The sequence below is a fragment of the Cibotium barometz genome, chromosome 39 (genome assembly GCF_041138505.1).
Source record: "Cibotium barometz isolate CiBa-2024 chromosome 39, ASM4113850v1, whole genome shotgun sequence".
Taxonomy (NCBI): domain Eukaryota; kingdom Viridiplantae; phylum Streptophyta; class Polypodiopsida; order Cyatheales; family Cibotiaceae; genus Cibotium; species Cibotium barometz.
Genome location: NC_141084.1, coordinates 8,342,381 through 8,486,559, shown reverse-complemented (window position 1 = coordinate 8,486,559; position 144,179 = coordinate 8,342,381). Strand labels below are relative to the sequence as shown.

Here is a 144,179-nt window from a genome sequence, read left to right as displayed (position 1 = left end):
AATCTTACAACAAGGAAATATGTCCTTTGTAGGAATATGGCACAGCGGAAAAAGATACAATAAGAGAAAGTACACCAGAAAATCCAATAGAGAGACTGAAGAGAATTTTAAAATTTTGATTATACCAAACAAGAGATAGGTATAATATGATGGTGGTGTTTACCCGTGTGCTCTAATATAGAGCTTAGATGGTGATCTAGATAGACTCTGGATGGAGGGCATACTAAGAGTATAGGGAATATATGCTCACAAGCATTAGATGCCTTAGCTTGTGCTAACTATGTCCATTTATAGTACTGCAGGTAGTGCAATGGAGGCGTTTAAGACGTGGGCGGCTACATTGCATTGACGCGGCTCACCACCCATGTATTCATAATGCGTCCCAACCAACCCCACTGCCCACTAATGATGAAATTAGTATCCGATGCAATATTCCACAGACCCCAGCTAATGCTTATACCCCTCATCATCTCCTAACCATCAAGGATGAAATTAGTATCCAAGGAATATTCCTCGGACCCCAGCTAACGCTTATACCCCTCATCATCTCCTAACCATCAACACGGTCACAACTACGACCCCTTCTAGTATCTGAGCTGGGGTTCCCACTAAGTTTCCTTGGTTTGTTGGAGAACGTGCTCAACACACCAACTGCATAGCAAATGTCTGGCCTAGTATTGCACAAGAAAATCAAACTCCCAACAATGAGCTTCCTGTACATCTTGATGTCAACCAAAGGTGAAGTGTCCTCAAAAGAAATCCTAGAGTTTACCTCCATCGGTGTACTTATTGGCTTACAGTCTCTCATACCAAATTCCATCATTTCGAAGAACCCTTAAAAATCTTTAGTCCCACCACAACTTCTATAAACACGAGTTCGGCGACTAGGTCTTTCGACCTAGGTGAAAGTTGTGAGGGCAGAACCTACATCGGGTAGGGGGAGATGTTAATCCCATTTTGGATTAACAAAGATGCTCCTCCAATTGAGGACGTTAATAAGTGTCATGTAAAGGCACTATAAAAGTTATACATTTTGAGATATTGGCCATCCAAGGCCTTAGTTAGTAAGTTTTGGATGCCCAAGTATGAATAAGGGCCAGTTGTATAAAACGCAATTCTCATAATGAAATGACACAATCCCCTTTGTGCTATGTGTGAGAGAGTGAGAGGTAGATTGCCTGATCTCTGTTGCATACTTCTACTGAGAAATGAAGATCTTGTCAAACTCCTGCCAAACCTCGATCCCCAAACAATAATGCAAGAGCCCCAAGTCTGTAATCTCAAAGTCAGATCCAAGCCTTTCTCGTGTTTGCTGAATCAAGTCTTCATGGTTGCTGTTCATAATCAGGTCGTCCACATAGAGGACAACTATCACATATTTGCCATCCTTTCTAAGTACATATACAAGTTCGCATCAGATGCACTTCTAAAAAGACCAATATTTTTTAGAAAAGTATCTACTCATTGGTACCATGCCCTTGGGGCTTGTTTCAGCCTGTATAAAGCCTTCTTCAACCTACAAAACATATTTTCTGATCCGGGCAGCTCAAACCCTGGCAGCTGAGTGACATACACCTTCTCCTTGAGATGTCCATTTTTTAGAAAAGTTGATTTTACATCCATTTAAAAAACTGGCCACTTCTTATTAGCAGCCAAGGCAAGTACTCTGCGACAAATAGTGGTCATTTGAGCTATTGGGACAAGGTTTCACTAACATCAAAACCTTCAACCTATGAAAAACCTTGTGCAACTAGCCTAGCTTTGTATTTCTCCAATGAACCATAGGATTTATATTTAGCTTTCCCACCCACTTGGTGCCAATTACCTTTTGTTTTGGTGGCTGATCAACTAGCTTCCAACGGTTGTTTTTGACAATGTTGTCATACTCTCACTACATCGCTGCCTTCCACTTTAGATCTGCCAAAGCTGCTTCTACATTTGTGGGCCCTTCACTAAATGGATTATCTCAGTCATCAAGGCCATATTGAAAATGTGTTCAGAAGACCTTCTATGCTCCTCTATTCTCTTTGTTTTGCATAAGCCATCTGCTAAAGTTTCTGCAACATTAGATGGGGGGCTGCGATCATCAAAGAGCTGCCTTACCCATGTAGGAAGTGGCTGTCCTTTAGGTGCAAGGGCAAGCGAGGGTGATTTGATGATAAAGTAGATGGAACCATGCCCACCACTAATTGTGGATGCTCCACAAACAGTCCTTACAGATATCCAACTCTCAGTTGGATTACATCGTTAGGTGCCAGACTTCATGTATGACGTTTCATTAGAAGATCTTGTAATGAAATTCCTTTTGTAGCTAACGGTGATTATATATTAAAGGTGAAGAAAGGCGTGTTTTTAGCCTATTGCGAGTGAACAAAGGCACCCTTACCATGCATCCACCCTCAAATAACAACTTATGCTTTTTTTCACACCAAGGGGATGAAGGGGGTATTGGTCCTCCTTAAATGTTGTACACATTGATCTCTAGGAAATTGTAGTGGTATTGGTTAGGCCAAATGGCATGATGGGATAAGCATACACTCCCCACATGACAATAACAAATATTACCTTGTGTTGGTCAGTTGGATCAATTGAAACTTAATTGTAGCCAAATAAGCTATCCAAGACGTTATAAGCTTCCTTTCCTTGTGACTCTGTCTAATACAAGGTAGAATCATGGACTATAGTAGCCCTAAACGTTTTGATGATAACCATTTGGTATGATCAATTTCATAGACAAATCCCACACATAAATCCCACGTTAATGAGCTTATTGAGCTCATCTCTAACCATTTTTTCATACTTGGGATTCGTCACATATTTGTATGCTCTTATGTGTTCCATGATAAGAATGATATGTTTTACCACTTTTGAAGAATTGATATGTTTTATTAGAATCCCCTTCATGTCAATGTTTTTCTAGGTGAAGACGTCTTGGAACTCCTTTAGCAATGCTATAAAGTTGCTCTCTTATTCAAGAGTGAGGTATCTTGCAATAAATACTGGCTTAGATTCTTCACATGGGCTAGCTAAATTGACTTGTTTGACCTTGATACAACCATCATAAGAGGTGTGAGACTCTTTGCTTGGACTCCTTTGAGATTTTTTGCCATGTACCACTACGTCCCCAATGTTGTAGAACTATCTTATGAGGCTTGGTGAGCTCTTTGAGCTTTGCCTCTTTTTCTACTTCAACCATGAGCTTCTTGAGCTTCCTCCTAGGAAATTTGCAAAGCCTTATATTTACTTTGAGACAACTAGCTCTTTGTCACATTTTTGTAGCACTAGCTTGGCTAAAATTGTGATTAAATTGAGGTGATTTTCTCAGTGTTGTTTTGTGCAAGTTAACAATCTCAATATATCAAAGCCAACGAAGGTGTGTCTCTATGGGAAGGACATACCTCTTAGGATTTCTCTTTATTTTCCTCTTTTTAGAGTGCTTTGGTAGGGTTTTATGAAAAAATCTTCATTAGAAGAGTCCATTATTATTCCTGGCTCAAAATCACTAGTAGATTTAAGGAGGGATGCTGCACTTTTAACGATTTGAGACATGTATTTAACTCCATTCACTTTGGTGAATCTTGTTCCATGATTTTGAGACATGTATTTAAATCCATTCATTCTGGTGAATCTTGTTCCATGGTTTTTAAACATCATCGATCTATGATAGAAGCTCATACTACTCAAGGTTATTATTTCCACACATTGACTGAAGTAGTCCAAGAAGTTGGGCTTATACTCCTCAATTCATGTCAAGGGCTCTCATGTACCTCTTGAAGATTTAATCAAGCTCACATACAAGTTAAAAGAACAAAGCATAGACTTGAATCAAATTGACAAAATTAAATCATAACATAAAAACATGAAATAGAGTAAACATCACCACATCGACACATTATTGGGTGTAATCTCCCCCTTTAATATGTGTGCAGCTCCAACTTTCACGACAAGAGTATTTTGAGAATTGTATTCAAAATATAGCCCAAGGAGCTAATAATAGTTGTGCATACATAATAGGGCTTTACTTTTCCACTTTTATAAAAATAACTCAAGCACTAAAGCTTGTTCACATACTAAGTGTGAAATTAAAAAAAAATTCCTCTAACACACGTGCTAGTAAAATAGCAACACCATGCATAAGCGTGCATAAGTAATATGTACAATCATTCGGCACATGGCAAACAAAATAACCCAAATGAAATAGTAATCTGAGATGTTATAGATAAGATTCTTCATGTGCGACACACACACTGCTCATCATCTATCTCATAAACGTAAACAGAATAACCCAAATGAAATAATAATAATCTGAGATATTATAGACAAGATCCTCCATGTGCGACTCTCACGCACTGCTCATCACCTATCTCACAAATGTAAACACATTAGTTGTTCCAATTAATTGCCAACAATTAATCCCAATATGAAATGTTGATAGGCATAAACACAACACACTCACCATTTGTTACACTTTGATGGAGCGTATCACCATACACATCATCTAGCATGGCATGTCTCACCACTTGTTACACTTCGATGAGTGTCTCACTATACACATCATCTAGCATGGCGTGTCATTTGCATAAACCACTTATTACACTTAGACTGTGTATTTGTGTAGCGTAGTCCACTTGTTTCACTTTGACAAGCGTGGAACTACTTGTTACACTTTGATAATATATACGCGTCAAGCATAGTCGCAAGTTATATCAATAACACTAGGTAACTAGTATTTAATCTCGCATCACCCACAATACTACCAATTCACTAGCATGGCACACTAGCGTTCACGACGACGAGCATCCCCATTTAGCCAAAGGGTGAACATTATGTAGCATCCCTCCTACTTAGATAAGCATCTAACGTTAGTTATGTGTTTGCTTATTTTGATCAAAGGAGATAAAGGTCTTACAATATACAAATTCTAGCATCTTCTCTACTTATGATAAATAGACATTCTATAAAGAAATTCTATGTGTAATAAATTCTAGTGTCTCATACCATGAAGACTAATATGAAGTGAAAATTCATAAAGTAGAGTTCAAGATGGAAGGGCTAGTTCCTCCAAGAAGTTCTACTTTGATGCATAAAAACTCTTGAATAAAATTTATTGTAAAATTTGTAAAAAGAAATGTGTATGTTACCTAAGAGTTAGAATATTTGTTATAGTAGGAGTATTCTTCTTCGACATCATCGATCATATTTATCCCAATTGAAATATTCTTTGATTTTTGTGGGGATAATTCGATGCGTATGTCCAATCTCGTTGCACCTGAAACACTTCTTTGTATATCAGCTTTATTAGCTTGTTTTGGGAATCATCAATCTTGGTATCAACACCTCTGTTATTATCATTTAGGGGTTTATAAAATGGTTTTTAAAAGGTTTTAGGCTTCAGAAACTTTGATGTCGAGGTTTGAGGTGTCATTGCTTCAGAAACTTTGATGATGAAGCTTTCCAAAATAAGAAGTTAGGAGATCAAATATGAGAACATGCTCACTTCATCAATGCGGTTGGATATTGGAGAGGTTGAAGGGATCAAAAGGTGGTTTTGTGAAGAGAAGCGTGGTTTTCACTTATGCAAAAGTGGTTGGCAAAAAAGTGACTTAAAACCCTTGCTCTTAATCCAAATCTTCATCCAAGGGTCCACAAAATTTCCATAAACCATTCAACCTTTGTCCAAGAGTCCTTAAGCTTTTGCCTTCTTTATCCTCTGGATTTTTTTGAGCTTCTCTCTTTTCTTCAAGTACAAGTACCCCTAGCTCTAATACCACTATCATGGGATCTCATGTACCTCTTGAAGAATTACTCAAGCTCACATACAAGTTAACAAAACAAAGCATAGATTTGAATCAAATTGACAAGATTAAATCATAACATAAAAAACATGAATTAGAGTAAACATCCATCGATGCACTATTGGGTGCAATCTCCCCCCTCATGCTTGTAACTCCCACTTTCATGACATGAGTATTTTGAGAATTGTATTCAAAATATAGCCCAAGGAGATAATAATAGTTGTGCATACAGAATAGGGCTTTGCTATTTCTCTTTTACAAAAATAACTCAAGCACTAAGCTTGTTCACGCAGTAAGTGTAAAATAACCAGAATTCCTATAACATATGTGCTAGTAAAATAGCAATGCATGCATAAATAATATGTACAATCATTTGGCACATGGCCAACAAAATAACCCAAATGAAATATTAATCTGAGATGATGTAGATAAGATCCTCCATGTGTGACACACACAGTGCTCATCACCTATCTCACAAACATAAACACATTAGTTGTTCCAATTAATTGCCATCACAACAATTAATCCCAATATAAAATGTTGATATGCACAAACATAAGACTTGTTACACTTCTATGAGCGTATCACTATACACATCATCTAGCATGGTGTGTCTCACCACTTGTTACACTTTGATGAGTGCATCACTATACACATCATCTATTATGGTGTGTCATTTGCATAAACCCATTGTTACACTTAGACCATGCAGTTGTCTAACGTAATCCACTTGTGTCACTTCGGCAACACATAGTCATCAAGCATGGCACTACTTGTTACACTTCGATAACATACACCCGTCAAGCATAGTCTTAAGCTATACCAATAACATTAGGTAACTAGTATTTAATGTGGGCTCACCCACAATACCTATTCACTAGCATGGCACACTAGCATCATGGGCGTCCCCATTTAGCCAAAGGGTGGACATTATATGTAACAATTCATTGGGTGAGTCTTCCATGTTTGCAAGCTGACTTTCAACGTGTGTTCACCCTTGTCCCAATCGTGTATCGACCTTGCACATCATGCATGTAAGGCCTTTGAGGATCATGTTGTGAGACCCTCTTCTTTAAAATTCCACCATTACCATAAACAAATGGTGATAACTCAACATAAAGGTCTTGAATTTTATGTTATGATTAGGATGCATCACTTTCACATATGTGTTATGATTAGGATGCATCACTTTCACATATGTGTTATGATTAGGATGCATAACTCAACATAAATGTCTTGATTTTTATGTTATGGTTAGGATGCATCACTTCAACATACATGTCTTATAAGTTGTCTATCAAGTCGATTGCCTCTCGACAACATTTATCAAATAGGTAATGTCTTGAACTATAGAGATGCTTATGGAGTCTTTTTCTCTTCCACCTAATAAGGTGTTAGGAGATGAGAGACTCGTGGTCTAGCCTTTTACGAGGATTACATTTGATATTTAGATACTTTGCTTTAGCATTGTAATCTCTAATTGATCCACTTGCTTTAGATTGCAAATCTAAGTGATGGGACTTCATCATGCTTTAAGATTGTAAACTTAAGTGATGGGACTTCATCATGCTTTAAGATTGTAAACTTAAGTGATGGGACTTCATCTTTCTCTACTTAAATGAAAATCTCAAAATTTCAAAGCTGGCTTTTGTCTAGCCTTACCTTCAAGGCTAAAGCATTTTTCATGCTATCTATTCTCCCAAATTCTCCATAAACTAGACCTCACTTTTTCAAGTATTAAACAAGATCACCATTCTTCTCAAATTGGGTCATTAGCTCTGAGATATGGACTGGCATTGTTCATCTTGATCAAGGGCTCCATCAGATTGCTTCATATTGTAAATCTAATGGAGTCCGTCAAATTGTAAATCTAAGTGATGGGACTCCATTAGATTGCTTCATATTGTGAATCTAAGTAATGGGACTCCATCTTGCTATGGTTAAATGAAAATCTCAAAATTTCAAAGCTGGCTTTATGGCAATTAGATCATTGTCTAGCTGTACCTTCAAGGCAAAGGCTAAAGCATCAATTATTGTATCTATCCTTCCAAAAGCTTCAATACCAATCTAGACCATTGTCTAGTTTTGCCTTCACGGCAAAATGCTAAAGCATCAAGTATTATATCTATTCCTCCAAAAGATATACTTGAAGCCAACTTTGAAATTTTGAGATCTTCATTTAAGTAGAGCAATATGGAGTCCCATCACTTAGGTTCACGATATGAACCAATCTAGACCATTATCTCGATAGTCTTGCCTTCAAGGCAAAGGCTTGACCTAACTTTTCCAAGTATTTAACAAGATCACCATTCTTGTCAAATTTGGTCATTAGCTTTGAGATATGGATTGGCATTGTTTATCCTTGATCAAGGGCTCTATGTGACTGACTTTGTTCATCTTTGATTAGGGGCTCTATGCATGGATGCTAGTTGCATATGGCAGAACCCCCCTTCCTCTTTCCTTGCCGTCCTTACCATGCCTTTGATGTAACGGGGGTTGTGCATGGAAACTTGCACCAAGTTTAGGATTTTCATGCCCTTCGTCATGGGGGACGTAAGGGTTGCACGTGGAAACTTGCACTAGGTTTAGGATTTTCATGCCCTCTGCGGTGGGACATAAGGTTGAGAGTGAGGTTGAGGTTGTGCATGGATACATAGAGAGTCTTTGTACTTCTATGTGTGTAAGTATCGATATCAAGCACGTCCGATGCACGTGTGCTAAATGAGCACAAGAATGGAAATTCTCTCTCTCTCTCTCTCTCTCTCTCTCTCTCTCTCTCTCTCTCTCTCTCTCTCTCTCTAGCCTTTGAGTTGGTAGGATATGGGCACATGCAATGCCAGAGGAAGCACTAAATTGGGTCATTGGATTCTTATGCATGACAAATTATGGCATTAAGAGGCTCCAAAAGCTACAAACCACACCAAGAAGAAGAGGGACTATAGGGCAATCCTCGACATCTTGATGAATTAGGCGATGCTAGTAGACAACCAAATGAGGGTCGCACATGGTTCAAGAAAAGATGGGTTCACTTAACCTAGGGCTGGTTCACTTTAGAGAAATACCTACTTAGATCCAAATAGAGAGGAAGCAATGGCCTGTATAAAATACCGACAAAAATATGTGAGTGTGTGTATGCATTTGTGTGTGTGTGTGTGTGTGTGTGTGTGTGGTAATATAAGAATTCCTAAAAAAAAAGGTGTGTACAATATAAAATTTAAACTTTGAAGTTTGAACATTGAAAATTTTATTGAGGCTTACGGCTTCACCAAAAAAATAAATCGAAGGTTCCAACTAGCATCTCTAGCCATGATAAGTTGCATCTCCAACCATGACAACGAGACCACATGGTTATCCTAGTTTTGAACGGAAATGTTGCATGTATGACTTTTCCAAAGCAAGATCCAAGCATAAAAGAGCTAGCTCATCACATTGCCAAGGATCCAAGATTCAATACTATCACCCATAAGTCCAAGCTCCCATACAAGATAATGATGCACCGCAATTAGATCCTCGAGACAATACTTTGATGCACTAGAATAAGACATGCAAAACTCCCCCAATTTGTAACAAAGTCATGCAAAGAAGTTGGCACCACCACGATGGAGGTGAAAAATACTCTCCTCTCTCTAAATAGCATTCATGTTGGAATTTTCCATGGGTAGCATTTCATATTACTCTCCTTTCTAAATAGCATTCTTGATGGGAGGTGAAACATACTCTCCTCTCTCTAAATAGCATTCATGATGGACTCTCCTCTCTCTACATAGCATTCATGTTGAAAACTTTCCATTTCATATTACAAGATCCGTGTGTCCCTTGTCCCTAACATAATGCAAGGCCTCTTCTGTTCAACCCCATCGAAAACAAAATGCAACCGGAGGCTCAGCTCGCACAAATCAGATCAAAAGGCCCCTCAACAATGATGAAGTTAGTGACTCCAAACATCTCATTGCTTGTTTGTTTTTATAATGTCTATGATCATGAACTCCTAGCAGTTATACAGGCCTTGAAACATTGGAAACATTTTTTGGATGGCCGTGACTTTGAGGTTCGCACTCAACTAGCTAATTTTACTTAAGACAATAAAAGCATAAACTGGTTTGTTTATTTGGGAGAAGGATTTAACCACCTCAATTTGAAGTAATAAAGAAGGCAAACTCAGGTTAACAATTCAAACTCTGCTATCTTAGCAGTCACTCATGAGAAAGTCTAAATCCAAGTTAACACCCCAAATTTATAGACCAAATGACAGATGGGTCTTAAGCTAAAGCTAGAAACCACCAAACCACCCTCGGAGACCCCCCATACTTTTTAGACCCAATGGCAGATGTGTATTACAAGTAAGGCTAGAAACCACCACACCAGCCTTTGAGACCCCAAACTCTTTGACCAAATGTCAGATGTGTCTCACACCAGCCTTTGAGAAAAAGGCATATTGTAAGATTCTTTTGTTCAAGTATGGGATCTAGCAGCAGGTGAAGGCTGTGCAGCGTAGAGTCTATCCTCAAAAGACTCTTGCAAAGTGATGGAAGTCTGTGGTATTCAGTCCATCATTGTGACAAATGAACACTGTTCAAACTCCATGTGGGATGGGATGAAGTTTAATAACATCTCCCAAAAAAGGCCAAAGATGGGATGGGACCTCATGGCGACATCAAACTTGACCATAACATTTTGCTACATCCTACTGCAAATCCTCAACACTTGCTGTACAGAAGGGGTAACATCACCACATCACATAACCACTGGGGCACTACCACATTACACCAACTAGGACAAGTCTTCTGAGTTTGTGTGGTGCAAGGGTCCCTCATTAGGTGTGTCTCCTGAGCTTGTTTGATGCAACAGTGCGTGGCTCGGTGATGGACATGGATCCACTTGGGGCCTTACAAATGTCCTCCTCCACCATATCTCAAATGCCCTTTGCAAATTGGGGCAGTCATCCCCATTCTTCAGAAACCTGTCAAACCACGCTATCATGATGGTCTGCTGCTGCTTGAGAGGAAGGGTCAAGATTGTTTGGCTGATGCCCTCCTCCACGAGTCTCCTATCAAGCCCTTTACAAGCCCTTTGCATCCATCCAAAATCATCAATGAGTGGTTGCAACCAGTTTTGCAGCAAAGTGAACCTTATCTCTTTAGGAGCCAAGACCTGGCCTTTGCCAACTGCGACGCACAACCTTGCCGTTAGCCGACTCACCTCATACCGGCCCAAGGCAATGGGAACCTGCCCATGCAGTGTGGCAAGCTCAGTTTGAAAAGCCCATATTCTCACAAAATCATCTGCAATCTGCCTGTCAATCAATATGTCAACAAGCCAGTTCAGATTGTCTGCCTGCCGAGTGATTTGAGCCATTAGCATGCCTCTGTCCTCGCTTATTCTTCCTGCAAAGTCAGGGCTTGTTGCCTGCATGAAGAAATGCAAGAGAGAGTCGAGACATCCATGGCAAGCCTCATAGATGCTATCTTTGCTCAAGTCAATGGGGTCCTTTCCCTGGGCAGCATTCTCTCTTAGCATCCTTGATACTAAGCCCTTCATCTCTCTTCTTGCTTTCTCATCTGTGCCCTTGGTTACCAAATGCAGGAGCCTGACCAAAATGTCCTGGGAGCCACTAGAATCCTCGGTTGACAGCCTTTTCAGTACCTCTCCAGCTCCGATGCTCTCTAGCTGCAGCTGTGAGAGGAGTGATGTCACCTTCTCCTCTTCCTCTTCAGCCCAAGGTGCTGCTTCCAGGTATTCAAGGCAAGATAGCACACCTGCTTCAAAGACAATTGCAGCTGAGACCTGCAAACAGGCATTAGGATTAAGTTGTATAACTCCATCTGCACAACTTGCATATACCTGCTGATCGGATAACGACCCCTCTCGTAAAAATGAAGTAAGACACAAGATTCATGTGTATACATACATTACATATTGTGAATGTACATGTGTGCATAAATGCATACCTGCAAGCATTAATTGACAAAAATTTGAAGTGCAAGCATTGAAGACATTTAATCTTATATGCGTACATACATATGCATGCATATGCATAATTGAGCATGATACTATGCACATATCTAAATATAACAGTAATCTTACCTTAAGAATGCTAAGAACTCTTGAGACGTTCTCTTTCAGAAGCTTTCTTTTCAGGTCTCTGCAATACATGAGCCGGAGGGTCTCAATGTAGGCCTCCACATCTTCACAGTCCGAGATTTGGACAATGTGGGGGACTTGCTGAGGTTGCTTAGACCACCTTTCAGAGAGCTTGGCAGCAAAGAAGCGGCTGTGGGCAGCCAGGATCTGCCCGTGGACATTGACAGTAACACTGAGGCCTTCCCTGCTACCACTGAGGGTGAGCCTGACATCACTGGAGGAAGAGTCGTTGAACTGGCTACCTGGGCTAATAGCAGACAGAATTCTGTCTTGTAAAGAGAGGTGTTTACCATTGCTCTGTGTATTTTGAGAGGGGGGTTGGGAGCCACTGTAAAGGAGGGCCTTGTCCTGCAATTCCTGTTCATGTACCATCATCTCAAAGAGGGTAGGGGATGACCTTGTCTTCTCAACAGGGGGGGAAGACTGGTTTAAAAAACCAGTGCTCAGCAGTGTGTTGAGTTTAGCAAAGTTAGGTGCAGATGAAGAGATAGGAGAAGATGAGGCGTCTACGAGAGGTGAAACTCTGCCTGGAGATAACCTAATCTTGAAAGGGGAACCATTACCCTTCTCTAGAGTACCACCCCCGCTAATGAAACCTTGCTTAAGCAAAGCAGCAATTTCCCCATTCTTGAGGGCTTCTCCAGCTCTATTGATCTCTCCGGACCTCTTTTTCTTCTCCAATTTTCTGTAGATTGCCTCCTGTGCGGTCTCTGCAGAAACCGGTTTCGCAGCATTTTCACCGTTTTGGTGATTTTCTTTGTGGGCGGTCTCCTCTGCGGAAGGTTTCCGAGGCTCTTTAGATCTGAGAAGGCGGGAAGGAGTGCCTGGAGAGGAAGGCAAAGAAGAAGAACGAGCTATGCAGCACCATGTGCCCTCTGTGCTCACCGTCTCCACCACTTTGAGGCCGGACCTCGCGGTTCGCCCCCTTGCAGCCGGAGAAGCTTCCTTTCTTGCAGTCTGCTGTGCAGGAGACCTTGCCGCCATTATAGCTCCGAAATGAGCAGATGGGCAGCCAGCTAATGTCTATCTTCTGAAAATTCAGTAGATGGACAACAAAATCAACATTTTCTGCTACGAAGAGTGATTTCCTGCTCGCTTTTAGAGCAATTCAGCTGACGGGCAGCAAGCAGATGAACTCAAGCAGGTCTCTGCTGAATTCTACAGCAAATGATTGTTAGCTTCAACAGAGAGCACAATCTAGCAGCAATCCTGGTGACGGACAGCGGAAAACCTCAAATCTGCAGCAGTTTAGCTGATGATAAAGTTTTTTCTACTGAACCGCTTTTACGATGGGCGGCAGGCAGAAACGAATGTTTTCTGCTACAGACGTGACCAGTCACAGTGTTCTGCACAATCCGCTCCGGATTAAGCAGATGATGCAAGGTGAGAAGCATGATCTGCCCCCGCCATGGCTCTAATGAGGGCGCAGACGGTCAGATGGGCTCTTTTAAAGCAGAATTTTGGGTGCTGGTTGAAAAACTATGGCTATGGCGACGGAAGAAGCTACAGTGTGGGATTCAATTCCATTGACCTGGAAAGAAAGGTAAGAATAAAAAGGTAGCATTTTCATAGTGAGTTATAAAAGTGAAGACAAGGGTCCTAATTTTAATCTCTGCTTTTTCACGTGGATGGTCGAGAAGGATCCAACAACCTTCCAAGAAATGGTGGGTGGTTAAAAGCTGGCCATCACAAGACAAAGCCTGATAGAATAGACATAGAAAAAGATTAGTGTTTAATTATTAAAGATACTGTTAGGTAAGTGAAAAAGATTCATGGGTGCTAATGGGTAATGGTAAAGAAACAGATAGGTGGTCATGTAGATTAATGGGTAATTAGAAAAGGATTACTGGTGGATAGCTGAGGGAAAATGAATGGGTACTCGAGAGATTGTGAGAGATGGAGCCTACCATTGCCCCACTCTTTCTTGTGTTGGTGAAGGTGAAGTTTTCCCTTTACACACCTCTCGCGGAGATTGCGGGCTTTAGGCTCATTTTTCTTGTGGGCGGGGAGATGGATAGGGGAGACTCCAAGTCCATATGAGATTGGGCACCGGAGATCTGGGGCTCTAGACTCATTATTCATGTGGAGATGGATAGGGGGAACTCCATGTCCACGAGCTTGGGCGGGGGAGATCTCGCCCAAAAGGCACGGAGTTATATTAAACAGTGAAACCAGTTCATTTACAAAATATGCTTTTTATCCAATAAGCATAAAGGCCCTTAGATGAAAAGTAGAAAGGAAGCAACAAGAGCTTATCATGTTATCATATGTGTGTGTGAGAGAGAAAAGGTGTGTGTGTGTCCCTTATAGAAAGAGAAGTGTGACAAGCTCAGCTTTTGAGAACGAAAGGCTGATAACAACTGCTGGCAGTACTAAGTATCAGAAGAAGCTACTCCTGTTTTGTCACATGTTTAGCAAGTCAACTATGTTATTGGTACGCTAATCGTCGGTTAAAGAAGAACGCATCAATGAAAAAATTTGGCTAAAAGCCTAAATTGGAGGAGTCCATTCTATAAACGTATTCAAAGGGCTTTGTTTATCCTCAATTTGGCATTTGAAGCAGGTGAAAATTGGCGTAATTCCTCCCAAAATTAAGGTTAATCTTTTACTACTAACCACTTAATAATGCGGGCAGATTCCAGCTACTGCTTAAGCTGGTTATTTTCTTGCAAAATGCGAAATTCCTTCGAAAAAAAAAGGTGATAAATTAATGCAGCTTATTTTCCCTAAAAAGGAAATTTGTGATTGGCAGGTTCCTGTGATCTCTAGAAAAGAAGAACTCTGAAGAAGGGAAAAGCACCCCAAACAAAAAAAAGCAAAGCTGATATACATACTGTCAGTACAACATTGTCAGAGTCTTATAGCTGAGGTTAGGAAAAAATTGTTATATAAGTAATTAAAACAAGGCAATGCTATTAGAATTCAGGGAGAAAAAGTTTTTTCCCAGGATAATTAATATAATTAAAGGACAAAACTCTTGTCAAATGAACTAACTCCTCAGAGTCTAGATTTTTCACGCCACATTTGGGAACTCTTGATTTTTACCCAATTTCCAAGGTTTTTTTTAAAAAAATAGATGATTCAAAGATTTTTGCCTTGGAAAAAGCAAGCAGCTGACAAAAGCTGCCCTTTTTCCATTGATGGTGTTGGGTGTTGGAACTTGGAGCTTGGATATTGCTCAGATTTATCATTTGTTCAATGTTCAATATTTATGAAGCCAAAAAATAAATAAAATTTGTAGCTCAATTTGGCCTCTCTTTTTTTAAGACTGAAATTATATTATAGTAGTCAAGCTTCTTTATAAAAAGCTTTTTTTTTTCTTTTTTTGTAAAATCTTTACCCCCTCAATTTGGCCTTTTCATTGTACTCTATTTGTCCAAACACTTAATATAGCTTTCTCTCCCTTTTCAGGACACATTTTTTGTGCTCCCATTCTTATATAAGTTTTCTAAAATAAAAAAATGCTCCTCTTTTATCATATAAGCTCTCTAAAATTTAAATATGGTTCTCATTTTTGCACTTCTCTTTTCATGTATTTTCATGTTGTCTTACCCTTCAACCTACTAATTCATAATACCAACATTTTAAAAAAATGGCCTAAGAAAAAAAGCATATTTTGTACTCATGGTTTATATGATCTTTTTAATATAGTTCTAGGTTTTTTTTAATAGCCCCATCTTTCCTTATGTTTTGTATTTTTTTGTCATTCAATAATCGTTAAAATATAGTCGAAAACCTAAGGTTTATAACATGATTCATCCCCAAAGTTAAAAAATTTCCTGCCTAACGACAACTTTTCAACTTCTTTTTGTTTCTTTTTTTTGTTTGAATTGGCTGCAATTAGAAAGAACAACACACAGACCCATGCATGCCACTGCTTCAGAGGAAGGGCTCGAACCCATGACCTTGGGACTCTCGAGCAACCACCTTAACCACTCCACTAACTCGCGAGTTGGCAACAATTTTGGGTGTTTTGAATCTTGGAAATTTACAATATAAAAAATTGAAGAAAAATATCATTCATAATTATTATTCCCACTAACCTTTTTTTAATTTGGGTAGAACCTTTCCACCAACTAGCATCCAAGATTATTCCAAACAGCCATTTTGGATATTCGAATTTCTGAATAATAACAAATCTTCTCGTTCCGACTTTATTTTTAAAAAAAAAGAGAGATTCGAATTCCTGAATAGTTCCACATTTTTATTTCGCAAGTTAAAAATCTCAATTTTCCCACTTGAAACATGGTGTCTAATTAGTCTTGAAATTTGTGACTTTTTGGAAATTATTGGATGGTCATTTTTTTCCGAATTTGAAGGTTTCTTTTATGAAAAAAAATGAGAGCTTGCAGTTATAATTTGAAAAGCTGCCTGCTGCCATTGCTTTGAAGGCTTGAGGCCACGCGTTCTGTGCAATTTTTAATGAAAGGGCCAAAATCTACAAAGGGTGCAGTCAGTCATAAATAATTAAAACTAGGACTTAAAAATGCTGAAAATGCCAAAATTGGCTGATAAGAAAAACAAAATGCCAACAATAATATTGAAAAGTGCCAAAATTTGGTATTTAATAATATTACATCACAATATATTTAAGGCTTGAGTGAGAACCTTAATTGTCGAGTCCTAGTTTATTCCTTAATGCAAAAGTGATTTAATTAATGGTATCTAGTTTATTCTTTGATGAAGCGAAACATTTATTAAAAAAACGAGGTTTCGCCCTGGTTGGCCACGTCATCAACTTCTGGCGTGGCAGTGTGCCGCCCATTTGGTTAGCCAAACAAACAACGGTCAATTTTTAATGAAAATGACATTTTACGCGCCTGTCGGTCACGATCTTGGCCGTCCGATTTATCTTTTTATCTTTAATATATATTTCGAGGAAACAAGTCCGAACTTTAGCTAATGGAATTTCGAGAAATTAATATTTATGAGATTTCTTTCATCTTCTTTTTTCCCGCTTCCAGCCGGCCCTCCCGTTCCGCCGGTTGCCCCGGACTCCCGGAGGCCAGCAACTTCCTTGCGTCGCCTTACAATACGGCGAGCTTTCTGTGCCCACGCGTGCCCAACGTCTCGCACGTGGCTCTGCATACGGGCTTGGCGCTCTCGTGATTTGTGAATCGTTAATACAAATTATGTATATCAAATTTGTTTATCTAGGCAAACTTGCACAATGCAAAGGGTATTTAATACGCACTTTTTTTTAATTTTGGCGACTACTAGAACTCTATGAAACCACTTTTTTTTAATTTTGGCGACTACTAGAACTCTATGAAGACCCCTCATATCCTCTACAACGCTAGGGCAAGGTAACTATCGGGTGTCCAGGGGATAGAACCTAGTATCTTCAAGTTACAAGCCACTCCCATCAACCACTTAAACAAACGCCCGATGTTAAATGATATCTTTTTTTTCTTATTTCTTTTTTTTAAAGGTTGTGCTGCTAGGGAGGAACCCTCTTTATGAAGTAAGAGGAAGGGGTGGGCCAGAATTGAACCTGAGGGGGCATGACCAGGCTTGATTTTAGACGGGCACCGTGGCCCTTCAAAAGCGACAAGTTTGGTGAAAATATGGCATGTTTTTTTGTATTTTAGTGTAATTTTTTAAGGGCATTTTAAAAATTTGCAAGCATTTTACAGCCAAAATGCTTAAAAAAAGGCGCGATACCCGTCAAAAAGCAACTATGGCCAGGACAAATCAAACCCATGTCTCAAAGAAAAGACACCCCCTTAACCACCAAGCTGTTGTTCCCACTCTTTAGCAAGCCTCAATTTGAAGACAGTCACCAGGACGACAAGACCATGACCCCATTTATTCCATCCTAAGAGTAGAATCTTTTCCTTTCATCTAAAAGAAGGGCATGCTTTTTAAAGGGTAGAAACCTTTACTTTTATCTAAGAAGATCATATTAAAAAACTTTCCAAAATTAACCTTTGTTGGAAGGGCATTCTTATGCTTTGTAATCAAGTTTGGGCTAGTGGTATGATGCCTCATTCTTGGGCTCAAGGAACCATTGTGCTTTTACCTAAGTAGGATATCTGCTCTAAGATTAGGCATTGGAGGCCTATATCCATAATGGGGTTTATGTACAAGCTTATTACTAAAATGCTTACTAGGAGGTTAATGCCGGTATATATTAAAGAAATTTCTCTACCCCGTTGTGCAATACGGCTTTATTAAAGGTAGACAAATTAATCATCCTATTTTGAATGTAATGTTTGCCATTGAATGGGGAGCCCAACAATAGGATAATTATGCTTTAGTGCTCCTAAACGTGAAAAAAGCCTTCGACAAGATGGCTTGGGATTTCATTCAGATGACTCTCGCCACACCTGGCTTTCCTCCTAAATGGTGCACCTCCTTTCATCTAAAAGAAGGGCATGTTTTTGAAAGGGTAGAAACCTTTGCTTTTATCTAAGAAGATCATATTAAAAAACTTTCCAAAATTAACCTCTGTTGGGAGGGCATTCTTATGCTTTGTAATCAAGTTTGGGCTGGTGGTATGATGCCTCATTCTTGGGCTCAAGGCTTTTACCTAAGTAGGATATCTGCTCTGAGATTAGGCATTGGAGGCCTATATCCATAATGGGGTTTATGTACAAGCTTATTACTAAAATGCTTACCAAGAGGTTAATGCCAGTATATATTAAAGAAATTTCTACACCCGTTGTGCAATACAGCTTTATTAAAGGTAGACAAATTAATCATCCTATTTTGAATGTAATGTTTGCCATTGAATGGGGAGCCCAACAACAGGATGATTATGCTTTAGTGCTCCTAAACGTGGAAAAAGCCTTTGGCAAGATAGCTTGGGATTTCATTCAGATGACTCTCGCCAGACTTGGCTTTCCTCCTAAATGGTGCTCCTCCTTTCATCTAAAAGAAGGGCATGTTTTTTAAAGGGTAGAAACCTTTGCTTTTATCTAAGAAGATCATATTTAAAAACTTTCCAAAATTAACCTCTGTTGGGAGGGCATTCGTATGCTTTGTAATCAAGTGTGGGCTAGTGGTATGATGCCTCATTCTTGGGCTCAAGGAACCATTGTGCTTTTACCTAAGTAGGATATCTGCTCTGAGATTAGGCATTGGAGGCCTATATCCATAATGGGGTTTATGTACAAGCTTATTACTAAAATGCTTTTACCAGGAGGTTAATGCCAGTATATATTAAAGAAATTTCTACACCCGTTGTGCAATACGGCTTCATTAAAGGTAGACAAATTAATCATCCTATTTTGAATGTAATGTTTGCCATTGAATGGGGAGCCCAACAACAGGATGATTGTGCTTTAGTTTTCCTAAACGTGGAAAAAGCCTTCGACAAGATGGCTTGGGATCTCATTCAGATGACTCTCGCCAGACTTGGCTTTCCTCCTAAATGGTGCACCTCCTTGCATCTAAAAGAAGGGCATGTTTTTTAAAGGGTAGAAACCTTTGCTTTTATCTAAGAAGATCATATTAAAAAACTTTCCAAAATTAACGGTTGTTGGGAGGGCATTCTTATGCTTTGTAATCAAGTTTGGGCTAGTGGTATGATGCCTCATTCTTGGGCTCAAGGAACCATTGTGCTTTTACCTAAGTAGGATATCTACTCTGAGATTAGGCCTATATCCATAATGGGGTTTATGTATAAGCTTATTACTAAAATGCTTACCAGGAGGTTAATCCTAGTATATATTAAAGAAATTTCTACACCCGTTGTGCAATACGGCTTTATTAAAGGTAGACAAATTAATCATCCTATTTTGAATGTAATGTTTGCCATTGAATAGGGAGCCCAACAATAGGATGATTATGCTTTAGTGCTCCTAAACGTGGAAAAGGCCTTCGATAAGATAGCTTGGGATTTCATTCACATGACTCTCGCCAGACTTGGCTTTCCTCCTAAATGGTGTAGCATTATGTCCTTTCTATGTGAAGGTGAGAGTTCGAAGATTGATTTGGTGGAGGGACTGACAAAATAGATTCCTTTGTTTAGAGGTGTGAGACAGGGCTACCCTCTCAGTCCCTTATTGTTTGCTCTAGCTACTCAACCTCTTCTAAACAAATTGCAATTCCTATCCGCCTCTGGGCTACTCAAGGGCATGGAACTAACTTGTGGCAAACATTTTTTGGGGTAGGCCTTTGCAGATGACCTTGTGTTGGTATTGCATGCTAAAACTGACTATCTTGAATGTGTTGATATTGCATGCTAAAACTGACTATCTTGAATGTGCTAAAGTGCTCCTTGAAGCCTTCTCTCTAGCTGCTAGTGTCACTTACAAAACTGGTCGAAGACGAAGTTGATGTCCCTTCAAGGGAACTCGATTCCAAACCCTTTTGAGAATGCTGAAATTGTCAATTCTGGCCAACTGATTAGGTACTTGGGGTAGCCTATTGGGGTGGGAGTCTCTCCTCAACAATAGTGTGCCTGGATTCTTGAAAGAACTAGGAAAAAAATCATGGGTTGGCGCTTCTTTAAATGGCCTAGCTTTCTATATCTCCTACAAAAGTTACAAAGTCGTCTCCAAGAAAGTGAAGAAAATAAGCAAACCCTCTCCAACAAAGGCTACTGGGCCCTCTAGTCCTTCTCTTAGTGCACTAGATACCCAATCAATGTTAAGTGTATCTGAAGCACGTGGAATGCTTACAAAGTCACCAAAGGCAAGTCCTATGGCATCAAAGAAGTTTAAGTCATCACACAAGGCTCCTGGTCTTTCTGAGATAGTAGTGGTGTCTCCTACAGAGAGAATGTTGGATTTTCTTATTGAAAGTGGAATTGAAGCCTCTTTCTTCTCAGTTGCCAAGAATATTTTCAATCCAGAAGTTGATGTCTCAACGATTATTAATCATGCCATGCCATTTATCAAGGAGGACTTTGATGAATTTGAGGAAACTACAGGGCCTTCTATCTTGATTAAAGGCAAGGAGTATGTCCATGTCCCTGTTGGGACCTCCTCTGTCCAAAGACAAACATTTACAAAGAGGTGTAGTATGTACAAACTTCAAAGGTTTTTATTAGAAAATGAAGAATGCTCCTCTCATCCAAAAGGTTACAGGAGAATGGTCAAAGCTGCTGGCTTTATAGTTTTCTCCATTGTCAGATATCCTCTTAGAAGTGAAGAGGAGATACTTGAGGAGATTGAAGGCTCTTCAAACTTTTGCTTTCTCAGAGATTTAGAGGCAAATGATATAGAGGAGGCACTTGGACCTGAGGAGGAGGAGAGGCTTGCCCCAAGAATATTGAAATCTCAGAATTAAAGGCACATACAATTGTTCAGTCACCCAAGGAAATTGGAGATCCATTGCATAAATACATTGTTCCTTCATTGCCAAGTTTTCTTATCAAGGATAAGAAGTATTTACTCCTTTTTGATATTCAAAAGCTATTTAACTTGAGGGAGGACTATTGTCTTGCCGGTCATTGCGCAAAGGGTTGTGAAGCTGGTGAAGGACTCGTTGATATTGAGAATGAGCATAATGATGAATTTGCTGCTTTAGATGTGTATACTTCAGATGACAAGTTCATTGACTCAACTCATGCTTTATCACTATGTATTAAGAAAGCACAGGAGATTGGGATAAATACTTCCATCCACCCACAAATCATTGTGTTTTCTTCCCTCTAGTCATAGTCTATTTGCCTCATCTTTGTCCAACAATACTTGGTGATGAATACTTCTCCAAGGATGAGTAGACCTTATCTATGTTAATAGCAAGTTTGTATCTGCATTCTCTTGCATTGAGTAAAGAGTTAGTGATAGACATTAGAGTATAATCCACTATGCAAGGGTATAACAGAAAAGAATAGAAGAGAAGAAAAGAGAGAGAGAGAGAGAGAGAGAGAGAGAGAGAGAGAGAGCACTCAATTGATGATGAGAGGAAAAATAGACGTGTTTTGGTGGGAATATTTGTACAATAGACGTTTCAAAAGTTCAAATAACATTGAGAATAATGACTGAAAAGTAGCTCTGACATAATTTAAGGAATGTTAGCATTTATTGTGCCCGTCTCTTAAATGATCCAAAAGTACCTCTAAATGGCCAAATTTGGAGGTCTCATTCAACTAGAACCTCAGCTAATTAGTGTTTTAATCAAAACCTTAAAGGGCCCTTTTTTCTTTTTTTTGGCCCTAATGTCTCTATATTTACTTTTTGCCTTGGGTTAAATGGAAAAAATCCAATCTGAGACTTTTAAGCAATGGCTAAAGAGGTTCTTCTAGTCCGGGGATGTTATGCAGCCTGCTATGGCTTTAATCAATTGGGACATTATCTCTCTCCCTAAAAGTCATGGTGATCTGGGCATTCTCAACCTCTTCAGACATCTATCCTCAAGAAGGGCACCCCATGCTAAAGATATTGCTTAATCATTTTTGGCTGTAGAATGAGCCTTGGACCCACATATTGCATGACATTATCAAGGTAAAGATCAACAAGCAGTCAGGCGATCAAGTACTCCTTTCCAAGGCCATATCAGTGTTAAAGTTTGATGGTCTGACTGATGTCTTCTTGAAGTCTTGGGTTTTCATCTTATCCCAAATTCAATGGCACAGGAGGAAACGTATTATGGGAAATTCCTTAGGAGATGAGCACCTTATCTGGACAAGATGCATAGAGCAGGATATAAGGCTGCTATGGGACAGCAGATGGACAGCTCAAAGGGATGTTGGACTTCTCACTTTGGAATCCTGGAAACATTTGACTGGTTTATTCTATAGATGTGGAAGACTTGTCACCGGTCTGCCTCTTGGCCTCAAGAGTCAGTGGAATGCCACGTAGCAAGCTTTAGCCAATATTGATTGGCATTGCAATACCTATTCTTTAGATAGGTTTAGAGACTGGAGAGTATTTGGTGGTTGCCTGCATAAATTGACTAACAAGAAAGTCTATCGTAAACTAGCAGGTCAAGGTTCCCTCCACATCAAAGTCAAGAAAATATGGGGGTATTCCTTGAGTCCCAAGAAGTTTGGTGTTATTCTAAATTCTCTATGGGCTCTGCTAGAAAGTCCTGTTTTTGCTGATTGCTTAATGACAGGTGAAAAAGCTAGGAAGAGGTCTATCTCAGATGGTTTGTGTTACAGATGTCATACATGGACCAAGTCGATAAAACATTGTTTTGGACATGCCATCATAGTGCATGCATATGGAGGGATATCATGAATTAAATAAAAAAGGGCACTAGGATTTCCTACATCACTCAAAGATTGGGTTTTGGGTGATTTCCATGTTCTTGTTGAACCTGTGCAAAGATTTTTTTTGGTTCTAAGGCTTGTGGTCCTACGTGAAATCTGGGACTTGCGTAATCGCATTTTGTTCAAAGGGGTCAATGGGAATTTCTATTGGTCTGTTAAAACAAGATTGTTAGTCAAGATGGAATGTATGGTTACTTCTAAACCTCTACTTCATAATTGGGTAGTCATTTTGGTTAACCTCCTCAAACATATGTAATTGATCTGACCGAACTGATCTGACCGAACCTAAAGTCACATGGTCAAATCAAGAAGAGACTTGCACTTGGTCCATGGAATCACCACTTTTTATTTACGAGGCACAGTCCCCTCCCACAGAATAAGGTCTTCTCAGGATTTAATTTAATTAACGTAACTAATCGTATCTAATTGTTTCACAGGAATCCTCCGATCCAGCCCATTCGGCCCATGGGTTAGCCAACCACCGACCACTGTATTGGTGGGATTCCTTTATAAAGATTAGGTTGTGTTTTTTCCCGGGTATTGAGGAAAAGAGTTCCCATGCCCCCTAGCTGCCGGGGCGATTCATGTAAAATTTAAGCTAGGCATGCCACGTACACACCCAATATGAAATTGCCATTTATAACAGATTCGACTGGCTTTAAAACAATCCTTCAATAGAAATCATAATATTTCTGATCATCATTTTTCAAAATTTCGAGTCCATTGTATCACAAAATGTGTCCTCTCGACTCTCCGATCCTAGTAGCCTCAGCTGATGTATACCTCTCTCTCGATAGAAAACATTGTGCTCGGCATGCCTCTTAGGAGTCTGTTGGCCGTGGACCGTGGGCCAGCCAGACTGCCGCACAGCTGAACTAGCGCACTTGCCACTGAGCCAAATTTCAGAGCCCGGGATGTCAGTCCTGCACACTTTATCACAAGGCTAGTGCTCCCTTAACACCCAGTCGGCACACTTTAACATTGGGGAATCACAGTACAACGGATACTGCAAGCAAGCAGTATATAGGGATGTAACCAGAACTTTACAAGGATGGCTGCTAATTGTATCATATTTTCTCTTTGGACTTAAAATAAGACTGTGTTTTCTCTGTATATGCGTCGTTCCACTGTGTATCTATATATTCATTTCTGTTCACGTATTATGTCTAGTGGAGTTACCTATTAAGTCTCCGGTGTCTGCTTCTTCTTATTTTACCAGTCAGGTTTGCTTGCAAGAGTCGATCAATTTTATGCAATCGAATCCTCAAGTAGTTATCCATAGCCTGTGGGCTATGTGTTTGTTGCGTCTAATCCGTATCCACTTGGTGTATGCTGCGCGCATAACAAGAGACTCTCAAACAGGTTGCTCGAGAACAGCGATCAGTATGACCGACACCTTGGTGACCACCACTATGCATTTTGTTGCTTCTTTTGTTTGGGAAGGAAATGTACTCATTTCTAGATGGATTCACTGGGTACAACCAGGTAAAAATGACGCCAGAAGATAGGTAGAAAATAACATTCATCAATGAATGGGGTGTCTTCGGCCTGAAAAATGCACTAGCTACTTTTCAAAGAATGTTGCAAGAAAATTTCTATGATTACCTAACAGACTTCATGAAAGATTTTGTGGATGACTTCAGTGTATTTGGAGATAAGGCAAAGCACATGTTATGGGCTACCACACCTCCAATAAGGAACTCCATGCATTCACCTTTTGGAAGAAGCAATAGAACACAAGTGTTGTAAGGAACTTACCAATGCTTAGAGCTCGTGTCCCTTGAGGTCTCCAAGCTCACTTGAGAAGCTCCAATCCTCCAAGCTTCACCTCCAATTATCTTGCCACAATATCTTGCACCTCTAGGGTGCTTTCCCACATACACACAACACCACGATTACATCTCTCAACACCCCCTCTTAATCAAGGTGTTCCACAACTCACCCATCATCTATCACCCATATCAATGTAGCATTGCACAATCACAATCGCTACCTCTCAACACTCCCCCTCAATGATACATTGGAGTGTCCCCATCAACCAAACATGTGTGCGCATGTCTACCATCTTAGACACCTAGTCCATTTTGAGCCGACTCGTCGCTCACAACGGAACCATTGAGTCCGATTTGAACATGGAAGTTTAGGTGGGAACCAACCCATGCGCATGCACCTCACACGTGCATCGCTTCTCGGTGAGCTCGGATAGGTTACCCTCATACCATGGGTGAATACACATCTCGTTTTGAGCACGCAGGCTCCGGTATGGTTACCCATCTCATAATCATGGGTGAAAACAAATACAATCCTTTTTATGCCATGTGTAAGTGCAGGGGGTACCCACAAAATACAAGTGGTCCATGACTTTTCCACATAAGTCAATAATTGCCGCTATTTTGGCGTAGGAGAGAGATAGAGACAAAATACAATGTGTGGCTTACATGGCCATTCCATGCCAAATCCATGTGGGAATGCTAATTTATGTCGTTAGACCTTGGCATGTGAACGGGGGTTTAATTTGGGTCCCTTCACATTGCAAAATACAAACCCTTATCTCTTAGGGTTTTAAGTAATGACCACAAAATAAAATAATGAGAGACCTTATGAATTCCTTTTTTCTCTGGTGCTCGCTAGTGTCTCTTCTGCTTACGTGCCGACAATTGACTGTTTCTCCTTCCATCACAGTAGTTCGCTACTACTGGTGCCTTGAGCTTGAGGCCGATTGGCTTTTTTGACTATTCTGGGACTACTACTGCGATGCTTTGCTGTAGGTTCAATGTGGCGACCATCTTTAACATTCTACTGAAGGTTGCTTTGTCCTTGCTTTCTCTGCTGTTGTGCTGTAGATCATTACCATAGCCAAAATCTTCAAGTAATTTAGCACTGCCGGCTACTCGGCGTATTCCATAGCCTTGCATCGCTCAAACTCTGAAGTCAACTTGCTTTTACCTGCTTTTAATTAGTCGTACCATGTTGAATCTGCTATTTTCTTTATGTCTAAGCTTTCATGCTTTGCTGCCGCCTTTTGCCATTGCTCATGCTTGGGAGCTTGTTATTTTTCATTCAACCGTTCTTGCTGTAGTTCCTTCCCATACCCATAGTTACGTTGTATGCCACCATAGCTTGTTTTCACAACTTTCATGGAAACTTGCAAAATCCACGTGTGTTTTCTCTTTGCACTCTCTACATGACTGCAACCTTGCTCTTGCAGAGTAGCCAGTTATTGTGACCACCACTTGCTTGTCTACTTTTCTCACCAAGCTTTGTCGCTTACCGTAGTTGAAACTACTTTTTGTTGAGATCCTTGTTGAGCTTCATCAAGCCTTTAACTTTTCCTCTGCAATAAAACTCCATATTGATATTCCAATAACCACAATTGTGGCTCCAAAACTCCCAAATGAGCTTCCACTCCATGACTTCCTTGTCATGGGTCTCAGCCATCTTCATGGCTTTCATGAGCTCCACACTGAGCTCTCCACCTTGCATGCCTTCCTCTTAGCATGGTAAACCTTCAAGGGTGCTTTTCAACATGGTTTGGTGATATACCTTGTGAAATCTTCATCTTGCTTCCATCAAACATTTCTCATATTTCATCATGAGCAAATCACCACATCCCTCCATTTGATGTGCACATTCATGGGCTCCTTTCCTTGCCCACAATACTTGCCCCTTGCTTGGACAAGCCTTTCACTCCACACATGCTCTTTGCTAACTTGCAAGAGCCATGGGATTCTCTCATCCCATAAATCAGTAACCCTTCTTTATATTGAGCATTCTTCCATGCTCAAACCAAAAAATGAATGAGGAAAAAACTTCACAAAACCAACCTTCTTGAGACATAATCTGCAGCATATCTTCTCTTGGCAACTTCTCCTTTGACGATGATGAAGGCTCAATAGCCTTCATAATGCTAAAATCTCCATTTTCAGCTTCTTTGGGGGCAGCACCATAAACTCCAAATCTCCATGGGCATAATCTCTCTCCAAATGCAATACTAATGATAATGAGTGTGCTAATTTTTTTCATAATAAACTAAAAATAATGCTTAATCAAAGAACACAACCAAGAACACAACTATTCACCACCATGACCAAGAGCCCACCCAAGCTCTGATACCCTATTAAAAAATCCTAAAATGAGATTGATCATGGTGATAGACAATGATTAAGCAACATAATTAAGGTGGATTATACCACACTAAGAACTCCATATAAGAGAGAGAGAGAGAGAGAGAGATTGCACACTCAACACTCAATTCTATTTCATATCACAAATAAACCATACAATGATATAGGCTTTCTAGCCTTATCCCACTTTACATGTCATTATCCAAGTGGCATTCTCTTTTCGACTCTTTTGGTTCAACACTCACACACCATTCAATATTATATGTGGCATTCTTATCTTACCACAATATCTTGCACCTCTAGGGTGCTTTCCCACATACACACAACACCACGATTACATCTCTCAACACCCCCTCTTAATCGAGGTGTTCCACAACTCACCCATCATCCATCACCCATATCAACGTAGCATTGCACAACCGCAATCGGTTCCTCTCAACAACCCGGTGTGAAGAAGGTTATTGATGCCATGAATGCAAAGTTACAAAGATCTAGAAGAGTCAAAAACCCTGTGCAGAGGTTGACTTATAATGTTTATGTGGCACATCACTATGCTTATATGGAAAACATTGTGCAGATTGTTGTAGAACCCACATGTTTTGTGATGAGGCTATTGGAAATGTGTGTTGGGAGAAAGATATGGATGAGGAGATGGATGCATTGTATGGTGATGGTAGCATAAGCAGACACATGGGATTGATTATGAGGAGACATTTTTCCCAGTTGCATAGATGGCAATAATGAGAGTTGTGATTGTGGTGGCTACAGCTAAAGGCTAGTTTTTACATCAGATGGAGGTAAAAAATGTGTTCTTGCATGGTGACTTGCAAGAAGAGGTGTATATGGATCAGCGCACCAGGTTTTAAGGATACAGGTCACCCAGAGTATGTATGTAAGCTTTGTAATGCCTTGTATGGGCCAAAAAGCAAGCTCCACAAGCATGGCATGATAAGACTGCTGAGTACCTTGTCACTATTGGTTTTCATATGGCAAATGTAGATCACTCTTTGTATGTGCGCGCAAGAGTGATAAGGGTATTGTGATCATCACCATATATGTTGATGATCTTATTATTGGGGGTGACAACTTGGATGAGATTGAGCATGTGAAAAGTCTTCTCAAAAGGAAGTTTGAGATGAAGGATTAGGGAGATCTGCGCTATTTTTTGGGAATTGAGGTCATTCGCACACATGAGGGTATTTGGTTATCCAAAGATAGTATGTATTAGACATGTTGTCCAAGTATGGGATGGTTGATTTTGTAAGCCAATCTCGGTGCCATTAGATCAAAATGGCAAGCTTAGTGCGGATGCAGGTTATGTGTTGGAGGATCCCACTATATACAGGAAGATTGTGGAGAGTTTGATATATATCACGATCAGCACGCCGCCAAACTTGAGTTACACTATTGTCTTAGAGATCCATTTTATGTAGGTTTCACGCAAACCACATCTTAACAGTGTGCGATGCACGCTTTGGTATTTGAGGGCCACTATTGATTATGCATTGTTTTATGTAGCAAGTGTAGTACCATTGGAGCTATATAGGTACATAGATGCAGATTGGGCAGGTAGCATCTCAGACAGGAGATCTATCAGTGGATTTATGTTTTCATTAGGAAGTGTTGCTATGACATGGAGCAGCAAAAAGTAGTGCACAGTTGCCTTATCGAGTATAGAGACAGAGTACATAGCAAAAAGTATAGTGACGTAGCTTGGTTACGCAAGCTACTTGCTAATTTGGAGTGCATGTGGAGAGAAAGGTTGTCATATATATTATGACAATCTTAGCAGTATATAGTTGGCCAGGAACCCAATTTTTCATGCGTGGATGAAACACATTGAGATACATTACCACTTCATCAAGGAGAGAGTCTTTGGCAGGCGACATCGACTTGGCCTACGTCAGCACACAGGATCAAGTCATTGACCTTAAGGCGCAAGTGTTAAGATGTCAAGCTCAACATGGATGAGCTGACACTCACGAGGCACCTGCATGACCGTTTGACATTTACATCACTGGCGGGTTTGGTAGCTGACACCCACTGACATATCTTCGCCAGAGATTCTACAACTAGACTACATCGACTAGTCCACATCTACCCACTCCTCTTATTATGTTCACATTATGGACCGCTGTATATACTCTATTATGTGTGTTAGTCACTTTATCTTCTTTGTAGACCTCTTTTGTTGTGTGAAGAAGAAGAAGAATTTTCAGCCTCTCACCTTGTGTGTTCTCTTCTAGGGTTTGTGTGAGTGTGTGTGTTCTTGCAAGAGCTCAAGCTCTCTTCTCCCCTGCATCTTTTTAGGAACATTCCTGGAAGGTTACACTGCTGATAGAAAGAAAAGAATTGCCTTAAGGATCAAAAACTTCACAATGATTGCTAGGCACCTCTACAAAAGAGGCATAGACCAAATCCTACGAAGGTGTGTCCCGGACCATGAGCAGCAAGTGGTATTAAGGGAAGCACATTGTGGCATTACCAGAGGACACATGGGTGGAGAAATCACAGCTTAGAAAATTTTGCAAGAAGGCCTATGGTAACCAATGATCGTGAAGGATGCCAACAATGAAGTAAAGCAATGTGATATTTGTCAGAGGATGGGTCAACCTAGTGATTCTGATAGATTTTCCATCTCGCCCATGCTGCCGTTGTTTCCATTCATGAAGTGGGAATTAGATTTTTTGGACCAAAATCAAGCTGCCCATGAAAGGCAGCAGGTGCGAATACATCATTGTGGCAGCTGACTATTTCACCAAATGGCTACTAAAAGCTAAAGCTGTGAAGAGAAATTCCACGGAAGAGGTGGTGAAGTTCCTCTTCATTATTGCTAGGCATGGATTGCGAATGGAAATAGCGAATGACCAGGGCACACATTTCATGAACAAGGTGATCAAAGGGTTAATGGAAATGTACCTAATCAATCACAAGAAGTCCTCGACCTATTACCCACAGTGCAATGGCCAGGTGGAATCTACCAACAAGGTTCTACCCAAAATTTTAAAGAAAATCATAAATGCCAACAAAAATGATTGGGACCAGAAGCTAGATGATGCCCTATGGGCATTCCGCACATCTTACAAAGTCTCAAAATGGGGCAAACATCATTCAAACTAGTTTATGGGCTGGAGGTAGTAATGCCCATGGAATTTGTGGTGCCCATTCTGAGAGTGGCCATCCAAGAGAAGATACCAATGGAGGAATCCCAGGAGCACAAAATATAGGAGCTCCTAGCTTGAGAGGAAGAAAGGTAACTCAGCTCTCTACAAGCAAAGATAGTGTAGCGGGAGAAGGAAAGCTTGGATTGACATGCATCTCAAGCATAAAATTTTCAAGCAAGGAGACCTGGTATTGGTCTACAACTCCAAGTTGGGGTCACACCTCGAAAAATTCAAGATCCAGTAGTGGATAGGCCCATTCATGGTACAAAACCCAGTCAGTCAAAATGACTTTACATTAGATAGCTTAGATGGCATACCTTTTTCCAAAACAATGAACGACTTCAGGATGAGAAAGTACATGGGCCAACTGGTGGTAGTCACACCAGAGGAAAAATAAGTGAAGGACAAGGAGCCAGTCCAAAGCATCTGTTGTGGCATGATCTCACTAGTAGAGATTGACGCAAAAAAATCCAAGAAGCAACAAAGCCACGGAGGAATTCTGTAAGGCTAGCCAATCCACGAAAAAGATCACAATTTCACAACCAAAAAAGGCCAAGTCAGCAAAGAAGCATGCAGCCAAATGTACGCTAGCCAGATCCACATGAGGAATGCAAATGGCCACGATGTTGGCATAAGTAACTACATGGAGGACAGCTACATCATTAAAATTGCATATGCAACGGTAAGATGGGGAAGTGGCGAGCAAAGTTTAATGCCTTTAAGCTAAGATGGCGAGAATGATACGAATCAAGGGTCAAGTCACATCAAAAAGTGGGAAGCTGAAAACGACAATGCCCAAAGAAAAGAAGGAAAGAGGAAAAAGCATCGCAAAAAAGAGCACAAGGAGCCAAAATGCACACACTCTCAACCGGCCTTCTTGCTCATAGCTTTCTCACCAATTCACATCACTCTCTCTGAAGATAGAGCCATGCCAAATATCAGCAAGACTCTAAGGCAAAACAAAAAGCAAGAGAAAAGCCTTTGCATGCCGATGATGGTCCCCGACATGAGGAAGAAGGAACACCAAGAGTGGGCGAGGAAGTGCGGCTTCAAAAAGCTACTAGGTCTTTCCAAAATGGGAGGACCTACAGGACCCCGAGGATGGGGGCAAGCTTATTAATCAATTTCTTGAGATAAACACTATGTATTTGGAGGGGAAGGAGCCCATAAAAATCTCGGAACGCACAGTGCACCACGCACTAGGGTTGTCGATGGTGGACGCTACACTGGACACAAACATGAAGCCCAGGGTGGAGGAAGAGATCCCAAAAACATGCAACATGCACCAGGTAAAGGATGTGGCAGCAGATGAGACCCGGAGAGAACAATTTATCTTCTTCTTGCAGAATGTGATGCTCATGGGAAAGCCAGAGCATATGTTAAACAAAAACTATAGGCTGCTAATAGGAGAAAAGATCAATTGGACTGCCATCTACAAGGAAAATTTGGTAAAACAAGTAACCATATGGGCCAAAGAAAAATAGTCGATGGTGGTGCATGCACACTTAAGGGAAGCCCTCTCTAGAGACAATCCAAGAGGAACCAAAGATTGAGTGGGAAACGCCTACCCCTTATGGGTTAGCTGAACTCATCTTGGAGAAAAGGGAAGAACCCAAAGAACACATGTATACTAAGGAAGTTATTAACAAGATGTTAATTAATCCTGAATTCCTTACTTACTTCATGACACTGAATAACAAAATCCCATCCTTCCCCATAAACTTGGGTAGAGAGGAGTATCACAAAGAAATCCATCTAAGAAGGGGGAGGAGAAGAGGGAGAGGAAATGTACATTTCACTCAACCAACCAATGAGCCACTCTCAGCCTTCACCTTCAGCTACCCCAGCTAACTTGTTATAGGTAGGGGGTGGCTAGGGATTTGGGAATTGCTCATGCTCATGCCCCAAGGAAAAACCTCATGAAGCCATATCATATAGCTAAATTAACGCAAAGCTTTAATGGGAGATGGGGATCCCATCTAACACATTTGGAAATATTTGAGTCCCTTTTTGAAACATGTGGACACATCCATGAGCTCACCAAAATCTATTCTTTTTCCCTAACATTAGGTGGGAAGACAAGCTAGAAGACAAAGTTAATTTCACTCAGCTTAAGAATGTCAAGCTTTGCTAGAAGCAGTGAGACAAGTGGAGCCCAATGGCACAAATCTATTGCATCAAGTAGTAAGAGTATAAGTCGATGAGGTATTATGTCTCGTCTTAAGAACTTGAACTCATGGTGCAAGCCTTAGGAGAGGCTCATCGATGAAACATTTATTTCCTTGCTTTCGTAAGGGAGTATGAGACCCTAGAGTGCATGGTTATATGCTCTTATCTGAAAACCAGCCACATTAAATGCATGCTATAAATTGGCCATAGAATTTGAGGACCACACGCTAGAATTAAACCATATTGAGGAAAAAAATAGTCCTTCTTTAGCTATGCCATCTCGGGTGACAAGTCATTCTGATAGTACAGACAAGTAGGTAAAAAACATGAATATCGATGAGCTAATATCGGCAATTCTTGAAAAGGTCAAGCTGAAAGAGGTAAGGGATCCTCCTAAAAATGCAAACCTTTATCCTAGAAGGGAGTTAGTTTGGTGTTCAATATACAAACAAAATGATACAAGCAGTGAATGCCCACATTTACGACCCATACCATTGCAGATGCCTTAGAAATCATGACACATCCATGTGCAGATATGGTGCCACCTGCTAGCACAAGTGTTGATAGCTAGACCAACACTAGCTTTACCAGCACTACTAACCCCAAAAATGGTAATACAAGACCTATTCCTATGCCAGGATAAGGATATACACAAGGAATTTATAGGGTATCCGCAGGCATACCCTTAGTGCCACTTGTTTGGTACCACAATCACCTCCACCAAAGAGTCCCCCAATCAATCAAGTTTTGATCAAAGAATCATTGGTGGAAGAAAGTGAATATCCACACATGTCTATGAATGAGTTGGAAAATTACCTTATGAAAAGAATGTTTAAAACAATGGAAGAGGTGTATACTTCTCGATCCAAAAATGAAATTGAATGAATGCTTGATGTGGGATAGTGAAGAAGCATACAAACCACGAGATGTAGCCAGCCTGACGGCATTCTTATCATGAGAGGTAAAAATTTCTATTGGACCCTTGCTTCATAGCAACCCTACCTTATGGAGAGATGTAAAAGAATGGGTTGAAGGACCTTTAGAACCACGAGAGAAATGAGGATAGGAACCAATAGTCAAAACCTCACATCATCTAAGGGAAGAGAGTAATAATGCCCTCAAATTCATAAAATCCAAGTGAAATAGTTGGGGAATCACTATGAGAATGATGACACAAATGCATCTATCCGTGCATAATGGGTATCATGCAATTGTGATCCTAGATGGTGAAGTAAGTGTAAGCATTATCACCAAGAGATGCTAGGAAAAATGGGATAAACCAGCTCTAAAACAGATGGAGCTTGGTGACCGATGAAACTGTTGGAATTAGGGTTGCAGGAATGCACACACAACTTCAAGAAGATGAGGAAGCTTGAGCACAACACAGTAGTGTATTATGAGTGCCAAAAATGAAAGATTACAAGCCCTAGAAGATAATGGGCGTATATACAATGCACGGGGGAAAAAACCTCCTAGTGAGGGAAAAAGTGCCCCGGCGGTCCTAAGTGTGTTCACACACATCACTACTATAATATGGTAACAAATCCCCCCTGGAGTGATGCGGTGAACAAGAGCTAGCACTCATGTATAGGGAAGTGTCTAGCTATGTGGACGAATCCACAAAAGGGAGTAAGCCCAAAGCTTTGCGAAAAGCTTCGAACTTCTCACGAGGCAGAGCCTTTGTGAAAAGGTCTGCAAGGTTATCCTGTGTTGGCACATAAGCCAAACTGATCTCTCCTGCAGAGAGTCTCTCCCTGACATAATGGTAGTGCACCTCAATGTGCTTCGTACGAGCATGGAACACTGGGTTCCGCGCAACTGCCAATGCGCTCTGACTGTCAGTGAAGATGGTGGTGGCAGATGGCTGCCCAACACCCAAATCAGCCATAAGGCGTCTGAGCCACACACACTCAACCGTAGCTGTGAAAGCTGCCCTGTACTCAGCTTCACAACTAGAAGTGGCCACAGTAGGCTGCTTCTTGCTCAACCATGATATGCATGAGCTTCCAAGCATGAAGCAAAAACCACTCGTGGACACGCGTGTGTCATAACAACCAGCCCAGTCAGAATCTGAAAAAACATGTAAATCTGGCGGCAATGATCCCCCCTTGGGATAAAACAACCCAAGATGCCGAGTACCACTCAAATAGCAAAAGATACGCTTCACTGCCTGCCAATGCTTAATGCCTGGGCTATGCATAAATCTGCTCACCTGTGAGACTGCAAACTGAATGTCTGGCCTCGTAATGCATACATAAATGAGGCAGCCAACAGCTGTCTGATAGAGTGTGACATCAAAGTGATCTCCAGCATCATGAAGACTCAACTTCAAACCTGTCTCCATTGGAGTAGCAATAGGCTTGCAGTCTTCAAGGCCAAATCTCCGCAACAATGTTTCAATATACTTTGTCTGACACAAAGCAATACCTCCATCACACTGCTTAAATTGTATCCCCAAATAATGATGCAAATGCCCCAAATCTGACATCTCAAAAGAGGCATTCAAATCAGCCTTAAAATCAGCAATATGACTCTCATTTGGTCCTGTGAGCAGCATGTCATCGACATAGAGAGCAATGATTAGATGTACACCATCCACACGTTTAACATACAAAGTGCTTTCTGTTGGACTATTCTGAAACCCATGTGCAGTCAAATATGCATGTATTTTTTCATACCAAGCTCGTGGAGCTTGCTTTAAACCATATAAAGCCTTTTTTAACCTGCACACTTTGTTTTCCTGCCCTCTTTGAACAAAACCACGAGGCTGCGATACATACACCTCCTCATGCAAATCTCCATTTAAGAACGCAGTCTTTATGTCCAGCTGATGTACATTCCAACCATTATGAGCTGCTAATGCACAGATGCTACAAACAGTGGTCATACGACATGTAGGAGCAAATGTCTCATCAAAATCAATGCCCTTCTCTTGAGCATAACCTTTTGCAACAAGCCTAGCCTTATGGCGATCCACTGTGCCATCAGGCTTACGCTTCAATTTGTATACCCACTTAGTGCCAATGGCCTTCTTGCCAGGGGGCAAGTCACATAAAGACCATGTACTATTCTTCATAATAGCATCGTATTCTGCTTGCATAGCAGCCATCCAATTTTCTGAACTTTGTGCCTCATCAAATGAAACAGGCTCACTTTCATCGCACATACTAGAAACAGCCAATGCATAACAATCTGACGCATAAGAGGCACCATGAGAGCCAGAACGAGTGCGACTAGACAAAGGGGCATCCAACTTGCTGTCACACAAAGTCTGCACCAGCCATCTAGGCATGTTCCTAGAGCCCTCAATCTCTTGTCTCTCATCCTCAAGTGCATCATGCACATCTGCATCAGATATAGGCTGATCTGTGCCATCATTTAAAACCTGCATAGGCTGAAAAACTGCCTCATGAGGTATTGCACTTGACTGTGCACCACTGAAAAGAGGCAACAATGTATCATAGACATCACGTGAGCTGATATCTGTCTCCTTAGTACATGAAACCAAGGGCTGAACTGCATCTTCCACAAATACAACATCACGGCTAACCAAAATGCGCTTTGTCTGTGGATGATACAAACGATAGCCTTTGCTCTCAGCACTATATCCAACAAAAATACATTTGACAGCTTTGTCATCCAATTTTCTGCGATGTTGCACAGGCACTAATGCATATGCCAGGCAACCAAAAACACGTAAATGGCCAACAGATGGCTTGCGGCTATGCCAAGCCTCATATGGAGTGACAACCTGTAATGCTTTGGTGGGACACCTGTTTAGTACATAAGTGGCACACATGACAGCCTCAAGCCAAAAACCATGTGGTAGACTTTGACTCTTAACCATACATCTTGCCATTTCCATGAGAGACCTGTTTTTTCTCTCAGCCACACCATTTTGCTGTGGTGTATACGGCACTGTACATTGGTGTTTTATCCCACGCTCAGCCAGAAATGCATTAAATTCTGAAGACATATACTCCCCCCCTCGATCTGAACGGAGGGTGCCCATCTTACTTTCTGACACATTTTCAGCCATAACCAAAAACTGTTTGAAGCACAAAAACACTTCGGACTTTGCCTTCAAAGGATATACCCATGCATGCCTGGTAAAATCATCAATGAAAGTCACGAAGTAAAGGTAGTTTCCAAATGATGGAGTTTGCATGGGACCACAAACATCACTGTGAACAAGCTGCAATCTGCGTTCAGCTCTCACTGATCCATCTTTGGGAAAGGAAGCACGCTGCATTTTACCCAATATGCAGCCCTCACAAACATGCTTGACAGGTGCCTCAAGCTTAGGCAAAGAAGACACCATTTCAGATTTCTGCAGGCGCAGCAAACTTGCAAAATTCAGATGACCAAAACGTGCATGCCACAGTTTTGCATTTGAAATAGCCTGCGTATCCATAATAGCACATGCTGAATCCTCTACACATTTGCCATCCATATTGAGCTTATACAGCCCTCGACATAGTGAACCAGATGCTACAATGATGTCACCACAAGAGAGATCATGAACAGTACATCTGTCATCCACAAATTTTACAACCAAACCTGTTTTGGCAAATGCGGAGACTGACAGCAGATTCTTTTTGATCCCTGGCACATACAATGCATCAAAAAGTGTAAAGGTGTTGCAATTTGCAACATTCAGCACAATCTGTCCAACTCCTTTAACGGGATAAGAGGAGTTATTGGCACAAGTGACAGTATTCCCTGTGGGAGCAGACTCAAGGAAAGTGAATAAACTGCGCTGCGAGGTGATATACTTAGTGGCACCACTGTCAAAGTACCATACATCTGAATCTACTACAGACATACATGTGTCATGCAAAGATGGGTCATAACTGCACTGCGCATTGAATGCCCATTCTGTATCTTGAACAACATTAGCAGATTCATTGTTAGAAGGAGAGGCATCTGCAAGCCATACCAGCCTCTTTCTTCTTAGCCTCTTTCGCAGCCAGCTTAGGACACGCTTTGATGACATGATCATTTCCCTTACAGTACTTGCAAAATGTCTTCTGTTTGTCATTCTTCTTCTCATCTTTGTCTTCCTTCTTTGGTTGCGCAGCATTTGCAGATTTCTGCTTACTAGAAGAAAAGCCAGCTTTACCTTTCCCGCTTCTCTGACTAGCAACAAAAGCTTGATCTGCGACACGCATAATATTCCTGTTTTGCCTTGACTGGTCTTCTTGCAGCAAAACAGAAACTAACTCCTCAAATGATAAGGCATTGGGATTGCCTTTCATCATCAAGCGAAGAGTGGAAGCAAAACCCTGATAAGAATCTGGTAGACCATTCAAAACAGTCTGCACAAGTGAACTGTCTGACAGGATTTCATCTGCAGAAATGAGCTGCTCTTTGAAATCCTTGATCTTTGTCAAAAAGCTATCCATAGAATCACCTTCGTTCATATGCTCACTCTCCAACTGTTTTCGGAGGTAAGCAACACGAGCCTCATTTCTTGCCTGATACAATGTGGCAAGTACATCCCAAGCATCCTTAGAAGTCCTGCAGGAGCGAATATGTGGGATAATGGTACGTTTGACAGACAGCGCAATCAAGGCATGAGCCTGCGCATCTCTACCATCCCAACGAATCTGCTCTGCTGAAAGTGGTGGTTCTCGAACAGCTGCTACAGCACTTCTGCCTGCACCATCATCAACAGTACCTGTTTCTGATGTGTTTGCAGCATTCCCAGCCACAATAGGACGTGCATCAATACCCTGCACAATGTTCCATAACCCCTTTGCTACCAATACATGTCGCATCATATATGCCCACAATGGATAGTTGGTGCCATCCAACTTATCCTCAGCAGCCAACATGCGGAATACATCATTGTTGTCAGCCATGGCCAATGACTGTACTACTAGATGTAAATGCTGTCTGTAAGAGGTAAACCTGTATAAAATCGACCTGTGCTATGTAGCACAGCCCAAAACAGACGAATGGCCACCTGTCCTGCAGATTTTAATCTTGACAGAAAATCTGCACAATAGGACGATTTTGCCTGCGCAGTACTTGGAATGCAAAAACGGAGGGCGAAATGACTTCAGATCAAAATTCTGAAACGACCAAGCCCTACGGCCTTCCCACGGCATATACTAACCTGCAGACGCTCGTGAAACCTCGTCACAATCGGAGGAGATGAAGCGGCAGGTGCCGGTGATGCTGCCCGGGAGGAGGAAGCCTGCTCTGATACCAATTGTTGGAATTAGGGTTGCAGGAATGCACACACAACTTCAAGAAGATGAGGAAGCTTGAGCACAACACAGTAGTGTATTATGAGTGCCAAAAATGAAAGATTACAAGCCCTAGAAGATAATGGGCGTATATACAATGCACGGGGGAAAAAACCTCCTAGTGAGGGAAAAAGTGCCCCGGCGGTCCTAAGTGTGTTCACACACATCACTACTATAATATGGTAACAGAAACCTCTACAAGACCCACGGGAGTTCTGTAGAAAACTAAATTGAAAATCTTTTTATTTGGCTATTAGCACACATTTATAGTGATGAACTTCTTGAGCCAACCATACTTTTACAATATCATACTCGGCAAATGTTTTATGAGGGAGGCTAGATTAGTGCATGATTGGGCCTTACATCAAATCTATTTTTATGAAAAGATGCTCAAGTTCTAAAGGTAGATTTACAATCTTGGAAGACTCACCTTATAGAGAGCAACTTGTTAGAGAGTAATCTTGGAATGTGAACAAGGGTGTAGGTAGAGAGTGTGTGTGGGAAGCCCTAGGGATCCAAACACTAACCCAAGGTGACCATGTCTACATAAAGGCATATTATGTCTCATTTTGTGCATAGAGATGAGCAACTAAGATACATGTGAGCTTCATCTCCTCCTTTTTGTGTGTGTGTGGGGTTGTGAGCCTTCATCTCCTTCTCCTCCACTCGACCTTGAGCATGCTCTCACCAATGTAAATCTACTCACATGGTATCAGAGCTGGTCTGCTTCCCAGCCTTCAACTCTTAGCAACGAACTGAAGCCTCTGCGCCCTGGTCGAGGTGGTAGACGTAGATGAAGCTCTGCTCGGTAACCAGCGGACGTCCTGCTGATTGGCTATAACTAGCAAACCACAGCTCGCGTCGTAAGTTTTTGATGCTGCGCATGTTCTAGGTGTACATGTTTTACAAGCTCACGTGTTGTTTTAAACCACTCTATTCATTTTAATTATCATCATTAAGTAGCTGCTGTTGTTCCTGGTTTTTAATCAAAAATCAGTATAAGCCTTCCTCATTCCTATTTAGCCTTATTGCATTTCTCACACCTTCACCACACCTAATCTAGTGTGAATTGTATTCTCATAGCCATACTTTTGTAAGGAGACTCGACACTGTCCTTGTGCACACACAAGTGGTAAGACCTTCTCCATCTCTCTAATGGTGGCAAAAGAGGACATCAAGGTGCAGAATAAGAAGTTCAATGGTGAAGGCTTCCATACCTGGCAAGTCGTAGTCAAATATAAGATGATGTCCAAGGGATATTGGGGCATTCATTTCTCACATGAAGGGTCTCATGGCCCAACTTGCTTCCGTTAAGGCACCAGTTGATGATGAAGATGCAATAATCGTGCTCCTTAAGGCCATCAAGCATGTGTATCCTACATTGGTGAGACCACTTTGAGGAATATGCCCAACCCCACCTTTGAAGGAGTCATCCAGTCTTGCTTTGATGAAGATAATCAGCCCAAGGGAGATAACCAATCCAAAGATTCCCCCTCAACTTCTACACATCAAGCACTTGTAGTAGCCACTCAAGTGTTGAGGTGCTCTCATTGTAAAAAGAAAAGGGCATCATGCAAATAATTGTTGGATCAAATACCCCAACAAAATGAAGTGTAACAAGTGTAAGCAAAGTGGGCACATCACTTCTAAGTGTCCAAATGCATCTCCCTCTACGGGCCAAGAGGCCAATTATGCCTCCGAGCCTCCATCTGGGAGTCTCCTCTAAACACATATTACCAAAAACATCCTTGTAAGCCTATGTTATAAAGGCATTCCACTCATAGATTAAGGGGGGAATCTTGCCATGTAAGCCAATGCCACCCAGTCTATCCCATGAGCATTGACATGGATATCATTGAGGGGGGGTGTTATAAAATAAGCTTGGCATGTGAACAAGGGTGTAGGTAGAGAGTGTGTGTGAAGTCACCCTAGGGATGCAAACCCTAACCCTAGGCGAAACAAGGCCTTGACCAAGGCAAAGCAGGAGGAAGCCAAGAAGATATTAGCCCCAAAGGAGGCCGAGGAAGATGATATATTATTGAACTTATAACCAATCCTTGATCATTATAAAGCATATACAATGGATAAACCAATAGTGGTCCACCTTAGAGTCCAATGTTCTAAGGAAGGGAAAGAGGGAATCTCTTGACAAGCCCGCTCAAGTCAAAGAGGTGGACTTAGCTAAACACGGGAGGATCCCAAACCAATGTAAATTACTAAGGACCTAGCCCTTGAAGAAGAAAGATAATTACTGAAGCTGTAAAAGAATTTGCAAATAGCGGCCCACCTTAGAGCCCAACATTCTTAGGAGGGGCAAGAGGGATTCTCTTATGAAAGGCCCACTCAAGTCAAAGAGGTGGATTACGTAAACATGGAGAGGAGCCCAAACCAGTGTTCATTACTCAGGAACTAATCCTTGAAGAAGAAAGATAATTAGTGAAGTTGTCAAAAGAATTTACAGGTTGCTTTTCCTGGAAATACACAAATATGAAGGGAGTGCCGAAGTGGTACAACACACAATCCCTATCATTAACGGATCAAGGCCAACTAGGCAAAGGCCTTATTAGATGAACCCCAAGTATTATACTATTGTATTATACATGAGGAAATCGACAAACTTATTGCAATAGGGTTCATCTATGAAATCAAGCACACTAAGTGGGTATCACCTATCTTGTTTTGTGTCCAAGAAAAACAAAAAGCTATGAGTGTATGTGGACCTTAAAAATGTCAATGCATCCATACAAAAAGATCACTACCCATTGCCATATACCAAGCATGTGTCATACAATAACTGGCGAAGAAGCTTATAGCTTCATAGATGGCTTCTTTGGCTATAACCAAGTGTCTATCACACCTAAGGATCAGCACAAGACTGCATTCACAATAATGGGAGGCATGTTTGCCTATCAGGTTATGCCCTTTGGATGACTAACCCTACATTTGGCTATAACCAAGTGTCTATCACACCTAAGGATCAGCACAAGACTGCTTTCACAATAATGGGAGGCATGTTTGCCTATCAGGTTATGCCCTTTGGATGACTAACCCTACATTCCAATAACTAATGTGCATATCTTTCAAGGATTATCTACAAAAGAGGTTAGAAGTTTTCAGTGACAACTTGTGTGCTCACTCTAAGTGAAAATACCACCTACCTTACTTGAGAAAAGTATTTCAAAGGTGTCGGTTGTATTGAATATCTTTGAGCCCATTGAAATGCCAATTTTGGGTCAATTTTACGTAAAGCATAGTGTTATATTGTGACACATTGTTTCTAAAAATGATATCTCCATAGAGTGAAGGTGATTTTGAAACTTCCACAATAGTTTTCTCTTTTATGGCTCTTGATCTATTGAAGCCTTTATCCATCACACTAATGAGGAGATTTGGGAATTTGTAAGGGGCAGCAATGAGACTAGTGGTATACATTTATGTTTTGGTATCCAAATACAATGGTTACCCTCGTAGTAGCCTTCAGCTTTCAATAAGTGTTTGGGTATCCATTTTGGGGTAACTTGTAATTTGGACTTCTTGCGTCGACTATTGTATTGAGGCCCTCTTTGCTTCGTTGGTTAAGATGGCACAGATGGAGAAATTTTGGGAACCCATTTCAAGGTAGATTTGGGTTGCCACTTTATAGCTCATTGTATCTGCTCACTTTGTGTTTGCTGTGTGGAGAAAAAAGAATTTAGAGTTTTTTGAATAGTGGACGCTAAAGTGGAGGGAGTTTTCATAGATTTTATGGATGTTGAAGCTTCATCCTCGTTTGCAACCCTTGATAATAGTGAAAAGTGGAAGGGGTTTATGAGTAGATTGTTCAGTGGTTTTACCCACAGAGGCACACCCTATCGACCAGTCAATCATACATCCTACAGCCTATCCATGTAGAACCAAGTATTACCGATTTAGGTAATGTTCTAGCGCATAACTAGGAAGTCTCCCACCAAGTGCGATCATAGTATGTCTCGATTTATAATAGCCCAAGGACCTTGGTATTTCTACCATGGATACCTTTCACCTTTAAGGAGGTATCTACGAGTTGGGGTTTTCCCAACTGGTTACGTGCATTGAAGAAATTTGATTGTGACTAGCACTTTTGTTGGAATTAGGGTTGCAGGAATGCACACACAACTTCAAGAAGATGAGGAAGCTTGAGCACAACACAGTAGTGTATTATGAGTGCCAAAAATGAAAGATCACAAGCCCTAGAAGATAATGGGCGTATATACAATGCACGGGGGAAAAAACCTCCTAGTGAGGGAAAAAGTGCCCCGGCGGTCCTAAGTGTGTTCACACACATCACTACTATAATATGGTAACAAATCCCCCCTGGAGTGATGCGGTGAACAAGAGCTAGCACTCATGTATAGGGAAGTGTCTAGCTATGTGGACGAATCCACAAAAGGGAGTAAGCCCAAAGCTTTGCGAAAAACTTCGAACTTCTCACGAGGCAGAGCCTTTGTGAAAAGGTCTGCAAGGTTATCCTGTGTTGGCACATAAGCCAAACTGATCTCTCCTGCAGAGAGTCTCTCCCTGACATAATGGTAGTGCACCTCAATGTGCTTCGTACGAGCATGGAACACTGGGTTCCGCGCAACTGCCAATGCGCTCTGACTGTCAGTGAAGATGGTGGTGGCAGATGGCTGCCCAACACCCAAATTAGCCATAAGGCGTCTGAGCCACACACACTCAACCGTAGCTGTGAAAGCTGCCCTGTACTCAGCTTCACAACTAGAAGTGGCCACAGTAGGTTGCTTCTTGCTCAACCATGATATGCATGAGCTTCCAAGCATGAAGCAAAAACCACTCGTGGACACGCGTGTGTCATAACAACCAGCCCAGTCAGAATCTGAAAAAACATGTAAATCTGGCGGCAATGATCCCCCCTTGGGATAAAACAACCCAAGATGCCGAGTACCACTCAAATAGCGAAAGATACGCTTCACTGCCTGCCAATGCTTAATGCCTGGGCTATGCATAAATCTGCTCACCTGTGAGACTGCAAACTGAATGTCTGGCCTCGTAATGCATACATAAATGAGGCAACCAACAGCTGTCTGATAGAGTGTGACATCAAAGTGATCTCCAGCATCATGAAGACTCAACTTCAAACCTGTCTCCATTGGAGTAGCAATAGGCTTGCAGTCTTCAAGGCCAAATCTCCGCAACAATGTTTCAATATACTTTGTCTGACACAAAGCAATACCTCCATCACACTGCTTAAATTGTATCCCCAAATAATGATGCAAATGCCCCAAATCTGACATCTCAAAAGAGGCATTCAAATCAGCCTTAAAATCAGCAATATGACTCTCATTTGGTCCTGTGAGCAGCATGTCATCGACATAGAGAGCAATGATTAGATGTACACCATCCACACGTTTAACATACAAAGTGCTTTCTGTTGGACTATTCTGAAACCCATGTGCAGTCAAATATGCATGTATTTTTTCATACCAAGCTCGTGGAGCTTGCTTTAAACCATATAAAGCCTTTTTTAACCTGCACACTTTGTTTTCCTGCCCTCTTTGAACAAAACCACGAGGCTGCGATACATACACCTCCTCATGCAAATCTCCATTTAAGAACGCAGTCTTTATGTCCAGCTGATGTACATTCCAACCATTATGAGCTGCTAATGCACAGATGCTACGAACAGTGGTCATACGACATGTGGGAGCAAAAGTCTCATCAAAATCAATGCCCTTCTCTTGAGCATAACCTTTTGCAACAAGCCTAGCCTTATGGCGATCCACTGTGCCATCAGGCTTACGCTTCAATTTGTATACCCACTTAGTGCCAATGGCCTTCTTGCCAGGGGGCAAGTCACATAAAGACCATGTACTATTCTTCATAATAGCATCGTATTCTGCTTGCATAGCAGCCATCCAATTTTCTGAACTTTGTGCCTCATCAAATGAAACAGGCTCACTTTCATCGCACATACTAGAAACAGCCAATGCATAACAATCTGACGCATAAGAGGCACCATGAGAGCCAGAACGAGTGCGACTAGACAAAGGGGCATCCAACTTGCTGTCACGCAAAGTCTGCACCAGCCATCTAGGCATGTTCCTAGAGCCCTCAATCTCTTGTCTCTCATCCTCAAGTGCATCATGCACATCTGCATCAGATATAGGCTGATCTGTGCCATCATTTAAAACCTGCATAGGCTGAAAAACTGCCTCATGAGGTATTGCACTTGACTGTGCACCACTGAAAAGAGGCAACAATGTATCATAGACATCACGTGAGCTGATATCTGTCTCCTTAGTACATGAAACCAAGGGCTGAATTGCATCTTCCACAAATACAACATCACGGCTAACCAAAATGCGCTTTGTCTGTGGATGATACAAACGATAGCCTTTGCTCTCAGCACTATATCCAACAAAAATACATTTGACAGCTTTGTCATCCAATTTTCTGCGATGTTGCACAGACACTAATGCATATGCCAGGCAACCAAAAACACGTAAATGGCCAACAGATGGCTTGCGGCTATGCCAAGCCTCATATGGAGTGACAACCTGTAATGCTTTGGTGGGACACCTGTTTAGTACATAAGTGGCACACATGACAGCCTCAAGCCAAAAACCATGTGGTAGACTTTGACTCTTAACCATACATCTTGCCATTTCCATGAGAGACCTGTTTTTTCTCTCAGCCACACCATTTTGCTGTGGTGTATACGGCACTGTACATTGGTGTTTTATCCCACGCTCAGCCAGAAATGCATTAAATTCTGAAGACATATACTCCCCCCCTCGATCTGAACGGAGGGTGCCCATCTTACTTTCTGACACATTTTCAGCCATAACCAAAAACTGTTTGAAGCACAAAAACACTTCGGACTTTGCCTTCAAAGGATATACCCATGCATGCCTGGTAAAATCATCAATGAAAGTCACGAAGTAAAGGTAGTTTCCAAATGATGGAGTTTGCATGGGACCACAAACATCACTGTGAACAAGCTGCAATCTGCGTTCAGCTCTCACTGATCCATCTTTGGGAAAGGAAGCACGCTGCATTTTACCCAATATGCAGCCCTCACAAACATGCTTGACAGGTGCCTCAAGCTTAGGCAAAGAAGACACCATTTCAGATTTCTGCAGGCGCAGCAAACTTGCAAAATTCAGATGACCAAAACGTGCATGCCACAGTTTTGCATTTGAAATAGCCTGCGTATCCATAATAGCACATGCTGAATCCTCTACACATTTGCCATCCATATTGAGCTTATACAGCCCTCGACATAGTGAACCAGATGCTACAATGATGTCACCACAAGAGAGATCATGAATAGTACATCTGTCATCCACAAATTTTACAACCAAACCTGTTTTGGCAAATGCGGAGACTGACAGCAGATTCTTTTTGATCCCTGGCACATACAATGCATCAAAAAGTGTAAAGGTGTTGCCATTTGCAACATTCAGCACAATCTGTCCAACTCCTTCAACGGGATAAGAGGAGTTATTGGCACAAGTGACAGTATTCCCTGTGGGAGCAGACTCAAGGAAAGTGAATAAACTGCGCTGCGAGGTGATATGCTTAGTGGCACCACTGTCAAAGTACCATACATCTGAATCTACTGCAGACATACATGTGTCATGCAAAGATGGGTCATAACTGCACTGCGCATTGAATGCCCATTCTGTATCTAGCACAACATTAGCAGATTCATTGTTAGAAGGAGAGGCATCTGCAACAGCCATACCAGCCTCTTTCTTCTTAGCCTCTTTCGCAGCCAGCTTAGGACACGCTTTGATGACATGATCATTTCCCTTACAGTACTTGCAAAATGTCTTCTGTTTGTCACCCTTCTTCTCATCTTTGTCTTCCTTCTTTGGTTGCGCAGCATTTGCAGATTTCTGCTTACTAGAAGAAAAGCCAGCTTTACCTTTCCCGCTTCTCTGACTAGCAACGAAAGCTTGATCTGCGACACGCATAATATTCCTGTTTTGCCTTGACTGGTCTTCTTGCAGCAAAACAGAAACTAACTCCTCAAATGATAAGGCATTGGGATTGCCTTTCATCATCAAGCGAAGAGTGGAAGCAAAACCCTGATAAGAATCTGGTAGACCATTCAAAACAGTCTGCACAAGTGAACTGTCTGACAGGATTTCATCTGCAGAAATGAGCTGCTCTTTGAAATCCTTGATCTTTGTCAAAAAGCTATCCATAGAATCACCTTCGTTCATATGCTCACTCTCCAATTGTTTTCGGAGATAAGCAACACGAGCCTCATTTCTTGCCTGATACAATGTGGCAAGTACATCCCAAGCATCCTTAGAAGTCCTGCAGGAGCGAATATGTGGGATAATGGTACGTTTGACAGACAGCGCAATCAAGGCATGAGCCTGCGCATCTCTACCATCCCAACGAATCTGCTCTGCTGAAAGTGGTGGTTCTCGAACAGCTGCTACAGCACTTGTGCCTGCACCATCATCAACAGTACCTGTTTCTGATGTGTTTGCAGCATTCCCAGCCACAATAGGACGTGCATCAATACCCTGCACAATGTTCCATAACCCCTTTGCTACCAATACATGTCGCATCATATATGCCCACAATGGATAGTTGGTGCCATCCAACTTATCCTCAGCAGCCAACATGCGGAATACATCATTGTTGTCAGCCATGGCCAATGACTGTACTACTAGATGTAAATGCTGTCTGTAAGAGGTAAACCTGTATAAAATCGACATGTGCTATGTAGCACAGCCCAAAACAGATGAATGGGCACCTGTCCTGCAGATTTTAATCTTGACAGAAAATCTGCACAGTAGGACGATTTTGCCTGCGCAGTACTTGGAATGCAAAAACGGAGGGCAAAATGACTTCAGATCAAAATTCTGAAACGACCAAACCCTACGGGCTCTCCCACGGCATATACTAACCTACAGACGCTCGTGAAACCTCGTCGCAATCGGAGGAGATGAAGCGGCAGGTGCCGGTGATGCTGCCCGGGAGGAGGAAGCCTGCTCTGATACCAATTGTTGGAATTAGGGTTGCAGGAATGCACACACAACTTCAAGAAGATGAGGAAGCTTGAGCACAACACAGTAGTGTATTATGAGTGCCAAAAATGAAAGATCACAAGCCCTAGAAGATAATGGGCGTATATACAATGCACGGGGGAAAAAACCTCCTAGTGAGGGAAAAAGTGCCCCGGCGGTCCTAAGTGTGTTCACACACATCACTACTATAATATGGTAACAGCTTTTATATCAAGTAATGCATTATAAAGCACTTTACCATAAGGGTTAGGCAATTGAATGGATGTTCGTAGAGCTACTATGTGCTCCTCTATGTCTCCTTCAACCACTCCTACAAAGGCTTATGCGGATCCAAGGATAGCTTCTCGCCATTGTTGTTGCCGGATGGTTGTTGCCGGATTTGCCTTTCTTTAGCCTCCTGTGGAGCTTGAGCTTTATTTAGTTCCACTTTTTCGTTGGCGGTCTTTTTATCATGTGTGACTTGCTTCCTCGAGATAAGAGAACCATAATACTTTTTGAATTTACTACCCTTAAGAAAGTTGATAGTTTCAACTCCATCTAGACTCTCAACATGCTGTGAGGAGCATCCCAACCCCAATCAAAATATGATGTATAGATGGATGCAATGTAGATAAGATGATGTAAGAAGGAATCCAAGTGGCTAAAGACATGTGGTGACCAAGAGGATAAACACAAGAGCAAAAATGAAAAAGGAAACTGCATGGGAGAACGGGCGATGATACTTTCTAGAAGAATTAAGAAGGAGAATTGTGGTGGATCAAGTGTGGTTTTGCAACAGTGTGGTGAGAGAGACCACCAAAGAGAGACTGCAGTGGAGTGTGTCTCTTGCATGACAGCTGATGAAGTTTGCAAGCTAGAGTTCTTGCAGTTTTTCAAGCTTGCAGAAGAAGAGTGCAAAGTGGGAGAATTCATTGGATATCAGAGAGAAAAGGGGGAGCTAGAGGCCAGAGAGTCGGCTAGGAGGTGTGTCCCCTAGGAACTGAGGAGCTAAACTCTATTAGAGACTTGATTCAATTCAATTCATCCTCAACTATAACTGTTTCAGTCATCTCTATGTTGTTTTTTGTGTGAGAGACCTATCGCTTGTGATAGTGGATTCAGAGTTTGAAGTTGTGTGTTGCCGACGTCCACTTGAGGGAGATCCTTGAGTTTGTGTTTCCTTCTAATATGTGTGTGCCCATGTCTCAGTGCTGTTGAGACATTGTTGAGTTTTTGTCTATCTGATGAAAATAGAGTTTGTCAGTTCTAGTTGTGTGTCAGATGGTTACAAAGTCTTTTGTTTTGATGTTTCAATTATGATGAAGATGTTGTTTTGTTTAAGTTTATGAAGATGAATCTCCAGAGTGTGTCACTCAACCGGTGAACTTGTGCTGAGTCAGTTGGTATCAGTTGTTGTGAAGGTACATAGTCAGATGTGTGTCATCTAAGCATCAGATTAGTTAGCTAATGGTGTAGACTGCTTGGTTTGACTTGTCTGAGTTGAAAGCAAGAGTTTTGACTTAGGTCTAATATAGGATTGTCAGCTATGAGTAGTCAGATTGGATTGAGGTCTGAATGATTTTTGTGGGGCAGAGTCGGTTGTTGTCAGTTTTTAAGAGTCCATTGTGATGGATTCTTGCTTGGTTGGAGTGTTTTGAGGATCTAGAGGTATCTGCGATGGACATAGAGGAGAGGAAGCCTACCATTAGCTGAGTCAGTTTAGTTGGTTGATCGGATACAGTCAAATCTGAGGCAGCCGTGTGTTAGCTATAGTCAGCAGAGAGCCTACAATGTGGTATCCTTGCAAGGTGAGAGTAGTCTAAGGGCCAGAGAGAGTATGTGGACAAGTAAGAGAGGATTTCGATTCAGTTGACGATTCTAAGTCAACCGGTTCTGTGTCAAACAGTTGAGGCAGTTTTCAGCAGGTGATGATGATCAGAGAAAGGTCAGAAGAGGGTCGACAAGGTGTCTAGGAAGGTCTCAGGGTTGTGGCTATAAGGGTAGCTAATGTTGGAGGATTGTAGAGGAGTCTAAAGGACCTATTTTGGATTGGAGTCAGCATCAGCATTCAAATGTAGTTTACAAGCAGTTATGTGTCACTTGGGAGCTATTTTGGTTAGTGGGATGTCACTTTAGGTTAGTTGAGCTATGTAGGTGAGTAATCAGAGGTTTTGGAGTCAGTGCTAACCTAGAAGGACAATTGGAACATGTAGCTGGATCAGATAGAGAGGTTGGGAGGGTGTTTAGGTGTTTGGAGATGTTGATGGAGGGCTGAGGACAGGAGCCAGGTTGATTAGTGCCCTTGGAAGCTGGGATTTTAGTGTCCCCCAGTTCTGATCCCTTTTACTTTTCTTCTTGTGTGCCTACTAATGGTGTAGTAGAGGCCATCACCTAGTTATCACATAATGCATATTACCTTGAGGTGTTATTTCGTAGACTCGAAATGGTCCTTTACCACCAGTATATTTTAGTTTCTTCTTTCACGGACTTCGTACATAAGTACAAGGTCTCCCTCCTTGATTTCCTTATCCTTTAGATGATTATCAAACCACTTTTTTCGTCGATCCTTTTCTGTTAACATGTTTTACATAGCAATTTATCTTTCTTCCTCAAGTTGCTCAAGAATGAACAATTGATCGGCCGACATGTTATCCTCTAGTCTCTCTGTACTGCCACCCTTCAGCTTGGTATCATGAATTCCCAAGGCATTACCACCTCAACCCCATATACCATCTTAAATGGTGTGCAATTAATTATTTTGTAAGAGGTTCAATAATCCCATAAAGCTACTATGATCTTGAATTTCCAATCATTACATTGAGCTTCCAACAAATGTTGTTAGTATAAAAATCAGGACTTTGTTGGTGCTCTTAACTTGACCATGTGCTTGTAGGTATTAAGGTGTGGATTTGTTGTGTGAGATCATAAACTTTGTGGTGAGCTACTGGATTACATCATTTATAAAGTGTTTTCCTTGGTCACTTGCCAGCTCAAAAGAACAACCAAAGCAGGTAATGATGTTCTCATAGAGAAATTTAGCAATTGCCACATGGCATCTACTTTTCATGAGGCTCTTGCTTCAGCCCATTTGGTTATTTAATCTATGGCAACAACAATGATGAAGCATGCTTGTGTGCCGCGTGCAATAGGACTAATACGGTCAATGAATCTAAGCCCCATTTTTCAAAAGGTTGGTTGACTCTCACAGGATGTAGTGGCATCGTGTCTTTCTTTTGTGGCTTTACACAACATTGGCACTCGTCACATCCTTTGACAAAAAGAGCCAAGTTTTGTCATGTGTGATCTAGTTTCAGGAATTACAGGTTCCTATGGGGTCTCCTTCCCCGTACTCTAGGCTTTGGAGGGTATTTTCCTACCCTGTTCAAAATCGGCCCAAGGAGTCTAAGTCCTCATCTATGTCCCTAATGAAGACTGGCTCTTGAGGCGTCCCAAGATTTGTCTTTTGGGTTTCCTTCATTTTTCATTCTTAACCGACTTTTTTCTTCTTCTTCTTAGATTCTGCTACTATCGATGCCACATATCATTGCTCGAGAATATGTTGGTTTCGGACTTGTAGTCGGGTCATAGCATTCAAAGGTGTGTGATCTAGATTTTTTAGGATGTGCCTTTGAGTTTGATTACTTACCCCAATCATGTTTAGGGGTGTGATGATGGTCCCGTCTATGGGCTTGTCACCACACAATCTTGTTGGGGCAACCCTTAATCCAAATAATCTATGCCACAATGGTTACAAGTGGCCAATGGCATGTTTGAGGGTACCGCTTGTTTAAGTTTAGGAAACTTTAGAGGAATTCCGAAACTCAATGGGGACCTTGACAGTGGTAACATTGAAGAGGCATTCTTCTAGCTGTGGCGTTAATGTCCCGTCCCCTTCCCATCGCAGCTCTGTGGGGTCCTCAAAGAGGTGGGGGGGTGGGTTCAACATTTACCTCATATTCTTGGTAATCAATAGACTCCTCAAAGATTACTTGATACCCTTGGTGGAGGTGGTTGCAGTCCCAGGACTAGTGGAGGTAATGGCACATTGGATGCATGGTATTGGATGCATGGTGCATGCCCTTTGATAGGGATTGTTGTGTGGGATATTCAACCCTTACTTGATTTGTTACAAGACCGAGGGCTAGCGTTTGTTGTGGTGCCAGCAATGGTCTCGTTGTATTGGCAATAGCTTGTAGGTGTGCTCGGCAATCTCGGGCTTCGTGATTCTAACACCCACAAAAGCTACAGCTACTACCATTGTAAATGAGCTCTTAAAATTGGATATTCACTAGTGGTGTGTCCGTGACCACAAATGGAATACCATTGTAGCTCTCTCCTTGGGTACATGTGCACATTGTCCGAAGCTTTGGTATTAGAAGCTTTTAAGAAGTCAGTCCAAGACATTTCTACTAAAGTATTACCTTTGACTATAGGTTTTGCAGTGGTGATGCTACGACCACTAGTGTAATAGACTTAGAATCTGAAGCTCTTACTCCCTTTATCATCAAGTTATCCTCAAGTTGGATGCCATTAGCTGTGATGTCCTCCTAGGTGGTGATACCTCTAATAGCCAATATGTTCATGTTTGTGGAAAAATCCATCAAGCAGTTGATTTGTTGGAAAAGCGCTCATGTAGAGCACAGCGAGAGTTCAAATACTTAAGACAACTAATAAAATCTCTCACTGACTCATCTTCTTCTCTCTCAGCTTTGTGCAATTGTGAAATGACACTCCACAAAGCTCCCTCACGCACAAACTGCTTTAGGAATAATCTTCAAAGCCCAAAAAAGTTTAGACGATCTTCAACTCTCAAAGTCCAATGCCAATCACCAGCCTTACCATCCACAGTGTAAGGCTAAATGTGTTGGTCTTTGCAAGCTCATTCCTCTCACCTAAGGCCTCGCAAACTTGATCAAAGACCTTGAGGTGTCTTCTAGGATTGCCCTCTCCATTGAACTTGTGCATAAGCTTCACGATTTGTGCATCCGTTCCAGAGCTACCATGTCCGTTATCTCTCATGATTGGTCCTATACTTTTAGCCACCATAGCACTCCCCAATTCTTGCGCAAAGGCTACTGGATCAATTGGAAGAGTTGCTGCTGAGATATTGGTATAGCAGGGAGAACATGTGGTATGAAGGGTGCTGCTTAACGGACGTAATGGCATGAATCCCAAAGGAGTAACATGAGTCCTAGCGGGTCGTAGAGGAATTCCCATAGATATCGATGGCATATGAGCCAAGTGCGCCACTGGTCTAATCATTTGTGTGAGGAGGATGTCCCCCTTGCTCTAGGGTGCATTGACAAAGTAGAGAATTGGGTGAAAGTTCATCTTTCTACATGTATACTGGGCTGTTTGGGCTACTAATAAGCATTTGCTGTGCCATAAAGTCTCTTCTTCCTTTTCTTTGTTGGCGGCATGGATTAGTGCATCTACTGTGCCTACACTTCTTCTAATGTCCTACCCCATCAAGTATAAGAGCTTGTGCAAGGGATAGTTGGATGGTCACAGTTGCAATAGATGAAATAGGAGTTGTATGGACAGGGATATCAACATGAATGCTCCCTTCTTGTAAAAAGATAAGAGTACAACAGGTGTCTCTCTGGAGTATACCTCAACTCCATCATGTGGTTTATATATAGCAATATTTGGTTTAGAAGTATTTGGCTTGACTGGTGAGGCGGCCTGGTTAGGGTTCTCACTTCTTGGGACTAGGGATCCTTCCATTGACTCAAAATCTAACAAAGTATCACTAGCCCCTCGTGCAAGATCTTGTATAATGCTAAACTGGGTTTCAACGAACGAAGGTCTTGAGCCCAGTGTAGGTTTGTATGTGCCTAGCTCGATAGATGCGCTATTACCTAAATAGGCCTCTAATACACACCCAGGTCATAGGTACATATGAATATGGCATGTTGGGAGGTCCTACATTTTTTTCAAAACATGTTTCTCGTGTTTTTTAACCTGTCTGGCCCAAAAAATAGTGTACTTTTTTAGGTTAATTAAGCGCTACGGGCGTTGGCTCCCATAGTTAAGAAAGCTCCTTAACTATGTAAAAATACAAATTTTTGGGATGTCACAAAAGTTGCATCAACACGATCACAGCCTAAAACATATATTAGGCAAGTTTTTATATACACTTTTTGAAAAATTTCTATATTTTTATCGGACCACCAAAATTTCTAAATTTTTCCTTTTTTCGTTTTACGTTTTGTCTCATTATTTATTTTTGCTTTTTTTATTGTTTACTTTTTTCTCTTTTATTTTTTACTTTTTACATTTTCGGTTTACTATTTACGGTTTTAATTTTTAATTTTATCAAAAATAGTCATTGACTTGGGGCCTGCTTGAAAGCCTACGTACATTAAATGCAGCCATCCCATCAAATTACCCAAAAATAGGTATTGGTAGGCTTTTGGACTTTTTGGGCTAGTGGCCTAAAAGCCTACATGCATTAAATGTGAACAGCTAGTCAAGATATTTCGTATTAAGGAAAGACTTAAGCTTAATTAACTCGCATTAATTACGAAAAGACTTAAGCTTAATTAACTCGCATTAATTACACTAATGCATAAACGAAGAATGTGCAAAAACCACACAAAAAAATTGTGTTGCAAATCCTCTCCTAATTTCTATTTTTATCTCGATTTCTCCATGTGAGGAGTCAAAATTTGGATAACTACTATGCTAGGAAAACGATTTTATGGTGTATTTAACCCAACTCTTTCAATTTCACGTTCAATTAATTGTTTTTTTCTTTTCTAAATTGAAAAATATAAAAAAATAGAAATATAGATAACCACAAATTAAACTTGTAAATGATAAGTGGGAGAAGAGTTAACCTAAATGCACAAATTGCAGAACACAAAAATTACAAAAATTAAAAAACTGAAAAACATGCAACATGCAAAAATTGCAAAACATGTAGAAATTATAGAAATTGAACATCAATTTCGACAACAATGCAACAAAATGGACCGATTTTCAGCATTTCGTTTTTCTATGATTCTTGAAAAAACACAGAAAACAAAAATATAACAGAAATCAATCATATGCACACACGCATTCAAAATGCATTGTGGCTATGCGGAGGGACTATTCCCTGGCTGTAGTGCCACTTATGGGGAAGCCCTTGCACCATATAGAGAAAGAGTGCAAGAACAAACCAATGTCGTGGGGCTTTGTCCAACCACACTCAGGAGCATAAAACAACTCAACCGAGAAACCAATATGCCATGACCTGTACACATCGTACCCCTAAAAATTTTATTGTTTTTTGGTGATCCCCTTGTCTCTTTGCAAAAGAAGATCTCACACATATTAACAAGGTATACATTGATCATATCATTTGAGATCAGGTATCATGGAGAAACTCTTCCCTTTCCTCAGGTCCTTTGTCCTAGATTTATGCCTAAAAGGATTGTAAAATCGTTTTGGTACTGCAATAAGCACCATCATGACACATTTGTTTCTCGTAAGTACACATCCCACACTTGCTCATCAAGTGTTCGAATTTTGGAAACAATGCTAAAAAAGGATCTTCATTGGAATCAAGGGAAGAATCTTTCTTAATTTTTAAAGTTTGTATTTATGTTTGAGTATAGGATTCTCTGCTCGAGCTGTCCCCACAAATATGAGTATTTTTAGTGTTAAGATGTCAAGCTCCTCCATGAGGATGTGCTTGGGTGAGCATTCCACCTTTACACCACTGGCACGTTTGGTAGCTGACACGATGGATCTGCACTAGTGATTCTAAACTTGGACTACACCTACCTAGTCCAATCGAGTTATGGCATACTTATCTTACTAGCTCACCTAGTGTATTCACATTATGGACTGTTGTACATAGTACTCTAGTACTTATGTTGGTTTTCACTTATCTTTTTTAGACCTCTTTTGAGAGCAACAAGAAGAAGAAGATTTCAGTCTTCCATCTTTATATGTGTGTCTTATTTATTGTTGTTGTGTGTGTGTGCTTGTTTTGCAAGAGCTCAATCTCTCTCTCCTCCCCCAATCTTTTCATGGTATCAGAGCTTGGTTCAAGGTAAGGAGCTAAGTGGAATAGCAAAGGAAGCTATGAAGGCGAAGGAAGTGGTACATAGGTAAGAGCGTCATCATCTCTTCCCCATCATGTTTTGGTACGACATGTTAGTATATGTTCAATGCCTGCCTCTCAGCATGTAACTCACATTATTGATATATGGTGCACATTTGTATGGCCCCCATTATGAGAGGAGAAGCCATTAGCGCATATATCTTTAGTGGGAACCCGAGCTTAGATGTTGGAAGGGGTCATAGTGATGACCATTGATGGTAAGGAGATGATGAGAGATACAAGCGTTAGCTGGGGTCCCGGGGGGGAGCCAAAAAGGTATAAGAAATATTCCTTGGAATATTCTCTCGAATACTAATTTCATTAGTGGGGGCGGTGGGTCGGTTGGGAGACGCGTTTATGAATACAGCGACGAGCGATGAGCCGCGTCAATGCAATGTAGTTGCCCACGTATTGAATCCACATATTGAATGCGTCCACCACCACACTACCTACGGCACTTATAAATGGATATAGTTGGCATAAGCTAAGGTATCCAATGCTTGTGAGCATATATTCCCTATACTCTAAGTACACCCTTCATCTAAAGTTTATCTAGATTGCCATCTAAGCTCTACACTAGAGCGCATGGGTAGACAGCACCATCATATTGTACCTATCGCTTGTTTGGTGGTATAATCAAAATTTTAAAATTCTCTCCATTCTCTCTATTTCATTATCTAGTGTATTGTCTCTTGCCGTATCTTCTTCTGTTGTGCCATATTCTTACACGACCCACTAGGTAGCTTTAGAAGCTATATGTCTCCAATTGAGGAGCTGGCTTTGTAGGTGTAGAGGTGCAGTACTTTGTACTTCAATTTTACATTTCGAGCACATTTTGGCCTCCACTCAACCATTGCAATGTATTTTCAATCACTTCTTGGAAGTTTTGGTTTAGAACTATCTTTGTCTGAACTCTAGTTATTGTAATGCCAGTAGTGCATTTTGGGTATCTAGTGATTGCACATGTTGTTGATTGTGGGTGTATGTACGTGTACTCTCATCACATGTGACATAAAGATTGTGCAGAAGTACCGCTTACATAGTTACAATAGATACCAGTATGTTGGGCAGGTTGCATACATAAATTATCTGTTTACAATTTTTTGGTTGTTTTACAAGAAAAGATGTCTAACAACATTAATCAAATTATCAATGAGAATCTTGACAAGAACTTTCATGTGTGGAAGTTCAGAATGACCAATTTCCTAATGGGAAAAGGATTTTGGGACTATATTTTAAAGGAGACAATAAGGAGCCTCCAAATTTCCTGAAGAGAACGCTAGTACATTAGAGATAAAGGTGTTCAAAGATTGGAACTAGGGTGTAAGGAAAGTCACGTATTGGCTTTTATTCAATGTGACAGACACTATGATGATAGGGCATATACAAGATGTCAACACTCCAATAGTTGCATGGCAAAACCTGGTAGTAGTAAAGATATTCTAGACAAACATAAAGGCAAGGAAGTTGCAACTAAAATAGGAGCTGCATATAGTAGAGAAGAACATGTCCATCAATGAGTATGCATTAATGAAGATCAAGGGTATTGTTGAATCCCTTGGATCTATTAATGTGTCAGTGGAAGACGATGACTTGGTGAGCGTTTGTTTGAATAGGCTTGGAAAAGAATACAAGCCATTCAAGACCTCTATTTGTCTACGAGAAAATGTTCCTAACTTTTGAGATTGGTGTCTATCTATGTTAATAATAGAAGAGAAGTATTTGGGTAAAGACTCTTCCCTTCACAGCAAGAACACTCTAGAACATGCCTTTACTCAAATTCGGGTATAGGTAGAGGTAGAGGTCATGCTTGTAGTTGAGGCAAATGTGGGGGTGGCCGTTTTGGAAATCTGATTATATGGACAGCAAAACAGTCCAATGATTTGCATCAATAGCAAACACACATAGGTGGAAGAGACTAGTCTCAAAGGTAGGGGGAGCCAAGGAGGCCGACACAATTGGCAGAGACAACAATCAAAGGATTGCTTTTATTGTGAGCAAGCCAGGTTACTTTGCAACATAATGTCGCAAAGCAAAGCGATATAAAAAGTGGCATGTTCAATGAGTGCAAATGTGTCCACAAACAATGATGATGTATGGTATGTAGATTCAAGAGCATCACAACATGACCTGTCATGTTGAGTGGTTTAGAGTTGTCAAAAATCTTAAAAAAATAGATCATCTAGAGATGACATGGCTCATCCTACTGCTTACATTGGAAATGTACCATTAGCTATGTACGATGGCAAGATAAGGTACTTGGCTGCTGATGTACTTCATGTGCCTAACATAACAAAGAATCTGGTTTCAGTTGGAAAAATGATTGTGCAGGGTTTACAAGTACACTTTAACCCTAAGGGCTACTATGTTAAGGACTTCAACAACAAATGTGGTTTGATTGCAAAGGACAAAAGAGGAGACAGAATGTTTACTTTGGATATAAGCATGCTTGAGGTGAAAGGTGCTATGTATACACAAGGTGCAGGTGTGCCCGATTTAGATATCTAGCACAAAAGTATTAGCTATGTGAATGAGCGTGATTGAAGTCTATGAAAAATTTAAAAATTGTTATAGATTTGCCAAATTTAAGGTGGATGGTATGCATAAAGTATGTAAAGCATGTCAATTTGGAAAGAAAACAAAGAATGTATTTCCACATGATAGAAATGTAAGTAAGAGAGCACTTAATGTGGTGTACTCAGATGTATGGGGGCTAACAAAGACCTCATCAATGGGAGGATGTCATCACTATGTATCATTCATTGATGAACACACAAGGAAGGTGTAGGTCTATTTCATGAAAGAGAAAAGTGAATTGTTTACCCACTTTTAAAATTTAAGAATGTTGGTTGAAAAGCACACGTTAGTAGGTTAAGTGCCTAAGGTCAAATGGAGGGGGAGAGTACTTCTCCAATGAGTTCAGTGAGTACTTGAAAAAGCATGGAATTTAGAGCCAATTCACATGCAGGTACACTCCGCAACAAAATGGTGTTACTAAGAGGAAGAATAGGCACATTGCAAAGGTTGCTCATTCATTAATGTAGCTAAGAAGAGCATGCCTCACCATTATTGGGCTGAAGTAGATTTCTTCTGCAGTTTACATTATGAACAGGACTCCCACCACCACAGCGAGGGCGACAGTAACTCCAAAGGAGAAGTATACTAGCTGAAAACCAGATTTGTCACACTTAAGTGTTTGGATGCATTGCATATTTACACACTTAAGTGTTTGGATGCATTGCATATTTACACACTTAAAAGTATTTGGATGCATTGCATATTTACACATTCTCGATGAGATATAGAATACGTTGGATCCAAATGCAGAGAAATGTGTATTCATTCGTTACTCCCTTGCGCAAAGGGGGTACAAATGTGATAACCCTGTCACATGCGAGATGAGGGTGAGCATGGATGTTGTCTTCAATGAGATGAGCAGTCGGTATGCTATTGTAAAAGACTCGATTAGGGCTGATGCACAAGAGTAGGTGATCCCACAAAATATAGCTTAATCTATCACAATCATTGAGTGAACCGAGAGAGTCCTCTAGCAGTGGGTCTGTTGACAGGTGTGATGGAGTGGCACACTACGTCAAAAAATTAGTCCTGCAGGTTTAGCAAGTGTATCACATAAAGATAAAGAGAAGGTTGATGAGTCTCTTCGTATGCCTAACATTTCATCAAGGCATTCATATGTTGATAAAGAACATTAGGGGAAATTTGGGCTCATTTATGGGCCCTCTAAGGGATTTTTTGCTATCTTTGCCTTGAAAATGGGGGCCGCGGTGAAAATTTCTTACCTTATGTTAAAACCCCATCATATGACATATCATTAGAAAGATCATAAAAAGTAGATCTTATAATTTCAAACTCTGAAACATTTGGAGTTGCTAAGCTCAAGATATATCATTTTCCTCAAAATCAAGTTTAAAGGCTACCGAACAGTCCACATCATCACTTTTGAACCTACTTTTTGTACATCTTCCATGGGTCATGTCCAAACCCCATCATGTTATATATCAATGGAAAGATCGTGAAGAGTAGATTCTATATATGCAACCTCCAAAAAAATTGTTGATTTACCAAAAAAAATCCATGGTCGCATTTTTGATGATGTGGCATTCCTTAAAGGGCCCAGAAATGAGCCCAAATTTTTCCTAATGATCTAGTGGCTCTCAGAGAAGAGCCTTGATGATGAGGAGTTTGGGATTCTAGCTATCAGGACACCTAGTGCAGGGAAAGCTAAGGCAACCGCCACCACAAAGGACAACAAGGATGGATCCAGGACTACGCAGGTTGGGTAGGGTCAAAAACCATGTTCAGAGATTGACAAGTGATGGTTATGTGGCTCACCATTATGCATACATGGCAAAGTTCTACAGGAGGTTACAACCACATGTTCTGAGGATTTTGTTGGGCATGTACATTGGGAGAAAGCCATGGATAAAGAAATGGTTGCATTGGATGCAAATAAGACATGGGAATTGGTGCCTTTGCTTGAGGGTAAAAAGGCTATTGATCTACAAAGTGAAACACAACTTAGATGGAACCATTAGTAGGTACAAGGTGAGATTGGTTGCCAAAGATTATGCTCAGACCTATGGCATTGATTATGAGAAGACATTTAGCCCTATTTGCCAAGATGGCAAATAGGTCTTGTTTACCAAGATAGCAACCATGAGAGCTATTATTGCAGTGGCGGGCTACTCCGTCAAAAGGTTGGGCTTTACATCAAATGGACATAAAGAATGCATTCTTACATGGTGAGTTATAAAAGAAGCATATATAGACTAGCCACCTGGTTTATGAGGATTTGAGTCGCCTAGATTATGTGTGCAGGCTACGTAAAGCCTTGTATGTCTTGAAGTAGGCAGGCACCGAGAGCATGGCATGCTAAGATTCCACAATATTTTATCACCATTGGCTTTCATATGGAAAATGATGATCATTTACTCTATGTGCGAAAGAGTGAAGAGGGGTTTGTGGTCATCACCATCCATGTGGATGACTTAATTGCTGGGGGTGATGATGAAGAGTAATTTGAAAGGGCCTCCTCAAGAAGAAGTTTGACACGGAGGATTTAGGTGAGCTAAGATACTTTCCTGGCATTGAGGTCATCATCAGGACGCCTAAGGGCATATGGTTGTCACAGAGACATTATGCATTGGACATGTTTTCCAAATATAGTATGGCTGGTTGTAAGCCCATTTCTACACCGTTAGATCATACTGGCAAGCGAGAAGACCATAACAATATTTCCAAGATTGATCTTTACCTTGTTCTCTAAAAGGAGTGTAAGAAATCCAAATATCTCTGTAAGCCTAAAGGGCTTGCTCATAGAGATAGTTGGATTCATTACACTTCTTGCAACCCCTCTTTTTTTCACACCCTTATGATCCTCTCTCAATTCCTATATAGGCCTTTTTGTAAGTCCTCTCAATTCCTATATAGGCCTTTTTGTAAGTCCTCGCAAGGTTTATACAATATGTCCAAGCATCATGCAACAATAGTGTTGCATTCTCTACATAACAATAATGGAGACTAGTTTCTTATGGATCATTCACCATCCAATGTGTCGACAAAATTTGTTTGATCATATCAACTGATCACCCAAAGATTATGGGAGAGAGTAAGCAACCTTGTTTCACCTAAATCATGATGTATACTAGCTTTGAAAGCCCCTACTTTGAGCATAAACATTCATATAGTGTGAATATGACCTCATGTTTCGCCCATGTGTGTCTCACCTACGACAAACTATGTCGAAGGCCCTACAAAAATCTACAAAGAAATAATAATGATAAGCTTGTGGTTCACCTCCCTTATCATGCTGCCCAACCACTTAGATATGCCTCTAATATTGATGTAAATATCTTGACATATTTAAGGAATGTAATGTAATTTTTTATCATTATGCAACAATCCATTTGATATGCCTCCAATGTTGACTCTTCCATATGCTACATCCTCTGAAGACACTCTTCCATCTCATGTATATCTCACCACCCAAAGTGTGATAAAATTTGCAAGCTCATTTATATAGAGCCAACCCAAAGAGTATGAGAGAGAGGAGCTACCTTGTTTCAACCAAATTATTCTATATACTAGATCCAAAAGCCTATGTTATGTGTATATTCCACTAGTGACATAGAGCACAACTATTCCCATATGACCTCATCTTCCATCTATATGTGTCTCATTACCTAAGCTCATTGGAACTTTGTCAAAGGCATTACAAAAATCCATAAAGCACTAATAAATCTTTTATCTCCTATTTTTGGCTTCCTTGGTGATGGCTCTGAATGTAAAGATCTCGTCTAATGTAGAGCAAAGCACATGGCTTAAACCCCCCTATTCCTCTACCTAATCACTTAGATATCCCTCTAATGATGATCGCAATATCTTTTACATGAGATGGCCAACCACCATAATGGTCCAATAGTCCCAATAGATATGTGGATTGGCTCCCCCACCTTGTTGTGAATGGCTATACTGATATTCTCTCATGAGTTTTGAGTATAATCATGTTCTGAACAAATTTTGGGAAGCTAGAATAGGTGTAAAAGCCTCACAACAACTCAATTGAAGACCCTTCTGATATTTTATGGGAATGTTTATAAGTGCTTGAATAGCTTGGATAACCATTTTGGTAGTGAAAAGAAGAGATTTGGTGGACTAGCCTTATAGTTGTGATGTTCATTGGGGATTTCTTGGCTACATTAAGAAGTGTGTTTGTGAAGGGTTGCATTGGTGAGGGGGAAGGTTGGGTTGCTGCCATAGAGAATGTAAAGAATTTCTTGCTTGTTTGTACTTGAAATTCGTGTTTGTCGCATCTAATGAGATGCCTATACTCCCTCTCTGACTCGTTGGCCTATGGTTGTTGATGACGGTTCCTCTTGTGGTGCAAGGCCTCATATTCTTCACCATATCAACCATTCATTCTATGGGATAATGCCTTTTGCGGCCTTCATGGTGGTTGGCTTTATTATGAAGGAAAAGATTTGTTTGGCTACAATATGAGTTGTGTGACCTAGAGGGGAGACTTTTTATGTGAGCAAGGTGAGGGTGTTGATGGGGGCAAGTAGATTAGATCCGTCAACTTACGTTGTGCTCATGGGAAAAATGATAGTGATGGTAACTAGTAAACTTGGATGGGGTTCATGGTGGTTTTAGAGACAAAGAGAGAGAGAGAGAGAGAGAGAGAGAGAGAGAGAGAGAGTACTAATAATGTCCAACAAAAGAACAAGAGAAGCTATACGACAATGGTAGTCCAACTAATGTCCAACAAAAAAACACGATAATCTGTAAGACAATGGTAGTCCATCAATACACATCTATCATGCACAATGGCATCCAACCAAAATTTATATACAACAAATGTGGCTCTAGATACTCATAGGTGTGTGTATGCATAATCTATAGGGGGTATAACTATACATATCCTATAGAAGGTATGTTAGGACTACACATGCCTCACACCCTCCTTGAGTAAAGATTGCCCTAAGTTAACTTTGCCATGATAGTGAGACTCGGTGTCCCATACCACCAAGACACCACCTACATTAACCTTGCCATGATAGTGAGATTCCATGTCCCATACCACCAAGACACCTCCTAAGTGAACCTTGCCATGATAGTGAGACTTGGTGTCCCAGACCACTGACAACCCCTCGTACAAAGCTACTCTTGGCCATGTGATTACATGCTCTTGGTAGACATCTTTTTTCACAGACAACCTCCCTCCATAACTAAGCCCTAGGTACTCTTTTATATACTAGCCTTAGCTATTATTAACACTCAATTCTATATTTAAAGCATTTTTCTCGTCCATTCTTTCGTTTAACCTAAACTAAGGCTATCTTAGATCTCATCCTTGCTAGCCCTAGTCTCCCACGCAAGTTCCTATCAAACCCAAAAATTGGCTAGGCTATAATCTTAACCTTGGGTTAGATGTTAATCCCCTCATCCTAGCTGAGCTCGCCTACCCTTAACCTTAACTTGTCAAACCCCAAATTAGTAGACAACTTCAGCCATCCCCTCTTCAATTATGTCTTCATGAATCTAAGTAGGAGGTAATCTACTATCTATAAGCTTAGCCTTAAATTGTGATTTTTATAATAATACCATCCACATAGGTTTCCTACCCCTTGCTTTGGCTAGACTAGAACTTAACTAGTGGATTCTTGTTATGAGATCCAAAATTTATGGACTATTCCAAGTATGTCTAGGACCATAGTCTCCTTAAGGTTGCTACTTACTAGGTCACCAATATAATTCTTCTTTGATATAAATGTCAAAATGAGATCTACCAAATAATAGATTTACAATAAAAAGCTAGAATGCAATAACCCAAGTCTCATTCAAGACAATCCTCTAAACTAAATTACTACATAGTTTGTCCCATTCTACTACTTGTCACCAATCACCACATTACCCAATGCTTCAAGGTTTCAAACTTGTGTCACCAAGCTAGACAAAATAGGGTTATTTTGTCCTTGTCAATATGGTGCTATAGAATCAACATTCCCCTCCAAGTAAGTCAATCAACTTGGTCCTGAAGATTGAATATTCTTCCTAGTTATACTTGTACCCTTACATGAAGAGCCTAACTCTTTGAGTCACGTTGCATTTACACAGTAATCCAATTTGAAAGTCGTGAGTTCTTTTGGATTCCACTCGAATGGGCACTTAACACAACACCCTCTCACACTAACTCCCTCAAGTATAACCGTCAAACCATATAAACATCAGTAAGATATGCAAAATCAACTCACAACTAGATCATAAAGATGTGACCCCACATTGTCTTGGTACCTTATTTGCTCTCTAAATGGAGAACTTCTATAAATCAATTCTTCACTATGAAGTCACTAACTCCGTTAAAGGATTATTTTTCAAAGTTAAAACCAATGGAACTTCTACATGCAAAGGTAGCAAAGGTAGTTTCCCCAAATTCTTGGGTCTTATCAACTCAACCCCTTTAGCTAAAAACTAAACTTTTCATTCGGTATAAGCAACTATCACACTAAATCTTATTTAAGTTACTTCCCCAAGGTAAGCTCTTTCTTATTAGCTTTCACATTTGGACACCGTAGCAAGCCCCCCACATTGTCATTAGCAAGGACGCTTGCATTTTAGTTAAGGGGCACCGGGGCACTAAAAAAGGTGAATGAATTTAACAATATCAAGCATTGCAAAGCACAAGAATTGTGCAAGATTATGTCTTGGGTTCGAATACTAGAAAATGTAGGCGACTCTTTACACAACCCATCTCCCACACACACACACGAATATTTCGACCTTACAAAGTTTCCAATTCTCTAAGAGCAAGGTAGTAAGGTGTATGGATATTTGTAAGGCCCGTGGCAAAAAGAGCCCCGACCACCTTTAAAACTTTTGTATCTCAACATCGTATGGAGATTCCCTAAAAACAAGTTCCTCTTCACACTTTGGCTTGCAACAAATTGATTGGAATTTTGCAATCTAGGCTTAGATCGACTATTTCATCCACAATGTATTTCCTAAGATGGATCCCAAGAATGGAACTTTATCCAACTAATCCCCACCTAGCCCAAATAATGAGCGTGTAGATCTATTGTCCTCACCTCTTAAACACACCCCAACCTCATCAAAAAGTTCACTTCCACGCCTCCCACTACAAGCTCGCAAGCATGTGCGTGCGTACGTGCACATGTGCATGCGTGCACGCATGCATGTGTTTGTGTGTGTGTGTGTGTGGGAGAGAGAGAGTCCATAGCGCAAAAATGAGAGCAAGCTATTAGACTGTCAAAAACGGTGATCTTTTAGATTTTAGGTAGATTTGCTATATATTGTGGCCTCCAAAATTAGCACAACTAGCATGCACCAAGAGCTCACTGTGGTTCACATAGCAAGGAGTCATATATATACCTACATGAATCCAAGAACATGCCCAAATTCACCTTATAAGAAAATGCAATTTATAGCCTCATGGTAGTCATCCACAAGAAAATAAACCATTGACTCCTACATACATAGTATAGACTAGATACTACGACATCCCCACTAACGTCATCAGTGCCCAATAGTGGGTGTAGAACTTGGTATTAATATATGCTCCCACACACACACACTCCACGCGCACGCGCACACATAAAAGCGTACATTTATACAAAGGTCTGTGTACTAAGTTTCTATCAGAGCTCCGGAGATACAAGGCAAACTCAACCATAATGAAGCCTAGCACTAAGGATCATAACAAACAGCATATGCACCACTAAAGATAGAAAGAATTTTACTGAGTATCAACTGGCTACAACTTGGAATCTGGATGAAAACTTCACAATATAAAATTTGCATGTCCGCTAATACAGCATAAAGATATACCTAGATGAATCCAGGAACATGCCCAAATTCACCTTATAAGAAAGGAGTCTTAGCAGATATTGTCCAGCACTACAAGAAGAGCCCTCATTCCTTGCACCTTGCCAGCACTACTTAGATGACCACCAAAGCTTCTGCCCACAATGCTTGCAAGCATTGCAAAGTCAGCCTTGTATTGGCTAGCAAGGTGATGGAGCTTATGAGATGCTCCTTGCATTCATCTTATCACGAAGTGTACCTTTCTCCCAACCAGGAAATCTTCATACCACAAAGTCTGTCAAGTTCCTTTAAAGTCTCACCCCACCCTTGAGAGCATACTTTCGACTGTGGGGGGGGAAAAGGGGGTACTTTCACTAGGAAATTAGCTTGGATGTAGCTTGGTCCTCGGTCTTCAAAGGACACAACATGTCTCACTAAACAGTCACATGCAGCTTGGTCATCGGTCTTCACAGGGGACAACATGTCTCACTAAACACTTGTATGTAGATTCTACAGTAGAGATGAAAAATTTCCATGGATCCTGGATCCACCAAAATGTTAAGAGATGTAACTTGGCATCAAAAAGATCTTCAAAGGACACAACATGTCTCACTAAACAGTCACATGCAGCTTGGTCATCGGTCTTCACAGGACACAACATGTCTCACTAAACACTCGTATGTAGATTCTACAGTAGAGATGAAAAATTTCCATGGATCCTGGATCCACCAAAATGTTAAGAGATGTAACTTGGCATCAAAAAGATCTATTACATGCCTGCTATTTATAATGTGCTTCTTGCAGCAATGCCATTCGGCTACAACCCCTCTTTCTTAAGCCTCATTCAAAAAAAAATTACTCATCAGACATCTGCTTGGCCCTGGTAAATTATGATAAATATTTATCACATTCACATACACCTGATAAAGCCTTGCTCTACTTAAACTGAAGAAAAGGTTGGGCCTGAGGTGACAAGCTGCACAAAAGGATAACAGTGTCAAACATACATGTTTTACTTAATCCTTCCTGCAAATTCACAGATGCTTGGATAGCACTACCCTATCATGTCAAAGATTCTCAGCAGGCATCACCTTATCTTCAACAGTCGCGTCATCCGGAATGACCACCTTTTCGCCTTTTTTTGCTTCAATTACAACCTTGCCCTGAAATCCAGACAAGAGAGAGGACAATCAGAACGGTCTTCCTCTCTGCCCCATTAAAAGGGAAAACATATATTTACATAGGATATACGCTTTATGACACTACTAACCTCACAGCTTGCAGCTAATAAGCTGAAAGGGTCTTACGAGATAGCCACAGTACCAACAATAGCCCTCATCTATGCTCAAACCTGCAGTGTGTTGCACCTCCCCACCCTCCTTCCTTAGCCTGTACCCTCATCCCTAAGATCCAGCTTGCTTGCCCCCTGCCCCCAAAAGCTTTCTCAGACCCCCTAAATATTTCACCCCTTTCCCACAGCAGTTCCATGTTGCTAGCTGCTTCTCTGCATCCTTGCAACACATTATAATGGAAATGCCAGGATGCACTCACATCTGATGGCTTCCCCATCCTACAAATCTTATGTACAACAGGATACGTGGAATGCAAATAGGAGATCTTCTCACATAGATCATCCACAACTAAGCACTCAAGTTCTCTTGGCTACTACATCGTGTGACTTCTTGCTGGTGTTTCTCAAAATAAAGCATATGGGCATGTGTACATTTGCAAGGCCACACACAGGAGCGCAAGCAAATCCACACAAACCCATGTAGCCAACTTATACCATGGAGATGGATAGGAAGCATACCTTCAGAACAATGCCACTGCCAAACCAAACATCTCCTGTAACCTTCAAATTGTCCAGATGCAGGATGCTTGGGATGGATTTAAATCGCTTGAGAAAATCTCCAACCTACTTGATACAAAAAACAAATGTTGTTGGACGATCTTTATTTAGCTCATGCTGCAATTGAAGATAGATACTACAGTTTCAACACTAGCTAGAAAACTTGCCTTTTTAAATTCAGAGCTGAGATCAATTGATGGGTTTTCTGGCTTGCTTCTTTCTGGGTTACGAATGACTAGACCATCTTCCACAGTGTACAAATCAGACTGAGACACTCAAAGGATAATCAGTCAACCATCCTTAAAACATTTCATTTGTAAAAATATAGCAACAAATCTAAAAGTGAGATTTATTACAAAAAATAAAATTTTTCCTACCAGGTAAACATTTTTTTTTTAATCCCACTGCAAGAAAAGAATTTCAAAGCTAAACCAGTACCTGCACAAGCAAGAGGTCTGACGTTGCCTTGACAGGTAGAAAACGAGAACGTGGCACATTGATACCAATTGCTTTGTCAAAAAACTGTGCACCAGAGACTGCTATTTTAGAATGCTTCACACAACCATCATAAGACCTGTGCAGAGCATGCATAGAATAGAATGGGGCAATATGCAAAGACAAATAAATCAGGCAGCTCTAAGCAACACAATCATAAAGCAAATTTTTTCCCCTTTTTTTAAAACTTAACAAGGTACTTGAGCAAAGGAGTGAGATTTTGTCCACATGTCTGTGTTTGCACATGCATGAATGCATGCATATATGCTAGCCCGCCCGTGCATGCATCCGAACAAATGCCCGTTTCCAGCACAAATGTGTGTGTGTGTGTGTGTGTGTGTGTGTGTGTGTGTGCGCGTGTGCGTGCACGCGCACCAGCGCATGTGCATGTGTGCACATGCGCATGTATGTGTGTGAGAGAGAGAGAGAGGGAGGGAGGGAGGGAGGGGGGGAAACAGTACCCTAATAGCTGCTCCTGCTGCCGTCTCCAACTGTAAAACCTTCACACCGTCTACTTCCTGCCAAAAAAAAGGAACTAGTCAAGCAACAAAACGTTCAGTCAGGATACAGCTAAGGTGAAAATTATCAAAATAGCACTACCTTTGGATTGGGAATAATCTCCATCTGAAGAGCATCAGCTTCAACAAGCCTCTTCACGGCCTTGAGGTTCACCCAGCTGCAAGCAGAGATAATGTTAGTCAACCAAATGGTACTAGATCCAGGCAAACAATGCATGCACAAAAGCATGTGTGCGCTAGCTGAGTCACCAAACAGAGTAGAGTCAGGCAAGAGAAATCACAGGTTGTTTGTATTGAAGATTTTGAACTTCTCAATTGATTTGAACTCCCCGACCTGGTAGAAACAGAATATAGATACACCCTAATGTTATGGAAGAAACAAGGGGGAAAAAAAACCCGTTACCAAGCTGTCTGATCCCCAAGACTAGATCTTAACTCACATGTTCATCAGGAACCTGTGCAATCTCCAGAAGCTGCAAAAAAATTAATATATGAGGGCCCTTCTAGTTCTGAAAACATATTTATGTAAATAATTAGCAGTAAAAATGTAATTTACAGGTCTAAGGAGACAATAACAATCTTATACCTGGACTCTGCCTTCGTAAGAGATGAGCGTCCCTCCCTTTACATCAGCCAAAGTCTTGGGAGTGACCTGATACAGCAAAGTAAATATTAAGGGGAGTACACACCGTACCCATCCATCCCACCATGTCCCACCTGTGGGTTGGCAATGCAGCCAACTCGAGTGCCAGGCTGTCACGTGCATCCCGCACTTGGATGCCACGTGGCCATATCTATGCAGCAAGCGCAAGTCTAAGAGTGGTAACTGGCCCTTTGTGAGCTCTTGTCCAAGACAAGTCAGCCAAGGATCAGTCATAAGAAACGTTTCGAAGGTTTTTTTTCCAAAGGTTTTGTCCGTCACTAAAAAAACCACAAGTTTTGAAAATATGTGTATATACATACACACATACATACACATATATGTACATACATATACATGTATGTATATATACCTAGATGAATCCAAGAACATGCCCAAATTCACCTTATAAGAAAGTGCAATTTATAACCTCATGGTAGTCATCCACAAGACAATAAACCATCAACTCCATCATGCATAGTATAGACTAGATACTATGACATCCCCACTAACGTCATCAGTGCCCAATAGTGGGTGTAGAACTTGGTATCAATATATGCTCCCACACACACACCCCCCACGCGCACACACAGCATACATTCATACAAAGGTCTGTGAACTGAGTTTCTGTCAGTGCTCCAGAGATACAAGGCATACATACATGTGTGTGTGTGTGTGTGTGTGTGTGTGTTACAGTTAGTATTCACTCGAGGAGTCCAGCTGAGAAACTGTGTAAGCTTTTTCCATGCCAAAATTAACTTTGTGGAGAAAGGACAACCAGCAATCTTGCCTTCAAAATGGCCAAACACAGCATCCCAATGTGTGTGTGTGTGTGTACCTGCTTGCATGCAACCTGCTCCACTCTACTCGCCTGCGATCTGCGACCTGCTCGACTTTATTCACCTGGGCCTGAGACCTGCACATCTTGCGACCTGCATGCCTTCCTTTTCAGACCTACGACTTCTGTCCTGCACGTCTACATCTTGCAACCCTTTGATTTTTGCCTTTCCTTTCTCTTCTCTGTACATCCCCTTGTGAGTGTGTGTGTGTATGTGTATGAGAGAGAGGGTCTGTGTAGCCAGCCTGTGTACAGCTGTGTGTGTGTGTGTGTGTGTGTGTGTGTGTGTCTGTGTTTGCTGGTCAGGGCTTTCTTCATGGAGCCTGTGAAGACTTTTCAAAGAGGCGACCTTAAGCGTCACCAGGTTTTAGTTGATGATGCGCCTGCTTGCTGTGTGAATCCAGAATTACAGCCTTTTGTCGACACCTTGCAAGAAGGGTTTTCTGAAATTCAGCAAGCTTGGGATGAGCTAGAGCCGGCTTTTCGTGTTTCGATCCCGGGACAGGTCTTGTATGCTCCAGTAATGAGTTTGGCACAGAAAGCAGTTGTGCTATTCTTTCCAGGCCACATGCCTAATGCGGGGGATGTTGCACAGTGGATTAAGACTTTGCTTAAAGGATGCCTTGTTGCACGCTGTTACAAAGCTGCCCGTGGTTTTTATGAGGTTATTTTCACTGAGCCACAGTATAAGCAAATGCTTTTGGAGAAATCTCCCTTGTTTTATGGTCGCCAGTTGGTGCATGTTTTTCCTTGAATGCCAACCAAGGACTATCAAAATCTTATCAGGCACAAATGCCCGGTTTGGGTAGAAGTGTTGGACTTGCCTTTGTATTGCAGACCTACATTACCGTTCTTAGCCGAAGCACTGGGAAAGTTGTATGTCCACCTCGTTCGAATGGCAATGTCAATCGTTTTTGCGTGCTGTGGGGTACAGATAAACCCACTCCTCCCCATGTGGCGCTTCAGATTGATATGCCTAGTATGCCCTCTCAGGAGGTATTTTTTAAACTAAAATGGGAAAATTTTGCAAGCTCCTATTTTGAGTGTGGAAAGTTTGGTCGCATCAATCTGATTGTCCGCAAGTTTTGTTAAAGCCTCCACCCGCTGCCATCCAGCCGGTGGACCCGCCTCTTTCCGGGCCTTGTCTTGCACCTAAGTCGGGTCCCTCGCCACCCACAGCAACTGAGAAAGGGAAAGCTGAAGTGTCTACCCCACCGGTCAAGACTTGGGACAAGGGGAATGGTGCAGTTAAGGCTACTACTTCGTCGGATTGGCAACTGCCAAAGAAACCACTTAAAGCCAGGCCAGTGGTTAACAGGAATTGGACCGAAATTCCTTCTACTTCCTCGGAGTCTATGCCTGATGATGGATTTGGGGTGGGGCGACTTTGGTCAGTAGTGGTTCGAGGAGCTGATTCATTGCATCCATTATCGGGTACTCATGTTTCTGCTGATGCCCCTACTTCTGACCTTCCGGAGCTTGCTAATGTTGATGAGCAGTCAGTCATGGCCCAGCCTAGTGCAGGCATGCAGGTTGAGAGTTGAGTGGTGGGACTTTCTTGCAGTTTGTACATATATATATACCGCTCAAATGCATTACATACAATGTTCAAGGCCTCTGCCGTGTAAATAAATGGAGGCTAGTGTGGGACTACATTAATAGCAATAAGCCGCATATAGTGTGTTTGTAGGAGCACAATCAACACTCCTTGGCACGCCATGAAGGATATTTTGCTAGGTTTCAGATTTTCTATGCTAGTTCTTCTGCGTTCTCAGGTGTTGCTATGCTTGTACATCATGAGTTGCTGCCACATGCTGCGTACAATGATCCGTAGGGCCGTTTCCTTGTCGTTCAATGTATGCTTAATGGGGAGATTTATGAGTTTGCCTCGGTTTATGCTTCGCAAACTTCTGCTACACGAGCTGAAATGTGGCACCGTTTGACAGCCTACCCTTGGATGGGACATGCTTTTCTTTGCAGGGATTTTAATAAAGCACCTGATCCGGGGGACAATAGCACGCATCGGTCTCATATGCTCTTAAGGGAACATCACGCTTGGGAGCGTATGCTTGATTCCTTGCACGCTTGTGATTTATGGCTACATCTTATGTCGGGTCACACTGTCTTGATCATGTGGTGCGGCATTTGGGGTACCCCATTGGTTGGCACATTTCCTTGGCACACAAGAGACAGTGGGTTCTTCAAAAGCTTTACCATAAGCTGGACTACTGGAAACTTTCCACTTGGCCACTTCATGTTCGCCTTCGGATTGTCCGGTCCATTATGGCTTATGTGCAATTTCATCTGCCGCTCATTCCTTGGTCCTCTTCGGACATTTAGCAGTTTATGTCCAGAGTGATAGCATGTCTTTGGGGTACCAAAACTGACCGTAGGCAGTGAGTCTTCTCAAATGCAGTTATGTTTGCACGCCAAAGATGCATGGGGGCTTGAACATCCTCAACATACATGTTCATGTGCTTGCTCGTAAGGCCATGCTCTTGCCTACTTTCTTGGAACAACGTCAGCCCTGGACACTCATGATTTCTCACTTGTTTGCCTCTCTCAGGACAAGCACCATTTGGGCACTGGACACCAGCTGTCTCGGATGTTATGTTCGGGTATTTTCAAGGCCGCATTCTTGGCTGTCCTTTTTCTACCCGTTTGATTTCCGATTGGCAGCAACTTTTGGCACATTTATCTTGGTTTGGCCACCCTCCGGATCCGGGCAACTCGCTTCGTCAGCAGAGTCTACACTGGAGTTGGGTCTTTGATTCCCCTTTGGCACTTTTTCACCCTCGAAGGCTTATTTTCTGCATCGCTTGGGCATTTCTTTGGTGGATGGTGTAGTGGATGATAGTGGCTGCACACTCTCTTTTCCGGACACAGTTTCATCTAGCGATGCATCACCGACCTATATGGCATGCTATCGCTGAATTGCTACAGCCTTTCCAGCCGGTGCCTTGCCTGTTTTCTTCTCTTCCACTGCTTGATTGGAAGTTTGATCAGGGGCTACCAGATTATTCCACTTTCTCTTTTGCCAATCTGTCCGCCAAAAAAGCCTACCGTCTTCTTCTTCCGCAACCATGGATTCAAGAGCATGGCAATCATTTCTGGCATTTGGATAGGCCGCTTGGGTGGTGGAAAACATGCCTTCCAATGGGTGTCCTTCTCACTACCCGGCATATTTTCTCCTCGGTTTGCCCTACTTGTTCACATCCACGCGAGAAGGTTTGACTACTCTTCTCCATGCCGGTTTCCCAGCCTTTCCTTTGGCAGGCACTTTTGGCTTTTTGATTGATATCCCTCTACCCTCGATTATGCTCTCTTTTTGTCGTGGTGCTGTTATTGAGCCTTATGGAGTTTATACCATGCCCGCAACACTCAATTGTTTGGGCACACTTCGGCGGATGTCTTCGCCTTGTTCAGATTTTCCTTGCTCCAGTATCTCCAAGATGCCCACTTTCTTGGAGACCTTTCCACGGCCCTGTTGGAAGTGTTTTATCACTGTTTCTAGTTTTCCATAATAGGTGATCCATGTTGGGGCAGCTATAAATGTACATTGCATTTATAATTAAACAATGGTTTTCACCACACAAAAAAAGTGTGTGTGTGTGTGTGTGTACATACATACATATATATATAGATACACATATCCATATATATTCAACACACACACACACACACACACACACACACATATATATATATGTATATGTATACATACATACATACATAGATACACACACACACACACATATACCTAGATGAATCTAAGAACATGCCCAAATTCACCTCCCCTCCACCTCGACAGTTCTCACCCATATGTCTACCTTGACTAACTCCATTGCGGAGTTAACGCAGCAGTCCCATGCTTTACATGAATTGCAGGTACAAGAGTTTGAGCTTCATATGCACGCAGCAGCTCATGGTGCCATGTAGGAGGAACAAAGACGACACATAGAACACGTTTCATTCCTTGTTACAGAACGGTTGGCTTTTCTACAAAAGTCAACTCTGAGTCTTGAAGCAATTCAGGGCAACTATTCTCCATGACATCCATGATGCCATCATTGGTGGACATAGGGGCATAAACTCAATGTTGGAGAAAATCAAGAGGCAATTCTATTGGCCCAAAATGAGGTGAGATGTGTTCACATATGTGCAACATTGTCCAGTTTGTCAAAAGGTGAAAGCGTTGCATGGAAAGAAAGCGGGTTTGTTACAACCATCGCCCTTTCCAAGATATCTCGATGGATTTTGTGACAAATTTGCCTCCCAGGCCAATTAAGTGTAACACACTGTTTGATGGTTGTTGATCATTTTAGCAAGTCCATTGTGGTTATTCCCTACAAGGCTAACGTGGTTGCTGAAGATATTGCAAAGTTGTTTATTTGACATTGGTACCCAATTGGTGGCATTCTTAGGACCGTTGTATCAGATTGCGATGCCTAGTTTACCAGTCATTTTTGGAGGACATTGTTTAATAATTTTTGTATTAAGATGAATTTTTCCACTGCATTCCATCCACAAATGGATGGCCAGCCAGAGGTTTACAATCAATTGACATTCGATGTGTATGTCCATGTCAACAAGGTAAGTGGGAATAGTTTTTGACTTTGGTTCAAGATGTTCTGAATGACTCTTTTTCTTCAGCTATGGCAAGACTCCCTATGAGGCAACGTTTGGAAGACCACTCCAATCTTTATTGACCAGGACATCGTCTTTAGTGCTCGATGCTAACTGCATGACAGAGAATTACCAAGAGGTTTTGGAGTATGTGAAAGACACGTTAGCCAAAGCACAAAAGGCCTATTCTCGACAGGCCAACAAGGACACAAGGGATGTGAAATTCTCGAAAGGGGATTGGTATTATCTCAAAATCATGAAACAAAGGTTGAAATACGTGGGCAAGCGATGCCCAAAGTTGTCATTTCAAAGTTTCGAACCTTTATCCACTTGAAGAGGATCAACGAGGTGTCCATAAAGTTGAAGTTACCTTTTGAATTGGACCATGCATGATGAGTTTCATGTTGCTAGGTTGAAGCACTATGCCAGACCTCCTCCTACAGATGTCCAAGATGAACCGAAACCTGATAGCATCGACAAAGCCAAAGTGAGGTTTCAAAATAAATCCTTTTGCGTTGCTTCAAGCATGGCTCAACTTAAAAGAGCGCCAATACCTCATGAAGTTTCACGACCAAGGGGTGCATGAAGCAATTTGGCTTAACAAGAACTTCTTTGAAGGTTATCCGGCATTATTGACAGACTATTTGGAGACTATGCAGCTTCTATCAAGTTAAGCAGAAGGGGATGTCACGTGCATCCCGCACTTAGATGCCACGTGGCCATATCTGCACAGCAGGTGTACGTCTTAAGAGTGGTAATTGGCCCTTTGAGAGCCCTTGTCTAAGACTAGCCAGCTCGGATCAACTATAAAGGATCAAAGTCAAGTGTCTTGTCCCGCACATGAGGTCAGTGCATGTCCCGCGCGTCTGTCACCCTCTAAAATGATGAAGAGGTGTACCGGGCATTTATTAGACTTCCAAGAGGATGCACGTATACCAAATTAGGTCAGGAGATGAATTCTTAAGTCACATGCACTCTACACTGTAGTGCATGGTGACAAGATGGCTCATCATCATCAGTGCAACATTGTACATTATTAGTACCCTTTAGGATGATAATTGTCGTACGCCATGATCCCATTGTAATCCTCAGTCCAATCCCAGGATAAGTCAAGCACAAGCGACGCAAGTCATTCCTCAGCCTTAGACAGTCAGTCAGTCAGTCCCAAGTCCCTTAACCCAAGTCAGTCAGTCCAAGTCCCTTAACCCACTTGAAGAGATGCATTCAAGCATGTAGAGTCAATAGAAGCCTTAGAGTTTGCATTAGCTCATGGTTACATTTTGCATATCATTCATCCCATACGCACATAAGACCACGTGGACCATGGCAGAAGCATCAAAATATTACTCAATATTATTCCAGTATTTTTTCCATAGTTTATAGCATTTAATTGGCATTTTTACCTTATTTATCCATTTATACAGGACATGATGCAGTCGGCCAGCTCTATAGCCAACCGACCAGCATCAAAAGAGCATATAAATAGTTGAGCATTGTATCATTCATTCATTCATATCATATTCAGCCAACCAGCCCTCAACGCTTGGAGCCTTCAGCCCAAGGAGCATAAGCGATTGGAGCATTCAGCATATCAGCCCTCAGCGTTTCATCCATCAGCACGTAGGAGCATCAACGCATGAGCATTCAGCCTTCATTCATCAAAACGCAGCATCTACAGCATTCAGCCCTTCAGGTCACCTTGCATTTTCAGCATACATACAGTTTTCAGCATCCTTATCTTCATCGTTTTGCTACAACACTTTGGTGAAGGTAAAACTCAGCATTCATACATAGCCTAGAAACAGTCCCAATCAGCCCCTACCTCAGCTTCAGATTTGCAGCCTTCCCTCATTCCATTGGGAAGAGTGCATATGCTCGAGATTGATCATCATTGGTGCTTCTACAGCCGTGTACAGTTCAGCCCAACTCTTGGTCCTCCGAGATCTTGCGTTTGGCTTATCGTCAGTCCACAATCAGTTTCTTCAAAGTAATAAAGCAAATACTATTCTAGTAAAACGGGATAGGAGGCCCTTCAGTGGCTAATTCGGGACCCCATACGGTGTACACTTTCTCGCTTTAGTAGAGTCATCAGACAGGACCTCATTCAATTGGACACTAGGAGGACATGGCTAGAGCCCTCACAGGAGTTAGGGACGAAGATGGCTTTCTATAGAGACCATCTTCTCCGCACCACTGAGGATGGCTTTATACTTAGACCGAGCTACATGGATACCCATTTGTCTCATGGATTGAGGTGCGCCATTGGGCAGATCCGCACCTCTTCACATCAGTTAGAGATAGAGACAGGCAGATTTAGAGGCATACCTCCAGGAAACAGGATACGTCAGATTTGTTGGATAGAGCCAGAGACGGAGGAGCACTACATCTGTCGCTGCACAGCATATTATGGGATTCGAGGGCGCTACCATTGCCTTTTCAGAGAGGGATTTGGACCACTGGCTAGAGTCATGGACTATTGTGATCAGCGATGCTTGGGTTTTTATCTCCTGGAGATCCGCAGGCTCAGAGAGAGCAGATGCCCGACTGGCAGGGAGTCCACACAAAGACAGATTACTAACTTCTTTAGAGGGACTACCCGGGAGGGGACACAGCTGACAGCCCAACAGTGGGCACCCCGTGGGACTCTAGTTGAGAGAGCTATCCAGTTGGGCAGATCCAGACGCCCGAGGGTTCGCGGATCCTTACATCGAAGACGGTGCCTACACCGGAGGATTCAGAGCATCATTGCGAGGCATCGGGCTCGTCCAACCAGGCATCTCACTATGGCAGATATCCAGGCCATCCGGCAGAGACCCATGCTAGAGCTCCTAGGATGATTACCACTCCAACCATATACTGTTGTACTCACTGTCACTTTTGTACTCCCCCATATTCATGTATTCATGCATCCATGTACTCATGTACCCCATTTTGACTAGTAGCATTAGCTTCCCACTCTCCCTAGTTGCTACTTCCGGATGCTCCCTACTGATGTATTGTAGGGCTAAATACTTACCTTCAGTCCTTTCTTTTCTTTTCCAGATAGTGTATCAGAGGTCACATGGTTGTAACTTTGGTCTCATAGGTCACTTTGGCCTTTTGAAGACGTTAATATAACATTTCATTTCATCTCTCTCTCTCTCTCTCTCTCTCTCTCTCTCTCTCTCTCTCTCTCTCGGCACCCTCTCTCACCTTGACACATTCTGAGATTAGTAGTCATCAAACAGGACCTCATTCAGTTGGGCACTAGGAGGACATGGCTAGAGCCTTCACAGGAGTTGGGGACGAAGATGGCTTTCTATAGAGACCATCTTCTCCGCACCACTGAGGATGGCTTTATACTTAGACCGAGCTACATGGATACCGATCTGTCTCATGGATTGAGGTGCCCCATTGAGCAGATCCGCACCTCTTCACATCAGTTAGAGATAGAGACAGGCAGATTTAGAGGCATACCTCCATGGGACAGGATTTGTCAGATCTGTTGGATAGAGCCAGAGACGGAGGAGCACTACAACTGTCGCTACACAGCATATTATGAGATTCGAGGGCGCTACCATTGCCTTTTCAGAGAGGGATTTGGACCACTGGCTAGAGTCATGGACATGCCAAAGTGTCCCCGCATCCAATTTTAAGGGAAAGGGAGCAGCCAATATGCTTCAACATTCGAAGATAAAGAGCGCAGATTGGCAAGGTAGGGCACTTTCTTCTCACTAAGTGAAGAGTGAAACGTGAGGCTTTTTTTCAAGAAATTGTACGGGGAAAGCGCCCGGGTCGGGTCTCCCTTCAGGACCCACCTTACCTTACCAAGGTTAGGGCTTATTGAAATAGCTGGCAAATCTAGAAATTCTGGCCAAGATGTTTATCCAGATTGATATTGGGATGGAATTGAGCTCGTTCGACCAGGCATCTCACTATGCAGGCCATCCGGCACAGACCCATGCTAGAGCTCCTAGGATGATTACCACTCCAGCCATATACTGTTGTACTCACTGTCACTTTTGTACTCCCCCATATTCATGTATTCATGTATCCATGTACTCATGTACCGCATTTTGACTAGTAGCATTAGCTTCCCACTCTCCCTAGTTGCTGCTTTCGGATGCTCCTACTGATGTATTGTAGGACTAGATACTTACCTTCAATTCTTTCTTTTCTTTTCCAGACAGTGTATCAGATGTCACATGGTTGTAACTTTGGTCTCATAGGTCACTTTGGCCTTTTGAAGACGTTAATATAACATTTCATTTCTCTCTCTCTCTCTCTCTCTTAAAGTTTGAAGTCATAAAAGTGGATTGCTAAACTCACGAAACTCATGATACAGAAGGCGGTGTGAGAATTTGTGTGACAGGATCCTTAATTACGAACACTTCCGCTGCATGTTAGCTTGTCCACACACACCGCATCCTAGCCTAAGGGCATCCTTGGAAGGTCAGATTGCGTTCCGGCACAACCACCAACTTCAGTATCATGTCTACAGAGGAGAGTACACATCACCCGGAAGAAATCTCCCCCGAAGGAGACCTTGCTCTTCTGACTACTGTAGACACCATAGCTCTACTAAGAGCTCAGAACCAGCTTCTCATGGAACATCTCCAACTCTTGGAGGCAACAGTAGCACGACCTCCTCCGCCTCCAGCAACCCCCGACTACATCTCCCTCTTCTTTCAGATGGAACAACAATGAAGAGAAGACGAGGTTCGACGGAGAGAAGAAAAAGTAGAAGCTGAAGCAAGAAAGCAACAAGAAAAAGCAAATAGACGAGACTATGACTCATGAGGAAGCCCAACGCAGGATCGAAGAAGACCGGCGTCAGGCTGAACTCGCCGCTCGAGAGCACCAACGAGAGCTCGATTGAGAACGTATGTTACTTGAGCACCAAAGGGAAAAGGAGGCCATGCATCTTAGATATCAACGCCTCTCTTCAGTTTCCCCAGCCTTAGGTGCCACCAACGAGCAGCCCGTGACATCGACTACTGTCATTCGAAGTCAACCAAATTTTAGTAAGTATGATGGTAAGTGTGATCATTTAGCAGTTAATCAGTTCATTCATCAATTTACTGCTCATTTTCCCTTAGCTAGGATTACAAATCCTCAGGACAGAGTCCACGTAACGGCTCCGCACCTTATGGGTGAGGCAGTCACTTGGTGGCAACATTGTTCTAGTCTTCATACAGACCAGACCACAAGTGTCACAGCTTTTAGCTAGATTACATTTGTTCATGACCTAAAGACCAGATTTCTCCCACCCCAGTATATAACCAGCTTGGCAGATGAGCTCTATGAACTCAGACAAAACGGATCACCATCAGTTTTCCGGAAAGGTTATAACTTTAGCACAACAGTTAGGGTTATTTGAGCAGGCCAAGATGGATCAATTCATTCGTGGACTAGATCCTAATATCTGGTTCACAATTCGTAACTTTGAACCCAGAACATATGACCGGGCTTTGACTCTCGCTCAAAATGAAGAAATGAGATTGAACGGAGGCAAGCCTAAACAACCCCAATCTAGTACCAAACCCCAACCGGGGAAGGATAATTTGTCTTCTAAAAACACTAAGACAGATAAGAGTCCTAGCTCTAGTTCAGGGGGTAAGGAACCCAAGCCTAAGAAAACCCCCGAGGAAAAGGCTAAAGCAAGCATCACTGGAGGCTATCTTCCTCCAGAGGAGCAAAGGAAGTATCAGTCAGAAAACCGATGTTTTTTCTATCATACCATTGGACATGGTAAGAAGGATTTTCAAAAATGGCAAGCGGAGCAAGCCTCCAAAGAGCCTTCTGCCACAGTTGCCGCAGTATCCCCCCCTCCTCCAGACCCGCCTACTACCACCAATGCGGTTCAAATCTTACCTTCTATGCATTCCATGCCATCCATGGTGCTTGATGCTAAGCAAGAGGGTGAGGCTACAACCACACAGAAAAGCCTGATCCGAGCTTATGGCTCTGCCAAGGGCCGCCAATTCATAGAAATGGGCAGTTCTGAGGACGCCATCTCTCCCCAGTTGGCTACCAACATGACCTGTACCTTAGTGCCCTATCATTTGGAGATAGACGGGTTTACAACTGGTCTCCGCACCCACATCTTAACGGGCACAACAGCTTTCTTTTCAGGTTCAAAAGGCCTCATTCCAACGAGATTTCATTCTCTCTCCTCTTTTGGGGTGTGACATGATCTTAGGAATCCAGTGGTTTTATCAATATGAACCTATTTCCAATTGGGACACCTTTATTATCTCTAAAGGTTTTTCTAAGCTTGTCATGATTCGTGGGGATAGGAGTATTCTTGGCATTCCTATGATTTCTCATCTCTAGGCCTGACGAGCGGAAGAAGCATTGATTTATGCTCAAACAACTTCTATCTCATCGATAACAATTGTCTCATCTTCTTATTCAGTCCCTCAATTGGAAGATCTCCTTTCTCATTCAGACATTTTTAAGGATAATCTCCCATCCAGTTTCCCACCCTCTTGTCTTGAGGATCATCATATCGATTTGGTCCCTAGGGCAAAACCTCCTAGCAAGTTTCCCTATCGTCTTTCCAAGACTTTCAAGGGCAAGCTAGAATAGCAGTCAGTATTCAAACATTTGAAACTTGTTCCCTATGGACGAGTTTTCACAGTCACCTCAAACCACCAAGCACTTAAGTGGCTCCCAACAATGCCAAGTGCCCAGTGGAGGGATCAACACACCAGACAAGGTCAGCTCTTCCACCAGTTTGGAGGAATGATCAAGTACATCCCTGGTTAGCATAACCCAGTAGCAGATGTTCTTAGTAGAAAGACCAGCATCCAGACCATTCAAGAGTCTACCATTCTCACCATCTCTGGAAAAGACTTGGATAGTATAGAAGATCAGTATGTCGATTCCGCAGAGTTCGGTACTCAACCCAGTTTGTCCCTCAATTTTGAGCCTGGCCATTGTTTAGTTCACAAACAGGCAAATAAGTCTAGACAAGATGTCCACTTCAAAGAAGGGAAGTGGACAAACGTTGTCCCAAGCTTTCTTTCTGTAGTTTTGGACCTTTCCCAATAGTTAAAAAGATAAGTGATGTCTCCGTGAAGTTGAAGTTGCCTAACAATTAGGCAATGCATGATGTTTTCCATGTTTCTTGGCTAAAACCATATGTTGGACCAAAGGTGTTTGATGTTTCAAATGAATAGCAGCCACACGTGGTAGACGAGGCAGAAATCATCAAGCCTGAGTAGATCCTTCTTCATCGTTGGAAGCATGGTTCCGGTCGACGAATACATCAATTCTATACGAAGTTCCGAGATCGAGATACCCACAAATCCGTTTGGCTAGACGAGGAGTTCTTTCAAAAGTACCCCCAGTTGTTGGCGGACTACTTGGAAGCCATCAACCTACCGCCAAGCTAAGCAGGAGGGAATGTCACATACACTCTATACTGTAGTGCATGGTAACAAGATGGCTCATCATCATTAGTGCAACATCGTACATTGTTAGTACCCTTTAGGATGATAATTGTCGTACGCCGTGACCCCATTGTAATCCTCAGTCCAAGATAAGTCAGACACGAGCTACATAGGTCATTCCTCAGCCTTAGACAGTCAGTCCAAGTCCTTTAACCCACTTGAAGAGATGCATTCATGCATGTAGAGTCAGTAGAAGCCTTAGGGTTTGCATCAGCTCATGGTTGCATTTTGCATATCATTCATCCCATACGCACATAAGACCACATGGACCATGGCACAAGATCCTTAATTATGAATACTTCTGCTGCATGTTACAATTCTATACGAATCTATCTCATGGACAACTATGGAAGGGCTGTTGAAGACCCACCTAGGCCTTAGGCCAGCCCATAGCACATGGGACATCCTTTCGAAGGCCCAAGGAACCCTGTCGACCTCGCCTAGACTCCAGTCAGCTACCAGCAACAAGCTCACACGTGTGGAAAAATGATGCAAATGATGCTGATTTGACCAGCTATGGGCAGACCAACCAGCATAGATGGAGCATATATAAGTGATGGCTTGCCTAGAGCATAAATCATCTCATATCTCTGCAAGTGCTGAAGTCCAAGGGCTAGGGTAAGGCCAAGAAGGGGCCAAGCAAGGTGGAAGGTGTAGATCAAGGGATTATTTTCAGGCTGAAAGCTATCTCAGCCAAGGGAAGACATCCAAATCAGTTCGGTCCAGGCTATTTACAGCCAGAAATCTGTCATTCTACTCATTCAATAAAGCAAATACACCATACGTGGTGGAGGGACCCTTCAGAGAGTATTTGCAACCCAATACTGTGTATTTGTCTCTTCTCTCTCTCTACACTCTTATCTTCTCTACATTGTGCTATTCATCGTCAAGAAGCAAGGGCTGAAAGTATTTATCAAAGTATAATCCCCATCTGTAAGCTGCCGCACGTTACACAGGCAGATAGCACCCAACCACTCTTTACACAACAAAGCCATGGACGTTTCATTATGGTTCCATTTGAAATTGGAAGTTTTTCAGGTTGCCAATTCTCTGCAGAAAGTTTGCTTCATTCCAATCGGCTGAGACTAGCATGTTCATCCCATTTCTGCGCCACATCAGCACAATCGTACAGCTGTGATCACATCTAGAAGTGTGTGCTACATAAGACTGTGTATCCAGCCTTAAAAACATACAATACATCTACGCCAGAAATTGCAGTACATAAGGAGCTACACTTGCTTACCTCCATGCAGTACTCATTTTGGTTTTTCAGAAGATGTTGTAGAATTTCTGGATACCAATTAAGGTTGAACCTTACATGTAGTGAACCTTACAAGTTCTTTACCCTGAAAACATCAGACCACTGATGTATATGGTTTCAAAAAGGATACTTAAGTCTACTGTTGCACCTAGATTGTCCGAGTTGGCTATGAAGACATATTCTTTGCCCTAGACAGACGGAAACAATTATTAGTCCTTGAAAAAGGCATGGGAAAGTGTCTTATATCTTTGAATTACATGCCTGTAAACCTGCTTGTCAAGCACCAACCTCTGCTAATAATTCATCCAGCTTCCCACTGTTCTGTAAGGAGGCAAAAACGTCTCCGTGACCTGGAGGATACCTTTACAACCAAATATCCAGATTGCATTCAGAACAACTAATCAAAATCTAAGCCCCATAGAAAAGTCAAATAAGTGAAAGCATCCTTCACGCTGTGTTCTTTCAAGCATCCAGGAAAGGTTAATTATCGAAAGCAATCACTTGGGCTTAATTATATCTGTCCTGGGTGGAAAACAACATAACCGCAATCCATGCGTAACAAAAGGCTAATCATACGCTGAAGCATCTCTCTCTCTCTCTCTCTCTCTCTCTCTCTCTCTCTCTCTCTAGTAGACGTTAATACAGCTTTCTTACTTTCTTTCTCTTGCAAACGGACATCACATCAAGTTAAATGCAGACATTCCTCCTCATATACAGGTGAGGCAGTCAAGACAATTACTTCTTACGCATATCCGTGGGTTACTTTCTCTTCACTATGTGGCCTGCTGCCCAGGCCTGCCTAGCCAGGGCATCTGCCACTTTAGCTCGTTTGGAAGAGAGTGTTTCCAAGCTCACTTCCAAGAACTGAGTACTAAGGAGCTGGATTTTTTACACACTTGCACTTCCAACTATTTCTATTTGCAACCTGATCTGGATAGAAAGAGCCCAGGTGATGATGTTTTCCCACATTACCAGGAGTAAGCCTTTGATACCACATGAGATAATATTATTTTCTTTTGATGCACTATTTCAGACTATATCACCTACATATCTCACTTGGACAGTTTGGACAGAGACCGCCTCCCGAGGCTAGCATTGAAGTTCTCCAAGCAGCTTAGCAAGTCTTGGTTGACTACAGTTTGGACTCCCCTTCTTGGATCTTTCTCAGCAAGAAATTGATCAAATTATCCAACTTGACTTGACACGAGTCAGACATGGCTGACACCCCTAGTGCTCCCCCATGAAGCTCCGGTTCTAGAGAGAATTTTTTGAGGATTATGGAGGATGGATTCATTGAGAAACCCTGGTATCTCTACAAACACATGTCCCATGCTCTGAGGATTGCCATTGGTCAACTGAGGGTATCTTCCCCATTGAGTCAAGGAGATCTGAGAGCATAACCCAAGTGAAGAGGATATGCAGACTATACATGACTCGAGAGATAAGGACACAGGAGCTGTCACGTGCACCATTGTCCTAGGCTGCCACGACATCATTCTGCAGGGGTCATACGGGTTAACAATCTATCTCATCCCCTTTCTTGTAGTGACTTCTAAATATTCCAAGTAAAGTATTATAGAATTATGCTATAGACATGTTAGAGCTCAATGTCTCTTTGATCCCTACTTTCATTGGCTTAGATAAGGAAGAGTCCATATTAATGGTATCTTCCATCATGTTATCGTCATCTAATTGGATTGCTTCTTTATAACATTGATAAAAAGAATTTGAATATGATTAAATTGTGCAAAGTGTTCTTCTTTAATTCCATGAGAACATCACTTCATTTGTGTATCATTGAGTTTCTCCCAATCCTCATATTATGAGCTTAAGGTTTTCATGCGCAAGATGTAATCTCGTATGGTTTCCTCAGGTCTCCGCTCTATACTGTAGAGTTCTATTGCAACACTCTAACTAGAGCCTTGTCTCGAGAACCCATAGATAAAGGCAATCTTTAACATTATGTAGTTTACCTTAATCATAGGCATCAATGTGATGAACCATCTACTAGCCTTCAGCATAGATTCAATACACATACATTGGTATGGTAATCCAGACAAGTCACCACGCAACATTTAAGGTTACGGTCCCGTGCCTATGGCACAAGTCTGTGTATAATGCAACTAGCACTTATTAGGCTATTTGGCCAGGTGCCGGGGAACAACATAATCTGATATTTCAAAAAATGCGTTTCAAAAACGTTCCATACCTTTTATGGAGCCACTTCTATGGGACTGTCACTCCATAAAGCGGCCAGATTTGTACCATGTTCACATGTGGCCAGGCCAATGCCCCATGTGAAAGGGGGTCAGTCATTTGGTGTCACATGGACGAGAACCAGTTGTGTATCATCCGTGTGTGACCAGTTTTGTGCCATATGGACAGAGCCTGTTTGTTGCCACCCGTGTATGAACAGGATTGCGTCTTATCCATGGGACTGTTAGTCCTTGGTAGGACTGAAATTTGTGCCGACCTTGTCTATGGGATTGTCACTCCATAGGAAGGCCCGTGCCAGGATTTGTGTTTTGCCTATGGGACTGTCACTCCATAGGAAAACCAAGACTTCACATTTCTATTGCGCCAATTTTTGAAAGAATGGGTACTATGTTGAGATACCCACAAAGAAATGCTGCAAGAACTTTACAACACTGTATATGGACAGCAAGCCTAAAGGAGAAAAGAAGATCACTGCTGAAAATCACCAGAAAAGGTAGTACATCATGTGGAGCAGCATGAGGAAGGTCTCGTAGATGCTGCCTATCACTGCAGAAGCTGAAAAGAGAGAGAATCTGAGGGAAAAAAGGAGCCAACCCTTTTATACTACCTCATTATGCTGAGTGGCCAGCTGTAGCAAGCCGACAGCATGGCTGTAGCAAAAAAATGCTATAAAATGCCTAAAAATTATCAAAAAATGGTAGAAAAAATGCTGAATAATCTCTGCTAAGATATGCCAATGCAAGGCTTCATATGGAGCCAAATACAAGCATGGGAAAGTCCATCTGGGAATGAAATAATTTCCAACACCTCCTCTTCAGCGCCAGATGGGTGGACCAGGTCCGGTACGCTGCAAAAAATCCTCCAAAGAGTCTGAAGGAACAACCTCCTCATAAAAGGCACAAAGCTCGCGAAGATATGGTACATCTGAATACCGAGAAGGTCTCCGGAAGACGCCACGAGAGAAGATCAAGAAGATATCGAAGACGAAACAATAGGATTAATCTGGATAGAGACGCCCTCAGGAGATGGAACCATAGATAGCTTCGAAAAATGTGGTACCTCCTCTGCATCTGCAACAAGTATCGGGACCGAAGTAGAATCCTTTTTTTTTCCGAGAAAAGATCCTTTCATTAGTTATAGAAAAAACGCCCGTAGGGCTACAAAAGATCTCTCCTGCTCATAAGAGAAACAGAGCAGTGAATACATCATGGCAGCCCGGGAGACTCTAATGGGGAGAAACAGTTAGGGTTAGGTCATGTGGGAGACATACACAGAGAAACAAGAGAGAGAGAGAGAGAGAGTTGTGGGGATAAGTCAACTCATGAGGCATGAGTGTGTGACTCCCCTATCACACTTGTATATTGCACTAGTACACATAGTGCACTTAGTACATTAAAAGTACTAAGTGTACTATGTTCTATAACTTATGGGCTTGTACACACTATAAGGGTGGGCATAACGCCTTTACCCCAACAACCTCCCACTTAAAGGCAAAGTGCCCTTAAGTAAAGGAAAAGAAAAATCAGCATGTACATGATAATATACAAGGCCATATCAAGGCTGAAAATGGCCTCATCCAATGCCCATCAAGTGTCTGCAATCAGCAAACCGCTCCGGAGGCAAACTCTTTGTCAACAGATCAGCCGGGTTGTCATCCGTATGAATCTTAACAAGCTGAATTTGCTTGTTCTCTATCACCTCTCTGATGAAGTGATACTTCACATCCACATGCTTCGTCTTTGCATGAAAGACAGGGTTCTTTGCCAACTGGATGGCACTCTGACTGTCACAATGCAACAATGGTATATCCCCTGTATAGCCCAAATCAACCACTAACCGAGATAGCCATAATGCCTCCTTGCAAGCCTCTGTGGCTGCAATATACTCGGCCTCTGTAGTAGATAAGGCTGTGCACTTCTGCATCCTGGATATCCATGACACAGCACCTCCTGTGAATGTAAATACATAGCCGGTAGTAGACTTCCGGTTACCTGGATGACCGGCATAATCCGAATCCGTGTAACCATGCACTAATGCATCCTGTTTGCCAAAGCAAATGCACATATCCTGTGTGCCCTTCAGGTATCTCATGACACCTTTCACTGCTTCCCAATGCTTCTTGCCAGGGTTGGCCATGTATCTAGAAACCACTCCCACTGCAAATGCAATGTCCGGCCTAGTAGCAACCATGGCATACATGAGACTGCCACAAGCTGAAGCATACGGAATCTTGGCCATATCAGCCCTGTCTCTATCTGACTGTGGGCTGTCCATAGCACTGAGTTTCACATATGGAGGCAAAGGAGTACTAGCTTTCTTCCCCCCGTCCATATTGAACCTCTGCAAGACTTTGCCAATGTATTCCTTCTGAGACAAATACAACACATGCTGATTTTTGTCCCGAAGTATCCGCATACCCAAAATGTGATTTGCATCACCCAAATCCTTCATATCAAAGGTTTGATGCAGCCTCTGCTTCAAGGCATCCATCTCTTTACGAGATTTCCCGGCAATCAACATATCATCAACATACAAAATGAGAATCAAGAGACTGCCATCCAAAGCTTTTTTGGTGTACAAGCAGTGATCTATGTCACTTCTCCTGAATTTCTGAGATTTCATGAATGTATCAAATTTATGATACCATTCTCTTGGTGCCTGTTTGAGCCCATAAAGACTCTTTTTCAGCTTGCATACAAGCTTCTCCTTTCCACTCACTGCATAACCCTCTGGTTGCTGCATATATATCTCCTCATGGAGATCACCGTGAAGAAAAGCAGTCTTCACATCCATCTGAATCAAGTCCAGATCATCATGTGCAACCAAAGCTAACACAGCTCTAAGTGTGGTCATTTTGACCACTGGAGAGAAGATCTCATCAAAGTCCACACCATATTCCTGCTTAAATCCCTTAGCCACTAACCTGGCTTTGTATCTTGGCTTTGCATCTGGTGCAACTTTGAGCCTGTATACCCACTTGCATGGCAAAACCTTCTTGCCTGCAGGCAAATGCACCAACTTCCAAGTTCCATTTTTATGCAGAGAATCCATCTCTGACTTCATGGCACGCTCCCATAGAGCTTTGTCTGCCCTCTGTAAAGCCTCTTTATAACATGAGGGCTCTCCACAGTCAGTAAGCATCAAATAGTCAACCCCTGGAACAAACCTGTCAGGGGCTCTGGAGGGTCTTGTGGACCTCCGTACCCAATGACCATCATTTGCAGGTTGCTGTCCAGCCTGCATATCACCCATTGGTGGCTCCTGTTCCATGCCATAAGGCTGAAATATCATGCCCGGTATCTCCTCTAACTGTGGTATATCCATAGGGATATCTTCTGCCATGTCTAGCTGTCCATTTGGACCATTTTCAGCACCATTTAAGGGCTGGTTTTCCTGCTGTAATGGCTGATTTACAGCCCTTTGTTGTTGTCCATGATGTCCATCATCATCAAAGATGACTCTGCCAGGCTCCTGTTGCCTTGCAGGCTCTTTATACATGCATGTTTCATCAAAAATGACATCATTGCTGCGTATGATCTTTCTATTTATGGGATCCCAAAGTCTATACCCCATTTCACCTCTGTCACCATATCCTAGGAATATGCATTTGTAAGACTTAGGATCAAGTTTGGTGCGCATTTCCCTGCGTATGTGCACGTACGCAACGCAACCAAACACTCTCAAGTGCTTGTATGACGGAGGCTTCCCTATCCATACTTCCTCTGGCACTTTCCCACCAAGCCTCGTGTTAGGTGACCTATTTATAAGGTGAACGGCTGTCATAACAGCTTCAGCCCAAAAACCATGAGGTAATGCAGCATGTGACAACATAGAACGGACCTTCTCCTGTATGGTCCTGTTCATCCTCTCTGTTGTCCCGTTTTGTGGAGGATCATAAGGAGTAGAGAGCTCCCTCTTGATGCCTTTAGCATCACAAAAGTCCTGAAACTGTTTGGACATATACTCTCCACCATTGTCGGAACGCAAAGCCTTCAGTGTTTTGCCAGTCTGATTCTCAACATGAGCAACAAACTTCTGAAACACTGAGAATGTATCACTCTTCAAACCAAGAGGATAAACCCACACTTTGCGTGTGGCATCATCAATAAATGACACAAAATATTTTGCCCCTCCCAAAGAAAGCTGAGGCATCTCACATACATCTGTATGCACAAGCTCTAACTGAGCATCTTTCTGTCCAAGAGCTTTCTTGTGAGGGCACTGCAGTTGCCTGCCATATATACAATGCTCACAAAACTGAAAACTTGAAAACTTTAGAGAAGGCAAGTAACCCAAACGAGACAATTGCTCCATTCCCTTGACACTCATGTGTCCCAACCGGCTATGCCACATAGAAATTTCCGGCAACTCGGTTGCATTTACATTAGCATGGTGACAAACACCTGCATGCATAAAATAAAGAGTGTCCACTTTAGAGCCTCTGGCAACAACCAGTGAGCCCTTACTAATTTTCCACTTTCCACTACCAAATGTGGTAACATAATCAGCATCATCAAGCTGTCCAGTAGAAAGCAAATTCTTCTTGATCTCAGGCACATGCCTGACATCATGGAGCAGAAGCTATGAGCCATCTGAAAACACAAGCCTCACATCACCTCTGCCAAGAATCTTGCATGCATGGTTATCACCCAAATAAACCACTCCTTCATTGCCAGCAGTATACCTGACAAACAAGTCTCTGCAACCTGTGACATGAAAGGAGGCACCTGAATCAATGATCCATGAGTGCATACCATGACCACCTGTAAGAAGTGAATGGGCATCAAGTGAAGACATAAAGAGGACCTCATCCTCACTGCCACCTGCATGTGACACATTGATTTCTTCAATCTTGACTCCACTTTTGCCCTTTGGCTTTACATCTTTGGCTTCATCTTTCTCTTTGTCTTTGCCTTTTCCCTTTTCTTTTTGATCATTTTTCCATTTGTAGCATTGTTTTTTAATGTGTCCCTTCTTGCCACAATAATGGCATTCCAAATCCTTTTTGGAGCGAGACTTGCTCCTTCCCCTTTCTTGGCTTTTCCCCCTTTGCTGGGATCTCCCACGTGCATTCATTGCATTGGACTTTCCAACAGAGTTGTTTTTCCTGTTCATCTCTTCTTGAAGAAGAGCACCCTCAACATCTGCATATGACAGCATAGCATGCGAATTGCTAGTGGCTGTCCTGAATGTGTCCCAACTCTCTGGCAAAGTGCATAACAGAAAAGTGGCTTTGAACTCATCGTCCATTGCCAACTTTTGATTGATAACTTGGCTGACAATACCATTAAACTCATTTAGATGGGCTGTCATAGACGCCCCTTCCTTCATCTGAAGACCTATGAGTTTCTTCAACCAATACACTTTGCTTGAGGCACTTTGCTGGGCATACAAGTCCTGCAATCTCTGCCACATTCCCCAAGCTGTCTTCTCTTCACGAATGCTGAAAAGTAATGAGTCTGACACAGACAACATGATAGTAGATCTTGCCAGCTCATCCATATCTTCCCACTCTTCAGCAGTAAGAGAAGCGGGCATCACACCCCTTTCTTTGATAGGCTTGTGCTGCTTTTTCTGGAGCAACACATTGTAGCACTGGGTTTGCCAAATATCATAATTATGCGAGCCTTCAAGCTTCTTGATGTGAAGCAATGAAGAGCTCTCACCTGTGGTTGCCATAGCAAAATGCAACCTGTCAATGCCTGACTCCCTGCAAAATGTGCAAACACTGCACCAAAAGCACACAAAGTGCTCACAGTTTTTCTCCCAAGCTTTATCTCCCACTGCGGAAGCAAGAATGCAACTTTTCTCCCACTTTATGTGATGAAAACACCAAAATCTGGTTGCTGCAGATTTTGGACAGCACCTTAAATGTGCTCTTTTGCCCTTCCAAAGTACTGTACAGCAGTACTAAGTGCTCACCAATGATGTATCAAACCTGTACCGGCAAGTACAGCAGCTGAATTTGAACCTTTTGGTCACTCAAAATAGTGTACAGCCATGCCAAAACATGCACAAAGCTGTGCCAAATCTGTACCAGCAAGTACAGTAGCAATAAATGCTCTCCTGGCTGTCCAAATGAGTGAAAATCAGACTTTTACAGTCCTGTACACTGCATACAACAGTCCCGAACAGAAATTGGGCAAAAGCCCCTTGACTGCAAGCTGATTTCTGAGGATTCAAGGCATAAATGTCTTGCCTGCTGCTTTGCCAAGCTCAACAAGCATACAAACTTGAAAAGCCCCTTGATTTGAGATCAATTTCTGATCATGCATGGTACATTGACGCACATGAAGGCATCCAGAGTGTTCACGATGCTTCCCCCTGGCCACATATACATCAAATACATGAAAGCCCCTTGATTTACAGGCACATTGAGTGCTTGTAAGGCATCAGCACATTATCCACGGCATCAAATGCGATCGCCTGCATGCAAATCAACCAAATCGGCACAAAAGCCCCTTGATTTGCACTGCAATTTGCTGCAATTTTGCCCAAATGTGCGATTTTTCACATCATACAGCATGTATGAGTGCTTAATTGCACAATTACATCAAAAGCCCCAAATTTCGACATCCAATTTCCTGCAAATTGATCCTGATTTGACCAATTTCCTGCAAATTTATCCTGATTGTGACCAATGTCACCAAATTTTGCCAATTTTGCTCAAAAATTGAGCAATTGGGCACCTGTACCTGCTCAATTGTTGATTGTACTTGCTCAATTGCAAATCCCAAAAAAAATTGAAGCAGAATACCTTGTAATTTTCTGATTTACTCTAAATGCAGGCGGGTTGATGAATTTGGTGCTCCTGCAGAATTCGTGTGCTGCTTTGTTGAGAGAGACCAGCTGCTGGGCAGGGTGGCTGCACCTGGCTGACTCCCACGACCAGCCCTCCACGCTCAACACCTGGCGGCTGTAGGCACGTTGCTTTGCAGGCGCTGGCTGCGCCTAGTGCTGCTGCTGCTGCTGCTGTGGGCGCTGCTGCTCTGGCTGTGCTGGCTGCATGGCATCCCAGTTGTGGCAGTGAAGCAGGTGCGCTGCCCGTGAATGTGCTGTTGACGGGCGCCCCCTTCGCTAATGGCCAGGCGCTGTTCACGATGTCACGGTTGCGTGATGATTGAAGCCGACTGCAATAGCCAGCGTCTTCGCCCAACGCTCACGCCTGCGTGTACCAGCCGACGACTAACGCCCAGTTGCCTTCGCTTACGTTTCGCCTGATTGCTGCCTTGCGTGTGTTTACGCCATCGCTCCCAGCTGCAATCGCCTATGGCTCAACGCCCGTCAGCCTTCGTTCCACGGATCCAACGCTACAAGGCGTTGGCAGGCAGCAACCCTTGCGTCAATGTTGACGAGGCTCCTTGCCCTTTAGTGCTTAGCGATAGCTCCTAGCAAGAGCAGACGAACAAGCAGAGGCACCACCAGCTCTGATACCAGTTGATGGGGAGAAACAGTTAGGATTAGGTCATGTGGGAGACATACACAGAGAAACAAGAGAGAGAGAGAGAGAGAGAGTTGTGGGGATAAGTCAACTCATGAGGCATGAGTGTGTGACTCCCCTATCACACTTGTATATTGCACTAGTACACATAGTGCACTTAGTACATTAAAAGTACTAAGTGTACTATGTACTATAACTTATGGGCTTGTACACACTATAAGGGTGGGCATAACGCCTTTACCCCAACAGACTCTCCCTAGGTGCTGCAAAATACAAGCATCAGTATAAAGGACTGAGAGGCTAAATCATATAATAGGGGGGGGGGGGGGGGAAGAGCCAAACAGGTGGCCTGTAGTGCCAACGGGGGGATCCCGTGTGTAAGGTGTAGAAGGGGCCACAACGCCAAGTGGTGTGAAAGGCCTGGCGCCGCAAGATCGCCTCATCCGAGTCTCTCCCCGGATGCGATCGTACTGTCCTCGCAGGGTGTGGATCAACTCCTGCCAAATCCCACGTACAGTCTCTGCTGGTGGCTCCAGTCTCCCCTCAAAGGCCGTAAAGCACCGGGCCCTCCAGGTGAACCAGATGGTGAGGCTGCTGAGAAGCTCCCATCGTAAATCCCGCTCCTGTGTCCAGCTGGCGGACGAGAAATCCGGTGCCGGAACCAGGCGAGGCTGGCCCCTAATAAATCTGATGGCCTGACTGCCCTGCTCCATCTCATAGCCCATAGCAGGCCCTGACGAAGTCGACCAAGCAACGGCACCCCACGTAAACATACCCTCTGGAGAGAGGGGAGCCAGAGTACGCAGCATCCGCAGCCAAATCTGCTGCGCCTGAGGGCAATCCCAAAGGCAGTGTCTCTGTGTCTCCATAGGGTGGCCGCATCGGACGCAGGCCGCCGGAAGACCGCTGTAAACAAGCCAAGTGCCAACTACTGAGCCCCTGTGGGAGACCAGCCACTGAAAAGTCGAGATCCTGCGAGCCTGTCGACTAGCCCAGAGCCGAGCCCAAAAATCCTCCAGGAACTCCTGTGAGAGTCCAATGCCCCGCTTCCACTGGAGAGACCGTCCTCCTCGCCGTCAAAATATGCCGCCCCAGCCGAACAGTATACTGGAAAAAGGTAATCTCTGTGGCCTCAAGGGATACATAAGGATCGTGCCACTCATACTCCCCGGGGTCCCACTGTAGCCGAGCCAAGGGGCGCCTGCATATGCCCATATGCGCCAATCCGGGAGCACATCAGCAGGATCGGGGTCTATATGCCACTTCCGAGAAGCGGCGACCACCACCCGAATCCTCTGAAAGGTGCACTCTGCAACCAAAGGCTACTCCTCCTCCACTCGCTGGAGTCTGCCCTCATCCTGAATCTCAAAGTAGAGGCAACTGCCATCCTCAGTGCAAGCTCTGACAGCAATCAGGATCTCCAACTGTGTAAAGGCTCCCATCCACCGTGGGGTCACTGGCTCGAGAGGCGTGAACCACTCCTCTGTGAGTGCCTCCTGAATATCATCTCTCATAATCAACCCCCCTCTGAAGTGACTCAGCCTCTCCACCTGGATCTCCTCTGGGAGACTGCAAAACTACGAGCTGGGCCTGCCGCTAAAGGCCCCCAGGCTAAACGAGGCCGAGAACCCAGCATATGACCCTGCTCTGTGCGAACCGCTGGGCTCCAGATGAGCGGCTGTCTGGCCCGCTCCTCAACACATGAAGGAGGTCGCTGAGAGAGCCCCGGTCTCAGCAGCTCCCAAGCTCTCAAGATACTCAAAGCAAATCTGTCCTCCCATCCTCTACTGAGGCCTGTCCTCCTCATCTCTATGAAGATCCAGCGAATCTCTGGTGCCCAAGTGCCCCCTGCTGGGGGCGCCCGAGCCTGCAGCCGCTGCAAGAGGAGCTCTTTCCAAGGCTCACCGCCTGGAAGCAACCCCCGAACAATAAGCTTCCCCAATAAGGCTCTGCTCTGATCGATTGGATCTATAATGCCCAAACCTCCCTGAGCCAGCGGAAGTGTAATAACTGCCCATGCAACCTTTGCCCGAGCTGGCTGACCATCCCGCCCAGACCACAGAAAGTTCCTGATCAGCCTCTGTACCTGGCTGATGCAAGAGTTCGAGAAGATCCAGCAAGACGTAATGTACCACATGGTCGCTAACAGCACCTGATTTGCCACCACCACCCTCCCAGCCAATGATAGTCGAGCTGTACTCCAATACAAAAGCTTCTTCCGAATGCTCAAAAGAAGCAGGGCAATCTGCTGCTCAGGTGACAAATCTAGGCCAATCTGACATCCCAAATACCGCACTGCTGTGCCTGGAGGAATCCATCTAAAACCGGGGTCCGGGCTCCATGCCGGAGTGGGAGCACTACTGATCCAAAAGGCCACTGTCTTGCGCCAATTGATCAATGCTCCCGAAGCTGCACTAAAAACCTGGAGCGACTGCTCTGCCCGAAGAAGATTGGCCTCTTGGCCATGCAAAAATAAGCCCGTGTCGTCTGCAAACTCAGCATCAAGCAAGTCCTCCCCCCGCACTGGGAGCTGAAGTCCTCTCAAACCAACCTTCTCTGCCGTCAAATACATGCTCATAGCCTCCGCAAAGAAGAGAAAAAGAAAAGGAGCGAGGGGACACCCCTGGCGGACTGATCTGGTCAGCTCAAAACTCGACCCCCGTCCTCCTGCAATCAACACCTGGCTGCGAGCTGTGGAATATAGAGCCGCCACCCCTCTGATCCATCCTGGCTCAAAGCCCAGGCGAAGCATAGTGCCCTCTAAGAAACCCCAATCAACTCTATCGTATGCCTTCTCAAAATCGAGAAGCATCACGACCAAGTCCTCGCCAAGAAATCTAGCCCTGGCCGTCGCCTCCCAGCAAGTAAAGATGTTGTCAAGGATACTACGCTCCTTGACAAATCCTGTCTGAGTAGCATGAATCAACTCCCCCAGGAAGGGCTGGATCCTCAAACTCAAGGTCTTTGCTAAGACCTTGTAGACAGTATTGAGGATCGTAATAGGCCTCCAATGCCGAATATCATCTGATACTCCCTCCCCCTTGGGGATAAGATAGATCAAGCCCTCTGAAAAGCTCTGCGGCATCACCCCAGTGTCCAAAACATGCTGAAAGCCCCTGCGGAGGCCTGGCCCCAAAAGGTCCCAATAGCGCATAAAAAAGGCCGGCGTCAGTCCGTCCTCCCCTGGGCAACTATGTCGCGGCAGGACCCTCAAGGCCTCGGCAAGCTCAATCTCTGAAAGAGGCGCACCAAGAACCGAACGCATACGATTTGTGACCCTCCTCTGCACATGGGCCCACACAGTCTGTCTGCAAGCATCTCTGTCCTCAGTGGCTGGCTCCGCTGAAAGCAGGTCTCTATAAAATGCAGTGGCTATGGCTCTGATCTCCCCGGGCTCAGTAGCCACCGAACCATCCGGTCTACCAAGCTGACGGACTCCTGCCCGAGCATGGCGGGGTCCAGTGATCTCAAAAAACTCACCAGTCACTCTATCACCAAGCTGCGTCCACTGAGAGGCCTGACGACGATAGTAAAACTCATGTCTCTACTCCTCTGCCTCTCTAACCTCCTGGCGTGCCTGGCTCAGCTGGGACGCCAACCACTCACATGCCGGCTGCTGCTCCTGGAGGCGCTGTAACGAGGCAAGGCTACGTCTCAGCCGATGCTCCCTCTCGCGAATCTCTCCCAGCCGTGTCAAGGCTGCAGCGTGCAGAAAAGAGCTAAGCTCGAGGAGTCCCTGGGCACACTGGCCTGCTGCATCCTGGTCAGAGCACTGACTATCATGCCAGATCCTCTCAATGTCCTCAGCGAGACTGGGATCTGTAAGTACCCTCTCTGGGATCCTCAACTGCAAGCTGGGCTCCCGTGTCCTCTCCTCCCATGTCAGGATAACTGGCGCATGATCTGAAAATGAGGTGCCAGCGAGAATGCCGACGGAGCCCCCTCGCTCCCCTAACCAGTCGCCCACATAAAAGCGATCAATCCGTGATAAATTAGTCCCTCCCTGTCGACGATCCGACCGAGAGAAACTAAGACTGTCCTGAGAACGGGAGAAAGCCCCATGCTGCCATGCATTAGTGATCCTCAGTGTCATGCAAAACCGATCCCAAGCTGCAAGCTCCGTGCCGTGCACTGTAACATGACTGCCTCTCACCCTATCGGCCGGGTCCTCAAGCATATTGAAGTCTCCCCCGACACACCAATGTGCGGCCTCTGGCAATGCATCCGTAACCTGGGTCCAGAACTCTGCTCTGGCTAGTACTAGCATGATTAGGCGCATAGACGTTGAGCACGCCCAATAGCTCATCATGCACCCTCAGAATGACATACTGTGCTCTACCAGGCACAATGATCCCTCGATCCACAATGGCCTGCCGCCATACATCTGCAATGACCATGCAAACTCCTCCCTGTCCACCCAAAGGACCAAACCCTGCAGACCAAAAGGTATCCCATCTACCAGGCATCACCGAACCATATCTCCGGATCCTGCTCTCACCCAAGTGGTGCTCCTGCATCATCAAAATATCAATGCTGCCACCAACCAGGCATCTCTGAAGTTCCTGCCTCAAGCAACCTCAATAGCGTATAAAATGGTGCTCCTGCATCATCAAAATATCAATGCTGCCACCAACCAGGCATCTCTGAAGTTCCTGCCTCAAGCAACCTCAATAGCGTATAAAATGTGCTCCGCCCAGGCCCTGTACATTCCATGAGATGATCCTCATGGATGACTTGCTGAGGTAGATGCTGTCTCAGCCGTGCGGCGGGCCTTCGCAAGCGGCTTGGATGGAGAGTAGTCCCCATCCGAGCGGCTGCGAATCTGCCCACCCGGTGTACTGCAAGAATCCCGGATCAGGCGCCAGTGGCTGTGGCCCATGGCGACTGCCTCCCGCTCTGACAGAGCAACCTCGTGTATACATACATATCCAGGGTCGCGTGCTAAGTCTGCCACTATACGCACGACCAAGTGACGAATCCTTGAGGCATCCACACTCCCGGGATCCAAGAAAAAATGAGCCAACTCCCAGAGCCGGCCTATCACATCTATCACCTCCAGGTCGCTCACATGATGTGAAAACTCAACTGCCTGAGTCTTCAAAGTGCTAATAGCGAGCTCTAGAGTCCACTCCCGGTCGCAAGGGCCACAGAGAGGGAACGAGAAGGCCACTGCTGAATCAAGTGCCTCCTCCCCGCGGGCCGGAGGTATCACTACATGAACGCGGATGGGTGCTGGCTCATGGGGGCCCTCCGCTCCAAAAAGCCGAGTGAAAGCGTAACCAAAAGCCTCCGATCGCTGTCTAACACCGAGGCGACTCAGCCGACTGCGGATAGATGATATCCGTGAAGCTCGGATCGGCATGGCAGGTCTCCTCTGTGGTGCTCGAGCGAGATCGGTGCTCAACGCCCTCCGGACTGCGGGCGAACGCCAGGGGACTGCCATGGTCTCCCGGGAAGGCGAGGCGGGTGGGGGGGGGCGAGGGGGGGGCGAGGGGGGCGGAGAGGGAGCCGCTGCCGAGACCGGAGCGGGGGCGGGCGGAGGCGAAGGTGGAAGCGAGGCAATGGGAGGGGATGAGGGTGGGGGTGGGGGTGGGGGTGGGGGGGGTGAAGGAGGGGGTGTTGGCATCTCCTGGTCCTCAGTCACTGCAGGGGGCTCCTCCTGGAGAGGAGCAAAGCTGTTCCTCACGGGAACCCGGTGAGGCTGGGCCTATTGCTGTTGCTGCTGCTGCAGCGGTCTCTGTGCGTTCTGCTGTGACTGTCTCCCTCGGCGACGCCCCTGTCCAGGCTGCCACTCCGAGGTCTCTGTGGCCTGAGCAGGTGTCCCGGAGGCAGCCTGCCGTGCCGCATCTGTGGGCGGGCCATCAGGGGCCTGCTTCTGCTGTGGTGAGGGTTGAGGTCTCCTGCGAGGGCAGGCCTTGGCCAGATGGCCGACCTGCCTGCATATGAAGCACTGGTTCGGGAGCCCCGAGAACTCCACTCTCTGATCAATCCATCCCCCCCCTATCCTAGGTAGCTGAATGACCTTAGGAAGGGAGGAGATGTCAAACACCAAAACTCTGACGGAGGGTAGCCCAGCTGCTCTGGCCACCACTGAAGCTGCTGTGGGGCCAGTCTCGAGTACCGAGCCCACCAATGCTCCTAGCCGAGAGAGAAGCGGAAGATACTCCCGGCGGAGTCCAGGGAAGCAAACTGTAACATGAAAAAGGCGCTCTCCCTGCTCAGCTGCTGCTGGATCAAAGCCATGCTGCCAAGGTCTGAAGAAAGCCCGAGCACCCCTGATGTCAAGGGGACTCATGGCAAGGACCTTGGCCACACTCTGGGCGGTCTCAAACTCGATCTGATAATGTCCCCGGCCCAGAAGCTGTACGTCCAGGATCTTGCCCACATCTGCAAGCAGGCGGGCCTAGAGAAGATCCCGGATCTCCCCTCTGCTGGGGCGAGTGCCGACTATACGGCAGATGGTGGAATGGGCCTGAAGGCGTTCCACCTCTGCGGTGAGGCTCGCTTCCTCTTCCAGCGAAAGAGATTGCCTGATGGGGGTGTCCTCGGGGGCGGACGAGGGGGCTGCTGATGAGTCCCTCTGAGGCGAGGTGGGAGGAGTCTCCATCAGAGTCTGAAGCTCAGGCGTAGGCGAGGCGAAAGCGGAAAACCTGCAGGAAACGGGCTGCACACAAGAAGGCGGAAGACCGGAGGAAAAAAGAAACAAAACCCCCAGGGGGGGCGGAGGTCAGCACGAAAAGGAGGGGGGGGGGTAAAAACGGCGAAGCAAAAGCTTGGGGGGGGGGGGCGGCAGCTGCACGACTGAGGGGCGGGGAGGAGACTTCTGGCAGAAGGGGGCGATGTAGAGGCGAGAAGGGCGAAGAAGGGGATGGGGCGAGAAGGCGAAGAGGCGAGGAGGGAGGGGGCGAGGGGGCAAGGAGGGAGGGAGCGCAGCAACGAGGGAGGGGGGGCGCAGCAGAAAGCAGGAGAGGGGGGGGGCGCAGCAGAAAGCAGGCGAAGGTGGCGGAGGAACAAAAGCAGGCCGGGGGGGGGGGGGGGGGGGGGGGGGGGCAAGAGCACAATGGCGGGGGAGGGGAGCTGGTGTGCAGGTCGCGCAGGCAGGAGGCGGGGCGCAGCTTCAGCGAGCAAAAAAACCGGGGAGAAAAATACCGAAGTAGAATCCTCCTCCGAAGAAGAAGAAACTGAAACAACCACTGGAGCAAACTGATCATTAGTGATAGCTGAATTTGCCAGGTTCGAAGTAGAAACAGGCTCCAAGATAGTGGAAGATGCCTCCTCTGAAACATAAGGAGGAGAAGCAACTGCCAAGAGAGAAGCCACCAAAGTAGGAAGCTCCAGAATATATGAGGATATCTCAACAAAATCATCCACCTGCTCTGTAGAAGAACCACTATCCTCCTCTGAAAGAGAGGAGAGAAAATCTGCAATAATAGCATCAGCATGAAACAACACAAGAGAAGGAAGATACTCATCCAAAGGGATGAGAGGGGAAGAGAAGAGAATCCCCAGGAGGGGAGAATGGTGATCTCCAAAAGCCATCACCTCCAAGAGCCCAAGCCTCCTTTAGAAAGACTAGAAGAGAGGGTGGGTGAGAGGGAACCAGAAAGAGAAGAGCATAGAATGACTCTCCAGTGGTAAAGGCTATAAAGCAGCTCTGTAGAAAGAAATTGCAGCACTTGAGGCAGTCCCGAGTGAAAACGCAGCTCCACAAGAAAAAACGCAGGTTACTGATGAAAAAAACGCAACAAGTGAACAGCTCCTATATGCTGTAAACAATCAACAGCAGCATGGGAATAGAAAACGCAGGTCCCTGTAGATGTTTCCCACTCTGATACCATGAAAGAATGGGTACTATGCTGTGACACCCACAAAGAAATGCTGCAAGAACTGTACAACATTGTATATGGACAGCAAGCATAAAGGAGAAAAGAAGATCACTGCTGAATATCACCAGAAAAGGTAGTACATCATGTGGAGCAAGATGAGGGAGGTCTCGTAGATGCTGCCTATCACTGCAGAAGCCAAAAAGAGAGATAATCTGAGGGAAAAAAAGGAGCCAACCCTTTTATACTACCTTTGTATGCTGGTCGGCCAACTGTTGCAGGCCGACAGCATGGCTGTAGCAAAAAAATGCTATAAAATGCCTTAAAAATACCAAAAAATGGTAAAAAAAATGCTGAATAATCTCTGCTAATATATGCCAATGCAGGGTTTATGGAGCCAGATACCAGCATGAATATGCATGGGAAAGTCCATCTGGGGATGAAATAATTTCCAGCAGTTTTGTGCCCGACAAGAAATCTTTGTACAAGTTTCATGAGAGGGAGATTTCGTGCATTACATGTGCACATGCATTTATGTTTGCATGTATAAACTTCTTTTCGCATGACGTGTTCTCCTGTGTTTGCTTGCTATGACGTGCCAGTACACTGGACGGGGACGCCCCCAATGTACCGTGGGTATGCTGTCTGCTGACGAGTTGTTGTGTAGTGTGAACAAGTGGTAAGTATTGCCCTTTTTTGCCTTTTCAAATGTAAAATCCTTTAAGTATAATCAACCTTAATAATTATAAGGTTGTGTGTTCACACATATTTTAATATTGGCTGGACATTTGCTCTGATGTGGGTGCCCAACATTATTAATGACAGTATAGTTATTATTGCATGAGGTAATTCTTTTACCCCACACATGCAGGGTTAATGGGAGTGTAATTGAAGGAAAGTACCCAACTTGTTATTATCAACCATACTCCTCTGCATATATATTGTTTATACCCGCCTGTTTGTACCCATCTATACCTGTACCAGCAGCACCTGCCTGTTTGTACCCGCCTACAAGTACTGTACTTGCTACAGAAATTGTACCCGCCTGCTGTCCTTGCACCCGGTTGCTGTTGTACTGTACTTGCTGCAGAAATTGTACCCACCTGCTTCCTTGCACACGGCTTCTGTTGTACTGTACCTCCTGCAGAAGTGTACCCGCCTGCTGCTGTACTATACCAGCACTATACCTGCCTACTGCACCTGTTGCAAAACTGTACCCGCCTACTGTACCTGTTGTACCTGCATCTGTACCAACAGTACTTGCTATACTTATTTTACCTGTTGTACCTGCATCTATACCAACAATACCTACTATACTTATTGTACTTGTTGTACCTGCATCTGTACTAGCAATGCATGTTGTACTTGCTGTACCTACATCTGTACCAACAGTACCTGTTGTACTTACTATACCCACAATACTAGCATATATACCAACAGTACCTGTTTGTACCTGCTGCTTGCACCAATTAGGAGTACATTAAAAGGGGATGATCTTCTCTCCTGAGATCTGAATTGAAATCTTTGCCAGGTACTTGCTTCTATATTCTTTTCAAATTCAGATAAAATTAAAGTTAAATGTTGTTTTTACATGATGTGTGTAGACAAACATCACTCCCAGTTGCCTTCACCGTGGAAGGCCACCGGGATAGTGACTTTTTCCCATGATTACCCTGACCGCGCCCTCTTGTTTAGAGGAGCCAGTGAAGGTCATGTGGGTATGAGGAAAACTGGGAGCAAAGCTGACTTGGGAGTACCAAGTATTACTCCCTCCGCGATGCTTCACCTTGTGAAGCGTTAGTACGGACGTGCCTGTTGGTGCACGGTCCCGGAAGACCAGTGAGGGCAGGTGTGCATCCAGTGAAGGTGGGAGATTACCTGTGATTTGATCTACTCCGACATCTGATTCTTCATCGACAAAATTTTATTGTTTTTTCAATTGTATTCACTCCATGTTATGGAGAAATCTGGCCTTGAGGCCCGTGAACACTTGTACATATAAATACTCCAAGAAATACAAACTGTATTGAGGGAGGGGGTGTCAGAATACGCAGCGGAGATGATGACCAGATCTGGGAACACAAGGGCAAAAAACGCATGCAGAAAAACAGCACAAGAGAGGGAGAGATGTAGGCGTGTAACTTTGCTCTGATACACAAGAAGATCCCGGTATAATACAATGAGTGGTATGGGGGTGGGGGCCTATTTATATGACCCCACAAGTGCAGTCGGCCTACGGTAGGCAGCCGATTGTTGTTGAATCTCCACGACCAGCTAAAAACAGGGAGTCGTGGACCAGTGCCTTCAGTCGGCCACCAACTGGGCCCTCCCGCCACCTCAGGGCTGCCTCCCAAGCCACAGAAAAAATGGGAAAAATAAGGAAAAAATGTGGAGAGTGGGGAAAAATGATAAAACACCTGATAAGGGCGGGCACACCCACAGCAAAGGCCCTGGTGTATAAATCTAGACAAGAGATGACTTCTAACACCCCCTCTCAGCTCATAGCTGTGAAACCAACCACTGGGAGCTGGGGTGCCGCCTGAGCAAATCCTGAGAGAGCGACTTCGTGAAGAGGTCCACCGTACTGTCCTCCGTCGAACAGAACTCTAGCAAGATGTCATCAGCAACGATCTGTTCACGAACAAAGTGCCTCTGGATGACCATGGGTTCCTCCAGTGGAAGCCCAAACCTGCTATGCAACCTCTGCATCCTCACCACCTCACAAGCAGCATCACAAACAGCCCGGCACTCTGCCTCTGTTCTCGACAAGGCAAAAGATGACCGTCTCCAACTGCTCCGTAAAACTGCTCCTGGGCCTGAAGCAGATCCCCTCGTGTCCGGATCTCCTCCCCAAACTGAGTCACTCCAACCGTGGAGTCGGACTCCATCAATCAATCCCCCTCCTGTGTACAAGAGTCCCTGATCCTTCGCATGCCGCAGAAACCACAGGAAACGCAATCCTGCCTCCCAAAGAGACATCCGCAACCATGAGCTCAACTGCCTCATGAGGAAGCTCCCGTCCAATCTGGTGTCCATCAACCAGATCAATGAACCATACATCTTCTGAGTCAAAAAGGCATCACACTGCTCACAAGGATCAACACCTGTTACGGTGCACAAACAAGTCCTGGAAACCTGATGAAACCTGTCAACCACCCCCTCTGAATCCGGAACCACAAAGCCTGGAGAAACCACTTCTTGTTGCAAGTAAGCACCTGCCACCTGCCTGGCTTTCTGAAAGGTCCCCGTGGAAAGAACATCCTCAACAACTGGAAGTTCCATGTCCCGAACACTACGAGACATCAGAGCATAAGTGACCTGTTCAGCTTCCTCTGACTGACGAACACAAGAACTACCAACATCAGTACTGGAAAGTTCCTGCCAACTGCCGCCATCTATTGGTAAGCTATCCACCATCTGGTCCCGGAAAGCCTGTACCTGCAGCGTATCCACATACAAGTGGCCATTACCACACTGCCACTCATCACAAACCGGAGAACCTGGGAGAGAGTGCTGAAAGCTTATAAACTCCATTCTCCACTCCACCTTCCCAAACCACTTGCCTATTGCTTTGTCCCAGAGAGCAACAAAATGCTCATCAAACTCCACCCGTACGCCAGTCTTGCAAACCTGATGCACTGACAACAGATGAAAACCAAGTGCCGGAACATACAACACCTGGGAGGAAAACTTCCATCGGGAACTATCTCCATCCTGTCCTCACTGTGAACTGGGATAGTGGACGTATCCCCAGTAAGAATATGACCAGAACACCTGCAGAGATCCTGTAAACCGGAACGGGAAGGAGTCATGTGCCTGGAAGCACCACTATCGAGAATCCACTCCCGAGTATCCGTTGCGGAGAGTCCTCCAATCTCCTCCCTTCCTGAAGAAAATGAAACATCGGTGTCCATCACCTCCAGGTGCACAAACGCCGGAGTCTTCATGATTGCTGCTGCTGAGGAGTCTTCACCCTTCTCGGTCTTCCGCTTGGGACACTGCCTCCAGTAGTGGCCTTTCTCGCCACAATCATTACAGGTCCTCTCTGCCTTCAATTTCTCGCGGTCAGCGTCGGACTTCTTCTCAGAAGACTTCTCCGATGAAGCCTTCCCTTTGCCCGAGTTTAACCCGCATCTGCACTTCCAAGGAGATCCTCTTCATGGGCGATACCCTGTTATAAAGTGAGACCAAATGCTGCCATATACCTCTGGCCAGTGTCGTGCTTTACATGATTGATTACCTGTGGTGTGCAGTTGAGAAAGATAAACAAACGGACCCTGGCGTTGACACGATCCCACATGTGTGTCTGAGCCTCCCGGTCCTTTCGGGTTGACGGTAACTCCCCTTCCTCTACTTCCGGCCGTGGAATACCAACAACGACGAAATCTGCGAGGTCGTAAGACTCCAGAACAGATTCCATCATAACCTTCCATATGCCGTAGTTACTCCAACTGACGGTCCACCGGGAACGTAGGGAGTGTCGAGATCTTCACATGTCTCTTGGCCATCTCAAACAGATCTGCCATTGCGGGGATGTACTCTGAAAAGGGTGGGTGGGTGGGAGCAAAGAAGAACTAAAACCTGCAAAGTGGCTGTCCAGCAAATCAGAACGACTTCCTCTTGCTTCTCCTCTTCCCGAACAGTCCAAAACAGTCCACCAATCAGCCACAAAACAGTCCCCCTCTTGCTCACACAAATCCCAAGACCTATCTAGAGCCTAGGGCTCTGATACCATGTCAGAATACGCAGCGGAGATGATGACCAGATCTGGGAACACAAGAGCAAAAAACGCATGTAGAAAAACAGCACAAGAGAGAGAGAGATATAGGCGTGTATCTCTGCTCTGATATACACAAGAAGATCCCGGTATGATACAATGAGTGGTATGGGGGTGGGGGCCTATTTATATGCCCCCACAAGTGCAGTCGGCCTGCTGTAGGCAGCCGACTGTTGCTGAATCTCCACGACCAGCTAAAAACAGCCAGTCAGCCAATGTATCAGCAGTTGGCCGACTCAGTAAGGGAGTCGTGGACCAGTGCCTTCAGTCGGCCAGCAAACTGGGCCCTCCCGCCACCTCAAGGCTGCCTCCCAAGCCACAGAAAAAATGAAAAAAATAAGAGAAAAATGCGGAGAGTGGGGAAAAATGATAAAACACATGATAAGGGCGGGCACACCCACAACAAAGGCCCTGGTGTATAAATCTAGACAGGAGATGACTTCTAACCCGGGGGGGGGGGGGGGGGGGGGGGGGGGGGGGGGCTTTTTCAGCCCCAGTGATGGTGTCAAGTATTCTTTGTCATTTTTCAGTTTTAATGTTGCTAATAATGTCCATTGTTTGTGTTAGTTAAGTGATCTAAAAGATGTGTATTTTGTCTTCCAATTTGTAGGCCTCCCGTGTAGGGAGAGATTACATTGGTATCAGAGCCCGGTCGTCTCTCTTTCTCAAGAGGAGACACGGTGTTTTGAGATCGGAAGCAAACACAGACACTTGACTCAATGGACAGCCAAGGCAACCCTTTAGTAGTGCCAAATTCAAGAGGCCAAACCAGTGCTTCTCGTGATTCCGATGCATTGCTTGGAAGGCACAAGCCTCTTAAGAGAGGTTATGACCGTGCTTTGATGGGACAGCCATCCCGTGGAAAAGAGCCTCTGCATGAGGATGAGCCAAATGCATTGAGGGCAAAATTGGAGCACATGAAGATGCTTTTGCAAGCAAAGGAACAAGAGCTAAAATTTTTACATGAAGATCCCCATGTATAAAGTGTCATTGAAGCAAGGAAAGCTGATGCTATGGTGGATATTACCTTTGAGTCCATGGCTTGTGAAGTGCACAAGAAGCCAAGAGAGTTGGCACTCTCCTATCTCATCCGTAAGGGTGATCTTAAAGGAGAGGATGGGGAGTTAGTATTTAAAAATCCGCCTAGTTTTAAGCAGGGAGACCCAGCATCTCAACGGTTGAGGTCTTTTATACACAAGGAAGAGGTATCAGTCACTTCTCGCCATGCATCTACTCCTCATGGGACAAGAGGCAACAAGTGTCATGGCCCTGTGAAAATGGAACAGTACAAGTGTGGGCATGGTGGTTGCAGAGTCAAAATATTTTATGATTCACATGGGGGGTGCCCGGACAGAGTTTAAGATGTGTGGACATCCCTAGGTGTGAAGGGGGGAACTAGAACATTAAACTTTAATGTTTATTAAAGTTTGCCCCTAGGCCTTAGTGGCCCCTAGGGACTTTAAAAGTTTGGGGCCCTAGGGATTATTTTGGGGAGGAGGGCCACTCCACTTTTGGAGTGTTTCTCTCTCCTCTCTCTCTCTCTCTCTCTCTCTTCCCTTTTTGGGAGTCGTGGAGCAAAAGTGGGTTCTCTAGCGTGGAAAAGCTGAGGAGGCGGCGGTGGCTGCTGAATATACTGGTTGTTGATGTTTTCTGTGAGCTGTGTGCTGTAACAGGCCGTACAGCAGCCGTACAGTGCTGTACGACTACAGGTACTGCTGTGGACAGAGAGGCGCAGAGCTGTGGGACAGAGACAGGCGGCTGCGACTGCTGAATCCAGGCTGTACAGTGCTGTACGATTGCAAGTACAGCTCTGTACTTTCTGCAGGTACACTGTACGGCCAGTTTTGGAGCAAGTACAGGTGCTGGGCAATATTGTTGCAGACGGCGCAGGCGACCAGTAGCAGATCAGCAGGCGGCTACTTCTGGTTTTCTGCAGAAACAGCCCTTACCGTCAAGTACAAGCAAGTACAGTCAAGTACAAGCAAGTACAATGCTGTTTTTCAGATCTGTACTTTCAAAAACAGCATAGAAGTGAACATAAGGAGGAGGGTACAGACAAGTACATGCATATATGTGAAGCAGGGTTGTGGATACAAGTGCCTGCAAGTACAGATTGGTACCGTTGCTTCCTCCAGTGCTATTTCACGAGTGAATTTGGTAAGCTCCATTTCTGTTCATCTATCTCTCTTTCTACTGCTTGATGTCTGTTGCAGATATGAGTTATCTGGCCCCTTGTGAGAGGAGGGGTATGGCAGATTGACAAGGGTTGAGACAGAGTTTGGACAGCATATGTATGTATGAGCTGAGATGATGTATCATGCACTTGAGTTATGCCAGATGTATGCTCATGGCTGCCCTGCTTAGTGGTCTTGGCTGATCAGAGGGAGGCACAGTGTGTTATTTGGAGACACAGATCTGTGTGCATAGATCCTCTGTGCTAAGTGGGCCGTCAGATTGGACAAACAGGTGTAATCTCTTGGCTGATTTTTGTTGTACTCAGCCATTCATATTATTTTAATTGAATAAAGAAATACCGCAAGGGGCGCCAAGCTTTGGAGCCAACAGGTGTCGCCTTGTTTTCAGATTTGGGCACTCTAGCTCCAATCTGTTTTGTTTTCACATCTAGACTACAAGTGGACGGGTGACTGCTAGTCTACCGGACTCTGGTTTCTATCAGAAGCCGGTTTCAAGGTTCCGTTGCCGGGACCAATCATCAACTTTCTGAAGGGGGTGAGCTCGTGGTTGCTTTGAAGAAAGCCATCGCTGAAAATTCAGCAAACATGTCTGATACAGAGGATGAGTACTTCTATCATGAAGAAGAAGAGCAAGAGACTTCTCCTGAGAGAGATGTATCTGAGGATATTTTTGAAGGAGAACAGGCTGCAAATGTTGAGCCTTATGAGGATGTAACACAGCTAGAAGATGTGCATGGTAAAAAGGATGATGATGCTCGGTTCAAAGATCGTTTGGCTAGTGTTATGGATACTTTTATGCAGCTTACACAGAGTGAGAGATTTGCTGAATTTATGAGATCTCGCACAGAGCCCCGCACAGAGCCCGAGAAAAAGAAGAAGGTTCGTTCAAAGAATCTTCCACAGGGTCATAGTGGTGCCATCCCACAGGAACCATCTTTTGGCCAGTTTCCAAATATGCAGCATGCTTATGGTGCAAACTCTCAGAGTTCCTTCTATGGACAGCCACCTATTCCTCAGCAGAATATGCATCCAGGTTATTTTGGTGGTGGTTCGGTGTTCCAATCCATGACTGGGGGTTACCCTCAGGGAGGCATGGGTATGTATGGGCCTTTTGGAGCCAATTTTCAGCCTAGCATGCAAGGGAATATGTATGGTGGTGCAAGGAAATGCGTTTGCAAGCATGCAACCTGGGATGCAAGGCAATATGTTTGGTGGTATGCAGCCAGGTATGCATAATGGAATGCTTGGAAACATGGCTGGAATGTATGGTATGCCTGGTGTGGGAATGGAAAATGTTGACCCAACGATGGGTATGAATGTTGGGGGCAGCAATCTTGCGAAACCACTTCCATATGATAATCTAACGCCTATGGGAAAGGCGAAGGATTACAAGGAAGGGGGAGCTGCAGTGAAGTTTGACACTTTCAGTGGGGCCAAGGATAAACTTAAAGCACTTACCTTTTTACAGCACTTTGATGCTGCTTTTTCTGGTGGGAATTACACAGAGTCTTCTAAGTTGAGGAAAGCTGCCACTTTTCTCAAGGGCAATGCTTTGCAGTGGTGGTCTACTCTTCTTTTGCAGGGCATAGCACCCACCACATGGGTCCAATTCAAACAGGTTTTCTCTTCCGTATGGCTCACATCTACATTTGAGGTGGATGTTATGACCGCATGGCACAAGCTGGATGCTTCAAAGTGTGATAGTTTGGAGGATTATAACAAGAAGTTTTGGGAAGCTCTACTCCCAGTGACTTCTTATCGTGCCGTGCCATTATCTGAGCAGGTAGAGAAGTATTGTTGTGGGCTGCCCAAAGAGGTACGAGATTATTGTATAAAGACGAGTAACGAACATGTCACAGATGATTGAAAATGCTATGATAGCTAATGCGTTACTCACAGGTGGTTCATCTAGGTTTAAAGGCAGTAAGAAATTGAGCAAGAAAGCTGAAAAATTTGGGCATGCTTCTCGTGATGCTAAAGGGTCTTCAGAGACAAAGTATAAGAAGTTGCCAATGCCCAAGAGGACTTCTGAGGAAAGACAGGCTTTGAGAGATGCTCAAAAGTGTTTTTACTGTACCGAAGAGGGGCATATGTCATTCAATTGTCCCAAAAGAAAGTCCCAAAAGGACCCTGACAATAAAGGAGAGCCCAAGCCAAAGAAACCAAAGCCTTCTGCAGGCTTAGTTCCTGATCTTGTGGGGGAGCAGCTAGGTGGTGAAGCTACAGAGTTGTGCAGGGCATGGGGCAAAGTGAGAGATCAGAATGCTTTGATCTTCTTTGACACAGGTGCTAGAGCCAACTTCATTTCACCAAATTTGGCTGGCCGATTGGGGATTCGCGCAGAAGAGATGGGGCCGTTACATGAGGCAAATATGGCTTGTCCAGGGTATGCAGAACCCGTTACTCCTATCATTGGCAAGCTTCGGCTTCATTTGCAGGGTTATGTGGACAGCGAAGAGTTCTTCATCATGCCTTTGGATGGCTGTGATGTTTTGTTGGGGATGCCATGGTGCCACAGGGTACATGCAGTGGTGGATACTTACAATAGGAAAATCACTCTGACTCATAGAGGGAAAGAGCATGTATTGGATATAAAATTCAAAGGGGAATCTGTTCCTATTGTATCCGCTTCGGCGATTTCATCAGTAATGAAAAAGCATCTTTCCGCGTACTTGATTTATGTAAAGGATGCACAGGATGATGAGTCTAAGTCTAATTTGTCTATGTTAGATAAGGACAGGACTAATTTCTTAAGTGGGTTTCAAGACTGTTTTTCCGAGTCATTGCCAAGAGAATTACCTCCTGAGAGGCCAGAAGATCATGCCATAGATCTTATTCCTGGTAGTACTCCACCGAATAGACCGCCGTACCGTGTTAGTGCAGCCCAACAGGAAGAGATTATGAGTCAGGTGCAGGAGCTTTTGAATAAAGGGTTGATACAGCCTAGCTCATCACCCTTTTGCTCACATGTGCTCTTAGTGCAGAAGAAGGATGGTTCTTGGCGCATGTGTATTGATTACAGGGCGCTGAACAAGAATACCATCAAGAATCGATTCTCCATACCGAGGATCGATGACATATTGGACCGCTTACAGGGCTCCACAGTCTTTAGTCGTATTGACTTGAAAAGCGGGTATCATCAGATACGCATTAGACCCGAGGATGTGCATAAGACAGCATTCCGAACCACGTTTGGGTTGTATGAGTTCTTGGTTATGCCCTTTGGTTTGACAAATGCGCCCGCCACATTCAACAGAATGATGGACAGGATTTTCAGGCCTCATAGAGAGTTTGTGGGCACATTCTTTGATGATATGATTGTGCATTCACAAACTGAGGAAGAGCATAGAAGGCATTTGGCCATTGTGTTTGCAGAACTTAGAAACCATAGGTTGGTTGTTAATGGCAAGAAGAGTGAGTTCTTTTTGCAGGAGATACATTTCTTGGGACATATTGTGTCTGGTCATGGAGTCCGTATGGATCCAGCAAAGGTGGAAGCAATACTTAATTAGCCAGCTTTGAGGACCGTGCATGATGTACGCAGCTTTCTAGGATTGTGTTCCTATTACAGGCGTTACATACGGCACTTTGCTGAAATTGCTTCGCCTCTTCATGCTTTGACGAAGAAGGCAACTCCGTTTAGATGGGCTGATCGGGAAATTACAGCATTCAAAAAGCTCAAAGAAAAGCTTACTTCGGACCCAGTATTGGTGTTACCGGACCTCCGAAAGGCTGGTGCAGTTCTCATGCAAGAGGGACATAGCCTATGAGAGTAGAGTTTTGCAAGATGCTGAGAAGCATTTACAGGTGTATGAGAAAGAGATGTTGGCTGTAATTCACGCTCTTTCTACATGGAAACACTACTTGCTTGGGGCTGATTTCACTGTGCAGACAGATCATCAGACCTTGCGATATTTCCTCACGCAGACTAAGCTTTCAGAGAAGCATATGCGTTGGGCAAACTTTTTGTCAATGTTTCACTTTCAGATTGTGCATGTGGAAGGCAAAAAGAATGTAGTGGCAGATGCTTTGTCACGCAAGCCACAGGTTTCTGCAGTTTCACTTGCTTATCATCATGAGCTTGATGAAATGAAAGAGCAGTATGCCCATGATGAGGACTTTGAAAGGTCGTATGATCATATGTCTGAGGGTCAGCGGCATGAGCACTATACTCTCAGAGATGGGTTTTATTGATGCATGGCAGACTGTGTGTTACCAGGCCATTGCGACTCAAGGTTATGATTGAAAGTCATGCTCCACCGTATGCAGGTCATAGAGGTATTGATGCCACGGTCAAAGCAGTGGAGACTTTCTTTTATTGGCCAACCTTGAGAAGAGATGTTGATGCCTTTGTGAGGCAATGCATCGTATGTCAAAAGGTAAAGTTTGACCGTCAGAAGACACCGGGGTTATTACAGCCTTTACCTATTCCGGATACACCTTGGGAGAGCATTGCCATGGATTTTGTATTTGATCTTCCACGGACACAAACGGGAAATGATGGCATCTGGACTATCGATGCAGGTTTTTCATTCCCATGCGGAAGACAATTAAAGTGGATTATATGGTGAAGTTGTTCATGGCGAATGTCTTCAAGCATCATGGCTTGCCTACGTCTATCATTAGTGACCGTGATCCACGGATGACGAGTTTGTTTTGGAGAGGGTTGTTCGACAACATGGGTACAACTCTCAAGTTTTCATCGTCATTTCATCCACAGACAGATGGTCAGTCAGAAGAGGCTAACTCTACAGTGTTGGATCTTCTCAAGTGTTATGTGTCAGAGCACAAGCAACAATGGGAAAAATATCTTCCTTTGGTGGAGTTTGCATATAACAACACTGTAAATACCTCGACAGGCAAGGCGCCTTTTGAGATTGTAGAAGGAGGGAAGAAGGTACCACCCATTTTGCATACAAAGGATAAGATCTTTGAGGCTGATCAGTATGTGGAGAGCTTGGATGAAGCTTAACGGAGAGTTAAGTTGGCCCTCCAAAAAACTCAGCAGAAGCAAAAGAAGGCCGCAGACCGTCACAGACGTGATTTACAGTTTGCATTGGGTGATTGGGTTCTTTTGCGCTTTGAAAAGGCTAGACTCAAGAAGATGAAGAGTAAAGAGCGCTTATTCCCTAAGTTGAGCATGCGATATTATGGGCCTTTTCAGGTTTTGGAAAAGATTGGTGAGGTAACCTATCGTTTGAAGTTACCAGATCACTGGAGGATTCACAATGCTTTTCACGTAAGTCTCCTTAGACCTTTCCGTGGGGATGTGCCTAAGGATGTATCAGATGAGGCTCAGCCGGAAGTTGAGGAACTTGATGAGGTTCTGATTCCAGTGCAGATACTGGCACATAAAGAAAGGAAGGTACGAGGTAAAGTTTCCCGTCGCTATCTTGTGAAGTTCAAGAACTATTCACCGATGGATGCGAAGTGGATGGAGGAAGGTGACTTAACAGATTCACCTCAGGTTTTGCAGCTTTATCTTGATGCCTTTGAGTTAGAGCTGACTCTTATTGTGGCTCATTCAGGTTCAGCAGAGCATGGGTCTGGAGCATTACCTGATGCTCAAGAGGGGGGTAGCACCTCCACTCCCTTGATACAGACAGGCTCAGATGACATCTAGAGGTTGCTTGGTGCAGTTTTTATCTCACCCGAAGGTACTGAGGCTGACAGTACATCTGTTTATGGGACTTCTAGGCCGTACAGTGTACCTGCAGGAAGTACAGAGCTGTACTTGCAGTCGTACAGCACTGTACGATTCAGCAGTCGCAGCCGCCTGTCTCTGTCCCACAGCTCTGCGCCTCTCTGTCCACAGCAGTACCTGCAGTCGTACAGCACTGTACGGCTGCTGTACGGCCTGTTACAGCACACAGCTCACAGAAAACAGCAAAAACCAGTATATTCAGCAGCTGCCTCCTCCTCCTCAGCTTTTCCACGCTAGAGAACCCACTTTTGCTCCACGACTCCCAAAAAGGGAAGAGAGAGAGAGAGAGAGAGAGAGAGAGAGAGAGAGAGAGAGAGAGAGAGAGAGAGAGAGAGAAACACTCCAAAAGTGGAGTGGCCCTCCTCCCCAAAATAATCCCTAGGGCCCCAAACTTTAAAAGTCCCTAGGGGCCACTAAGGCCTAGGGGCAAACTTTAATAAACATTAAAGCTTAATGTTCTAGTTCCCCCCCTTCACACCTAGGGATGTCCACACATCTTAAACTCTGTCCGGGCACCCCCCATGTGAATCATAAAATATTTTGACTCTGCAACCACCATGCCCACACTTGTACTGTTCCATTTTCACAGGGCCATGACATACCCCCCTCTTGAAAAATGGCAAGCATCCTCGATTGCATTCTGGTGATGCATCAAAATATCCAAAGTGAAATATACAATATGGCAAGATCAGCGTCCCAATCTCTCTAAGCCATGCACATGTATCAACATTCACTGCAAACCAATGGCATAGTAATAGTCCAAGTTGTATACCACTATGAACCATACATATCCACAAAAATCTCATGTGACTAGTACACATATATCACAGTTTTGGAGCAAGTACAGGTGCTCGGCAATATTGTTGCAGACGGCGCAGGCGACCAGTAGCAAATCAGCAGGCGGCTACTTCTGGTTTTCTGCAGAAACAGCCCGTACCGTCAAGTACAAGCAAGTACAATCAAGTACAAGCAAGACTTTCAAAAACAGCATAGAAGTGAACATAAGGAGGAGGGTACAGACAAGTACATGCATATATGTGAAGCAGGGTTGTGGATACAAGTGCCTGCAAGTACAGATTGGTACCGTTGCTTCCTCCAGTGCTGTTTCACGAGCTGCATTTGGTAAGCTCCGTTTCTGTTCATCTATCTCTCTTTCTACTGCTTGATGTCTGTTGCAGATATGAGTTATCTGGCCCCTTGTGAGAGGAGGGGTATGGCAGATTAACAAGGGTTGAGACAGAGTTTGGACAGCATATGTATGTATGAGCTGAGATGATGTCTCATGCACTTGAGTTATGCCAGATGTATGCTCATGGCTGCCCTGCTTAGTGGTCTTGGCTGACCAGAGGGAGGCACAGTGTGTTATTTGGAGACACAGATCTGTGTGCATAGATCCTCTGTGCTAAGAAGGATTTGTGGGCCGTCAGATTGGACATACAGGTGTAATCTCTTGGCTGATTTTTGTTGTACTCAGCCATTCATATTATTTTAATTGAATAAAGAAATACCGCAAGGGGCGCCAAGCTTTGGGGCCAACAGGTGTCGCCTTGTTTTCAGATTTGGGCACTCTAGCTCCAATCTGTTTTGTTTTCACATCTAGACTACAAGTGGACAGGTGACTGCTAGTCTACCACACTCTGGTTTCTATCAGAAGCCGGTTTCAACAAGTATGTGCATTGTCATGTGCAAGTTTTTCCATGGACATTCTTTGAAGCTAATAGTGAAGGGGCAGCCAGAAAAAGAGACTAGAACCAGGGATTTGGAGCATGTGCTGCTCTTTTGGCAGGGATTAGACTGATTGGAGGACATGGAATGCTGTCGGCCAAAATATGCAGGTGTGATATCCAGTCGACTGCAGCAAGTGAAATATTGATGTCCAGAAAGCTGGCCGACCAACAATCAGCCAGATTTGATTGTCATATCCAGCCTATAAATAGGCATAGTTGCTCATTGTGTTTTTCATTCACTCCCCCTTTGGGTGTGGGTCTAGACTAGGACTAGAATAGGTATTTTACTACCTTTTCAAGCTGTATGATTATGTACCTTTTTGTACCATATGAAATACTGGATTTCCAGCCATCTCTCTCTCTCTACTCTCCCTTCTGTCTGCGTTTTTGCATCAGCATGTTCTAGATGGTGTTTAGGGCTGAAAGAAGACTCCCAGAGCTTCTACATGTAACATGCATGTTGGTGCTAGTGGGCGACATGATGGCCTTGTGGATTCAAAGGATGTATATCATGGAGAGAGTGGTCGGCATGCAAGCTGAAAGACTTTGCCCATTGCGTTGTCTCGTGGTGGTGAGACATTGCATCATTTGGGGAGGTCACATGCCACAGATTCATAATGCACATGCCACCGTACCTCTTGAAACATCTTTGGTTGACCATGAAGCCCATGTAGAGAGGGCTGCCCCGTTGGATAGGGGGAAGAGAAAGAGAGAAGAACATGTATCACATCCCAAAAAGCTCAAGGAGTTTAAGGTAGGGGACAAGTCCGTGAAATTTGATGCCTTTCATGGAGAGTATGATGCCTCTAAGGTGCTTGCTTTTGTGGCACAATTTGACATTGCTTTTAGTGATGAGGACTTCATTGAGAAGTCTAAAATTCGTCATGCAAGCATGTTCTTGAAGGGGACAGTTGCCCATTGGTGGATCACTGAAAAGACCGCCAAAGATCCCATTTGCACTTGGAAAGAGTTCAAGGACAAATTTTATGCACAATTTTTGCCTTCTAATGTGGAGCAAATTCTCACCCAAAAGTGGGATAGACTTGAGCAAAAAGACAAAGAAAGTGTGCAGCAGCCTGCAGTATGTCAACAAATTTTGGAAAGTCTTGCTTGAGGTACCTCCCTTTATGCAACTCTCCAAAGATGAAAGGAAAAGGAAGTTTCGCTCCGGATTGCAACCAGCTTATCGTTCGGGTATCGAATTACACCCGAAACACACTCTTCAGTAGCTGATAGCATCTGCTCTTGCTACGGAGCAATTGGTGTTTAAAATTAAGCAAGATCAGGGAGGCTCTAAGGGCAAAGAGAGGGCTGTCCCAAACCTGCAAAAAGGTGGACAGCCACCTAAAAAGAACTTTCGGGAAGCCCAAAAGGGTGGTAAAGCTGAGAGTACCCCAACTAAAGACATTGCACCAAAGAAGAATAAGTTTGGCTTGACCCCCAAGCAAAGGGAGCAATATGCCAAAGAGGGGAAATGCTTTTCTTATGGTAGTAAAGAGCACATGTTTAGGCAATGCCCTACCCACAAGCAAAAGCATGAAGACAAGCCACCAAAGGCAAATGTGCATGCCATACCCGATGTGCAAGGTACCACTGAGCATGATGGCAAAGAGAGAGTGGTATACAAAGCTTGGGAACAAATCAAGGATCAGCCTGCCTTATTTATGTTTGATGATTGTGCAACCGATAACTTCATCTCTACACAGATGGCAGCCGCTTTGGGCATAGAGATTGGGGACATGGGACCACAAATTGAAGGAGAGGCAACTTTTATTGGCAAAGAAGTGCAAGTCACTTCTCTAATTGGAAAGTTGCGCATTCATATACAGGGTTATTTGGATCATGAGCATTTCTTGATTGCCCCACTTAATGGATGTGATGTATTACATGGCAAGCCTTGGCATCATAGACTTGAGCCCCACAAAGAATATAAAACCAATTGGATCACCTTTATGCATAGGGACCGTATGCATCTTATTGATGCTAGCAAGGAAGGGGATTCTATCCCAGTTGTCTCTCACATCCAAATTAATAAGGCAATGAAAAGGAGTCCTTCTGCATACTTGGTTTTTGTACGTGACAACATTGAACAAAGTAATGTGAATGTGGATGTATTGACTCAAGATAGGCTGAATTTTCATAATGCATATAAAGATTATTTTGTCGATGCATTGCCAAGAGAACTACCATCTGAGAGGCCCAAGGATCATCGCATAAATCTTGTGCCACGTAGTTCCCCACCTAACAAACCCGCATATCATGTTAGTGCCGCACAACAAGAGGAGATCATAAAGCAGGTTGATGAGCTTTTAGAAAAGGGTTTGGTTCAGTCAAGCTCCTCACCCTTTTGTTCTCCCGTGCTCCTTGTGCAAAAGAAGAAGGATGGATCTTTCCGCATGTGCGTCGATTATCGAGCTCTAAACACGCTCACCATCAAGAACAGGTTCCCAATCCCACGCATAGATGACATCTTGGATAAGCTTGATGGTTCGGCTTACTTTAACCGTATAGATTTGAAGAGTGGTTTACCACCACATTCGTGTGGTGCCCCAAGATGTCCATAAAACTGCATTTAGGACAGCTTTTGGATTGTATGAATTCTTAGTAATGCCTTTTGGCCTTTACCAAGACCCCAGCAACATTCAACCGTATGATGGACAGGATATTTCGACCCCATCGTAAGTTTACAGGTGTTATTTTTTTATGATATCTTGGTTTTCTCCAAGAATGAGGAGGAGCATAAGACTCATTTGGCTACAATGTTTGAAGAGTTGCGAAAGCATAAACTCTTCATAAATACTAAGAAAAGTGAGTTCTTCCTCTCGGAGATACACTATTTGGGGCACATCGTATCCAAAGAGGGTGTAAGAATGGATCCTGCTAAAATTGGGGCACATCGTATCCAAAGAGGGTGTAAGAATGGATCCTGCTAAAATTGAAACCATTCGAAATTGGCTAGAGTTGCAAAATGTACATCAAGTACGTAGCTTTCTTGGGTTGTGTTTATACTATAGGCGATTCATAAGGCATTTCGCCAAGATTGTCTTGCCATTGCATGATCTTACAAAGAAGAAAGCCACCTTCAATTGGACTTCGAATGAGCAAGATGCTTTCTTGCAACTCAAAACTGCTATCATTTGTGGACCCGTGTTGATTGTTCCCGATTTGCAAAAGCCATTCACGGTGGAATGTGATGCATGTGGGAATTATATAGAGGCTATCCTCAATCAAGAGGGTCATGCAGTTACTTATGAAAGCCGACGATTACATGATGCCAAGATCCATATGGACATTTATGAAAAAGAGCTCTTGGTGGCTGTGATTCATGCCTTAAAAATATGGAAACATTATCTTCTTGGGGTTGAATTTGTAGTCAAGACAAATCACCAAAGCTTGAGATATTTTCTATCTCAAACAAAGCTTTCGAAGAAGCAAATGAGAATGGCAAACTTTCTTTCCATGTTTTATTTTCAGATTGTACACACTCCGGGAAAGAAGAATTTGGTGGCAGATGCTTTGTCCAGGAAGCCTTGTATAACTGCAGTTTTAGTGGCCTCTCATGGAGACTTATCTGCCATACGTGATTTGTATCATTTGGATGCTGATTTTTTCCATATATGGACTGATTTGATGGCTGGTCACTCGCATGCCTCTTATGTGATCAAAGAGGGTTACCTTATGAAGGATAACTGCTTATGTGTGGTGAAGGATATGCGTCCAAAGGTTATGGAGCAATGTCACGCTCCACCTTATGCCAGTCATAGAGGTATTTTACCTATGACACGCATGATAGAACGATATTTCTTTTGGCCAAGCATGCGTAAAGACATTGAGACATATGTAAGTGCATGTATTATTTGCCAAAAGGTGAAATTTGATAGGCAAAAGTCTCCCCGTTTGCTTCAGCCATTGACTATTCCCTCGCAGCCATGGGAAAGCATTACTATGGACTTCATTATGGATTTGCCTAGATTCCAATATGGGAATGATGCTATTTGGACCATACTTGACAGGTTTAGCAAGCAAGCTCACTTCTTGCCCGTCAAGAAAACCATTAAAGTTGATCATATGGTGAAGCTTTTCCTTGCCCACATATTCAAGCATCATGTTATGCCTAAGTCCATTATTGGGGATAGAGATCCCAAGACTACGAGCCTCTTTTGGAGGGCTTTATTTGATAACATGGTCACTACACTTGAGTTCTCATCTGCTTATCACCCCCAAGCATATGGTCAAAGTGAGGCTGCAAATTCTGCTGTATTGGATTTGTTGAAATGTTATGTGGCAGATCAAAAGAGTGCCTGGGAGAAGTATCTTCCACTTGTAGAGTTTGCCTACGATACCACAGTACATGCCTCCACGAGAAAGGCCCCGTTTGAGATTATTTATGGCAGAGTGGCCTTGCCACCCATCCTTCGTACAAAGGACGAGATTTTTACAGCCGATGAGTATGTGCGTGATTTAAATGTAGCCTTTGCTCAGGTGCGGACAGCCATTGCAAAGTCACAAGATAAGCATAAGAGGGCTGCTAACAAGCATAGAAGGGACATGCAAGTCAAGGAAGGTGATTGGGTCTTGCTGAAATTTGAGAAAGCTAGGCTTCGGAAGAGGCCACGATGAGAGGGATCATATCCAAAGCTTTCTACTCGATATTATGGACCTTTCTCAAAGTGATTGACAAGATCAATGAGGTGTCCTACAGGCTTGCTTTACCCAATCATTGGAAGATTCACAATGCTTTTCACGTGAATCTTTTGCGGAAGTATGTGGGGCCAAATCCGGAAGAGCCTGTCACAAAAGATCCACCCGAGATTGATGAGCATGAAGAGATCCTCCAGCCAAAGCAAATTGTATTTCACAAGGAAAGAAAGTTACCACATGGGAAGCTTTCTAGGAGATACCTTGTGAAATTTAAGAACTACTTATCCATTGATGCAAAGTGGGTAGATGAGGATTACTTTGTTGATTAACTGCAACTTTTGCAGGCTTTTCGGTTGAGGTCAACTGTTTAGAAGCCGGGGGAGATGTCACCATTTGGTCCATCTCCGTTTCTCGAGCCACTTCTATAGGACTGTCACTCCATAAAGCGGACAAATTTGAACCATGTTCACATGTGGCCAGGCCAGTGCCCCATGTGAAAGAGTCAATCATTTGGTGTCACATGGACGGGAACCAATTGTGTATCATCCGTGTGTGACCAGTTTTGTGCCATATGGACGGGAGCGTGTTTGCTGCCACCCATGTATGAACAAGATTGCGTCTTATCCATGGGACTGTCACTCCATGATAGGACTGAAATTTGTGCCGATCTTGTCTATGGGATTGTCACTCCATAGGAAGGCCCATGCCAGGATTTGTGTTTTGCCTATGCGACTGTCACACCATAAGAAAACTAAGACTTCACATTTATGTTTGCATGCATAAACTTGTTTTCCTATGACGTGTTCTCATGTGTTTGCCTGCTATGACATGCCAGTACACTGGATGGGGACGCGCCCAGTGTACCATGGATGTGCTGTCTGCTGACGAGTTGTTGTGGCGTGTGAACATGTGGTAAGTATTGTCCTTTTTGGCCTTTTCAAATGTAAAATCCTTTAAGTATTATCAACCTTAATAATTATAAGGTTGTGTGTTCACACACATTTTAATTTTGTCTGGACATTTGCTGTGGGAGCCCAACATTATTAATAACATTATAGTTATTATTGCATGAGGTAATTCTTTTCCCCCACACGTGGAGGGTTAATAGAAGTGTAATTGAAGAAAAGTACCCAGCTTGTTATTATCAACTGTACTCATCTGCATATATATTGTTTATACCCGTCTACACCTGTACCAGCTACACCCGCCTGTTTGTACCCACCTGCAAGTACTGTACTTGCTGCAGAATTTATCCTCGCCTGTTGTCCTTGCAACTACATTTGCTGCAGAAATTGTACTCGCTTGCTATCCTTGCACCCGGCTGCTGCTGTACTGTACCTGTTGTAGAAGTTTACCCGCATGCTCTTGTACTGTACCCGCAAACTATACCTACTACAGAATTGTACCCGCCTGTTGCACATGCATCTGTACTTACTGTACCTGCATTTGTACCAACAATACCTATTGTACTTCCTGTACCTACTGTGATAGAATGTGCAGCGGAAGAAGGGAAAGTGGAAACACATGAGAGAGAGTGAGAGAGAGAGAGAGATGGAGAGGAAACACAGGTGAGAACTTGCTCTCAATATCATCACCGAAAGGAATACATGTCCCGAGCAAGAGGGGAGAAAACCTCGTATGTGAGGGACTGCAACAAACAATGCTAAGCAAGCAATGAAGAATCAAGGAGGCAAGCCAGCTATATATATGCCCATGTGTAGGCAGCCGACTAGAGATAAAATCCTCCACGACTGGGGAAAATACCCAAGACTCCATAAAATGGGGAATAATATGGGAAATATATATGTGAGGGGTGACCAGCCCCCTTAGCTAACATGGTCAACCCTAGAGGCTAAAATAGGAGACCAAACAGGAAGCCAGTAAGAAGGGGATGATGTCTAACACCCCCTCTCAACACCGGATGCTGAGTGAACTCCAAGAAGCCAGAGACGCCGTCCTCGATCAAAGATGAAAACTACAGAAACAGGTACCAAGAAAGCTCCACAAGCAATCTCCTCAACAACTGAGCTACAAAAGCAACAGAACAAGCTGCCAGGTACACCACTCCTCTGGAAGAAAACAACCATATAGGCTGCGACATGCTGCTCCAAATAATGGTTCCAACCAAAGTGTAAGAACACTCTCCGAAGTCGAATGTCGTGTATCCAGCCTGGAGAAGGTATAAAAAACCTTATAACCAACCAAGATCAAATCCTGTAGATAATCAATCCTGGGAGAAGCAAACTGCTCTTCACTGGAATCCTCAAAAGAAAGAGTCAATCTGCTCCAACGCTGTACCAAGAGTAGCCAAATGTTGTACAAAGCATCCTCTAGAAAGGTCGGCATCACAAGATGTAAGGACTCTGTAGAAAAGATGGGGTCCATCTCCTCAAACACCGTACCATGAGTTGCCTAATGCTGTACATAAGTACACAACACTGAGGTGGGCATCGCAAGATGAAAGGACTCCACATCCCCCTCTGAAAAAAATGTCGTCGAACTGGTACAAGCCCGACCTGATCCTGATCCAAATCCAAAAAACTCTAGAAGTACCACTGTGCCCCAAGCACGGTTAGCAACCACATATCCAAAGCATCCCACCGGGTCCAAAAAACCATCCTCCAAAACAACAAGCCTACAAACCCGCAGGGGGAGGGGCATCCTCAAAAGCATCACAAAGAGAGGCAGAGGTAGACTCCTCACAATGAGGAAGGGAAGCAGGAATACAAACTGCAGTGGTAACAAAGTCCTCAAAAGCATCACTGATAGCAGAAGGCTATTCCATAAGTAGAACCAGATGCCAAGAATCAGCAACAAATAAATGATCCATGTGAAAGGATCACACCTCAAGGGCAAAACACCCTCCCTGTTTTGCAAACGCAGCAAAGAACACAGGCTTCGACAAAATAAACTCTGCTCAGGATCTCTGAAAAGATCACAGCTCTCCTCCAAAATTTGTAAACTCTTGTCATAGAAGAAAGTCTCCACAGATACAAAACAGCTTTCGAAACTGATCTTCAACTGAAGTAGCTGGAGATAGGTCCCCTCTAAGTGTAGAAAACTCCTTTGGGAAGTAAAACGCAGCCAAAACATTGCTATCCAGCAAAAAATAGCACTCCACCGCCAACAGAAGGCAAGGAACTTGAAGAAACCGGGTAACAGTGTAGGCCAGGAACAAAACACAGGTAGAGATGCTCCAAAATCAGCAAAATGCTGACTGAAATCAGAAATTCAGAATCCTCCTCAAGTACCAAACTGCCTCCATAGCCACAATCCAAACAAGAAACCCCCTCTGCAAGTGATCTGTGTCCACTGGAGAAGAAAATGCAGCCAAACAAGGGCTACAAACCTGAAAATTCAGGCCAACCAGTGTCCACACCTCCTATGAGGAAAAACGCTGAAGAGAAGGTACCTTCGGGTCCAACAGATGAAGCCCAAGTGAAGGTAGAGCTACCAGCAAGATCTAAACGCAGAAACCATGGTTGCAAATCTCAAAACGCAGAGGTATTTGGGGCAGTAGAAAGGGCTAAATTTGGAAACGTAGAAGAAATAGGTACACCCAAGTCTCAGATCAGCCAATCAGCATCAGAAAACTAAAGAAGAAAAAACGCAGCATGTAGGGTGTTACTGTCTAGGCGGCCAGCACTACAAGGGGGAGGGGGCAGGGGCCGCCGCGGGGGGGGGGGGGGGGGGGGGGGTAGATGCTGAAGAAAACACTGAAAAACTGTTGTAGACAGCCACCTGTAGAAAAACGCAGCAAACTAGGTGCTGTTGCCCTAAAAGCAGTGCAAAAAAACAAGTGTAAAAGGGGTTCTCAGAGGTCAAACTGATGGAGAAAGACCACAGGCTACTGAGAAGAAACGCCTGGAAGAGGCACGTGACTAGCAGCACTTCGAGAAAAAAAAACGCATGATCTGTCCACCTTACTGAAAACGCAAAAAAACGCAAGAGGGAGCATCGAACACTGAAGATCACCGGCGTTCTGATACCATGATAGAATGTGCAGCGGAAGAAGGGAAAGTGGAAACACACGAGAGAGAGATGGAGAGGAAACACAGGTGAGAACCTACTCTCAATATCATCACCAAAAGGAATACATGTCCCGAGCAAGAGGCGAGAAAACCTCGTATGTGAGGACTGCAGCAAACAATGCTAAGCAAGCAGTGAAGAGTGAGGGAGGCAAGCTAGCTATATATATGCCCATGTGCAGGCAGCCGACTAGAGATAAAATCCTCCACGACTGGGAAAAATACCCAAGATTCCATAAAATGGAAAATAATATGGAAAAATATATGTAAGGGGTGACTAGCCCCACTAGCTAACATGGTCAGTCCTAGAGGCTAAAATTGGTTAGCAAACAGGAAGCCAGCAAGAAGGAGATGAGATCTAACATACTGTATCTACATCTGTACCAGCAATACTTGCTGTACTTACTGTACCTACATATGTACCAACAGTACTTGTTGTACTTACTATACCGGCATCTGTACCAGCAATACTTGTTGTAACTGCATTACCAACTGTACCTATTGTACCTGCTATACATGTTTGTACCTGCTACTTGCATTAAAAGGTGATGATCTTCTCTCCTGAGATCTGAATTGAAATCTTTGCCAGATATTTGCTTCTATATTCTTTTCAAATTCAAATAAAATTAAAGTTAAATGTTGTTTTTACAAGTTATGTGTAGACAAACATCACTCCCAATTGCCTTCACCATGGAAGGCCACCGGGATAGTGACTTTTTTTCATTATTACCCTGACCGCGTCCTCTCGTTTAGAGGAGCCAGTGAAGGTCATGTGGATATGAGAAAAACTGGGAGCAAAGCTAACTTTGAAGTACCAGGTATTACTTCCTCCGCGATGCTTCACCTTGCCAGGCGTGCCTGTCGGTGCACGGTCCCGAAAGACCAATGAGGGCAGGTGTGCATCCAGTGAAGGTGGGAGATTACCTGTGATTTGATCTACTCCGACATCTGATTCTTCATCAACAAAATTTTATTGTTTTTTCAGTTGTATTCACTCCATGTTATGGAGAAATCTGGCCTTGAGACCCGTGAACACTTGTACATATAAATACTCCGAGAAATACAAACTATATTGAGGGGGGGGGGGGGCGGGGGCCTTTCCGACCCCAGTGATGGTGTCAAGTGTTCTTTGTCATTTTCAGTTTTAATATTGCTAATAATATCCATTGTTTGTGTTAGTTAAGTGATCTAAAAGATGTGTATTTTGTCATCCGATTTGTAGGCCTCCCGTAGGGAGTGATTACACTCTCTCTCTCTCTCTCTCTCTCTCTCTCTCTCTCTCTCTCCATGCATGCGTATGAGGACTCACCAGCCACTTTTATCTATTTTGCCTTTGCTAGGCCATGGCATCAAGTCTTCAGCAACCATACGAGGATACTGACTCTGCATTTGGAAATTGTTAATCAAAGTGAAAATCTTCTCACATGTGCATGTTTTTCTAGCCCCAAATGCCACACACAAAAGAAAAAAACAGGCAGAAAAATCCCTTGAATGCAAACCTGGTTGAATATCTTCACTTGTAGCCCCACATGTTGATATTTTTCTATAATCTGGCAAATGTAAGCAAACTCTACTGTGGCGATTCACTCCTAAATCCACTTTCCAAATGCAGATAAAAACAATAACTTGGAAGCTCGAAAAACAAGTTTAAACTGATGAATTACTACCTCTAGTGTGTCCTCGTGCGTGTTAAACGAATTCATAAGCACCAAAGGCACATCACACTGGAACTTGCTGTTTAGACTCTGCATTTATCAAAACCCACAAAAAATGGATAAAACTGAAACAAACACATAATGCCAGTCCAATTGCTAGCCAGTTCCACCTTTGCATTGACCTGGCAAAAAACGAGGGTCACACATGCATGCACATGCCAAGCAAGAGTGAGACACAGGAATATATTTTAGGTTCAAAGAGCCATTATTAGACTTTAAATCTCCGTGACAAATTTTAGCACTTCAATGTAAGCCTACCTCAATCTGCTTCACAATCAGATCAAGAAAAGTTTGCCCATTCCTTACTTCAATGACTGACCTGCAAGAGGGCACACATCAAGACCTTCCTTGCAAAGGGTCTAGTTTCTATCAAAACTTACAAGACCAAGTTTTACATCCAAAATCATCTTACTTGGGACCAGTACAACCCATTGTTGTTCCAAGCCCTCCATTAAGTTTCAAAACAGCAAGCTTGTCAAGAAGAGCCTTTGTCTCTTCTAGATCTACAGAAATCAAATGAAATGGAAGCTCAAGTATTCAAAAGTGTAATTGATTCTAGAAAGATTTCAATTCAGTGCAATATATAGATGTCTGTATCTTGTAATCTGAGCAGCTCCTAATGCAACATGATACCCTAAGGAAAATTTTGGCACCATTGCCAGGCACACAAGCGCCATTGTGGAGCTAAGGCCTACCAACCAGAGCTACGCAACTTATAACATACTTTCATTTTTATGATGCATTAAGAAAAAAATTAACCATGACCCATCCTGTTCAAGTTTAACATCAACATGCTCTTACCATCTGACAAGGGGGCTAAATCATCATAAGGGACGACAACTTCATTGGTGGGAGGCTGGATCTTCTCCCAAGTGATTTGCTCTGCATTGCCACTGTTTTTCAACAGCTGAAAAGTATAAGATAAAGAGAGAGAAAAAACATAGAGGTCGCATGATGACCTGCTTCATGAAATCAACCATACTGACCTCAGATAGCGACCAACTAGCTTTACAAACCCCGCCTTTTCGTTGTCACTGCCAAGCAACATCAAAACTTAGACATTAGAGTTATTGGAATGGGATGGGCTAAGGCAATAATATCAAACTCAATGATATGCAATTTCCAAAAAAAAAAACGTTATAATGCAAGGTGGAGTAGGTTGAGGCTTACCCAATTTCATCTAGGTCTATGTCACGATGCAAGCTAGGGCTAAGGATGAGGCTTACCTGCTTCGATCAAGATCTCTAGCAATGCAGCGAAGCTAGCCTTGGTTAAGGCCTACGCTTCCCTGATTTGAGCAAGATCATGCAAACAGTTCAAGACAGGGTTCGACTACCTGTATCATGCTGGAGCTAAGATTGAAAGTTCTCCAAATTTAACAAGATCTCTGACATCGAGAATTGCGATAATGCAACCTATTCTTAGAGATTTACGACTAGAATTGGAGCTAACCTATCTCTAAGTTAACAATAGCCATGAAGCTGGGAGCTAGGGTTTTGATACTTGCAAAACTTGGTCAGACACCTCTGAGAAAAACCAAACTCCAAGCCATGGCTTGATAGCTACCTGCTAATCCAAAAATCAATCTCTCTCTCTCTCTCTCTCTCTCTCTCTGGGTTTTAATGATTACCTGATTTGATCGAGCGTGGCGAGCTCAAGGCGGATCCGCGACAGAGTGTCAGTGGAAGGAGGTGCAACAGCAGGGGCAGCCATGTAGGAGACAGGGCAGAGTTAAACCAGAAAGCTTGAGCTCCTTAGCTATGGCGGAATGCAGGGAAGCGAAATGCTGATAATGATGTTAAATGCCTGTGTTTGGGTGAGCTAAAAACTTGGCCACATCACACTCCATTTTCTCCTCCTCCTCTTTTTTTGAAAAAAAAAATCGCTTTTTTTCTTCATCAAGCTTTTTGTCCACCCTTAGAAATAGGCACGTGTATATGCTTGGCATATTCTTGTCCAAAATTAACCACCGAGGAGATTCTAGATCAATAATATATCCACAAGCAAGATTTCCTTATGAAAACTTAGGTAGGAAGGGCTCGCTACACATGCTTAGAGCCATCATTCCCCTCCCTCTCTGTGCGTGCAATGGGCCAGCATCTATCTCTATCCATGCAATGGGCTAACCTTGCCAACCAACGTCTGAAGGTGCAAAGTAGGAGTGATTTACATAGAGAGCAAGACAAGCTCTCAAAAAGCCATAATGGTGCCCTTTCCAAGCCTTCCCATCTGACGTTCATGTCGAACCTCACTTGCCCATCCAAGTTTCTCGTTTTACGGGCACGAAACAACATCCTTAGAAGCAACTTTAGGGATGTTGCATTTTTCTCCATATAGAGAGGGTACACAGCCATAGTTCAAATTTCTAGAATTCCTTTTCATTGTCTGTAAAATCCCATAGAATGGACAAACCTTATGTGTGTAACCAGCCTAAAGACCTAAAGGTGCATGTACCATTTATCACCACTAGCATTCCATTCCCCATTTAAACGACTTGGGTAGTTATGGTATTATCAAAAAGCTCGTCCCCCATGGAGTGTACCTACTAGCACCTTTCGAGCTCTCCAATAGAGGTAGAGAAGGGGATATGGAGGTTATTTGAGGATGCTCCCACACACATGCTTCTCTTTCTCAATCCCATCATGAGGGTTTCTAGTGTCCTTTGTAGGATATGCAATGAATTTCGCATGTAGTAAATGCAATCACTCTTCTTTCATTAGCTACATTTCTATACATTGGGCATCTTCTATGCAAGTTTTTTGTTGAAAATACATGTTTGTTGCAAGTTTTTTGTTGAAAATACATGTTTGTCTATGGATATATGCACTTTAAAATCTCCACCTCTTCCCTAGTAATAGCTTTCTCATCACCTAAGCATGAGCCCTTGTGTTCCCTCCTTTATGTTATGAGAATGTATTTTAAGCCCTCTTAAAAATATAATTCCACCCTTATAAATAATTCAGGAACACTTAGATTATGTTTGCGTTATGCCAAATTATATGAATATCATAGGTGATGTCATTATAAATATTAATATGTTTGGTGCACATTGGCATATGTTTGGGGCCTCCGTGTTTATTACACTTGGTTTATATGGTAGGGTGATTCTTGGAGTACTTACACCTTGTGTGGTGATCGTTTGTTTTCCTATAGAATATGTGTTGAATATATCAAATTATTTATTAGATATTTTATACGTAAGGATGACTTGGAAGATTGAGGTGGATATGCAGAAATAATTATTTTAGAAGGCATTCACAATTTTGAGCAAGCTTTCTATATATGTAAAAGCTTTGTATATATTTTGAGCAAGCTTGTGCACATTTTTTTTATTTAATTTCATAAGCATGGACTTTGGTAATATTTACTTTTTGATATTTTGTAAGCTTAAAAGATTTCCCCTAGCCTATAGTAATTTGATAAAAATAGAGCTCACTATTTTGAGAAAACAAAGAGCCCGGGGGGTTCACCTAAAAGTATGTAAGTGTAGCACGTCAGTTCATCTAAGAGGGGTATTTAAATTCCAAAAAGTTACAGGTTTACATATACAGGAGGGGCTTTTTTATCCAATTTTGAAAAAAAGTTGTAAGTTTCTTAAGAAAGAGGGGTCATTTTATTAGCCTGTGACATGTAAGTAGAGGGGGTTTTTTATTACCTCTTGAACGCACGTGATATGCAACATTTTTTAAAGGTGAACCCCCCGAGACAAAGAGCCTCGTGTAAAAGCACGACTTTTGCATTTTTTATGGCTATGGCCTATTTTTGAAGTGGGAGATTCTACACTTTTGAGAATTGAGAAACGCAAACTTAAGAGTGTTGAGAAATTTCCAGTTGTCAAACTTGTATTAAGATTTTATGGACCTTTTACGATGATTAACTAGATTAATGATGTTGCTTATAAGCTTCTTGTTGGAAAATTTAATATGCTTAACCTTTTAGAGGATCACTTCCCACACATCTTGTTTATGAGGATCCACCTCTTATTGAGGGAAGGAAGATCTGGATGCTATCATTGACGAGAAAATTACATCTACCTACACTGGCAATCCAATATATTAAATATAAATCATCCTCATGAAGATTATTTCAGTGCCTTCCTTGAGATTCTTTGTTCTTTTCAACAAACCCACTATTGAGAGTAATTGTAAACTCAAGTAAGAGGGAATGTTATAAGAATGTATTTTAAGCCCAATTAAAAATATTATTCCACCCTTTTTAATAATTCAGGGATGCCTGGATTGTTTTTGCATCATGCCAAATTGTGTGAATATCATGGGTGATGCCATTATAAATGTTAATACGTTATAGTGTACATTGACGTATATTTGTTACAGTTGGTTTGTATGGCAAGGTGATTCCTAGAGTGCTTAAGCTTGATGAACATGTGTGTGGTGATGGTTTATTTGCCAATGGAATATGTGTTGAATTTACCAAATTATTTGTTGGATATTTTAGGTAGGGAGAACTTGGAAGATTAAGGCAAATGTGCGTAAATAATTATTTTGGAAGGCATTCACACTTTTGAGCAAGCTTTGTATATATGTGCAAGCTTGTGCACACTATTTTATTTATTTTCATAAGCTTAGACTTGAAAAGCATAGACTTTGAAATGTTTACTTTTTGATATTTTATAAAGCTTAAAAGCTTTTCCTTAGCCTCAAGTAATTTGATAAAAATAGAGCTCTCTATTTTGAGAAAAGAGAGAGCATCATGCAAAGTAAAGCACCACTTTTGTATTTTTGATGGCTATGGCCTATTTTGGCATTGAATATACTCAAATACTCATGTGTGGGGATAGCCCACACACAAGTAGTATGAGAGCTAAGTATTTTTATGTGTTTATTCACAAGCTTGTTGATTTTTGTTGAATATGATGCTATATGTGGATGAGCGGTTGATTAAATAATTTGCATGAGAAATTGATTAAATAATTTGCATGAGAAATTGATTCCACATGGAGATTCTTGTGTTAGTATGACCCCTCTCTCTCTCTCTCTCTCTCTCTCTCTCTCTCTCTCTCTCTCTCTCGTACTCGTATAGATTGTGTGCTATAATTTGTTCTATGAAGAAAAAGGGAAATATGTGGTGTAACATCTCACTCTTGTAAGGAGGCATGACCACCCTCATTCATTTTTCTAAAAGTTATATCTAATAACAACACCCCGTCCAAGAGGTAGAGCCCTCACAAATATGGCAAGCTTGAGCTTTATAAAACTTTGTACACCCACTCTTACATGTATGGAGTCCTTGAGTGATCCACCTCTAGCCTTTCACTTAGGCCCACTCTTCACTCTTTCCTAGAGAATCATTCTATTACTATATGAATAATGTCATATGGTAAGTTGTAAACAAATAAGCATTTACATTTACAAGGATTTGCTTAACATCTTATATTCTATGCCTCTAAGTATATGTCATTATACAAATGATACACTTTACAATAATCTTCATCTATATGGGAAGAAGGAAGGGTGCATCACCCATTGCCTCCAAGTGGTATGGAGGCCCCTACCCTTCCACAAACCCCCATGTCCAATTTAAAAGGAGAAGTTTTATGGCACCTCTCTCTCTCTCTCTCTCTCTCTCTCTCTCTCTCTCTCTCTCTCTCTCTCTCTCTCTCTCTCTCCACACACACACACACACACACACACACACAATACTTTGAATCCTTTTCTTTGAAAAAAAATATATATATTAAGTGTGGTAGTTACTATTCTATTTACAAAAAAGGAGATTTATGATGTAGCACCTCAAATGTTGCTAAGGTGACACCACCACCCTCATCCATTTTTATGAAAGTTTGATCTAATAATAACACCCCATCCAAGGCCCAATTATCATAAGATTCAACTTTATGGAAACTTGTACCCCACCCTTGCCATTAATAAGTCCTTAAGTGGTCCACACCTCTAGATCTCTATTTATAGTGTTAATAAGAATCGCACTTCAATCCTACCTAAAAAAATCATTGTGAATAATATAATCAAGTAATGGGCCTTGTAAAAGACGAACTTTGTGTTTGCAATTATGCACTCACCATCATATAAACAAGACCACAAAGGGTGCCTTTTTAAGCCTCCCATTTTCTCAATTGCTCCATTAACCTTTACAAAAAAGAGAAGTTATGTTCTCTTGGCTTCATCCATTCCCTCCATGTGGCATGAAGAGCATAGGCCAGCACTGCCTTCCATAAACCCACATGACCAATTTTCAAGGAGGTTATATGGCTCTCTCTCTCTCTCTCTCTCTCTCTCTCTCTCTCTCTCTCTCTCTCTCTCTCTCTCTCTCTCTCTCTCTCTCTCTCTCTCTCTCTCTCTCTCTCTATGTTTGTGTGTGTGCATGTGTGTGTGTGTATGTGTGTGCGCATGTTTGTTTGGGGGGGAGGGAGTGTGGATCTATAACCATTTTCATAAATAAGACTTTAAGGTTGACGCCCTTCATATTCTTAGTGTTTTTAGAGCTTCCACATCTACATACGTTGGCCGCTTTGATTACTAAAGATTACTAAAGATTTGTACACCACTAACCTCAACAACCTCCATCTTTAGACAGTGATTGATGAAAAGGAACGGTAGCTAATCCAAGCCATCTCAACTATCTCAAAGCTCTAGCAAGCACAGGAAGCCACACAAAGGGCCCACATCAACCTCTCTTTAACCCAAGCCGTCGCCAAGGATTCCCAGCACTGAGCTTCTACAACGGAAGAGGCCCTCAACAAGACATAGCTCAACTTCCAACGCTATCGAGATATCTCAGAGGAGACTCCGTTGAGAAGGAGGCCATCTAGACGCAGTAGAGATAGATATTTGTTGCAAAGCGTCCTCCAGCACAGACAGAGTGAGCCTATTCTAGAAGGAAGACATATTCGTTTTCACGGACACGTCTAAGAATCTTGTCTTTCCCTTGCCTATAGAGTTGGCCTACAATAAGTTGGTAGGGGGTGCCTGTTTAATTAGGTATCGGGCACGGTCCTTGTTTAGGTGGGGGTCACTGGTAAGCCATTAGCTAGAAAGTGTGCTACCTCCTCGCCCCACTCAGGAATTAAGCACAATTAGAATAAGGTAGCATTTGGTAAATCATCATCCAGTCCCACAAGCGGCTCACCGTTAGGGATTCTTGACATGTGGTCTGCCAATACATGCTGTGATCCTTTTCTCATTGTGATAGTGAAGTCAAACTGAAGCAAGATAAGTAGCCACCTGGTGATCCTTCCTGTTGTGTATAGGGCTTGTTTGCCAGGTATAGAAGAGCTTGATGGTCTACAAAGAAGATGAATTTGGTCACACTAGAAGATAATGGCGAAACTTCTTAATGGTGTAGACCATGGCCAACCCTTCTCTTTCAATCGTGGTATAATTTCTCTCGGCCTCATTTAGTTGGCAGTTGGCAAAGCTGATGGGAAAATCCATCTTGTGTTCACTCGATTGGGCTAGCACACATTCTATAGCAAAAGCAGAGGCGTCGATGTGGACATGAAAGATAATGTCCCAGTTGGGGGAGCCGAGAATAGGAACACTATCTAAGGCTTTCTTGAGGCTCATATAAACTTGTTGGCATTCCTCCGTCCACTTGAAAAGGATCAAGAGTCCGTAATAAAGAGGTCGAGCTATATCAACATACATAAAAATGAAACGCTAATAATAGCCAACATATCCCATGAAACGCTGCACTCCCTTAAAGTTGGTGGGTGGGGGCAGCTCAAGGATGAGCCGCACCTTGCTATCATCCATGGAGATTCCCTGTCGGGAGACAAATCTATCCTAGGATAACTCCATGCCTAACCCAAAATTGACATTTCAGTGGGTTCAATGAAATGCAATACAACCTGCACCGTTCTAACACCTTACGTAAACAGTTAAGGTGTGCCTTCCACGAGGAGTTGACACAAAGATAATCCATAAAGACCTCAAGGAAATTTTGAAGATATTCCTTATAGGCCATGCACATTAGTCGCGTCGTTGGAAGGTGGCAGGGGCATTTGTCAACCCAAAGGGCATGGCACGATATATGCATAAGTGCCCCATTCTATGGCAAAGATTGTTTTGTGCTGATCCTTAGGGTCGATCAACACCTGGTTGTAGCTTGGTAATCCATTAAGGAAGCAGTAGGCTTCCTTTCTTGCTACTCGTTCGAGCACATGTTTAGTGAGGGTAAGGAATAATGATCCCTTATGGTGGCGGCATTGATCTTTTTGAGGTCCACACATATTGTTACCTTCCCATTCTTTTGGGCACTATCACGATAGGTAATACCCACTCTGTGTGCTCTATTTCATAGATGAATTTGGCGTTAGTAAGTCTATCGATCATCTTGGAATATTTCGGGTTCATAGGATAAGCCCTTTGTTTAACCGGTCTTGCTCCATTGACCATCGGAATGGTGTGCTTAACTACTTCGGGAGGTACACCTTTCATATCTGTGTACTTCAAGGCGAAGAAATCCTGGAATTTTGCAAGTGATGAGCTCGGTCTCTTTCTCTATAGAGAGGTCATCTCCAATGTATACTAGCCTCAGGTCTTCACATGGGCATGCCAAGTTAATTTCTTTTACCTTGGTTGATGGACCATCATATGAGGTCCTTGGTTGATGGACCATCATATGAGGTCCTTGGTTGTCCGTTGTGGGACCTTTGGGCCAAGTCATATTGCACGAATCTGTCGAGGCCATCTGAAAGGTCTTGAAGTGTTTGGGCACCTGTTTGGTCTCTTCTTCCCCTAGTGTTTCCTTCTTCTACTAGCCTTTTGGCTTCTTTTCCCGCCACCAGCATTAACTTCTTATTACGTGCTCTCTGCGCGCAGATAGCGGCAAAGCCTTTCCAGTTTAGGTTTGGGATCAACAGGTTCCATTAGCTTTAGGGTGGTTTTGTGGACTAGAAGGGAGATATTTGCAAACTTCTTTTGCCATACTTGGTTAAAGTGGTCATGTGCTTCAACTACCCCAATATACTTTAGCTAGTGGTGGGTGTTTGAATCGTCGGGGAAGACATACCGTTATGGCCCAGGGAATCCATTAGGCTTGTGAGTCCTAGTGTGAGCATGTTTCCCTTATGCCCCTGCTTTAATCGTCTGTTCAAGTTCCTAAGTGAGTGGCAACATTAGGCAGGTATGCAGTGCTAAGCATGTATAGAGATGTGATCTCCTGAGTGTCTGTCGTAGAGCAAACCTTGTTCTCGTGCGTCTAGGAAGTATGTCCAGGAGGGTAGCGAGGATATGCATCCAGTTCTCAGAGTCATGGCTTCAAAAGAGGTGCACATTCCTCAATATCCTTTTCATCATCTAGTGTCTTGTGTCATTTTTGACACAAATGGACTGCAGTGTACCTAGTCCTCTCGTGCGAAGGGCCTGCCACTCACGAGATGTACCTAGTTATGTCGACCAAGTCCTCTCGTGCGAAGGGCCTGCCACTCACGAGATGTACCTTCCACATGCGTAGGTTGATCTTTACTGTCTGATATTTCTTTAGAACAACGTAGATGTGGTTGGTATCCCAATCATGGATCGTTTTGGATTTCCTCAGGAATGGTCACCCAAGGATGCAGTCATATAAAATGGGTTGTCATCTAAAGTTCATCACCACAAAGGTGTGGTGGTAGGTAGTTCCAAGGATCTTTATTTTCAAATCCTTCAATAGACCAATGGGTCTAGTTGTGGCTCCATCACTGAGTTTGACTAGTAATGTTGTATCATCCATGGCGGGTGTTCCCCATTTTTCCCAGCATTGTTTTGTAACAATGCTCACTCATGATCCCCCTGTCTAGGATTGCTGTGACCTAGAAGCCATCGAAGGTTATCGGCAATGCCGCATTCAGTTCGTCACCTTCAAAGTATTTTTCCGAGCTTATTTACTCAAACTGTGGGGGTGCCAATGATCTCCTAGGTTCAATAAGCTCATCTTCCTTTGACTCATTAGAGTTGTTTAGCTTTATGGATTCTTGCATGCTTGCCCTTAGGCGTCCCTCCATCCAATCCTTCATATCTTTCCATAAGCTTGGGCTACCTTGAAGCAAGGTGCCAATGGGGATCTAGATCTGAGAAGAGAGGAAGGAACAGAGACCAGTAATGTCTCTAAGAGCGGAGGCTGTTCTGTGAGGAAGGTCGTTTTGGTTTATCGTAAGCTCTTATGTGTATACAATATGTGGGGTTTTGTGTCCATTATTTTTAGATGGTCATTCCCCATATTTTTGAGATATTTGGCTACCCACCTTCATCTGTACATGGCATTGTTGGTAGAGGATGAGAATGCCAGCTGCGGAGTACATAGGAAGTTTGTTGTGGTGGAGGGAGTGGTAGGCAACATTGACTACGTGCCAACCCCTACGGTGGAGATGTTGAAGAGTGTCCTTTGTCCTTTGTGAGGAGTAGGGGTATGGACACAAGCCAGTATTTCTTTGCACATTGTTCCTGTAGGCATCACATAGAACTTCCCTTTCAAGGGATTATTTCCAATGTGGAACAAAAGTGTGACTGTGCCTAAGCAATGAACTTCTTGAGATGCCATTATTGTGACTATGTGGCAAGGGTATCTTTCAGTGAAGGTTCCCCAAGGGAACGCCATGTTTTGTAAGACATCAAATTGTAATCAGCCCGTGTTGACAAGAGCTAATTTTTGGGTCGGGGTAGTCATTCTAACCGATCAGGCTTTACCTCCCATTCTTCGAGGTCGACTACTTGGGCCATGTTGACCATGATTTGTTTCTGCCAAGGCTTGGCTTGCCTTTCTTTAGCCTCTTTTTGGGTAGCTTGTTTCATATCTTCATGGTCCTTTTTTCATTGTTTCTTATCATGAATGTAGCGTTTTAATTTGCTACCGTTGAAATAGCTCGCCATTTCGATACCGTCAAGTGTCTCTATGCGCACAGTGCCTTGCTGGGTTATCTCAGTGTGACTACTAGGAAGGGCCTCTGAGCTTCACTTTCTTTTTGTTCGTTTTCATGTTGAATAAGAGGACCATGTCACCCTCGTTCATTTGTTTATCTTTTAGTTGGTTGTCGAACCATTGATTACACCTTAGCTTTTCGAATAATCATGCTGTATACAACTAGAAGGCGTGTTTCATCGAGCTTTTCAAGCTCGAAAAGGCAACAGCCTAAGACATTCCCTATGAGATTCTCTTGTACAACTTTGCATAAGTTGGGGACCAAGAACTCCATTGGCATGACCGCTTCAATACCATAAGTCAAATTGAAGGGGATGTCATTTTGTAGGAAGCTCTATAGGCCGAGAGTGTCGCTGGCAACGTTTGTACCTAATCGTTGCAGTGGCTGGCCTCCACACTTTTAGTTAGAATGACACACAAAACCTTGTTCGTGCTTTTTTCTTGGCCATTCACTTGGGGGTAATAGAGGGAGGACTTTCTATGCGTAATAAGGAACTCTTGGTAATAGGAATTAGATTACCTCATTAATGAAATGTGTTCCATTGTTGCTCACAAGCTTTAGGGGGCAACCAAAGCATGTGATGACGGACTCATATAAAAATTTTACAGTTGATCGTGCATTAGCATTACAGGTAGCCTGAGCTTCAATCTAAAGAAGATGAATTTGGTCTCTACAAGTGTTAAAACCTTAAAGATCTCTCTAGCTAATAACTATGCATAAACATGCATAAACTAGGCATATACTCATCCACCTGACCACCCTGGAGCCCAAGGGTGCACACATAAATACAATGAAGTACCACATACCTTACCTTGGTGTCCCACACCACCAAGAGATATGACCACTCTAGCAGCACATAGCCCTAGCATGAAATGGCAAGAGAGTAGACACAATGCTCTACACAAGGAGAACATGCCTTGAGAGTGCCCCATGTCCCTATTATATAATAGGAGGGCCCTTAAGTGACTCTTGACTCTCCATTTCCATGTGTGACTCTTAGTTGCATGACCCTAACCTCAACCCAAGGTTAGACCTAACCCTTGCCCCCCTAGAGCACGTTCCCATGCTCCCATGTTCACATGCCTAGGGTGGGTTAGCCTCCTAGTATATACACATATAATGTGCACATAACATATAATTCTGATTTTTTAACTATTATCTTTGTGGGTAAAAACCTAGCCATCTTTGTCAATCTATCCATGACTACCCAAATGGCATCATGACCCCTGCCGGTACGTGGAAGTCCCGTAATGAAATCCATGGAAATACTTTCCCACTTTCGAGATGGAATATCGAAAAGATGTAATAACCCAGTAGATTTAAGGTGCTCTGCCTTATTAATCCAACACTGATGACACTTGACCACATAATTCTGAAAAAAATCCTTCATTTTTTGCCAATACAAAGTCCTAACCAAAGCCAAGGTATGATGTATGCCCAGATGTCTTGCCCGATGGTGCATCATGGTACTCAAATAGGATCCTCAGTTTAATTTCCAGAACATCCCCAGTACGTAAATCTTATCATTTCGGAATAAAAGACCATTTCGAATAAAAAATTGGTTGGCTTTTCCTTCATTCACCAGGTTTTAATCTACCTTAGAGCTGGACCTTGATTTTGCCAAATTCTATTATTTTCCAAAGAAAATATTTCTATTGCATTTTTCCCTGAGTGAATCGTACAAGTTAGAAGTAATTTTCGTGAAGCTAAGTTTCTTAACTTCACCAATTTGACTCAACGCATGAGCAATGCTATTCAAACTACCTTTTCTATATTTAATCATGAAATCAAAGTCTTGCATCAATTCAACCCATCTGGCCTTTCTACTGGTTGATTACAAATGAACTGCAAAGATTGATGATCTGTCAAGACCATTAACTGAGACCCGTAGAGATATTGTCTCCATGTCTTTAAAGCATAAATGATTGCATACAACTCTTTCTCCTAAACTGGGTACCTAGTTTGTGCATTGTTGAGTTTTTTAATCTCGAAGGCCACAGGCTTCTTATCCTAGAACAAAGTTGCGCCTACCGCAAAATCACTAGCATCAGTCTTCTCAACAATGTAAGGCCTACTAGGATCTAGTAAGGCTAGCATCTCAAACTTTATATTTCAAAGTATCAAAAGTTTCCTGTAGCTTCTCATTCCACTCAATCGGAGAATTAGACTTCTTATTTTTACCCTTAAGAAGGTTGGTAAAAGGCACTATCAACGTCGAATAATCCTTGATGATAGATTTTTGAAGAAATACCACGAAACCTTGACTGTACATGGAAATGGCCATTCCAAAACCTATTGGATCCGATCCAAATCTATACTTAAGCTATCTCGAGAGATCTTATGACCTAAACATAACAATTCCTTCTTGAAGAAATCACAGTTAGATATTTTACAATTCCTTCTTGAAGAAATCATAGTTAGATATTTTACAGTATAGTTTCTCCTTCCTGAGCCTTCTTAGAACCTCTTTAAGATGATCCTCATGCTCAGCCAAAGGTTTACTGTATATCAAAATATCATCTAAGAAAACCACCATGCATTTTCCTAATAGATCTCGAAATATATCATTCATTATATGTTGGAAAGTTGCTGGTGCATTAGTGAGGCCAAAGGGTAACACTAAAAATTCATAATGACCATAACGTGTCCTAAAAGCAGTTTTAGGAACATCTTTCTCTGTAATATGGATCTGATGATAACTGGTTCACAAATTAAGCTTTGTGAAATACTTAGCTCCTTTCAACCTATCAATAAGATCATCTGATCTAGGCAATGGGTATTTGTTCTTAATTGTAACCTTGTTAAGATGTTTGTAATCAATACACATCCACTGAGTACCTTGATGTTTTTTCTTAATCAGGAGAACTGGTGTACCCCAAGGAGACTTACTTGGTTTAATCTGACCCATCCTCAAATATTCAACTAGTTGCTTTGCTACCTCGTCTTTCTCAGTCTGGCGAAGCAAATATGGAGGAATACTAACAGGTTCTACACTGGGCACTAGCTCAATTTTATGGTCCACCTCTTGTTTAGGAGGTAATCCATGAGGAAATACATCCTAAAATTTACTCTTAATGGAATTTAACACTTTACTTTCCCAAACAGCTAAAGAAAAAGTGTTTACATCAAAACATGAAGACACTAGATCCATAACCAACTGGAAAAGTTCATAGTTAAAAAAGATTTTCCATTAACTCAAGCTCATTAATAAAAGTTTCCTTGGGTACAACAATGTTTCCCTTAAGACTAACAAGGTTTCCATTGTGATGGAAAGACATCAAATGTTTGACCCAATCATTCTTGTTTTTTCGATGAAACCATTCCATCCCTATAATGATGTCTACATGACCCAAGCTCATGACATGAAAATCAAGTCTATCTGAGGGTATAACTGGATGTCTAACGGTAGTTTTGACACCTTCTTATCCCATAATTGGACTTGTCCTCTAGCCATCCTGACCTTGTACATGTGATCGTTCTGTGTGGTTTCTATCTTCATCCTCTGTACCACAATGTTGTCAATAAAACTGTAAGTACTACCAGGATCAAACAAAATATGAACATGATGTCCATTTATTGATCCATAAACATGAAATAATTTGTTTGGACCAAAAACATCTTTACGAAAATACAAATTGAACATTGGCTTTCTTCAAGATACGTAATATTGACTTCAGAAAATTTACCTTAAAGTTTTGTAATGTGCACAGATTTCGTTGGTATGAACTTCTTCGGTGCCGCCGTATCTAGGCGGCGCCAAAGGTGCTGTAGCTCCATTCAAAGGATATAATTTCATGTGTCCCTTTTCCTTGCATTTGAAACATGTGATATTATCCTTACTTATAAATTTTTGCTTCTTGTTTGTTGGTGTTGTCATAATTTTTTGGTTTTGGTGTGAAAACCAACTTTCTTTTTTGTCCACTATTTGAAAACCGCGCCAAAGGTACTGTAGCTCCATTCAAAGGACATAATTTCTTCATGTGTCCCTTTTTCTTACATTTGAAACATGTGATATTATCCTTACTCATAAATTTTTGCTTCTTGCTGTGCTGGTGTTGTCATGATTTTTTGGTTTTGGTGTGAAAACCAACTTTCTTTTTTGTCCACTATTTGAAAAAGTGACCATGGATTTCTTTTCATTAGACGATGGTTTTGAAGTGTTGGCACCAACCATAGTTTTATGAAAAACCTAAGTTGCCTAATAGCATTCCCAGTCATTTTTGACCTTGCATTTTTTGACCTCGTACTGATAGTCACGAGCTAGACCATTGATGAAAATCCCACACAAGGTATGATCATTAGACTTGGCTTTAGCAGCCAATTGTCTAAATTTCTGCATATAATTGTCAAAAGACTGATTTTCCATGCTATTTTAACAAGCTTGGAAATTTTTTCAAGTTCATCCTCTGGTTGGACAAAATCTTGTTTAAAAGCTTTCTTGAAACTTTGCCAAGTGGTAGGAATGGAATCTTCTTTGAGATCCTTTCACCAAGTTAATGCCTTTCCTTTCAATAACCCTTGTGCCATCTGCAGCTTTTGCGCATCAGTTGAATGGATGAAAGGCAAAGTGTGTAGTCCACCTATTGAGCCAGGCATCTACACATTCCTGAGTCTTCTCCTTTTTCTCACTGTTGTACACTTTTGGTGCAAACGACGGAGCAACTGATTTGGTAGGAGCAGGAGGTGCTGCCAAAAGAGTTTTTTGCAAAGTCAAAATCTACATCTCTAGTGACTCCATATCAGCATGGCATTTGGCAATAGTTTCCTCTAGATGCTTTGTCACTTCCAAAAATTCACTCTTTCCAACAACCTCCTCTTCCCTACCTAAGTTGGGATGATCACTCATCTCAATGAGATGATCACTCATCTCATTGACAATATCATGACTGAGAAGTCAATATGAGTCATGGTAATAAAGTTCTTCAAAAAATCATGATTCACTCGAACCAACTTCACTTGCCTACTCTTGACCAAAATGATCTAGCAAATCAATTCACTAGAACTGACTGCACATAAGAAAAAAATCATGAAAACACCGTCTAGAATTAATCCAAATGGAAAAAACTATAAATACGAGGCACACTCGCATTAATTATATGCAACCCACATGTATCTAATGGTAGCATGCAAAAAATGTACTTCAACACTAAATAACCCTTGAAAATATTAAATTCTTGAGAAAAAAGAATTATAATGATTTTTTCTAATTTTTTCTATTTTTTTAGAGCCTTAAAATTTACTAATTTTGAAATCCACGAATTATATCTTATGGCACTCCAAATCCAAATTTTTCCATAAAATTTTAGCAATAAAATTTACCAAAATACAATTGATATTTCAAAAACACCAATTTCTAGGTTTTCTAAAATAATTTCTAGAATTTTCCTAAGCTAGGTAATTATTAAAAAAATTACCCCGAGAATCCCATCGATCATGAAATTTTTCAATTTGGCTCGACAATTCTCAAATCCAATTAAAATCTTTAATTTTAATGGAATTACTAATTTTTTGGGCAAAAAATAGTTTTTTAAAGGAATTTGAACAGTCACACGGGTGCCCAAACGGACACACCACAGGCCGATCAACAAACTCGGATATTCCAAAAATTGGAAATAATATTTGTCTAATTTTCCATGAATTTTTTAAAAAAAATTAGAATTTTTATTGTACCCTGAACGCATTAGAATACGAACAGTCAAAAAAATTTGAAATCCGAATGGTCACCCGAGAATGCGGACATCTAATGGTTGTGGAAAATGAAAAGACAAAAAACTCCAGAATATGGAAGGTCAAAAAAAATTTGAACCCCAAAGGTCAAAGGCCTCAACATGATTTTTTTAATAAAAAAAATCATGAATATGAAGATTTTTTTTCTTAAAAAAGCTTTAATCAAAGGTTAATTAAGCTTTAATCAAAGGTTAATTAAGCTTTTATTAAAAGCTAATAAAGCTTAAAAAAGCTTTAATCAAAGGTTAATTAAGCTTTTATTAAAAGCTAATAAAGCTTTATTAAAAGCTTTGGCTAAACATGAAAGACAATGTCCTAGTTGGGGGACCTCAGAATAAGAGTGTAGTTAAGGTTTTCTTCAGGGTCGTATAAGCCTATTGGCATTCCTTCGCCCACTCGAAAATGATCAAAAGTCCGTAAAGAGGTTGAGCTATATCAACATACATAAAAATGAAATGCTGATAATAGCCAACATGTCCCATGAAATGTTGCACTCCCTTAAAGTTTGTGGGTGGGGTCAGCTCAAAGATGAGCCACACTTTGCTATCATTTGTGGTTTGGAGACAATGTGTCCCATGATTACTCCATGCCTAACCCAAAATTGACATTTGAGTGGGTTCAATGATATGTGTTATAGCCTGCACCTTTCTAACACCTTACGTAAATAGTCAAGGTGTGCCTTCCGTCCCGATGATGTCAGATGGTGAGCAGAGAGGGCTGCTCTCCCAAGGTGAACTGTAGAAAAACGATGATGTACTATAGCAAAGAGTGGGCTGCTGTCCCAAGGTATGAACTGAAAAGAAAACGCTGATGTGCTCTATGTAGCAGAGAGGGTTACTGTCCCATGAGCTGATGTAAAACACAGGTGTGCTCTATGTAGCAGATGAAAAGATGTAGGGGAGAAGAGAGCTTGAGCTCTTGCAAGCACACATAGGCCATGCACATTAGAAGGTGGAAGGTGTCAGGTGCATTGGTCAGCTCGTGAAGGGCACGACACAGTATGCATCATTCAGTGGTGAACACTTGGTTGTAGCTGGAGAATCCATCAAGGAAGTTGTAGGCTTCCTTTCCTGCTACATGTTCTAGCACATGTTCGGTGAAGGGTAAGGGGTAATGATCCCTTATTACGATGGCGACATTGACCTTTTTGAGGTCTACACACACTCTTACCTTCCCGTTCTTTTTGGGCACTATCACAATGGGTGATCATATGCTCTATTTCATAGATAAATCTGGCATCAATGAGCTAGACCATCTTAGAATATTTTGGGTTCATAGGATAAGCCCTTTGTTTGATCGGCCTCGCTTCATCAACCATCAGGATGGTGTGTTTTACTACTTCGGGAGGTACACCTTTCAAATCTTTGTACTTTTAGGAGAAGCAATCCTG

The 144,179-nt window shown here is 43.0% G+C and overlaps 2 protein-coding genes across 2 annotated transcripts; both read right to left on the bottom strand.

The window, feature by feature from the left end:
* Positions 1 to 9,894: 9,894 nt before the first annotated feature.
* On the bottom strand, positions 9,895 to 13,646 carry LOC147615684 (BTB/POZ domain-containing protein At1g63850-like). Its single transcript, XM_086778241.1, has 2 exons — positions 11,880 to 13,646; positions 9,895 to 11,579 (listed from the first exon to the last, which is right to left on the bottom strand). Exons 1-2 carry the CDS (start codon positions 12,918 to 12,920, stop codon positions 10,566 to 10,568), a joined length of 2,055 nt encoding a protein of 684 aa, XP_086634367.1. The 5' UTR covers positions 12,921 to 13,646; the 3' UTR covers positions 9,895 to 10,565.
* A 53,273-nt stretch (positions 13,647 to 66,919) lies between these two features.
* On the bottom strand, positions 66,920 to 128,294 carry LOC147615683 (UTP--glucose-1-phosphate uridylyltransferase-like). The gene is made up of 21 exons (XM_086778240.1): positions 127,817 to 128,294; positions 127,173 to 127,220; positions 126,988 to 127,079; positions 126,599 to 126,689; positions 126,445 to 126,505; positions 126,139 to 126,216; positions 125,971 to 126,021; positions 125,781 to 125,854; positions 84,207 to 84,279; positions 84,049 to 84,106; positions 83,901 to 83,947; positions 69,704 to 69,769; positions 69,558 to 69,590; positions 69,399 to 69,451; positions 69,200 to 69,275; positions 69,061 to 69,117; positions 68,543 to 68,626; positions 68,272 to 68,370; positions 68,066 to 68,170; positions 67,347 to 67,418; positions 66,920 to 67,231 (listed from the first exon to the last, which is right to left on the bottom strand). The coding sequence occupies exons 1-21, from the start codon at positions 127,897 to 127,899 to the stop codon at positions 67,196 to 67,198; spliced, it is 1,437 nt and encodes a 478-aa protein (XP_086634366.1). The 5' UTR covers positions 127,900 to 128,294; the 3' UTR covers positions 66,920 to 67,195.
* Positions 128,295 to 144,179: the final 15,885 nt, after the last annotated feature.

Bases quoted from the DNA above. Each gene is read 5' to 3' on its own strand.
- LOC147615683 (XM_086778240.1), bottom strand. From the start codon at position 127,899: ATGGCTGCCCCTGCTGTTGCACCTCCTTCCACTGACACTCTGTCGCGG. The intron at 126,217-126,444 runs GTAGGCTTACAT...TGATAAATGCAG, and splicing joins TGATTGTGAAGCAGATTGAG to AGTCTAAACAGCAAGTTCCA. The intron at 125,855-125,970 runs GTTTGCATTCAA...TTCCAAATGCAG, and splicing joins AAGTGAAGATATTCAACCAG to AGTCAGTATCCTCGTATGGT.
- LOC147615684 (XM_086778241.1), bottom strand. From the start codon at position 12,920: ATGGCGGCAAGGTCTCCTGCACAGCAGACTGCAAGAAAGGAAGCTTCT. The intron at 11,580-11,879 runs GTAAGATTACTG...GCCTGTTTGCAG, and splicing joins GAGTTCTTAGCATTCTTAAG to GTCTCAGCTGCAATTGTCTT.